The 144,179-nt window shown below is 44.3% G+C and overlaps 1 protein-coding gene across 1 annotated transcript; it reads left to right on the plus strand.

Moving 5' to 3' along the window:
* The first annotated feature begins 42,213 nt into the window (after positions 1-42,213).
* LOC144763885 (hyaluronidase-4-like) lies at positions 42,214-101,627 on the plus strand. Its single transcript, XM_078649887.1, has 3 exons — positions 42,214-43,188; positions 94,579-94,668; positions 101,226-101,627. Exons 1-3 carry the CDS (start codon positions 42,214-42,216, stop codon positions 101,625-101,627), a joined length of 1,467 nt encoding a protein of 488 aa, XP_078506013.1.
* Positions 101,628-144,179: the final 42,552 nt, after the last annotated feature.

A 144,179-nucleotide genomic window follows, 5' to 3' on the forward strand; every position in this document is an offset into this window, starting at 1 on the left:
TATAGAGGGAGATAAGACTAGGAAAATAAGGGGACTATTTTGGGATAACCTATCCAAGGGCTATGACATCCTTCTAGCTGAAAAAGACTGGCCACCGGAGTTTGTCAGGGAGTGCCCTCTTGGCGAAGAAGTAATTATGCCTGCCTTCTCGAATCAAATACCGATTCATAAAAAATATACACTTGCTAGAAAGTGGGCAGTGGCCTTAGCACCTGCTTTATATAAAAATCATGTAGGATGGGATGAGGATTCTCCTCCTCACAAAGTCCAGCTAAAATCACAACCTACTGCACAAAGGCAGTACCCAATTAAGCAAGAAGCTAAAAAACAAGTAAATGAAATACTAGATCAGCTAGAATACCAGGGGGTGATTGAAACTTGCACCTCACAAATGAACAATCCTTTGTTTCCGGTCTCCAAACCAGACAATTCATATCGTCTAGTTTTGGATTACCGACACCTTAACACATGTTGCAAAACTTTTGCAGTGCAAAACTCATACAGTGCTGCACTAATGAATAACATAGTGCGCAAAAAATACAAAACAACCTTGGACATCTCCAACGGATTCTTTTGTCAAAACATAGCACCAGAGAGCAGATATTTAACTGCATTTTCAGTAAATGGCACTCAAAAACAATTCTGTCGGTTAGCCCAGGGGTACAAGAACAGCCCGGGGGTATTCTCAGCGAGAGTAACAGAATTACTACAACTATATGATGATGAAGCATTATCTTATGTCGATGACATTTACTTAACAGATGATGACTTGGAGACTCACTTGAAAAGAGTGAACACCATAATACTTGGTTTCGCTGCAGAGGGTTACAAATTCAACTTCAAAAAGTCCAGAATTGCCCATCTGACGGTCCTATTCTTAGGATATGAGTTATCAAGTGAAGGCAAAAGCCTGGCAGACAATTTCCTAGAGAAATGTGCCGTAATCCAAGCTCCTAAAACACTAAAAAACCTACAGTCAATTCTAGGCTTCCTAAATTTCGGAAGAACTTACATTGCAAATTACGCAGAAAGGGTCAAACCCCTTTACGATCTAATCAAACCAGACTTTAAAAGATCCAGTTGGACTCAAGCACACACAGAAATTTTGAGATCCTTACAAACAGACATGCTAATTAAAACAAAATTAGAAACCCGTGATAATACACGCAACCTTGTGATCCGAGTCATCCCAGGGAGATGCGGATTCACATACCTAACCTCTAATGAGGGAGATAAGGTACCAATTGCATTTAAATCGCACTTGTACACTAAGGCTGAAATGAAATTTAGCCCAACGGAAAAAATTCTTACAGCAACACAGACAGCTATAGCAAAAGAACGAGCCCTGGCACAAGGTAAACGAATAATAATCGTGACACCAATACCAGCCTTAGAGGCGGTAACAAAGGCAAGCATTCCTAATGCGAAAGCACTCCATCCGAGATGGATACAATGGGCTAACTCTCTTGCTGCAACAGACGTGGTGTACGAATTTGATCCTTACTTAAAAACACAAGAATTTCTACAATATGAATTCGAATGTCCTCTGCCAACCGAAATTCTGCCTCTAGACCAATACGGCTGTATAATATATACAGACGGATCAGCACAACCCGCAGTAGGGGGTAAACAAGCTTACAGTGCTGCGTGCGCGATTGTTAAAGGTCGTTGGCACGAAGGGAAATTTAAACCAACCCTAACTAAGACCCAATCTCTAGGAGATTGCACAGCTCAGCGAGCTGAATTACTAGCATTCAAGATGGCGCTTGAAAATACCGATCGAGAATTCCCCACACTCATAGTGTGCGATTCGTATTATTGCGTTCAATCTTATAATGAATACTTGCAGATCTGGCTTCAAAATGGTTTCAAGGATGCGAAAGGAGGCACAATCAAGCATAAAATGCTATGGGAACAAGTAGCTCTTTTACAAAAAGAACTACCAAAGACTCACGTGATACATACACTGAGTCATCAACGTGATGGCGTTCACGTTGCAGGGAATTCATTGGCTGATGAGGCCGCGAAGGCAGCTGTGCAAACGGCTTCCGTAGCTGCCATCACCCGGTCAAAAACAAAAATAGACAGCGAAATATTACAAGCTGTCAGCGCTTCTGAAAAGGATTCGATAGAACCACTCCCTAAAGGCTTTCCATTAAAGTACTCATACATAACAGATGAAAACAATGTTCCTTTTGCTCAAATCCCTGGAGTGGGGGATAGGGCAATTCCAAACATGGAACACAGATTAGGACTAATAATAGCGGCACACGAAGGGCTTGCTTCTACCCATGCTGGCGTCTCAGCCACAGTATCATTATTAAAACAGAGATACTGGTGGCCGCAAATGAGAAGACAAACAAGGAACTATGTTCTAGCATGTGAAATATGTCAAAAAATGAAAGTATCAACTGTGAGACGTCCAGCACAGACGCCCCTTCTAATCTCGGATAAACCATTAGCCTGTGTTTATCTAGACCACTGTGGTCCCTTACAAAGGGACGGTAACTATAAATATATCTTGGTCGCAGTGGACTCATGCACGAGATTCATATGGATGTGGCCCCAGCGAACGGCTGACGCCAGAACTGTTATAGAAGATTTGCGGGTCTTTATCGGCACATACGCAATTGGCATTCTGCATTCGGACAATGGTCCTGCTTTTAGCTCTCGGGCTTATAAGGAGGCCATGGTCAGCATGGGCGTGCAATTGCGGTACTCTTGTCCATTTCACCCTGAGGGGAACGGAATTGTTGAAAGAAAAAACCGTGACATAAAGCAATCTATAACGGCAAAGGTATTAGGTTCGGGAGCTGGGTGGGTCAAACATCTAATAAGTGTCCAACGTAGTCTAAATAACTTGCCAAGAAATTCTCTGAAGGGACTCAGTCCGTACGAATTATTATTCGGAACTAGGATGTTGATCTCTGACCTTGATAGTCAGACTTCAGTGGTAACAGAAAAAAGCTTTGATGTCAAAGACCGTTTGGCTATTTTGCAGGACTTAAACAAAACAAGAAAAGACCTGAGCAACATACAGTTGAAAGAACAGCCAACGACCACTGAAGAATCACCACCTGTCCCAGCAAGACCTGTCTGGATTCCAAAAGTCGGGGATCTAGTCAGGGAGAAGATCGCGGTAAAGAAGGAATTTGGGCCTTCTTACAGAAAAGCAGTTCCTGTATTGTCTGTCAACGGGACAAGATCAGTTGTACTACCGCCACTTGCTGGAAAAAAGGAGAACCGAGTTGTATCCATCGACCTGGTAAAACCACAACATGTGGCCGATAACCAACAGTAGGCCAAGTGGACTCCCAATAAGTAGCAGAACACCAAGGTTTGCTACCAGTACAGAGGTCCTATCAAAGAGGCTCATCACATTCGAAACGCCTACAGAAGAACAACAAGGACTATGCAACAATGCAATAGAACTTAGACCTCTGAAAACCCAAATAAAGACATTTAGCAGAGACACACCAATCTATACAGAAGTACCAAGTGAAAATGCAAGAAACAAAAATCCTGAACCAATTGGAACAATTGACAGAACTGCATCCGGTTACTTCATCAACTTCGATGATTCCTCTGAAGGCTTCAGCGAACAAAAGACACAGCCATCATCAAAATCCTTTAAAGACAAAGCGAAGGAACTTTTGAAACAACTGAAAGAAACATATCTAGTTTCTCCATGGATTGAATTTTGGGTGGGTTTTGGTGCATTTATCCTCATACTTTGGCTCATCATGGTATTTACCTTGGGACGCTTCATTGAGGGAAAATATGCTAAAATGGACACAGCAAGTCAGAACATCAACTTGGTCCTCAAACCACACACATCTTCACACGTCGAGAAAAGAGAACTTTCTTCAGAACTTTCTTCAGCCAACTTCACAGCAATTCCAATATCTGGTGGGGTAGCCTGGGACAACACTGACTATGAAATTTATGGTCCGGTCGAGATCCTGAAATATCCACACCAAATCAAGATCTCCTTGAGTGACTTTGCAAAACCAAACTCATTTGCTGATGATTGGGACTTTGAAAGTATAAACAATATGATGTCTGACTTAGTAATGTCTGCTAAATTTACAAAACATGATTATTTGCAGTGTTCTACAAATTATGACAGCATGTACTGCTATAACCATTATGGTAACCATTTCTTGCATAAATCTGCACAACCTAGAAATGTTTTAAATTTTAATCAATGGGAACATTGTGCTACACCTCCAAAAGGGAGCTCTAGAACCGTGTATGGCAAATATTCATATTTTTCAGGTTTTAACATAACTAATGCTGAAACATTTTATTACAAATTGTCAAACAAGACAGGGATGAAAACCATGATAACCAACACAAAATTGATATATTCAGATTCTTTCTTTGAAAAAATGAATACTTTTGGATTTGATTATTGGGACAAACATGTTGATTTGAAAAGTGTTTGGGGTACAAAAGAATGGCAAGTACAGGGTATAGAAGCTTTGTTTAGAGCCTGCATGATCCCAGAACAAATGATATTTTTAAATGACACCGTTCAACAAACCACCTGTCTTGGCTTAGCCAAAATCAAAGATTTAAATAACCTGTCTATTTCAAAGCCAACAATGTTTAGCAATAACTCTGAAACAGATGAAGAAATAGACATAAACCATATACTTAACCAAAACAGAACACATCCTGATTGGAAACAATGGTTGATCTGGCCCACAGATACAAATAACTGTCAAGATAGATTCCTGAATAAAACACAGGGTTTCAAAATGAACAGGCCAGACCCTAGATATCCCCAAAGACATCACCCAGGGATAATAACAACCTACAGTGTGGGCAAATTATGCCTTCAATGGCTACAAACTTCCACACTGCCTGAAATTAAGCAACACCTAACTTTACTTACTGATGGTGCTGACGTGCGTGATTTCATAATGGGACCACGCAAACAGCGTCAAAAGCGTTTCATAGCAGCCTCTGTATATGCAGCATACAATGAGGCCTGGAAGGTTACTCAAATTGAGACAGCAGAAAGAATACGGGAAATTGACCGTATTAATTTGGAAAAATCACTTTCTGTAGTGGACAATGGGTTAATGACTCTGTCCTCCAGAATTTTTTCATTGGACAGCATTGTGTCTTCAGCAATCGATATATTATCGCAAGACTTACTGTTATTACAACATGGACAGTCACAATTGCGTTCTATTGTACAGCTTGGCTGGACGTTACAAAATCTGCGTTCAGGCTATGTGCCTTGGCGTTTAATCAACACAACGTCACTATTTCAAATCTTTAACCTTACTGATAGACAAATCGGTATGGCGCAGAAGGGTGCTGATTATACAATCTTGAGCATTGAAAAACTAGAAAGATTACCGTTGACAATGTCAGAACGACCTGTCAGTGAATGGATAATCCACGGAATCATAAATATTCCAATCTCAACCTTCAGGTTTCAATACTGCCAAAAATATATACAGGCTGGCATGTACGAGAAATTGGGAAAGGGGTACCTTAAAACAACATGGAACCTGCCCTATTCACATGCATGTATCAGTAACAAAGGACAGAAAGTGTTTCTTAGTGGCATCAATTGTGCTATGTCACTAAGCGGCACGCTTCTGTGTAACGGTATTAGTTTGCACGGAGCCTGTGAAGGGAATTCATACAACCTTTCATGTCACCAGCAAGGCGCACCTGCAACTGAAATAGAACCATTCTTTCAAAGACTCTATAATGGGAGTTACATTCTTATTGTAGACCGCAGATGCTGTAGTCTTATGCCCGGGACTCCTTATCTCGTCACTACGACGGCGAAGGTCAAGTGCTGTGGACGTTCTTTGTTTCCCAGCTCCTTTCCAGACAGGGAGGCGAGGGCATGGCCCAGTTTGAAAATTACTTCTATTCGAATAGACACTTTAAGCAGAATGAAAACAGTGCTTCTTCAGACGCCTACAAGGCTCACGTCATCTAAAGAAACGTATGATCTACAAGTCGCAAGGACGACTGCAGAGATACATACATTATTATCAACTAATTCCCCCGTACATTTCGCGGAAATCCTGAGCGAAATCTTAAATATTTCTGATACCACAGGGGTCTCAAAGGTATTTAAGACAGTATTTTCGATGGCATTAACACCATTCAAAGCCATACTGGGTATTTTTCCAGACTTCGTCCATTCGATTTTTGGCGGACTTCCCCTGATCCTAGGACTAATTGCGGGAATCCTATTCCTAGTCCTTATTTTTCGTTATGGCAACCCATGTCACAGATCAAACTCTCGCGACAATGGAAGATACGATCCTAGCCATTGGATACCGGGACCGGATATCAAAAATCCTGGGACTATCCCGGCTTAGAGACCTAAACATGACTTGGTTTCTATCATTTCGACCAATGTGGCAAAGGTGTGTTTTACCTGTACTAAGGTGTCTGCTATGCGGAGAAGAATGCGTGTTAGACACCTGTCTGACGCTACAATCGGATGCGCCGGTGGATGCAGATACACTGTTGGTTCCTACCAAGGTTCACGCACTGTGCTGCCCTCAAAGGCTGCCAATTCTGATGACGGCATTCCTGGAATCTTCACCACTGCGATTGAAGAGTAGTGAAGTTCAAGATGAAAGCAGCATCGAACAGGTACGACCTTCTGTCAGCAATGCAAATCAGAATGTCAATGGAGACAATCATGCGCATGAATGCATGGTTACCCCTATTTCCGACTTAGTGGAACTTTCCCATGAAGCTGTTGACAGTTTTTTCGAAAGCCTGAATGATATGATGTTCTCTCCGGAACAGAAATAGAGACTTTTGAGTAAACTCGCACACGGCGTTCCCTGAATTCGGCCTTCAACTTTAAAAATAAAGTCACATGAACAATTACAATCCAGTTCACGGACAGCAACTTTTTTCAGCAAGCCCCTAAAATATTTTTCTATATATTTTTTCCCGGGACACTGATCTTCTGCTTAAAGTAAGAGACTATTCCTAGAGAACTAAGATTTCTATTTTAGATACTTTATAGACTTTATAGACTTTAGCTGCCCGCTGGTATGTTCGCAATAGATTTTATGTGATGAAATGGTTTCGACTTTTTTTCTGTATAGCCATATTAAGAGCCATTTCATGTGTATTTCTCATATACCAACAATCAATAATGCATAACAATGCGTGTTCACTTTTGCATCTAATTCATAGCTTAAGTGCATACAATATATATGACTGCAATTTTTCAGTATATTTGAAAATTTCGAAATGCATTTATGTATTTTGGGGTGGTAAGGTATACACTATACTCTATAGTATGTTGTACTATGTTATACTATGCATAGATTAGTAGATATGACCATAGTTAGCGTGGAGTGGGTGTCGTGTATTTCTATAGGTTCTGATTCGATCCCCCTATTCCTGACCCTATTCTGGTTAAACTTACTAGCTAGTTAACTAACAGTCAGCCCATGAGGCAAGAAATCCCCCATGATGCAGATACCGTTATCTGACGCAGTCACACTACGGCACAGGAACGTGTTATCTGATTAGGTCATAACGCTTGAGATCTAATTAGACAAGCGATATTCCTCCAGCCCCTGATAAGGCATACGACGTTCTCATAACAAATCAAACCTATGACAACCTGGATAATCCGTGCGGCCATTGTTTTGATTTCACAGAGAACTTTAGTAAAGAATGTGCTAACGAGCAAGTCGTATGACATCTTTATTGACGTACCTATGTCCATCCTTACGTCAATCTCGGCACCTTTAAGGTATAAATATTGCCGACCTTGCCCTATGCAAACACACGCGTGGTGACAAGACGGAGCAGCCATACTTGCCGAAGCCGAGAGCAGAAGCAGACCCCGCAGGCAGCAGCCCCGCCTTCCTGACGCGCTGAGAGACGCGCTGCTATCTCAAGCCGAGAGACCCAGCACCGGCGCTTCTGGGCAGCCCTCGCAGGCAGCCTGGAATATCGAGAGCAGAGAAAGAGATACCATTCCTCATTCATCCTAAATTCCAGGTACAGAACTGAATAACCCCTCCTAGAGAATTCTTTAGTTATTCACTTGGCAAAAACAAACTTAAACTAAACTGTAACTTTCTATTCCCGCCCACGCATTAGACTTAGGTCAGGTACACGGGGTAGGCGTATTTAGAAACACCAGTTGAGTACGTTTAGTCAAATGTATATGTGTATGTAAATATATTTTAATCATTTTAAACATCATATGGCTCAGAAACCATATCAATGTTTTTACAGTATTATTTTATACTATTGCTTCTAATGTATGCACTTTACTTAACTATAAGTATTGCAATAATATCGATCCATTTCTCTTGTACGAGAAAAGAGACTGATCAATAAATAACATCTTTTATTGAACACGCCCGTCTCTTCCTTTTCTCTACATTCTGATGAGACTAAGAATGCACGTACTGACTGAGTAAAATAATTGCCTTGTGCTCACGCGACTCTTGAGATTGACTCTTGATTAGGGGAGAGCAAAGTTGTCATGTTCTATGGTTGTCAGAAACTAAATCCCTTCTTGTCTAATCAGGGGAGTTCATCCTTCCTTGAACATTCGAGAAAGTTTCTAGCGAACTCTGAGCTTAGCTGGCAAACCCAAAAATTAAGTCTAGTTTCGACAGTAGTAGACCTAGTTAACGTCTGGCCTAGGCCTTTACTGCTGTAGGTACTATTCCAATGCGCAGAGCCTATTGGGAAAATAGGAGCTACACTACAGGGGAGGAGTGGTAGGCAACACCCTCCTAGGTGCGCAATGGCTGCTTGGCCAGCCCTCTTGAGCCGCACAAAACAGACTTGGCCACTTTGTATGTTCTCCATGCAGGCTGCATCGTAGCCTACGTGGAGAACATGCCCAGGCCTAAAGGCACCGTCTGAGTGCCAAAACACAGCGCTCAGACAATCACCCTTTCCTTGACCCCCCCCCCCCCACTCAGGAACTGCAACTGCATACTAGTTTGTTTAAGCTGAATTTACGCTTAAATAATAATAATAATAATAAGGGAGTTTTATAAAGCACGTGGTTACGCTCAACAAGCGCGTCCCTGCGCTAGGACAGATAAAAACTCATGTAGGCAGGCCTAACAACACTGCAGGTGCACACTAGACGTTTCTACGTAAACTATAGTATTATATATCAGTCATAGCAACATTTTTATGAGGACTGCATGCCACAGTTTCCAAGTAAGTCTTCCAATAGGAACAACAGCTGCTTTAGTGTTTTCTGTGTGTTTTTGTGTCCCATGTCAAGATTTCCTAATGGATAGATTATGGCAACCATTTACACTTTGCTGCAGCCTAACGATTTTGCAGGTGTGTGTGAAGGATCCATTGATGTAAAACCATCAAAAATGGGTGCCAATTCTTACCCTATTACCCTAATCTTAAATATGTCCAACTTCTGGCTACTGTGTCCTCATTTGGAAGCCCCAAGGAGGCAATGCATTATCTCACTTCATTTGATGTGCAGCTCCCTATATGCTATCATTGTCACACATGCCAACAGCTCTAATTTATCAGGGAAGCCCATGATTTTCTTGTCAAACATTCCTCTAGTTTTCTTGCTCCAAAAAGTGTCTTTATTCCAAAATAAGCTACTTTAACAATTTCTCTGTATTCATTTTTGCTACATGATCATAAGTTTAGTCAAGCACATGTAGTATACTTATACTTACAGAGTCATATTCCAATGACATTGTTGTAAAGAGTTAAAGTCGAACATTTCAAACAATAAATGAAGTCACAGGTGAAGATATGACTACCTCCATAGAAACAAAAGCAATTAGTAAAAACGAAAAAAGAAAACAAGCACCTCTCAGACCAACATGTGTATTCCTTTATAGTGACCCACTTGGTAAGTGATGACCTATATGGCTTCTTCCAGAACTGAGCTGTTAGTGACTTAGCTGTCCTCTCTGCATTAGACCCATGTGGTTATGTCTGATCTATCCATGCAGGGTTGGGTATATCAGCACCACATTTTTGTCACCCTTGTATTGTGGTTACCTGTTTAACAGTAATCCCCATGGGATTAACCAATCCTCAACAGTTACTCCTCTTGGGGGTCGTTCGTCAGTTTTAGCAACTATTACTTCCAGATCCTGTCTCATTGGTCATATGTTGTTTCTTCTGCTCTCACCCCTTTTTGTGTGGTTAAGGCAGAGACCTTCGCAGTGCACAAATTACATACATTATGTACTCATGTCTTAACCTCAGGGGCCTTACTAGACTTCTAGTTCATGCCAAAATTTCTTTTAGTTAATAAACCAAACTTGCAGACCTGTCTGCTGCATTTCGTTCTGTGCATCAGGCCCAATAAGCACAGTATAGGAGTACGTTCTAAACATTTCCCTGTAAGTTTCCTGACATGAGCAGTACATCCACCCATTATTTCATAATTTGGTCACATTCCCACACTCTATGGGTAAAGTCAGATTTCCTGCTCCACATGCGGGGCAGTTAGGTAGAACTGCAGGGTCCAACTTCGCTTGTCTAGATAGAGAGAAAAATGTCTGGTGAAGATAAATAAATTGTGTGAACTTAAATCTATTATTCTTAGAAACCTTTTTGGTGTGCTTCATGGCCTGGAGTCAATCGTTTTTGGAGAGGAAGCACCATTTAGGGTGTCTCCTTTCGCCTTAGTCGGGGTTCAGACTGCATGAAATGTGGGTGATAGTGCACAGTAAACTCTTGTGACATCTTGTTTATGTATTCCATGCGTCAAAATTATAATTTGGGTCTCTGATTGCTAGGACTCTTAATTCTCTTCCATCCAAAGTGAGTGCCGCCTCTAATTTCAGCACATTATAGGCCAGGATATTTCTTCCTACTAAGTGAGCCAAATGTATGAAACAAGCCATTTGCGTGTAGGTACCCAAATCATGGCCTCCTAGCTAGTGTCTTAGCCAGCATGCAGAATCTGGCAAGGCACCATAAGAGCATTGCCAGAGGATATTGAGCTGTTTTATCTTGCTGACTCAGAAACTGTTTCCAACAACGCCTAACCACCTGTACGGAGCTACATACTTCATCCAGGTGTCCCTCACCACCCAAAATCAACTCCTATATATTCATGCCACCCTCACAGACTGTGATCTCAGTGCACCAAAGATCCTGAGTGTCTTCCATTCATTTAGAACCACATTGCAGGTGTGTTGCTAGGAAATAAGCTTCATAACTAGGGGAGCACGCATATCTCTCGTCTAAGGGTGCCTACATTTTTTTAAAGCCTATTGTTTCCTTGTGTTCCCCCATATAAAAAACCTGAGAATATAAACTCTAGTACGCACTGTGAACCACCCTTAACTTCCAGTGGAAGTGCATCCCGTACCTCGTGGCTGGAGTGTCCAGTCCTCTCAAATTCCATGAGAGGTATTGATATTTGATAGCCTTTTACTGTTGAAGTTGTGAAAAGTATGAATGTAGCCACCTTCATTAATTCATGATACATCAGATCAGGGTTTTCCAGGAGGGCTGGAGGGATTGGATGTTGCATGATTCAGTCCAACCACAAGGCCATGTATTTCGCATGGTTTGGTTAACAAAATCTCCCATCCCCTACCAAGATAAATGAAACCCTCGTCATTGCAACTGTCAACTTTAAAAGCAACCATTAATTGGTGTATTCTAGTCTTTCGCTTTGCACAGGTTTATTAAGGGGTGGTGTTTGCGAGTGGTGACCCATCTCACACTCTTAACTGGTTTACAATGTCACACTGATTGCACTTGTTCTCTGGGAAACAGAGAGCAATCAGGGCAAACTCCAATCACTGTATCAAGCGATCTATGATCGGGCCTTATAAGGCTCGGGTGCACTTTAGCCTTGGTGACCTGATTGAGGTTTTGGGGTTCCAAACAGAGCCATAAGTTGGTGGTGCTCTGCTTGGGAGCTAGTACATTGGGGTTTGCCCATTGACTCTGTGACTACACTAACTCTTTCAGACCCAGTACCCTTGCCACCTCTCCCTTGATCTCACCGTGGACCATTCAGCAAACACGCCTCTTCACAAGAAGAAGTGATATCATGCATATAGGCCAGGGACAGACCTCTGGTCTGCAGGAGTAGGCTTGAAAAATGTCTCAGTGGGACTGACAATGGCTCCTATGGAAATACTTTGAGGTATACTCAAAACCTTGACTGAGGCTACAGATTTTCGTCACGTAATGGGCAACATCATCTTAGTATCAAAGATTGCTTAATCCTCTTATAGATCAAAATTAGCATTTGATTATTTAGGTTATTTTATGTATACTCAATCCATAAGAATTGCTCAAAATAAAGAAACAGGAAACAGTGCAGTACACTTGAAAGGTGACAGATATGATGAATTGGAGTGATAACTGAAAAATATTAGGTGGGCAACAGCTGCATAATATATTTATATGAAGGACTGTTGTATAATAACACATTAGTCCGCAAAACACAGCACACATATATATATATATATATATAATATATACATCGATAAAAGGACATCATCAACGTTTTGACATCAAATCATGTCTTCCTCAGGACTATAGATAAAGACAACCAGAGGGGTGTTTGTACTGTACTGTCACAAAGCCTAAAATAGGGAAAAATGAACGAAGAATTTAGTTTATGAGGTCTGCTTATAGGAAGAGACAAAATACTGTGGCTGACCCATAGGTTGCTTACCAGACACATTGAATCTGGGCAAGTCATATCAAGCCTGATTGAATCGAAACAAATGGCGACCATTTCTCCATTATTCCCCTAGTTACTATAACATCAAAAGAACAGTGCTTAGAATATGCCACATAATAACGGGAGAGAACCATCAAAGTATCTATTATATAAATGTGATTAGTTTATCCATTAATCCAAGAGTTATGCTGAGTTAATGCGTTGGCATATGGTAAAAACATGGGCCAGAAAATCTGCAAGTCAACGGGAAAGATTGAAAAATATACAGTAGGTAATGCGTAATGTACATAAATGATGCAAAAATACCATCCAGTGGAATACCCCATCTGGAAGCATCTAAATTGATCAGCAACAAGCGTCCACATGCGTGTAACATCTATTTGTGGAAAAAGCGGGATGAGCATTTTAGAGTGAACGCTACAACGTGCACCATAGCCAAATCAATGGAATAACCGTCAAAAAGGTTTTCTTGCTGTCACTGGTCGTGCAATGCCAACAAGTCTGCAGCACTTGAGTCGAAGAAGTAATCTAAAAATATTGGAAAAAATATATATTAGGGTGATTTGTGTGTGAGAAAAGACCTAGAAAAAATGCTATGCATAAGGGTGTATGGGATTACCAGAGGTTTCAAGAATTCAAAGAAAGCAAGAAAAAAAAAAAAAAAAAACACGTTCAGAGAAAAAAATCAACACCGCAATTTCCTGCATTAAGGATATATACAAGTATAAATCTAAGCACCACCTGATTATGTTGATATGAACTCTGTAATATAAATATTCTGCCAACGGGAGAGGTAGCCACCAGACTACCCCACTTCTCCAACTCATAGTGTCAATTGAATGCATTCCTTTTGTATTTACATATGTTTAGGTTTGCTTACCTCTGACCCTCGGTCAGAGATCTGCTCTTCCCCAGCAGCTCCGCCGTACTGTGCTCTGCCTGCGGTCCCACAAGACAGGGTTCGAGCCACCCCTTGCTGTGCCGGTAATGTTCACTCTTTTTTGCACTCTTTTCCTCCCCCTGCACTGTGCCCGTTTTGTAGCCTGATTTTTAATCACTGTTTTTTTCCCATTCCTTCTGTTTTGTGGTAATTCTGCTTTCTGTTGTATTCCTGTTCCTTGCTTGCGCCTGTGCCATTCGTCTGCCGTCGTTCCCACTGTCACCTCTCCCCCAACCCGCCCCGGCTCCCGCCTCCCCTCTGCACATCCCTCCCCCCTCCCCTACTTAATGGCGGCCGATGTGCGGTTGAGTAGCGGAGTCGGCCGCTGGCGTGCCAAAGATACGCCTATGGCAAGTCCGCCTGTGCCCTTCCCAGACCGCGGTCAGCACCAGGAACCCTGGACTTCCAAGGCCCTGCTGATATGACTCTACCACCCTCCTCGCACTCAACCCCGAAAGACACACCGACTGCCAAAGATCCACACCTAACACTACCCACGGACAGTTCTCCTGCAGACAATGCCACCGATCCTTCACCATCAACCGTGCCCCTATGACCGCCATAGGTGAACGCACACACCACGAGGCCCTGACCTGCATCCTCCTCAACGTGTGCTCCCTACACAGACACGCCGTAGAGATCTGGGACCTGATTGACACCCTCTCACCCGACGTCGCCTTCTTCACGGAAACCTGGCCCAACTCCACCTCCGGCCCGACATCGCCACCGCCATCCCTGATGGCTACAACATCCAGAGAAAGGACCGCCCCTACTCCCCAAGAGGAGGACTCACCATCACACACAAGACCTCCCTATGACTCTCCACCTCAAGCACGAGCGACCCCCACTCCAACACAGAACACCTCCACTTCCAGAAACAGACCAGCCCCAGGAGCACGCTACGTGGCACCCTCGCCTACAGACCCCTGGGACCTCGCACCCAGTCCACAACCACCCTTATCGACCTCATTGCACCCCACACCATCACCTCTATGGACTACTTCCTACTCGGAGACCTGAACTTTCACCTCGACAACCGCAGCGACCCCGACTCCACCACCCTCCTTGACAACCTCTCCAACCTCGGATTGAAACAGCTCATCAACACCCCCACTCACAGAGCAGGACACACCCTCAATCCCATCTTCGCAGGAGGCACAAAACATCCACTTAAGCCACACCATGCAGCCCCCCCAGACAGACCACCACTGCGTACAATTCACCTTCAACACCACCACCACACCCAATCCCTCCCCGCGCCTCTCACTAAGGAACTGGAACAAGATCACAGAAGATCACCTTAACACCACCCTCCTCCTAGACCCCCCTACGCCACAACTGACACCAACTCTGCGAGCAAAAGAAATTCACCGCCGGATCTCTATCTGCGCCGACAAGGTCACACCCCTCCCCACCCTGCCAAACAATACCCCTCAAAGGCTGCCTAGTTCACCACCGAACTCCAAGAAGCCAGGCGCTCGTACAGACGCCTCGATAAAACCTGGCGAAACAAGAAAACCATGGAAGACATGAACAACCACAGGAGCGCCCTGAGGGAATACCACCAGCGCATAAGAGACACCAAGTGAACCTTCATCAATAACAAAAACAACACAAAAGCAACCAATGCCAAAGAACTTTTCAACGTCATCCAGCAATTCACCAAACCCCCCAGCGAAGCCACAGACGTCACACCATCCCAAGAACTCTGCAACAAGCTCAGCTCCTACTTCCATCTGAAAATCAAGGCCCTCTATGACAATTTCAGCGGACAGACGCCGGACACCCTCCCCCCACTGCCGACAATGAGCCGACCGTTACTACCTGGAACCCAGCCACCATTGAACACATCATCACAACCATGAAGAACACCCACTCAGGGGCCCCCCACGGACCCCTGCCCACCACACATCTATCACAGGGCTACCACCAGCATCACACCCAAACTAGGACGGACGGTCAATGCCCCCTTCAAATCCGGCATCTTCCCAGACGACTGGAAGTGGGCAGAGGTCAAACCCCTCCTCAAGAAACCCACGGCCGACCTGACGGACCTGAAAAACTACTGGCCCATCTCTCTCCTCCCCTTCATTGCCAAAGTCACAGAGAGACTCATAAACGCCCAGCTGACCGCCTCCATCGAACAGAACTCCATCCTAGACTCCTCCCAGTCTGGGTTCCGCAGCAACCACAGCACTGAGACCGCCCTCCTCGACGCCACTGATGACATCCGCATGCTACTCGACCAAGGACACACTGCAGCCCTCATTCTACTAGACCTCTCTGCAGCTTTCGACACTGTCTCACATCGCACTCTCGCAGCCAGACTTCACGACGTTGAGATACGAGGAACTCCCTTCAACTGGATCCAATCCTTTCTCTCCGGCAGAACCTAGAGGATCAGACTCCCTCCCTTCCTCTCCGAACCCACAGAGATCAACTGCGGACTACCCCAAGGATCATCGCTCAGCCCCACGCTCTTCAACATCTACATTGCCCCCCTCACCGCCATCGTAAGACAGCATGGACTCAGCATAGTATCTTATGCCAACGAAACCCAGCTCATCCTCTCCCTCACGAAGAACCCCAATGACACCAGACTCTGTTTCCAGGAAGGAATGAAGGACGTCGCCGCCTGGATGAAAGAGAGCTGCCTGAAGCTCAACTCTGAGAAGACTGAGGTCACCATCCTCGGACCTCCGCCTCAGCCTGGAACAACACCTGGTGGCCCTCCACTCTCAGCAGTCCACCCACCCCTACAGACCACGAATGGAACCTCAGCATCATCCTTGACTCCTCCCTCACCATGACCTGCCAGATAAACTCCGTCGCCTCCACCAGTTTCGACTGCCTCCAGATCCTCCGCAAGACCTTCAAATGGATACCCCCCATTTGCAGTAGGACCATCACCCACACACTCATAACCAGCAGACTGGACTACGGCATTGCCCTCTATGCCGGAATCAATGAAACTCTTCTACACAAGCTCCAAACCATCCAGAACACCGCAGCCAGACTTGACCTCGGGACCCCATGGCACAAACACATGACCCAAAACCTACAAGACCTCCACTAGCTCCCATGCCTACAAATGCCTCCACAACATCTGACCCATATACCTCAACGAGAGAGTTTCCTTCCACGTACCAAAAGGACCCTCCACTCTGCCGATCTCACCATGGCTGAAACCCCCACATCCACAGAAACAGAACTGGAGGACAAGCCTTCTCCTACATCACAGCCAAGACCTGGAACAAGCTCCCAGTTAACATCAGATGCTCTCCATCCCTGCACACCTTCAGGAAGAACCTCAAGACATGGCTCTTCAACTGAACGCAGCGCCTTGAGACCCTCATGTGTGACTAGCAAACTTTATAAACCCCTGATTGATTGATTGACTGTGATATGACCACCTCGCAGGCTGAGAAGTACTTTTCATATGACAAGCTACTTCAGATCTTCAAGGTTGTGGTTCGTTGACTTGAGGTGCTCTATGAGTGGTGCTCTGACTCTTCTGCATGGGCGAATTATCACATACACCACAATCATGCTATCAGTCATTCAGTCAAATTTTCTGCTATTATACTCAAATTATTTTGTCACTAAGTGTAATTCACATGCCTTTGCTTTCCATATTTGTAATGTCCGGTTAACAGGGGAAGATGCTTATTAGCTATCGACCAATGGCTTTTCACCACCAGTAGCATAGAGCATGCCAACAATCTCTAAGACATTTCCCTCTTTTGAATGCAAAGAGAGGTTTATAAATAGCTTTCAATTCATCTCAGACGTGGTTCCAATGCTTATAGATACATTTCTTGGTGGCATTGCTTTAGTATGGTTAAATATATAATTTTATCTTAATTTTCAGTTCAGGTTTTTTAAATCTAAAAGTCCCTTCATAGGACAATACCATGCCTTCTTTTTTTACTCTTTTGACTAAGCTCATTGGGCATCCATGTGGGATCATTTAGAAACAAAAGGTCAGCTTTCTGAAGGAAATCAGATTTAGGAGCACAGTTTCTTCTAATCCTTAGGAGCTGGCCATTGGGTAGGTTGTCCCTTAAGCCATGTGGGTGATGGCTGCTGTAGCACAGAACGGTATTTCATGCTGTGGGTTTTTATAGATAGTTGTATATAGTTTATCCCTATGTGTCCTGATAGTAATGTCCATTAAATTAATCTCACCGTTAACTTTAGATGTCTGTAGATCTATCATTTAACCAAACTAGACATGTTTCTAAGTTGGGAAGCTCACCAATTAAGATAAGGACTTCTTCTATGTATCTTCTCCAAAATATCAAACGCATCCTATAAGGATTGTTCTGATTGCATATGTGAAGTGATTTGTATGCATTCATATAGAGACTGGCTAGGGCTGGAGCAAAGCTGGACGCATTACAATCCCTTTAGTCTGGTAGTGGGACTTAATTTGAAATTTAAAGATGTTTTTAGTGAGTGCTGTCTCTAATGGAGAAATAATGAAGTCACTAGTTGGCACAACTGTGGGGTCTTCTCCGCTGTCTATTGAGGACCTAATGATATCCACAGCCTCCTGCTGTGGAACCCTTGTGTAAAACCACTGTATGTCTATTGGCATCAATAGTTGCTTGTTAGACCTGGCTTGTCCAGCAAGTTTATCCCCAGACTTTTTGCTTTTTGGCCTTCTGTTTCTGACCTGTTTTATGAGTCTGGGCACTTTACCACTGCTGATCAGTGCTAAAGGGTTTGCAGCCATTATCCCGCATTTTTTATCCCGCGGACTTTCAGGCCGCATACTATGATACCGCAAGGTCATTGACCCCGCATACCATCATCCCGCATTTTTTTTACAACGCATGTGCTTTTATCACGCATGCCTTTACAACGAAATACGTTGTAAAGGCATGTATGGTAAATGCATTTGCGTTGTAAACCACGACGATGAGAGAGGTAAGTGGGTTTGGGTTAATTTTATAGGGGTGGGGGTCGTGCTGGGGTAGTGATTGTGTAGTGTAGTGTTGTGTTAGTGTAGTGTAGAGTTATGGTGGTTGTTTAGTGTAGGGTCGTGCTGGGGGAAGTGTTATAGGGGGTAGGGTAGTGTTGTAGTGTTTGTGTAGTGTAGGGTCATGCTGGGGTGTAGTGTTTTAGGGTTTTGGGTAGTGTTGTAGAGTAGGGTCATGCAGGGGTAGTGTTTTAGGGTTTAGGGTAGTGTTGTAGTGTTTGTGTAGTGTAGGGTCATGCTGGGGTGTAGTGTTTAGGGTAGTGTTGTAGTGTTTGCGTAGTGTAGGGTCATGCTGGGTGTAGTGTTTTAGGGTTTAGGGTAGTGTTGTAGTGTTTGCGTAGTGTAGGGTCATGCTGGGGTGTAGTGTTTTAGGGTTTAGGGTAGTGTTGTAGTGTTTGTGTAGTGTAGGGTCATGCTGGGGTGTAGTGTTTTAGGGTTTAGGGTAGTGTTGTAGTGTTTGCATAGTGTAGGGTCATGCTGGGTGTAGTGTTTTAGGGTTTTGGGTAGTGTTGTAGTGTTTGCGTAGTGTAGGGTCATGCTGGGGTGTAGTGTTTTAGGGTTTAGGGTAATGTTGTAGTGTTTGTGTAGTGTAGGGTTATGCTGAGGGTAGTGGTTTAGGGTTTAGGGTAGTGTTGTAGTGTTTGTGTAGTGTAGGGTCATGCTGGGGTGTAGTGTTTTAGGGTGTAGGGTAGTGTTGTAGTGTTTGTGTAGTGTAGGGTCCTGCTGGGGTGTAGTGGTTTAGGGTAGTATTGCAGTGTTTGTGTAGGGTCATGCTGGTTGTAGTGTATTAAGGTAGTGTTGTAGTGTTTGTGTAGGGAAGTAAAGTGCTTTATGGTAGTGTTGGGTGGTCAAGGTGGGTAGTGTAAATGTAGGTAACGGACTGTGTGTCAAGGGTGGGTGGTGCAGGGGTACTACATTAGAGTGTAGTGTAAGGTAGGGTAGGGTACTGTTACTTACTTTTACTACTTTTACAACAAGTATATCTTTAACATGCATGCCTTTTCGTTTTAAAGGCATGCGTGCTAAAGGTATATTCGTTTTAAAAGTTTGTGATCTCTTAGTTTGCGGACTAATAGTACTTGCGGGATTATTTTTGCGGGATGATGGTATGCGGGATGTTTTTATGCGGGCTAACGTCATATATTCGTGCTAAAGTGCATATGCTCTCCCTGTAAATTGTTGTTATGGATTGGTAATTCCATGATTGTCATATTTGATTTACTAGTCAGTCCCTAGTACAGTACACTGTGTGTGTCCGGGGCCTGTAAATCAAATGCTGCTAGTGGGCCTGCAGCATTGAGTGTGCCCGCACATAAGCAGCCTGTAAATGTAACTCAGACCTGCCACTGCAGTGTCTGTGCGCAGTTTGGTACTGCCATGTTGACCTGGCAAGTGCACCCACTTGCCAGGCCCTAACCTTCTCTTTTCTTACACGTGAGTCACCCCTAAGGTAGGCCCAAGATATCCCTGTGGGTAGGGTGCAGTATATGTGAAAGGTAGGACATGTGTGTGGCAAGTCCTGATAGTGAAATACTGCCAATCTTGTTTTTCACTATTGAAAGGCTATTTCTCCCATAGGATAGAATGGGAGTTCATTTATAACATCCTATAAATATAACTTCCATTGGGACAATAGGAAGATAAAGTTTAGTATGCCTGAACTCAGAATATAAAGATGCATCTTTTAGTGAGGATGATTTTTACATTCTGTGTTTGAAAATACCACTTTTAGAAAGTAGGTGTTTTCTTGCTTAGCCATCCTGTGTGCCTCTGCTGGTTTGTATTTTGACTGTCTGGCTTTGGAGTGACAGGGGCTGGGGATGTGCATTCTCTCAGACAGCCACCGGGGGGGGGGATGTGTGTCCTGCCTTTCCTGGATAAGTCAGGCCTGGGCTGATAAGACCTGGGCTACATTCAGAGTAGGGGGAGAAGTTCTCACTAGTACCTGAATAGGCCTGGCCTGCATTTAGAGTGGTGGGGGAGATTTCCCTTGCACCCGATTAGGCCCTGGCTGCCTTACACAATGCTGTCTCCACCTCCTGTCAAGCAGCTGCACCGGAGAGGACAGAACTGGTTTTGGCTTGGCAAAGTGGGCAAAGAGCTTCTCTGCCACCAGAGAACAAATGAATTTGTGCTATAAAAAGTGGGGCAGAGACCCCTGAGCTTTAGATTTATGCTGAACGAAGGAACCTGCTAGGAAGAAGATTCAGGATAGCTGGAGGAGGAGTACTACCCCTGTGCTGTGTGCAGTTGGGGCTGGCCTGCAGTGGTCGCTGCTGTCTTGGGTAGGGAAAGGACTAGACTGTGTTTCATCATCCATCTGTTAGAGTTTTCTCCAAGGGCTTGAAGTAGAGCTTGCCTCATGTTGAAAGTCTCAGGGATAGAAAAGACTTTGAAGATCACTTCTGGGAATCATGAGGAACCTTTGCCAAGGAGAAAAGCTGGAGAAACTGAGGAGGTGTACCACCCCTTTGCCATTTGCTGTCTGGGGTTGGCCTGCAGTGGCTGTTTCTGCCAAGGAAAGGACATGGAATTAGCTTTTCTGCTGTGTACCCTGCTTGAGGATGATCTCCAAGGGCTTGAAATAGAGCGTGCCTCCTGTTCTGAAGTCTCAGGGACACAAATACTTCACCACCAGTTCCCTGAACTTCCTTTCTGGGAGTTCTGACCTGCTAAGAGGTGCGTGCCTGCTGCTGTTTTGGGTATTATCCCAGTAGAGTTGCAACAACCTTTTGCTGACTCCAGAGCATTGACTAGAGGTTGGTGAATGAGGTAAGACAGAAGTGGCAAGATAGTCAAGTGATGAGATTATTTTGCAGCAATCCCAATCTTTCAAAAAATGGCTACAATAAATACCATTTTACACAACAAGGTGAAAAGCCTAAGATGAATGTATTCTTCAAGAAGGTTAACAAGAATAGGGATGGGAATGGCAGAGGTAAACTAGAGACACCAAGACTAAATCCAGAGATGTCTTTTTCAGAGATGGGGCAAAAGGACACATCAAGCATAGCCGCCCAGTTTTAATCCTAACACAAAAGGTATCTAATATGCTTTTCTCTTTGTACGGGGGTAGCTCCAGTGGCACCTCAGAAGTTTCTGTGGATGTCTAGGAGAGGAGGCAAGATATGAGACCTCAAATGTGTTACAAAAGAATACCTTTAACTTACTTAAGCACAAGATACCAATGTGAGTGTCTTGTGAGACAACAGTCCAACTCAAACTATGGTTGTTGAACATGCAGTAGACCCACTCAAGATTGTTTCTAGAGTCTTGTTACAGGGTCATCATAAGTGGAGAGTGTTTCAGGTTCTTCGTTGCCAATGCTGAACTGAAGATAGGTGGCAAAACCAGGCCAGTCCTGGTTGGCTTCAGTATGGATTACCTGCTGGGAATGACTTAGACGTTGTGGGCCAATGAAGGCTGTGCTAATTAGAGAACAGGCCACACACAAGCTTGAGGGAAATAGAGATCTCTCAGAGAATGCTTTCACTCAGAGAGGTACAGCATTTGGGAAAGGCCGGAGTATAGAAGAAGTGCATGTTCCACAGTGTGAGCTGTCTATTTCTCCGAAGGAGGGGGCAATGCAATCAGCAGCAGAACAGGCAGTAGACATATAGAGACTGAAAAACGTTCAATGTCTGTTTAATGCTGGATGTCCCAACTAGACTTCCAAAGGCTCATTCAGTGTGTACTATATTGAAAAGGCTTCTCACTTACATGTGAGCATGGCTACTCTACAGTGAGCCCTTAGACCCTGGGATCAGAAAGAGTTTGGCATTTGGCCCACAACGTTCCCTTGTCAGTGATTTTATGTATTGAAAAGACCACCCAGATGCTTTTCTCTCACATTAACTGACCTAGGATAGATACAGAAATTGAATACTTTTGACATTTGTGTCCTACTGGTCAAATGAGTAGCAAGTCTGAAGGACAGATACAGACACACCTATTGCCAGTTGCATTTTGTGACATATGTGAACATTGGTGAAATGCAGCGGATTGGAAGGCTTTTCTGAATTTATCACATCTTACTAATGTTTTCAGACATTTAATGGATATGTACAGAACCAGTGCATGCACAATTGCAGCTTTGCTCATTGCTTATAAGTTTAAAATTGCTGAATGGAAAATCTCATTATAACACAAAAAGCAGGAAATTAAGCAAACATTACATGAATGAAAAGGCTTGTGTACTTTCATTAAGAGCAGTGGTCGAAGTGGGGAAACAAAGTAGGGAAACTGTGTGTGGAGAATTAAAGGGCGGAATAACCCTAGGATTGGATCAGTGGGAGTGGCCAAAATGCACAAAACAACCCAATTTTTAGGTCGAGTCTGGGCAGCGCGCATGCGCTGCTCTGTAAGCCATGCAGTATTGAGTTAGGATGTGAAGCTCCACCCTCTCTCCGCCCATATTTTGAATTGGCTTGTGTCATTGTACTTCGTAAATGCAGTCTTCTTATTCCTTCATTGCCTTGTTAGTCCCTTCTTAGTACCGCCTTGTCTTAATTTGAAACCTTCCATGGCTACTGGCCCTTTTACTTACGTTGTTACACTGTATGTTTTATTCAGTCTGTAAGCACTATTTTCTTTTATGAGTTTTGCCCTACTGCAGGCACGACGTCATTTCCTTAAATTCATTGCGCCATGCGCGCTTCCACTTTCCCAAGACCTATTGTATTGCAAGTACTTTTTTAATTGCTTTATGCCACTGCATGCTGGAAATGGAGATGATTCCTCCCTGCTTCAAGTCCTCCTCAGCGTTTTCATCGCACTAGATTGGCTCCAACAAGAGCAATGTGCGTGTGCTGTACTTTAAAGAATTTTTACTTTTTTTAATTTTAATGGCTATCACTTTTAAATATACTCTTTCCCCCTCAGCAAGACAGACACCTGAGACCATTGCCGTGTTAATTATGCTCCTTCACCTTGGCACGGACTGCACGCAAAACCGTCGCTGTGTCAATTATGCTACTTCCCCCTCGGTACAGACAGCACGCAAATCCGTTGCCGTGTTAATAAAAAAAAAACGGTGGACGCCATTGTTCCCCCTCCCCCATCTACCTCTCCCCCGAGGAAGCACAGCACTGAGGGCAACACTTGACCATACATGGGGAGCCATTTGGACTGAGAGATTCAATCCCGAGTCAGCGCCGCAGTCAGGAGAGAAGCCCTCTCGCTGAGGTTCTCTGTCGTGTGCTGTGGAGTGCCAGGACCATCTTCCTGACTGGCAGCAAAAGAAAAACGGCTGACCAAGGTTAAGCACATCAAATCCATATATACAGACTATATGGAGGTGGTGCAATCTCTTCCAGCATCCGCCGTCCAAGGATGCAGAAAATGAAAAAATTTTCAGGAATAAGGAAGGTGCACACAATGCAAAGTCAATCAATCGGGCCAAGTTTATCCAAAATTGCTTCTTTTATTAAGTTAATCATTAAAACTGGCACACAGCCAGCGCGTTTAGTTCCCGGTTGCCAGAGGTAACATAGTCATGGCTCTGAAACATCTGGCTTCGGGCTCAGTATGTAGGTTATAACGTTAAGTATCTCGTTCCAAATCGCCGTAAGCATTAAAACGGAAGTAGGCACATATTGTATAATCTCAAAATTAAAGAAGCACGTGGTTCATTATCTCAAGTATATGTAAAAACCACACAAGTCCATGAGTGGCTCCTTCTTCCAAGAGCTTTATAATAAATGGTTTATGTTGTGAGGTCTATACGGAGCGAAGGAAGGGCAACATGGAGGGAAAGTTTCTTCCTCTCCTCCCCCAACAGCACGAATTGCCAGTCCAGGTGGCTGTGTTTAGAGCAGTGCGGCTGACGCCCCCCACAGTCAGAGGTGGGTAGATTGCCACATCACTCCCCAGCGGGCAATTAATTTGAAAAGTGTGCAGCAGAGAGGGACCAAGGGAAGCCTCTCATCTCACTGGGCATTCTTCATTTTGGAGACCAACAGGTCACTCACCAGGACCTTTGGATGCCTTGTTTATCCGCTCTTGCTTCGAAAGAGACCAGGGATTGAGGCTGAAGGGGATCGTGCCTCTGAAGGAGAATTACCACAAAACCTCACCTAGAAGGGAATGTATTTGTGCTGCATTCGACAGAGAGAAAGCAAAAACAACAGGTGATGGACAGAATGCAGAACAATGTCATACATTCACCCCAGTACAGAGATCTGGGCCTAAATCCATCGTTTTTTTGCTTACCATGCCTTTCCAGTATGAACCCAGCTATATGCAAATCAGTCTTGACCCCGTGCCCCATGAGAACAGTCCAGCCCGAACTGCCAAGCCAGGTCCTCCCTGGACTGGTAACAAGCATCCAAGGACCGGTTTCGGGCTTTCAGCCCTCATCAGCCTGGATAGCTTGATTCCATTGGCATAGAGAGCACGGGACTCACGTCTGAGCATACCCGTCCCACTCGGGGTGACAAAGCAAAAACAACAGGTGATGGACAGAATGCAGAACAATGTCATACATTCACCCCAGTACAGAGATCTGGGCCTAAATCCATCGTTTTTTTGCTCACCATGCCTTTCCAGTTTGAACCCAGCTATATGCAAATCAGTCTTGACCCTGTGCCCCATGGGAACAGTCCAGCCCGAACTGCCAAGCCAGGTCCTCCCTGGACTGGAAACAAGCATCCAAGGACCGGTTTCGGGCTTTCAGCCCTCATCAGCCTGGATAGCTTGATTCCAGTGGCATGGAGAGCACGGGACTCACGTCTGAGCATACCCGTCCCACTCGGGGTGACAAAGCAAAAACAACAGGTGATGGACAGAATGCAGAACAATGTCATACATTCACCCCAGTACAGAGATCTGGGCCTAAATCCATCATTTTTTTGCTCACCATGCCTTTCCAGTTTGAACCCAGCTATATGCAAATCAGTCTTGACCCTGTGCCCCATGGGAACAGTCCAGCCCGAACTGCCAAGCCAGGTCCTCCCTGGAAGGGAAACAAGCATCCAAGGACCGGTTTCGGGCTTTCAGCCCTCATCAGCCTGGATAGCTTGATTCCAGTGGCATGGAGAGCACGGGACTCACGTCTGAGCATACCCGTCCCACTCGGGGTGACAAAGCAAAAACAACAGGTGATGGACAGAATGCAGAACAATGTCATACATTCACCCCAGTACAGAGATCTGGGCCTAAATCCATCGTTCTTTTGCTCACCATGCCTTTCCAGTTTGAACCCAGCTATATGCAAATCAGTCTTGACCCTGTGCCCCATGGGAACAGTCCAGCCCGAACTGCCAAGCCAGGTCCTCCCTGGACTGGAAACAAGCATCCAAGGACCGGTTTCGGGCCCAGATCCTTGTACTGGGGTGAATGTATGACATTGTTCTACATTCTGTCCATCAACTGTGTTTTTTTTACAATTTTCACCCTGAGTGGGCTGGGTATGCTCAGACGTGAGTCCCAGGCTCTCCACACCACTGGGGTCAAGCTATCCAGGCTGATGAAGGCTGATAGCCAGAAACCGGTCCTTGGATGCTTGATTCTGGTCTGGGAATGACATGGCTTGGTAGTTCGGACTGGACTGTTCCCATGAGGCACAGGGTCAGAGTTGATTTGCATATAGCCAGTGTCTAACCCAGGGTGGCGTGGAGTGCAAAAAAACGATGGATTTAGGCCCAGATCCTTGTACTGGGGTGAATGTATGACATTGTTCTACATTCTGTCCATCAACTGTGTTTTTTGCAATTTTCACCCGGAGTGGGCTGGGTATGCTCAGACGTGAGTCCCAGGCTCTCCACACCACTGGAGTCAAGCTATCCAGGCTGATGAAGGCTGATAGCCAGAAACCGGTCCTTGGATGCTTGATTCTGGTCTGGGAAAGACATGGCTTGGTAGTTCGGACTGGACTGTTCCCATGAGGCACAGGGTCAGAGCTGATTTGCATATAGCCAGTGTCTAACCCAGGCTGGTGTGGAGTGCAAAAAAACGATGGATTTAGGCCCAGATCCTTGTACTGGGGTGAATGTATGACATTGTTCTACATTCTGTCCATCAACTGTGTTTTTTGCAATTTTCACCCCGAGTGGGCTGGGTATGCTCAGACGTGAGTCCCAGGCTCTCCACACCACTGGAGTCAAGCTATCCAGGCTGATGAAGGCTGATAGCCAGAAACCGGTCCTTGGATGCTTGATTCTGGTCTGGGAAAGACATGGCTTCGTAGTTCGGACTGGACTGTTCCCATGAGGCACAGGGTCAGAGCTGATTTGCATATAGCCAGTGTCTAACCCAGGCTGGTGTGGAGTGCAACAAAACGATGGATTTAGGCCCAGATCCTTGTACTGGGGTGAATGTATGACATTGTTCTACATTCTGTCCATCAACTGTGTTTTTGCAATGTTCACCCCGAGTGGGCTGGGTATGCTCAGACGTGAGTCCCAGGCTCTCCACACCACTGGAGTCAAGCTTTCCAGGCTGATGAAGGCTGATAGCCAGAAACCGGTCCTTGGATGCTTGATTCTGGTCTGGGAAAGACATGGCTTGGTAGTTCGGACTGGACTGTTCCCATGAGGCACAGGGTCAGAGCTGATTTGCATATAGCCAGTGTCTAACCCAGGGTGGTGTGGTGTGCAAAAAAACTATGGATTTAGGCCCAGATCCTTGTACTGGGGTGAATGTATGACATTGTTCTACATTCTGTCCATCAACTGTGTTTTTTGCAATTTTCACCCCGAGTGGGCTGGGTATGCTCAGACGTGAGTCCCAGGCTCTCCACACCACTGGAGTCAAGCTATCCAGGCTGATGAAGGCTGATAGCCAGAAACCGGTCCTTGGATGCTTGATTCTGGTCTGGGAAAGACATGGCTTGGTAGTTCGGACTGGACTGTTCCCATGAGGCACAGGGTCAGAGCTGATTTGCATATAGCCAGTGTCTAACCCAGGGTGGTGTGGTGTGCAAAAAAACTATGGATTTAGGCCCAGATCCTTGTACTGGGGTGAATGTATGACATTGTTCTACATTCTGTCCATCAACTATGTTTTTTGCAATTGTCACCCCGAGTGGGCTGGGTATGCTCAGACGTGAGTCCCAGGCTCTCCACACCACTGGAGTCAAGCTATCCAGGCTGATGAAGGCTGATAGCCATAAACCGGTCCTTGGATGCTTGATTCTGGTCTGGGAAAGACATGGCTTGTTAGTTCGGACTGGACTGTTCCCATGAGGCACAGGGTCAGAGCTGATTTGCATATAGCCAGTGTCTAACCCAGGGTGGTGTGGAGTGCCAAAAAACGAGGTATTTAGGCCCAGATCCTTGTACGTGGGTGAATGTATGACATTGTTCTACATTCTGTCCATCAACTGTGTTTTTTGCAATTTTCACCCCGATTGGGCTGGGTATGCTCAGACGTGAGTCCCAGGCTCTCCACACCACTGGAGTCAAGCTATCCAGGCTGATGAAGGCTGATAGCCAGAAACTGGTCCTTGGCTGCTTGATTCTGGTCTGGGAAAGACATGGCTTGGTAGTTCGGACTGGACTGTTCCCATGAGGCACAGGGTCAGAGCTGATTTGCATATAGCCAGTGTCTAACCCAGGGTGGTGTGGAGTGCAAAAAAACAATGGATTTAGGCCCAGATCCTTGTACTGGGGTGAATGTATGACATTGTTCTACATTCTGTCCATCAACTGTGTTTTTTGCAATTTTCACCCCGAGTGGGCTGGGTATGCTCAGACGTGAGTCCCAGGCTCTCCACACCACTGGTGTCAGGTCCCCCACTAAAACGTTTTCAATCAAAAAGAATCTCCAGCCTTATCAGAAAGCAATGGTGATTGCTGCGTTGTCCAAGCTGTGTAAACAGCCTGGGGTACAGGATCGAATTCAATATGGCGGCAAGGAACTCCGTAAGAACAAACAGGTCAGCGCTCTAGTCAAAGCGGCAGCCTTGAGTGATGCAGGCGAAGCGCGCGGTAAACTGCGCACTTCACCTGAGCTGTGAGCGGAGCAAGAGGTGTATCCTGGCGTCGCGTTAGTTTAGGGACAAGAAGCAACGCGTCACGAGTTTCAAAGAGAAAATACCAGAGTTCGTGAATTCCTAGACAACCCAGTAAGAATGTTCCTTTATTTTGTGACGAAAAGTTTACCTTGAATTTCAGAACTGCGCATGCTCGGAATCCGAGCCATTTCTATAGCGAGTGCGCAGTGTTACCGAAGGTCGCCTCAGAAAATACAGAGACAGCACTAGTAACAAAAAATATTCTGAGTATCTTCGTATTGGAAAGTATTCTGAGAGGTTACGTTGTGTTAGCAAAGGATAGTTACCCATGGTCTTGCACGGTAGTAGAGACTTAAGATACATGAGTATAGTGTACAAGGTATTCACTAGCTGAAGAAGTGTTAGAGTTTCCCATAGAATACACACACGGCAGTGAGTCAACTGTAGTGTTAATAGCGTCAGCTCCTGGAATAGCATATAGACAACAGTGAAGTAACTGTAGTTAATAAGAAGGTTTCAGGTGAAGAAGATGAGAAATACTTACCAAGACTTCAGTTTTCTATTCTGAAAGTGATACCTGAAGGAAGAAAGGATAAATTAGAATTAGAGAAATAACGCCCAATAATACCTATTCATTACATTATAGTGCATCAGATAAAGAGTAGAAGAACACTGAAGTTTAAGAAGAGAAAGTAAAGGCACACAACTACTGAGTAAGTTTAGAAGGCAAACAGAAGAATAGTGCAATTAGGAAGAAAAGAGTAAAAAGTGATGTACATGTATTTTATTTTTTCAGCACATTTAAAACAGTAGCGCAGAAGAAAAAGAAGTATTTTTCAAGAAGAAGAAGAAAAGAAGAAGACATTGTGTGCATTCTCTTCTCTGTCCAATTCCCCTTTCCCCGTTGGGGCTCTACTGGCTACGCATTTATATATTGTGTGTGGCTGGGGAGTCCTGAGGAGGAATTGGGAGCCTGCGTCATTCTGCTCCTGTGTCACTGGCCAGCAAGAAGATAAAAGAGCTGGTTCTGACAGAGTGAAGTGCCCACGAAGTATTGGCACCTGAGCAGAATGGCGGAAGGTCTGGATGTTAAGAGGTTGGGAAACATTCTAGATGAAATACAAAGAGAATTAATTACAGTTAGAGAAGAAAATAGAGAACTTAAGAAGGACACCACAGAATTAGCGCAAAGAATAGGGACCCTAGTTTCGGGCGAAGGGTTTAAGATATCTTCTCCAGTTTTGGGTTCTTTTGGGGATTCAACTTCATCTCAGTCTAAAGTAAACACCCAAGTGATACATTCTTTATCCCCAGTGATTCCCTTAGCACCTCCAGAACGCTTTAGTGGGGACCCACAGAAGGCTCAAATCTTTTTAACACAATGTTCATTGCACTTTATGTGCAGACCTGCATTATTTCCTGATGCGCAGTCTCGTGTGGCATTTATCCTATCTTACTTAAGTGGGGATGCTGCAGCTTGGTCAATGCCTTTGGTCACCAGAAACGACCCTGTGCTATTTAATTTAGATGACTTCAAGAAAGAATTCATGCGAATTTTTGATCGTCGAAAGGTGTCTCAGGCTACAGATAACGAACTTTTAGAGATCCGACAAGGTAATAGAGAGCTAGTGGCATACTTGGCACAATTCAACAAGTTGGTGTTAGAGACGGAATGGCCTGAAAACAAACGAGCCGCGGTGTTTTATCGGGGGCTAAAGGATGAATTAAAAGACGCTTTAGCACAAGTCCCCAATCGCCCAACTGAAATCTCCGCTTTGGTGGATCTAGTGTTGGAGATAGATTTTCGCCAGAGTGAGAGAAGGGGTGAGAAAAAACGAGATTATCGACCTATTGTACCGCGCTTTGATAGAGCCAGATATGAATCACATAAGGAATCAGATGCCAATCGCGGAGTTGAGCCCATGCAAATTGGAACTATCCGTGGACCTCTTACGAAAGAAGAAAAGGAAAAAAGACGAAATAATAAATTATGTCTTTATTGTGGAGGAAGCGGGCATTTTGTTCGGGACTGCCCCAAAAAGCCCAAGACACAGTCGGCGGAAAACGCCCAGCGCCGCCAGTAGAGGGAGTTGGACTGGTGGGTGCAGAAACAAATTCAGCTCCCAAGAATCATGCTTTGGCCAATACCCTACAATCAGCCGCCCCTCATTTGGTGATAACAGTAACTTTGAGTTATCGTGAGAGTCGATGGGAACAGATTGCAGTAATGATAGACTCTGGAGCTACGGGAAATTTCTGCGATTTGCGGTTTGCTGAGAGAATTGGATTACAAGCCATTCGGAAAGAGAAGAGTGAACCAGTTAGGGCCGTTGATGGTACCAACCTGTCATCGGGCCCCATTGTGAGTCATACGGAACCAGTACAATTAGAAACTACAGAGGGGCATCGCGAAATCTTACAATTCAATTTAATTGATGCCCCTCAATTTCAATTGATTTTAGGGTTACCCTGGCTCACAGAGCATAACCCCACCATAGATTGGGCAGCGAGAACGATAACCCTGAACTCAAAATACTGTAAGGAAAATTGTCTCCAAGACAAAAAGAACGGAGTCGATAAATCACCAGCATATCATTTGAGTGAAAATGAAAATTCAGTCTGTGTTATAAATACAGTGATTTTGCCTGAAAAGTATCAAGAATACCAGGATGTCTTTAATGAGGTGGAAGCAAAGAAATTACCTCCACATAGGGAATATGATTGTAAAATCGACTTGGAACCGGGAGAGAATCTTCCCTGCAGCAGAATTTATGCTTTGACCGAACAGGAAGACAAACATCTGAAGAAGTATCTGGCAGAATATCTAGAGAATGGGTTTATTCGGCCTTCACAGTCTCCAGTCTCTTCCCCCTTGTTTTTTATTCCAAAAAAGAGTGGTGAACTGCGCACGTGCATTGACTACAGGGCAATAAACCGGATAACAATCAAGAACCGTTATCCATTACCTCTAATTTCCACTCTGTTGGACCAGGTAAAGGGAGCTAAAATTTATACAAAACTAGATTTGCGAGGAGCGTACCATCTGGTCCGAGTCAGAGAGGGAGATGAGTGGAAAACGGCTTTTAGAACTAAGCAAGGTTTATTTGAATATCAAGTGATGCCGTATGGATTATGCAATGCACCAGCAGCATTCCAACATTTTATTAACGATGTACTAAAGGATTGCATCGATCAGATAGCAATTGTATATATCGATGATATATTGGTTTACTCCACTGAAATAGAAACACATGAAGGACATGTCAAGAGAGTACTACAAAGGCTTCGCGAAAATGGTTTATTTGTCAAACTGGAAAAATGCGCTTTTGATGTAACCACAGTCGAGTTTTTGGGATTTGTACTTGCTCCAGGAGGTATCACCATGGATGAAAACAAGATAAAGGCTGTGGTGGAGTGGAAATCTCCTACATCAGTAAAAGAAATCCAAAGTTTCATAGGATTTGCCAACTTTTATAGGAGGTTTATTCAGAATTTCTCGAAGAAGTTAATTCCAATAACACGTTTATTGAAGAAGGGAGTTCCTTTTCAGTGGAGTGCGGAAGCTGAGGCAGCATTTGTACAGTTAAAAAAGGATTTCACCACTGCACCCATTTTGCTGCATCCAGATCCTGCGGAACCATTCTTTGTAGAAACAGATGCATCAAATCTGGCCTTGGGAGGGGTGTTATCACAGAGACACAAGACTACGGGTCAACTCCATCCAGTGGCCTTCCGCTCTTGCAAATTAACACCCCCAGAAGTAAATTATACCATCACGGAAAAAGAGCTACTAGCCATCAAAGATGCCTTTAAGGAATGGAGACACTATTTAATGGGAGCTCAGCACATAGTAACAGTATATACAGATCATCGAAATTTGAAATTTTTAAAATCATCCAGGACCTTGACCCCCCGACAGCTACGCTGGTCCTTGTATTTCTCTGAATATGACTTTGTCATCACTTATCGACCTGGAGCTCAGAATGGAATAGCTGATGCCTTGTCCAGATTAGAAACAGACGGAGTTAAGGAAGAGGTTCTAGAACAGGCAATCATACCAGCAGAGAAAGTGATCAATGCTGTATTACAAGAAACTGTGGAGACTCGAGAGAAATCGGATATATTGAGTTGTGAAGAAATGTTGAGTTGGTTAAAAGAAGATTCCAGGAGAGAAATTCGAGAAGGCCTACCTTATCACAACGGAGCATTATATTTGCCCACTCCAGAGATGCAATTAAAAGCTTTAAAAGAATGTCATGATAGTATTTTAGCAGGGCACAAAGGCATCAACAAGACTAAGGAATTGGTACGCAGACGGTTCTGGTGGCCAAACATGATCAAGGACATACACCAGTATGTAGCAACATGTGAGACTTGTGCAAGAGGAAAATCAGAAAGGAAACGTCCGCAAGGTTTATTACACCCATTACCCACCCCTCCTTTCCCTTGGCACACAGTAACCTTAGATCTAGTGGTAGATTTGCCCTCTAGTCATGGTTATGATACCATTTTAGTTTGTGTGGACGCTTTTACTAAGATGGCACATTTTGTACCTTTAAAAGGAGTGCCCACTGCCAAAGTGTTAGCAGAAGCTTTCAGTCAGCATGTAGTTCGTGCACATGGCATACCAAAAGTTCTGGTGTCAGATAGGGGCTCTCAGTTTCTGTCTCATTTTTGGAAGGCGTTCACTAAGCGTTTGAACATCGAGAACAGATACTCGACAAGTTTCCATCCCGAGTCTGATGGTCAAACAGAGCGCACCAATCAAGAACTAGAACAGTATTTAAGAATGTGTCTATTAGAACAGGAAGGAGATTGGCCAGATTATCTTTGGGCAGCGGAGTTTGCACACAATAATACTATAAATGTTTCCACTGGTTACACACCGTTCTTCTTGAATGCAGGCAGACACCCGCAACATTCTTTAAATTTCCAAGAAGTAGAAGTTCCAGCAGTTTCAGATTTAGTAGAACACTTGACACAAGTTCATAGTAGAGCCATCCAAAATTTATCTGTAGCAAAGGCCAACTACAAACACTTCGCAGACAGGAAAAGGAGAAAAGAACCAGAACTGGTAGAGGGAGACAAGGTTTGGTTAAATACAAAAAATCTCAGACTAAAAGGGGTTAGAAAATTCCAACCACGATTTATTGGGCCTTATCCAATTGAGAAGAAATTAAGTACACTAAATTACCAGTTAGGATTACCCAAGAAGTTACGAATACACCCAGTCTTTCATGTTTCTTTACTAAAAAAGGTAGAGCCTGAAGTCAGATTAAGTAAGACCCCAAAACCAATTCAAACTGAGAAAGGAGAAGAATTTGAGGTTCAACAGATTCTAGATTCAAAACTGCAGAAAGGGAAGCTATATTATCTGTTAGACTGGAAAGGTTATGGCCCTGAAGAGAGATCTTGGGAGCCAGAATCTGAAGTAAATGCTCCTCGATTAATAGCGGAATTTCACAAAAGATTTCCAAACAAAATCCAGAAGAAAGGAAGACCTTTGAGGGGGGGTACTGTCAGGTTCCCCACTAAAACGTTTTCAATCAAAAAGAATCTCCAGCCTTATCAGAAAGCATTGGTGATTGCTGCGTTGTCCAAGCTGTGTAAACAGCCTGGGGTACAGGATCGAATTCAATATGGCGGCAAGGAACTCCGTAAGAACAAACAGGTCAGCGCTCTAGTCAAAGCGGCAGCCTTGAGTGATGCAGGCGAAGCGCGCGGTAAACTGCGCACTTCACCTGAGCTGTGAGCGGAGCAAGAGGTGTATCCTGGCGTCGCGTTAGTTTAGGGACAAGAAGCAACGCGTCGCGAGTTTCAAAGAGAAAATACCAGAGTTCGTGAATTCCTAGACAACCCAGTAAGAATGTTCCTTTATTTTGTGACGAAAAGTTTACCTTGAATTTCAGAACTGCGCATGCTCGGAATCCGAGCCATTTCTATAGCGAGTGCGCAGTGTTACCGAAGGTCGCCTCAGAAAATACAGAGACAGCACTAGTAACAAAAAATATTCTGAGTATCTTCGTATTGGAAAGTATTCTGAGAGGTTACGTTGTGTTAGCAAAGGATAGTTACCCATGGTCTAGCACGGTAGTAGAGACTTAAGATACATGAGTATAGTGTACAAGGTATTCACTAGCTGAAGAAGTGTTAGAGTTTCCCATAGAATACACACACGGCAGTGAGTCAACTGTAGTGTTAATAGCGTCAGCTCCTGGAATAGCATATAGACAACAGTGAAGTAACTGTAGTTAATAAGAAGGTTTCAGGTGAAGAAGATGAGAAATACTTACCAAGACTTCAGTTTTCTATTCTGTAAGTGATACCTGAAGGAAGAAAGGATAAATTAGAATTAGAGAAATAACGCCCAATAATACCTATTCATTACATTATAGTGCATCAGATAAAGAGTAGAAGAACACTGAAGTTTAAGAAGAGAAAGTAAAGGCACACAGCTACTGAGTAAGTTTAGAAGGCAAACAGAAGAATAGTGCAATTAGGAAGAAAAGAGTAAAAAGTGATGTACATGTATTTTATTTTTTCAGCACATTTAAAACAGTAGCGCAGAAGAAAAAGAAGTATTTTCAAGAAGAAGAAGAAAAGAAGAAGACATTGTGTGCATTCTCTTCTCTGTCCAATTCCCCTTTCCCCGTTGGGGCTCTACTGGCTACGCATTTATATATTGTGTGTGGCTGGGGAGTCCTGAGGAGGAATTGGGAGCCTGCGTCATTCTGCTCCTGTGTCACTGGCCAGCAAGAAGATAAAAGAGCTGGTTCTGACAACTGGAGTCAAGCTATCCAGGCTGATGAAGGCTGATAGCCAGAAACCGGTCCTTGGATGCTTGATTCTGGTCTGGGAAAGACATGGCTTGGTAGTTCGGACTGGACTGTTCCCATGAGGCACAGGGTCAGAGCTGATTTGCATATAGCCAGTGTCTAACCCAGGCTGGTGTGGAGTGCAAAAAAACAATGGATTTAGGCCCAGATCCTTGTACTGGGGTGAATGTATGACATTATTCTACATTCTGTCCATCAACTGTGTTTTTTGCAATTTTCACCCCGAGTGGGCTGGGTATGCTCAGACGTGAGTCCCAGGCTCTCCACACCACTGGAGTCAAGCTATCCAGGCTGATGAAGGCTGATAGCCAGAAACCGGTCCTTGGATGCTTGATTCTGGTCTGGGAAAGACATGGCTTGGTAGTTCGGACTGGACTGTTCCCATGAGGCACAGGGTCAGAGCTGATTTGCATATAGCCAGTGTCTAACCCAGGGTGGTGTGGAGTACAAAAAAACTATGGATTTAGGCCCAGATCCTTGTACTGGGGTGAATGTATGACATTGTTCTACTTTCTGTCCATCAACTGTGTTTTTTGCAATTTTCACCCCGAGTGGGCTGGGTATGCTCAGACGTGAGTCCCAGGCTCTCCACACCACTGGAGTCAAGCTATCCAGGCTGATGAAGGCTGATAGCCAGAAACCGGTCCTTGGATGCTTGATTCTGGTCTGGGAAAGACATGGCTTGGTAGTTCGGACTGGACTGTTCCCATGAGGCACAGGGTCAGAGCTGATTTGCATATAGCCAGTGTCTAACCCAGGGTGGTGTGGAGTGCAAAAAACGATGGATTTAGGCCCAGATCCTTGTACTGGGGTGAATGTATGACATTGTTCTACATTCTGTCCATCAACTGTGTTTTTTGCAATTTTCACCCTGAGTGGGCTGGGTATGCTCAGACGTGAGTCCCAAGCTCTCCACACCACTGGAGTCAAGCTATCCAGGCTGATGAAGGCTGACAGCCAGAAACCGGTCCTTGGATGCTTGATTCTGGTCTGGGAAAGACATGGCTTGGTAGTTCGGACTGGACTGTTCCCATGAGGCACAGGGTCAGAGCTGATTTGCATATAGCCAGTGTCTAACCCAGGGTGGTGTGGAGTGCAAAAAAAATGATGGATTTAGGCCCAGATCCTTGTACTGGGGTGAATGTATGACATTGTTCTACATTCTGTCCATCAACTGTGTTTTTTGCAATTTCCACCCCGCTTGGGCTGGGTATGCTCAGACGTGAGTCCCAGGCTCTCCACACCACTGGAGTCAAGCTATCCAGGCTGATGAAGGCTGATAGCCAGAAACCGGTCCTTGGATGCTTGATTCTGGTCTGGGAAAGACATGGCTTGGTAGTTCGGACTGAACTGTTCCCATGAGGCACAGGGTCAGAGCTGATTTGCATATAGCCAGTGTCTAACACAGGCTGGTGTGGAGTGCAAAAAAACAATGGATTTAGACCCAGATCCTTGTACTGGGGTGAATGTATGACATTGTTCTACATTCTGTCCATCAACTGTGTTTTTTGCAATTTTCACCCCGAGTGGGCTGGGTATGCTCAGACGTGAGTCCCAGGCTCTCCACACCACTGGAGTCAAGCTATCCAGGCTGATGAAGGCTGATAGCCAGAAACCGGTCCTTGGATGCTTGATTCTGGTCTGGGAAAGACATGGCTTGGTAGTTCGGACTGGACTGTTCCCATGAGGCACTGGGTCAGAGCTGATTTGCATATAGCCAGTGTCTAACCCAGGGTGGTGTGGAGTGCAAAAAAACGATGGATTTAGGCCCAGATCCTTGTACTGGGGTGAATGTATGACATTGTTCTACATTCTGTCCATCAACTGTGTTTTTTGCAATTTTCACCCCGAGTGGGCTGGGTATGCTCAGACGTGAGTCCCAGGCTCTCCACACCACTGGAGTCAAGCTATCCAGGCTGATGAAGGCTGATAGCCAGAAACCGGTCCTTGGATGCTTGATTCTGGTCTGGGAAAGGCATGGCTTGGTAGTTCGGACTGGACTGTTCCCATGAGGCACAGGGTCAGAGCTGATTTGCATATAGCCAGTGTCTAACCCAGGGTGGTGTGGAGTGCAAAAAAACGATGGATTTAGGCCCAGATCCTTGTACTGGGGTGAATGTATGATATTGTTCTACATTCTGTCCATCAACTGTGTTTTTTGCAATTTTCACCCCGAGTGGGCTGGGTATGCTCAGACGTGAGTCCCAGGCTCTCCACACCACTGGAGTCAAGCTATCCAGGCTGATGAAGGCTGATAGCCAGAAACCGGTCCTTGGATGCTTGATTCTGGTCTGGGAAAGACATGGCTTGGTAGTTCGGACTGGACTGTTCCCATGAGGCACAGGGTCAGAGCTGATTTGCATATAGCCAGTGTCTAACCCAGGGTGGTGTGGAGTGCAAAAAAACGATGGATTTAGGCCCAGATCCTTGTACTGGGGTGAATGTATGACATTGTTCTACATTCTGTCCATCAACTGTGTTTTTTGCAATTGTCACCCCGAGTGGGCTGGGTATGCTCAGACGTGAGTCCCAGGCTCTCCACACCACTGGAGTCAAGCTATCCAGGCTGATGAAGGCTGATAGCCAGAAACCTGTCCTTGGATGCTTGATTCTGGTCTGGGAAAGGCATGGCTTGGTAGTTCGGACTGGACTGTTCCCATGAGGCACAGGGTCAGAGCTGATTTGCATATAGCCAGTGTCTAACCCAGGGTGGTGTGGAGTGCAAAAAAACGATGGATTTAGGCCCAGATCCTTGTACTGGGGTGAATGTATGACATTGTTCTACATTCTGTCCATCAACTGTGTTTTTTGCAATTTTCACCCCGAGTGGGCTGGGTATGCTCAGACGTGAGTCCCAGGCTCTCCACACCACTGGAGTCAAGCTATCCAGGCTGTTGAAGGCTTATAGCCAGAAACCGGTCCTTGGATGCTTGATTCTGGTCTGGGAAAGACATGGCTTGGTAGTTCGGGCTGGACTGTTCCCATGAGGCACAGGGTCAGAGCTGATTTGCATATAGCCAGTGTCTAACCCAGGGTGGTGTGGAGTGCAAAAAAACGATGGATTTAGGCCCAGATCCTTGTACTGGGGTGAATGTATGACATTGTTCTACATTCTGTCCATCAACTGTTTTTTTGCATTCGACAGAGATATCACAAATTACTGTACAGCCCGCATTCATTGGGAGTGTAGTTTGGCCTCCATTTCACAGTAATTCCTCCTTCCCACTCGGCACAGATGGCACGCAAAGCCATCATCATGTTAATTATGCTGTTCCTCCTTCAGCAAGGACAGCGCACAAAGCTGTCACTGTGTTTATTAAAATAAAACTGCAGATGCCATTGTTCCACCTCCCCATCTACCTTAACTCTGGTTGCAGCCCAACCCCCGCCTTTGCCACTTTCGGGCTCGCAGTCCCAACCTCGCCATGGACGTGGGGGGGGAGGAAAGATCCATGAACCTCCCAGAGGCTGGGAGAGCACGCTGCATGGAAGGTTGATTCCGCGGCGGCCCATGACAGCTCCATGGGTGCCTCTGTTGTGGAAGTTGCACAGCCCTGGATACGGCAGGCAATGTGGGGGTTGGGAGTGGGGTGTTGGTAAATCATCTTTTAGTCCAATGGGGTTTGCAGACCTGAGTAGCATATATGTAGTGCTTCCTGCTCTCAAGATTGGCTTAAGCTCTTAGGTACGAGATGCCAATGGTGAGTAATGTCAAGTTTTCCTACTTAGGGACTGCTCAGTACAATGACTTTGCCTAACTTAAATTCGATAGTGTGATGCTTTCTCAGAGCTGCGGTCTTGCAGCAACTGAAATAATTGAACTAAAGTACTAGATTACAGCCCCGTGCAGGATAATGTGCTGCTTTGATAAACACTTATAAGGTCCAAAAGGCGAGGCTTATTGGCTATGCCAATGCTTGTTATTATTTGTTTGGCATTTCACTGACCAGTCACAGCCTATTATGGTATTTAATTCAACTAATGGATACACATGATTAGTTAAGGTTTCATTTAAGTTATTGACATTAAAATATATTCACAAAGAAGGATATATTTCCAGTCACAGAATGTCCCAAATACGCTTAGAAGTGGAAGCACAGGCCATTTGTCTCCAAGTTATGGAGTTTCTGTCATCAGCACTTCTCCTTTTTTCCACAAGAGCAGTTCAAACATGAATAGCAAAATATCCTACTTTGCAAATGCTTTCTACATAACTATGGCTCTGCCATATGTGACGCATAACACAATATCTGCTATATAATCTGACAATTTTAATTTATAAATTGTTTGTAGTTTAAACGGCTCAAAAGTTGCAAAAAAATATGACTTGTGTTGCTGCAAAGTGGACAGTCCTTCGCAAAGGGTGACTGGTCACCTTTCTCACTGCTCTATTTGTATGTTACACTGGTACGAATTAGGCAAAATCTTTCCAGAGACTGTTAGCATGTGTAAAATGTATCAGAAAATATACTGCATTACTCTGCAGCCTTTTTTTGCTGCATAATTTAGTAAACACTGTGGCATAATTTTGTCCTCCTTTGCTGCATAATTCCAGTGCCCCCAAAGCAGGCAACACAATGTAAAACTGCTTGTGCATGAAGCAGAGAGACTGTGAAGTTTGCAAACTTAGTTTGGTGTGCGTTGAAATCCTGCATTGCCGATCCCGGGTGAGTTGCAGCTACTACTGCTGAAACAAGGCCAATGGAGGTACCAATGGGTGAGGCCGACCGGCCTCAAGGGCAGGACCAGCTTTAGCACTAGTGGCGCCCTGTGCAATGTTTGTTGGTGCCCCCCAATGACCACCTCCACACGGATTCCCTCACTACCACCCTTTAACTGTGCCCCTCAAGTCTCCATAACTACACTCTCTCTTAGATGCATTTCATTTGATTTACAGTGCCACTCATACCATTGTAGGGTGTCAGAGCACTTTACATCACACACATTACACAGAGACAATCAATTATACATATGTAAATCACTGTATAGAAAATGTTACATAAGACAAAGGACTACAAGGTGTAGGAGTCACATGAAATCCACACTAGTAAGCACTATAGTTTAATAGTAATTGGTTTGGAGAAACACAAACTGAGAATTTAAAACGTATTGCCATGGTAGGGGGTTCTCTTTAATAATCTGAATTGATTTCCATCTGAATGAACACCTTTTGCAACATTAGGATAATCAAAGACTAGGGGAAAAAATCATAACGCTCCAATTTATACCTTGCAGTTTGCATGCAGCTCGTAGATGACAGTTAATAGTTCACTGTTCTATGTTAGGGTTTTAACTTATAAACTGCAAGTAACAAAAGGATCTCTCTGACAAAAGCAGTAACCCACTGACCTATTTACATTTTGTGCACTTTGTGATCTGCATGGTACATGTTCTTCGCAGCAGTCACATTAACCTTCTGCGCTACCTTTACATGAGTAAATACTTCCACTAGACAAAACTCTGAGATATCTCTCTCTCTCTCTAGGAAGAACATTAATCACCAGAGTTAACATGACATTTTTATTGTTTCCGAAAATTGCTGGAAGCCAGGTAGGAGGCAGATCCATAATATACTTGCAAACACAACGCCACCACCCAAAGTCAGCGCCTGGTGAGGTCACACTGGTCACCCCGTCCTAGAGCCGGCCCTTCTCAAGTGTCCTGTGACCTCTGCAACAGAGTCACTCTTGCTCTAGGGTGTGCTGGTTCATAGGCCTGTCTGCAAGACAGGAGGTGAATTTCAGTATGGATTGTGGTGGAGAGGCCTTCAAGGTTAACTCACACTTGCCAGCGCTAGGGTCCAGCTGCTGATGCTAAGACACCAGGGCGTCTAAGGTCTTGTGGGGTCTTCTAAGGTCTAGTTTAGGAATTTCTTCCCTCAGGAGAGTGACCTGGGGGACTGGTCATGAAGGCTGAACCTGGTTCCTCAGTTCCAAATTCGCAGCTCTGACCATAGTGCCATATCCTCTCCCTCACTGAACACCATACCTTCCCACTAAGAGAAACTCGCATTGCCTTCAGCTACAACCCAATTGTGCCCCGCTATAAACACCTGGATGAGAAACAATTCAAATTACGCACTAGACAAGAGCAGTATGCTGTCTAAAAAATAAAAAAAGTCCAAACATCCTGGAAAAAGCAAACACTCATAGGGAAGGCAAGATTAAGTAAAGCATGTGAAATGTAAGCAGGAACAGCATGGTTACCATAATATTTTACACTCACTATTCATTTGTTTTCTCTGGGCAAAAGGAAAAGTGTATTTTCCTTCTCTGCCCGCCATGCCAGTGCCCGAACCACCACGAAGCCTTCACTGTAGACCATGGCTATTTCTGCCGTCCTGGGCTGAATATTTAAAATAAAAAAGTAGGGGAACGGAATCTATTGACTAAATGAGGTAGGGGCATTCCGTCTTCTGCTGATCCCGCCCACTTCGACCACTGATTAAGAGTCTTTGTTGTTTGTTTTCGTGTCTAAAGTTGCTGCACGAATTTATATAAAGAAAGCGGAAATTGGTAAACTAGGGCAGTATTAATAATGCAGAATTGATTTTTCCCACGAAGTGTTTTGTCAACCTTACCGACAGAGGAGTGAGGATTGAATATAAAAAAGACAATATATGCAAAAAAACTCGAATGGCAGAGACAATAATTAGATTATTCAATATGGAGGATATCATTGTATGTCATGGACAGCTAGGATGGAAAAAAGTAGGTTAGCTTAGGATAAAATAAACATAAAATGTAATTCAACTTGTATTAAATTTATTTCATATTTTACAGAGTCAGCTCCCTTTAATTGACACGTGCAGATACTATGGATGTGAAAATGGATGTGAAACTCCAAAGCAATCTACTAGTGTTCCTGTTATACACTGCCTCTGCGCCTCAGCTTTCGACGTGGTCAGTAATTTTCCTGGTTTTGAATTTCTCCTTGGCCCTGAAGCCAGCGCAACCACCTATAGTCCACAGGAAACCATTCATAGTTGCTTGGAATGCGCCCACTGACCTCTGCTCCATGAAGTATGATGTAGTGATCAATTTGAGCATGTTCCACCTGACGGGAAGCCCCTTGGCTAGTGCACGAGGGCAGAATGTGACCATATTCTATTTCAATAGATTGGGATATTACCCATGGTATACATCACATGACGTACCAGTTAACGGTGGCCTACCTCAGAATGCCAGCCTAAAATCACACCTGGAGAAATCCAGTGCGGATATTCATTATTATATTCCCTCAGAGGATTTCAGTGGACTGGCTGTTATAGACTGGGAGCATTGGAGACCACAATGGGAAAGAAACTGGAATATCAAAAATGTCTATAGGAACATGTCAAGAAAACTTGTTTCTGAAATGCTTGGGAACGATTCATCCAAGAACATTGACAGAGTTGCAAAAACGGTTTTTGAGCAAAGAGCAAAAGCTTTTATGGAGGAGACCATACAGCTGGGAACTAAAATCCGGCCCAATGGTCTGTGGGGATTTTACTTGTATCCAGATTGCCACAATTACAATTTTCATGAGCAGAACTATTCAGGTTCCTGTCCAAAACAAGAAGTGCTGAGAAACAATGACCTCTCCTGGCTTTGGGACAGCAGCACAGCCTTGTACCCTTCGATTGTCCTTCTTAAATCCCACCAAAGCAGTGGAAACGTACGGCCATTCTCCCTGTTTCGAGTAAAGGAATCTATGCGTATAGCTTCAGCGACTTCTCATGAATATTCTCTGCCAGTATTTATCTACACTAGACTAGGCTACAGAGAAGAACCCTTGACATTTCTTTCAGAGGTAGGTTTTCCGTCTATCCTATGAATGTTAAAGAAAACTACCACAGAATCAATTTTCTTTCATAAGAAAATCCAGAATTGCTTTTCAGTATCTTTAATTATTTCTCTGGTTCACAATCAATATTTGCTAAAGGATGTATTGAGAGTAAGTGAAAATAATGCAACTCTGTACTGGCCACTGATTTTACCAATGTGGAGCGACCAGACTCCAAAATAGCACTGTGTAGTGTAAGATCAAATCTGTTCACCACCAACAAGATGTCACTAAGATTTTGCCTCTTCCAGGCTGAGCGGTGTGCTTGGTCCTAATCCTTGCAGCCTTCTATGCTCAGTTTCCCAGGAAATGGTTGTTGACCAGGCCGCTCTCTAAGCAGGTGAATATATTGCAACATCCTAAATCATTGCAGCCTCCTAAACAGTCTAGAACCTTATAGTTACTTAGAAACTAGACTCAATCACATACTGTGGCAGTTTCTTTCCCAATCTTCAGTGCTTAATTTGTAAAAGAATGAGTGCTGGGCCGAGAGTTTTGCTCAGATGCCTGCAGCCGACACTACTGAATGCCGGGAGCTGAATACAAAGACTACATGATCTTTATTCCAATTCAAGCCTGTTTCTTCCACCACCTGACACACTCTTGCCCTTGATCTGATGTTTTTAGGTTCTTTTTCATCTCTGCTTTTCTTCTTTGTCACTATTTTTTCTAAATCCAGCTAATGAAGCAAACAAGCCTGACGTGTTTTAAAAGGGTTCTAGTGGTTCTACATCCAAGAAAAGTTTGAAAGAAATGGATTCAAACAATTCATTTTTAAGCAATGTGTTCATATACATTTGGGAAAAAGCCATGGATTGTAAATGAATACTTATGAAATAGTCCATTACTTTTGTTGTGTAACAATGAAACTCAACACTTCTCAGGAGTAGCCTTTTCATTTGCTATGGGATCCTCTCTATGTGATAAAATTGGCCTCCAGTGTGTCATTGATAACTTTTTGTGAAGGGAGCTCCTATATGCAAACAATTACATACAATATCATCGGTGCTCCATATGCCAAAAAATGCTTCTAGTATTTCAGGGCCAGTATGTTCTCATGGGTGCCTCTCTCCCCCCTAGTCCACTCTCACCCCTAGTCCAAGGCTTACATCCAATATGTCAATACACCTAACAATAGGCTCAGGGGAAGGATCACCTAAAAATATGCAATCTATCACATTAATGTAAGGTTTACAAACAGTAAAGAAAATACAGTAATGAATCACTAAAAAGAGAAAAAAGTATAAATGAAGAAGCCCTTCAAACAATATTTCAAATATCAAAAAAGTTATTATTTATTATACATTATTCAAAAGATTTCTAAAAACAGTTACGCTCAAGACAAGGTGCTGGTGTACAAAAAAACATATCACAAACCAGACAAGTGGCAAACAAAACCATTACATGTTACAATAAAGGAACAACACAAAACCTAAATATTGTGTCCTTAATTAGATTTGGCCACAAAAAAGCGTTGACGGTGTTTCGACCGCTATATTATTGCACGGTCATCTTCAGGATTCACAGTTCACTTGAGCGTTATAAACCTGTACAGTGAGAAAATATTTTTGTTGTATTAATCTATTGTACATATGTTTGTGTAGACTCATTCGAGGAAAAAGGCTTCAAGGAAAGGCAGAAGCTAAGCACCAGGTGACAAACCAGTCATGAAGAGAAAGTAAAGTAAGCCAACACCAAACCCAGTTTAACTTAAAAAAGATATATCAATCCACCACCGAGATGTAAGATAACTGAATAGAGTCACCTGTATAAAAGCAATTGGACCAATCGTTCATTATGGTCATCCGCAGGATTTCTAAAAATGTACTGCGACAAAGAAAATAATTTCCATCTTTAATAACATCTATGATTTAAAAGGGAACCTAATTCAGAATCATCCATGGTAAAGAGACTTACTAGCACAGACGTGTTTGGAAATAGACACACTGTGTCATGGATACTCAGTGGAGTCTTGTCAGTGGTGTCACAATTTCACCATACTGGTCGCCCATTTAATCGGCTAAAAGAAGGGGACAAACAACCTTAAGTTTCCACAATTAGATTATCAGACATCTTATTACATACACTATGGTTAAACTAGTCCTATTGTCAACCATGTTAGAACAAATAATTGCACGACTTCCATAGGAATATGGCTTCTATAGGAATATGTAAGTATAGACCCAGCAACCTGTACTTGGGCCAGCGCATGATGGTCAATTTTGTATAGTATACCACTTAACATACAACCCCTGGGACAAATCCTAATTATACGTGCATCTTCATATATGTATCATATCTGCCCACCTTGGACAAGATCCAATATGTCAGCACCCGCATTTTGCAATGTGGACCCACTCATTCCAAGAACTGCCTACAGTATGCCAGTGCTTGCAGTTTCTATCTCCAATAGGCCTGTACCAGTACGTGGCCCTAGGTGCCTCCATAAACCAATAATTACCAAGAGTAACCTATGGCCTGTGGCAGGTTAGCAAGCATAACACATACTCGTGTTCTTGCTCACTCATACAATAATTCCCCTTCCCTCACTCATTCTAGATCACAAACACACTCACCTCACATTCTTCCTATCGCTCATTCTGATTAATACTCTCAATTATTCACATAAATATACTGACACATTCACTGTCTCTTAGTGTCTCTCACACTGTCATACGTGGCATACGTGGCAGGAATTCTCACTCAGGTACAGACTTACAAAGACACTTATGCACACACTCACTCTCGCTCTTTCATACCTTCATTCTCTTACTCCCCTTCACTCACTTATTTTAACTCAATCATGCTCATTCACACTAGCTCATTTATTCTAACACTCCCTTCTCTCACTGACTCCCACTCCCTATTCCACTTACTCATCGTTACTCATTCTCATTTTCTCTCCCTCATTCAATCTCAGATACACCAACAAGCACACTCACATTTACACATACATTCACTCTCACTCAGTCACACTGATTTCCATCCACTCTCACTGATTCTCACTCACATTCACTCAGTCAGTCTCATTCATGCGCATCAAGCCCATATTCACTCTCACACACTCACACACTCACCTTCATTGATTCTCACTCCTGCTCTTTCTCACAGACTCTCACATTCTCTTACATGCACTCACTGATTTTCACTCACTCACGCACAAACTCAAACACACACTCTCACTCTTTCATGTTTTTTGTCTCTCACTCACTCATTCTAACTCACACATACTCACTCACAATAACTTACTCCCTTGGACTCTGGCACCCTCTCACTCCCTCATCCTCTCACTCTGACACCTATTAATTTTCAGTCAGACTCATTTTTATTCACTCTCACACTCACTCTGAGCCACACACACATCCTCAAATTTACATGCACTCTCACGAGTTCTCACTTACTCTCAATCCCTTTCATTCATGCACAATTCCACTCAAACACACCTTCACCCACTCCCTGCACTAATTCGAACACCTCTCTCACACACACATGCACACACACATGCTCTCACAATCACACTCACTCAAAAAGGCCCAGAACAATACGTTTTGATTTTTTTTTCACATCTTACCTAGATTCTCCTGTTAGTAGTAGTAGTAGTAGTTTATTTGCATAGTTACTTAAAACTATTGCAATACAAAGTTTAAAATAAACAATATATCAACCAATTTTAAATTACCTCCACGTACAACTCAAGAAACAGTATATCACCACTCACAAATTTTCCTTCCTAAATAAAGTCATAAAATCTCATGTTTTGATTAGTAGTAAATAAATATAGGTTCATTAGTAAAATTATCCAAAAAACAGTTAAGAGCAGGTTTAGGCAAAATCTTTCCCTCAACCTTCATGAATTGCACAAGACTACCATTCTACTGAGAATCATGAAATAACAAAATTATCTAAAAGACAGTTCACGTCGTAATGATTTCTTATCTAGTTCCTTCACAAGTTCGCAGATCAGGTATGGTTCGTGAGATGCAAAGAGTGTCTAAAGGCAATTTAGAGTCAGCTTTTGGCATTTTCTTTTCCACTGCCATCATAAACCTCACATGGGTCATGGGGAGTGAGGTAGGCAAGAACTGCCTGCCTTTGTGAACGAATTCCTCGTTGGTTAAAAAGGAATTTTAGCAGGTGCTTTCGATTCTTCCAACAGTTTGTCACAGGAGCACAGCAAATGCGGCATATCCTCCGGCACCGAACCACATAACCGACAGAAGAAGCCCGACTTTTCCTTTAACCAGTGCGGGAGGTGCCGGATACAGGGTAACAGACCCAACCTGTACTTTAAGAATTTCATTTTGGTTATTTTTGAATAACCCAAGTCGAGATAGTTCTGCAATACCTGTGTGGTATATGAGTTCTGGATCATCCAGCAGTGTGACGTTTTTGCGAATGCTGCCTTATCCTCAATCCATGAGAGATACTTAATTGTTTTCCTGACCAATCTTTTCAGCATGGTATGGCTTGTCGGGGTGTCCCAAAGCTGTTGTAAACCAAGATTCAACACGCTCCTTTTGAGGTACTTTGCAGCTGGTGAGGCTGGATGTTGTTCTAGCTCATTCCATAGATGGTCATTTAAGGTACCGTGTTTGGTTTTTCGCGTTTTGTCCCAAACTACTATATACACGCCCTGTCTTGCCAGGGTCTGTTTCTGGATGCCAAACTCAAGCCTGATTTGGGCCGGTGAAGTTTGTTTGGGCAGGCTAAATATAATCCTGTACGCAGCTGTGACTGTATTGTACAGATTCTTAGCATCTCTGCCTCTCAGTACTTCACTCCTGTAGTTATTGTTGGCAACAATTTAACTTGTATTACTTGTGTCAGAGGCAAAAGAGAAGGGCTCGTAAGTTAACTATTTAGTGCTTTCAGAGCGATTGCTGAGGCGACGCCTTTACCCCTGATTATAGTTTTCTGTACAGAAAACAGGCCACTGTTATCAATTGTTACACCTAAATATTTGTATACTGACGTATTCTCAATACGAGTTTTGTTCCAAAACCAGGAGTATTACTTGTTTTGTTTCTTACTAATTGTCATTGTCTGTGTTTTTTCTAGATTTATTGTCAGATCATTTGCATCCGAATATCCCTGTGTAGCCTTCCTAATTTTGGTGCACAGGAGTTACAGCTATTTAGGGTAGGGATTAAATCCCCTAAAATCAAGTTAAATAGAGTGGGAGCTAGGACAAAGCCCTGTTTAAGACCCTTGTTGGTTTCTATGCGTCTTGACAGGAGTGAGCCGTCTCCCAACTTTATCTGGATCCACGTCTCCGTATGTAGGTTGATCAGCAGGTCTAACAATGGTCCTGGTATCCCCCATCTGTTTAGTTTGGACCATAACATGTTCCGGTTTATATGATCAAAGGCGGCCTTGTAGTCAATAAAACAAAAGTGAATCAGCATTTTGTTTGTTTCAGCCTTATTTATTAGCATACCCATTGTTACGATATTAGAAGTTATTCCTATCGATTTAGCAAAACCGGTCTGATTAACCGGAATTAGGGATTTCTCTGTGGTCCAGTCCTGCAGTTCTTCTAGGAGTGTTCCTGCAACATATTTGGCATCATTATCCATAAGGGCAACGAATCAATAGTTTTGGGGAAGAGACTTGTCCCCGGATTTGAAAATGGGTGAGATGATTGAGCCCTTCCAGGAGCTAGGTAGTAAATTAAAGTGCCTTATTTCCAAGAATAATGGTTCAAGCGCAGCACCATTCTTTTTCCTCTTGTTTATAGGTGATGGGCGGAATTCCGTTCGGGCCTGGTGCCCCTCTTTTCTTCCCTTTTTGATTTGGCGCCTGATATTTTTTTGTAAACTTGACACTCCTTTGTTTGCAGATGGTGCATGACTTCCTCAGTTACCTGTGTTCCTATGCAGTGACAGTGGGTTGTTGTTGACAGAATCTATTTCCACATTAACAACTTCTGTCTTCAAATAAGAATCTTTTTCCTGATTAAAATGACTTCTGAGGTGGCTTGCCCAGTTTTCTTCTGTGATATTAGAAGAGATCCCTTCATGCAAAGGTCTTAAAAAAAGATTCATGGTTTTCCAGAATCTTGCAACGTCGCTTTGTTTACAATCCGCATATAGTTTTGCCAACATATTTTCCTCCATAAGTCTATTGGCTTCCCATTTTTTTTTTTTCAAATCTTTATTTCGATCTGGTGATCATAAAAGATATACAAAATATCACATCATTAAAATTCCAAAGTATCAGTGTATCATTGGTATTAGTACATAAGTTTAAAAAAGAAGTAATAAAACAGGGGTAATAGTAAGGCAAGGGCAGGGAGTTTCAAGGGTCTCTTGCCATCTTAATGTATCGGATTCGGGCATGCCACATTGCAGTTAGGAATTTAGCTAAGGCAAACACAGTTGGCGGTGATAAATCTGTCTTTAGGACTCTGAATGCAGGTAGAAATGTTCTAAATCCCAGGTTTTTAAGGAGGGGGACGAGCCAAAATGTCCTGCTTTTTTGATAGGCTCGACAGAAAAAAATCACATGTGCTTCATTCTCCTTAGTGTGAGCACTTGCAGGGCACGTCTCTGTAGGGGACCGGGAGGACCATGCTTTGGTAAAGGACATCAGAGGAAGGGTCCCGCACCTCCATTGCAGGAATAGTTTTCTTGTTAAGACAGGAGTCATGCCATCCAAGACACTTTCGAGGTTGTATGAGTCTTTGATTGTGATAAAACGATGTGTCAGAGATCCCTCTCGTGCGCTGTCCAGGGCTCGGAGAAGCATTTTGTCATAATATGCTCTGGAGAGCACTTTCCTTGGGATCATGGTACTTGTGCTTTCTGGATGTGACCATAGTTCTGGTAATCCAAGGGTCTCACAAGTTCTCCTGATATAATGTATCCAAGGGATCTTGGTGGCGTTGGGGAGAGATAGAAATTCCTGTAACTCAGATCTGTAGGAGGTAAGATCTTGGCTGCTCCAGATACGACGCCAGAATGTTAATGGTTTGAGGCCTAATTCCTCCGTGATAGGATTCAGACCCAAATCCAGTCTCAGGGGCAGGAGTGGGGTACTTGGCGGGAGAGCGGTCAGCTGCCTTAGGAATTTGTTCTCTGTGGTCAGCAAATTAGATGATAAATTGTGACCCCATATCTCTCCCCCATAGGTAACTCCCCCCCGCGCCTGGGCTTTATATATTTGAATAGCGGGGCTAATAGGGCGGTTTGTTGACTTAGTCGCAATCCTCATGATACCACCCGCCCTCTGGGCCAGCTTCATATTCGCTTTAATCTGGTGAGCCCCCCACGTGAGGTTTTGGTTTAGGGTTATCCCCAAATACTCTATTGTGTGGACCCTTTCCAAGCGCACTGTGCCAAGCATAGGATTTGGCCGCTTGAAGGACATGGGGTTTAAGATCATAAATTTCGTTTTCTGGGGGTTAATTTTGAGTCCCCTTTCGGTGCAAAATTCCAGAAAGGCGTCTAACACCCTCTGAATGCCCATCGGGGATTTGGACAGGAGCAGGGTGTCATCCGCAAACATAATTGCGGGCACCCTGCTACTGGTCAATTTTGGGGCATCGGTGTTGGCAATCCCAGTCAGGTGCATGATTACCCCGTTCACAAAGAGGCAGAACAAGGTCGGTGCAAGCACACAACCCTGTCTCACCCCTCTGTGAACGGGGAATCTTTCAGTTAGATTACCACTTCTCCCGCACCTGACCCGTGCGAAGTTGTTTAAATGTAATTTCATCAGGATTGCAAGGATGTCTTTCGGAACGCCTAGCTCTCCCATTACCTCCCATAGTTTGGATCTTGGCACTAGATCGAAGGCGGCACGTAGGTCCACAAAGACCGTGTACAAGGTGCCTCCCTCGATCAGCGCAGTCCTCCAGTACATGAGATTTAATCTGAATATTTGGTCAATTGTGGAGACCCCCCTCCTGATACCTGCCTTTTATGGGCTAAGAGTGTGTGTTTCCTCCAACCAGTTCTGCATCCGGTCCAATATTAGCCTACCGAAAAGCTTCTGTGAAACATCGATAAGGCTTATTGAGCGGTAGTTGGCTGGGAGCAGAGGGGATCCCTTTTTAAATATTGGGACCACCTCTGCGCCCAGCCAAGTGTCGGGGACCTCCATACCCTTGAGAACCGCGTTAAATATCAGCATGAGATAGGGAGCCCATATCCCTGGCTCCTGCTTGTAAAGATCTCCTGGCACCCCATCAAGCCCTGGGGCTTTCCCTCCTGCCAACCCTGCAATTGCAGCGCGAACTTCTTTTTCCGTGAAGGGTTCACCCTCTTGGTTGCTCGGAATAGTACAATGGGGGGTACCTTCCGACGAATCCACCACTGCATATAAGGATTGATAGTGCTCTTGCCATGTGCTCGGGGCAATGTTGGGTTCGATTGCCGAGGGGAGATCTTCTGACCCATTATTGACTAGCCGCCAAAATTTACGAGAGTCTTTCGTGGCTAGTGCACCAGAGAGTTCCTCCCAGTGTTTTTGGTCCCATTCGGCCTTAGCATTTGCCAACAATGTCTTATAAGCCCGTCTTCTGGCTTTTATCTCCTCCTGGGATCTACGTGCCTTTATTGTGAGTAGAAGTTCTCGTTTTGAGTCCCGGCATGTAGCATTGTACCAGGACTTTTTATATGTCCTGCTAGTTCTACCTGCTCCGTTAACAAATAGATCTAACTCCAGGGTATTTACCAGATCTTCGTGGATTCGCCATAGCTGCTCTCTGTTTTCCCCATTATCTAGTTCCTTTGCAAGGGCAAATGCCTTTTCCAGCACTGGGGTAATTCTGGCATAGAGCCTAGGTAGTTTGTCGCCACTTGTGGCCAATTTTCCCCACCTAACTCTCCTCCTAATATTCTCCAGAAGTAACCCTGTCACTGCATTTTCTTTATCCAGTCCCATGTCCTCGATGCCTGGCATGGCGTATTCGAGTTCGAGAGCATTATGGTCACTGTCCTCTCTATCCAGAATCCTGAAGTCGATAATTCGTGACCAACGTGACAGTTGGACCAGGACATAGTCTAGTCTGGATTCACTTCCTATTTTATTGAAAGTGCATTTGCTTGGGTTGTCTGATTTGGTGCGGCCGTTACAAGCCCTTAGACCATGGTTAAGAGTGAGTGCGGTTATCTGGAGTGCAAGGGGGGTCCAAGCTCTTGGTGGGGGTGCCACCGTGGCAGGTATCAGCCATCTTGAATCCTCCTCTAGGGAGGGTCCATCAAGAAGGCCAGGAAGTGGCTCATAGTGCGAGTTCAGGTCCCCTGCAACCACATAGGGGCAGTCCCTTGGGATTTCGCTCAGGAAAACCGAGAGTTCTTCGAAGGTATTTGATTCGCATGATAGAACAGCGGGTCTCGAATGGACGTTCATTATCATCAGTTTTGCGAAATTTGGCCATTCTAACAGGACAGGTAAAATATCTTCAGAGTCGACAGTTAAGCACCTGGCCTGACAGCCTAGATGGGAGGCAACCAAAGTTGCCAACCCACCTGACGGTTGTTCCCCCCCCCCATTTGGCGTATTTGGAGAACCCTGCGAACCCTGGGCATGTGTACTCCTCTCTTGCCCAGGTTTCCTGGAAGAGGCAGATGCTTTTTGAGCTAATGAAAGACAGCCACTCCGGGCAATCCATTTTATTACCAAGCCCAGCTACATTCCATGAAATCATGCTGAATGTTGGAAGTCTTGGGGATAGTGTCTCAGTATTAGAGTGGCTGTTTTCTTTTGCGGCAGAATTTACCGTTGGGTGTTGTAATGATTCCCCCTGTCCAGACCCTAAGTTACTACTGTTTCTCAATGTATCTGTTATAGGGGTACCAGGGTCTTGGCAGTGACTGAGTTCATTGGGAGCAGTTGTTAATTCTTCTAAGGGCTGGGCTCGTTCACGGTAGGTAAATCTGTCCTCACAGGCATCTATTAGGTAAAATTGATGCCAACCCCTGACTTTAGTCTCTAGCTGTCAGCCAACCGTTTCCAGGCTGCTGTACCTGTTAGAAGTGGGGAAGTAAGCTGGGTGGTGCATTCTGTGTGGCCCTGGGACTCCTCTCGTTCTGCCACCCCATCCACCCCTCCTCCTAGTGCTATTCTCCCAGCCCTCTTCATCACCATGTATAGGTAAGTATTCGGGCACAAAGCTCCTATGATAATGAGGCTCCCTCCTTCCAACACTATTACTCTCCCAATCTCCCAATAATTCTTGGTGATACCCCCATCTTGGATCTTCTAATGTATACATGCTTGATGGGTAAAAGAATGAGAGAGGGAGAGACTGGATGTTGCTCCCTTGGTCATCAAGACCCCAGCTGCAGATGTAGGAGGCTGTCCTTGGTTCTCTAAAACTGACCACAACGCAGTCACCTCTAATTGTTTTTCTCAGATTACCCACCCAGGTGACACGTCTCACCATAAGAACATCGCTGGTTGTGCCTTGTGAAAGAGGTCTATATATAGACAACCAGTTAATAACTTTGTTCTTGAGTGAGGCAGTCGTCTCTGTGGCAGTGGGTAATAGTTCGGGGACACCCACCAGGATCACTGTATAGGGGGACGCCTCAGGTGGTAGATTTGTAGGTTTGATTTTGCGGAGATTATTTTGCATATTATCTACGGGTTTTGGATCGCTTTGTATTTTGTCAGAGGGATTAGCGTTATCTTTGGGGTTTACAGATATGTTTGAGGATGGAAGTACCAGTGCCTGAGTTTGTATTGGTAAAACGGTTTCGTTTGCAGTGGCCATAGGTTGTGGAGTCTTATTTAGGTTGGGTTTGTGTTGTGTATGGTGAGGAATGGCTGGGCCAGTTTTCTTCATTATATTTGTGGAGTCAACGCTCTTTTTAAGCTTTTGGTCTAACCCCCCTTTGGCTCCGTTAGTTTCTATTTTGAGACTGTCTGCCAATTGGACTGTAGATTTTTCAATGTTGACCAACCTGGCTTCGATCTTTATCAGCCGGGCTTCGAGGGGGCTTAAGAGTGACCTAAACAATGTACCTATATCTGCGAGTGTAATGTCCTCGCTAGAGGATTCCATAGAGATGTTAGTGGAATGAGGTGATGTGTCTGTCGGTACAATAACAATAGGTGGGTCATCTGCACTAATCTTGGATGATTGGCCGGAGATATTGGCACCAGAACTAGCAGCGTCCTTTTAGGGGTTGGGCTTAGATGTTTTTGGCTTGCACCCTCCTTTAGTTTGCCCCCCTTTCTTCCTTTTTGTAATTGCCCCTTCCTTTACTCCCCTTGAGCGATCGGAGGTGTTCTCGCTGATGGTGACTATGGCCGAGTCCTGGCTAGGGATCGGGAGTGGGTTAGGTGGGTCAGGTGGTATTTGGCCCGTTGGTAGAGTCATTAGGCTCATATCCTCAAGATCATTTAAGGTCTCCATGGTAAGGTCTGGGTTAATAACTGACTGATTTAGCCCTGAACCCTCACGGTGGAAGTGTGAAGTTCTGGCCTTCCTTCAGGTGTTTTAGCCAGAGCCAGTGGACCCATTGATGATCTCCTTACCCAATCGATTTCTTGGGAGATACGTCTTTCGAGTACAGCAATCCAGTCTATCAAAAGTGATCCTGGTTTGACGAAATAATTATCGATGGTACCTTTGGCAGTTCCAGCCGCAGCCTGTGCGGATTTGCTCCTTGTTTCCCTGGTACTCATCTCTGGGTCTGTGTGGTCAAGGGGTGTGACAAATGGGATGGTGTAATGGTCCCGACCAGGGGGGTGGCCCGGTCCCGGTCTCTCCGGTCCTCGAACGGCCATAAACGGCCCGCCCTTTTCCCGGGCTTCGCTCTGCGCTTCGTTCCGCGCGCGTCCTGCGTGCGCGGGTCTTAGTCTGTCTATATACGTGTACACTGGGGGCGTGGCTGACAGGGAGAGCGGGCCAGGTGTCAGGTGTTGGCCTCGCAGGGACGCCTGGTTGTTGGAGTCCCTGGCGTCACGCTCGCAGCCCTGTAGCGCTGCCACACACACCCCAGTGGAGTCCTTGTGCTGCGGGACCCGCGGAGCGGGTCCAGCGAACAGTTGCTGGAAACTGGGCAATGCTAGTGGGTCCGAGCAGCAAGTCCTGGAGTCCGCTCTATCCGAGGTTCAAAAGGAAAGAAAATCCCACCAGGTCCGGTGAAGGAAACTGCTTTTCACCAGGCAGGTTCGCTGGGGGCGTGGCTGACAGGGAGAGCGGGTAAGGTGTCAGGTGTTGGCCTCGCAGGGACTCCTGGTTGTTGGAGTCCCTGGCGTCACGCTCGCAGCCCTGTAGCGCTTCCACACACACCCCAGTGGAGTCCTTGTGCTGCGGGACCCGCGGAGCGGGTCCGGCGAACAGTTGCTGGAAACTGGGCAATGCTAGTGGGTCCGAGCAGCAAGTCCTGGAGTCCGCTCTATCCGAGGTTCAAAAGGAAAGAAAATCCCACCAGGTCCGGTGAAGGAAACTACTTTTCACCAGGCAGGTTCGCTGGGGGCGTGGCTGACAGGGAGAGCGGGCCAGGTGTCAGGTGTTGGCCTTGGAGGGACTCCTGGTTGTTGGAGTCCCTGGCGTCACGCTCGCAGCCCTGTAGCGTTGCCACACACACCCCAGTGGAGTCCTTGTGCTGCGGGACCCGCGGAGCGGGTCCGGCGAACAGTTGCTGGAAACTGGGCAATGCTATTGGGTCTGAGCAGCAAGTCCTGGAGTCCGCTCTATCCGAGGTTCAAAAGGAAAGAAAATCTCACCAGGTCCGGTGAAGGAAACTGCTTTTCACCAGGCAGGTTCGCTGGGGGCGTGGGTGACAGGGAGAGTGGGCCAGGTGTCAGGTGTTGGCCTCGCAGGGACTCCTGGTTGTTGGAGTCCCTGGCGTCACGCTCGCAGCCCTGTAGCGCTGCCACACACACCCCAGTGGAGTCCTTGTGCTGCGGGACCCGCGGAGTGGGTCCGGCGAACAGTTGCTGGAAACTGGGCAATGCTAGTGGGTCCGAGCAGCAAGTCCTGGAGTCCGCTCTATCCGAGGTTCAAAAGGAAAGAAAATCCCACCAGGACCGGTGAAGGAAACTGCTTTTCACCAGGCAGGTTCGCTGGGGGCGTGGCTGACAGGGAGAGCGGGCCAGGTGTCAGGTGTTGGCCTCGCAGGGACTCCTGGTTGTTGGAGTCCCTGGCGTCACGCTCGCAGCCCTGTAGCACTGCCACACACACCCCAGTGGAGTCCTTGTGCTGCGGGACCCGCGGAGCGGGTCTGGCGAACAGTTGCTGGACACTGGGCAATGCTAGTGGGTCCGAGCAGCAAGTCCTGGAGTCCGCTCTATCCGAGGTTCAAAAGGAAAGAAAATCCCACCAGGTCCGGTGAAGGAAACTGCTTTTCACCAGGCAGGTTCGCTGGGGGCGTGGCTGACAGGGAGAGCGGGCCTGGTGTCAGGTGTTGGCCTCGCAGGGACTCCTGGTTGTTGGAGTCCCTAGCGTCACGCTCGCAGCCCTGTAGCGCTGCCACACACACCCCAGTGGAGTCCTTGTGCTGCGGGACCCGGGGAGTGGGTCCGGCGAACAGTTGCTTGAAACTGGGCAATGCTAGTGGGTCCGAGCAGCAAGTCTTGGAGTCCGCTCTATCCGAGGTTCAAAAGGAAAGAAAATCCCACCAGGTCCGGTGAAGGAAACTGCTTTTCACCAGGCAGGTTCGCTGGGGGCGTGGCTGACAGGGAGAGCGGGCCAGGTGTCAGGTGTTGGCCTTGCAGGGACTCATGGTTGTTGGAGTCCCTGGCGTCACGCTCGCAGCCCTGTAGCGCTGCCACACACACCCCCGTGGAGTCCTTGTGCTGCAGGACCCGCGGAGCTGGTCCGGCGAACAGTTGCTGGAAACTGGGCAATGCTAGTGGGTCCGAGCAGCAAGTCCTGGAGTCCGCTCTATCCGAGGTTCAAAAGGAAAGAAAATCCCACCAGGTCCGGTTAAGGAAACTGCTTTTCACCAGGCAGGTTCGCTGGGGGCGTGGCTGACTGGGAGAGCAGGCCAGATGTCAGGTGTTGGCCTCGCAGGGACTACTGGTTGTTGGAGTCCCTGGCGTCACGCTCACAGCCCTGTAGCGCTGCCACACACACCCCAGTGGGGTCCTTGTGCTGCGGGACCCGCGGAGCGGGTCCGGCGAACAGTTGCTGGAAACTGGGCAATGCTAGTGGGTCCGAGCAGCAAGTCCTGGAGTCCGCTCTATCCGAGGTTCAAAAGGAAAGAAAATATTCCCATTTTGCCTTTTTCAGCAATACTTTCGATTTCCAAAGCAGATTATGTTTTACAATGTCCATAGGGTTGTACCATAGTTTTCTCATCGTTTGATAGATTGATCTTTTTATCCCCTTGATCTTTTCTTTATGTTCTTGTGTGAAGTTTTTCATGCTACTTCGGCCCAGTTGGTCATGTTGCTTAGGTTTTGTAGAATAAGTTGCCATAGTAGCAATGAAATATTCCCATTTCTCAATTTTGCTAGAGCCCACTCTAGTATGGAAAAGCTGTCTGGCCTTTTCTAATGTGCTTTCATCGGTTGCTACTGAGTATTTGATCCTTTTGTAATTGATTGTGTGGACTGACTCTTTAGGCACCAAGGATAGCTCGTATTTAGGTTTCATGATGTTGAGAACAATTTCTTGGGGACAATGATTGCTATCAGCCTTTTCCCCTATATGAAATGAGCTCATTCGTTGAAATAAGGATAATAAAATGAAGGTATAATCCAGTGTTGAGTTAGTTCTTGTTGAATGAAAAGTTGTGGCCGGTGGATTGTCTCCAATGAATCTTCCGTTTAAAGCTCTAATAATAAAAAGATCACGCTCATTTAATATCTGCTTGTCTAGTTTGGTAGGTTTCGATGCTAGCGACTTCCCATGGAATGGTATGTCCCAGGCTGAGTTTTGAATTAGGTTCTCGTCCTGTGATGAGTTTCCCTTAAGGTTGAGATTAAAGTCCCCGGTGATAATCAAGTCTGTTGATGTTGTTTCCCGTATGCCCTCCTCAATGAACTTACATTGGGCCAGATGTAGGTATCGAAATACCGGTCGGTAATGGCCGAAAATACCGATTCTCGGCCGTTTCCGACCGGTATTTGGATATTGAGATATAGGGGTCAAAAAATCGTCCGCTTCGGTAAATTTACCGAATCGGTAAAGTTACAGAATCGGTAAATTTTCCGAATCTGTAAATTTACTGAATAGGTATATTTACCGAATCGGTATATTTACCGATTCGGTAAATTTACCGAATCGGAAAATTAGAAATGGTCAAATTGGTTTCTTGAGATGTAGGTGACCTCTAAAATACTGAATTTGCATGAAATTCGGTGTTTGAGAGTCTGTATTTACCATGGATTGAAAGCAGGTGGTAACCAGGTGCAGGCTATAAAAAAAAGGCCCAAAATGCAGCAGTGTGACCAGAATGGCGGCATTCTACGTGATTGCGAGGCGGCTACGGCTACAGGCAGAAGGAGAGAGGGTCTGGAGAAGGGAGGAGCAGGTCTACAGGCAGAGGATCACCCTATTCCAAATGACTGAGCCAGAGATCCTACAAAGGTACAGGCTACACCCCCAAACCATCCTGGAGTTGATCAGGGACCTGCACCCATTTTTAGAACACCCAACACCAAGGGCGCACACCATCCCACCCCATGTGCAGGTGCTGTGTAGCCTACACCTGCTTGCCTCTGGGAGTTACCAGAGTGTGATTGCTGTGGCAGGTGGGGTGTCTCAGAGCTGCCTGTCGCATTTTTTCAGGAAGTTCCTAGAGGCAATGATGCAGAGAATTGAGCATTACATCAGCTTCCCTGAAACTCACGCAGAACTGCTGAAGACCAAAACTGACTTTTATGGAATTGCACATTTCCCACACATCATCGGCTGTATTGATGGCACCCACATCCCAATATGCCCACCTGCTGCCACAGAGTACATTTACCGAAAATGAAAGTCAACCCACACCATAAATGTACAGGTAATCTGTGATGCAAAGTACATTATCACGGACATCGTGGCCAAGTTCCCAGGAAGTACCCACGACTCCTACATCTTTCAAAACAGTGGGATCTACACACGCCTGACAGCGGGGGAATTTGGCGAAGGATACCTGCTAGGTAAAACACTTGTGACAATCCCTTGATAGATATTGCAGATGTATGTGCATGTGTGCATGTGAGTATTGTCTTTCTCATTTTCAAATAGGGGATAGTGCATATGCCGTCCGCTCTTTCATCCTGACACCCTACCTCAACCCTTCCACCCCCAGCCAGAGGCGATACAACAAGGCACACAAATCTACTAGGAACATTGTGGAGCGCACCTTTGATCTGATGAAAAGCAGATTCCGCTGCCTCCACAAAAGTGGAGGGGCACGCCAGTATACACCAATAACCTGCTGTAAGATGATTGCAACTTGTCAATGTTGCACAACCTTGCTACTAAGGATGGCACAGAGGTGGAATTGAGCGACTATGATGACCATGATGACGAACGTGCACTGCCTGAACCCAACACAGCGGAGTTGCGACACCAACAGATGGCAGACACAGACGGGCAGAGATCACATGCAACTACTTTTAAGTAAGTAACGAGACACAGACAGGTGGAGTATGCACCCAACGTAGTTTAATTTTGTCACTACGCAGGTTTCAAAAGCACAATTGTGCAACACAAATTATATCCATTCAATGATGGAAGTCCTGGGTCCCTTCCTCATTAACTGAACCACTCATTTGCGTCCATGCCTACCAGTGCCAGATGTTGGTGGCTGGCTGTCTTCACTTGGCGTTTGGGCTGTTGCCTCACCATGGCGCCTGCTGCTCCTCCGTGTCTCAACGATAAGGGGGCTTTCCATGCTGCTCCTACTTGTGCTTCCTTCACTCTATGGCACATCCAGAGCAGCAGTTTGTGCTGTTTGTGCATTTATCAGCACCTCAACAGCACTGGTCATCCTAGCAATGCCCCTGGACACCTCATTACTATTTTGCATGAGTCCCTCTTGCATGTTTATGCATCTCCTGCATAGCAGGGAAGTGGCTGTGGCCAGGCGGTTGATGCTTTATTTTGGTGCTGCGCACGCTGCCTCTCCTTGCGCCTTGATGACATTTCCTGACCTAGGGGCACATTACGATCGCGGTTTTCCCGCATCCTCCGGGCCGGCGGAAGCCACCGCCGGCCCAGAGGATGCGGGAAAACCGCTGCGGAGCTTCCAAAGACCCACCGCCAAATTAGGATGGCTGGTGGGTCTTGGTTTATGTCCGCCGCTTTGCTGCCGCGGTCGGCTTACAACCGCGGCGGAAAAGCTCTTATATGGTGGCGGTGTCTCTCAGACACCGCCAGCCATATTAGGATTGCGTGTCAGATATGCTTTTCCGCGGCGGGTTCACCGCCGTGGAAAAGCATATGGATCTGCACTTCGGGGGCTCGTTGTGGGCCCCCTGGGTGAAGGGGGGGTGGGGGTGCACATGGGGGGTACCTATGGTACCCCCCTGCATTTACATGCAGACAGCGGCAGGCACCGCGCGGTGCCTGCAGCTTTCTGCATGTAAATGCAATGCGTGCTGTTTTACCATTGCGACGGGTGCAGCTTGAAGCCGCACCCGCCGCAATGTTAAAAATAGAGGATGTGACCGCCAGGGTGGCGGTCACGTCCTAATTGCAGAGGAGGGAACGCCGCAGCCCATGCGGACGTTCCCTCCTCCTCAAGGGTTGCGGACGGACTCAAGTCCGTCAGCGATCCTAATGGGCTCCTTAGTTTGGTGCACAGTAGCTGCACCGATTGAGTCATATCACGCATCCCTGCAGCCATTTCCTTGTTGACATCAACTAGTTCCCTGATGCCCTTCCCTATGTCTTCCATATTGTTGTTTAGGTTCCTCATTTGGCATTGGACAGACATGATGGCATACCCCTGCATCCTCTGGATTTTGACCATGCTCCCCTCAAGGCCACGGAACACACTGGGAGTCTCCACACGTGCTGCTACACTGCTTTCTTGGAGCCTGCGGCGTCTGGTACTGGTAAGGCCCACCTCTGCACTGGACTGCAGTGTGGCAGAGCTACCTTCCCCAGGCAAGGTGTGTGTGTTTTCCCCCTCCATGTCACCTGCTGGTGACTCCATTTCCACTAGTGGGGCAACTACATGCCTCCTGCTCTGTTGTGATGCAGGTGTTGTCACAGGCAGTGATGCAGGCATTTCTGGTGATGACAGTAACAGAGGGGATTGTGTACGTTCTGGGGACGCCTGCAGCTCTGGAGCCACTTCTGAGTTTTGGGATGGTGGCTGTGTACTTGGCACACCTGTGTCCTCTGATACATTCTGTGCTCTTGGACCTGGCTCCTGGCTCTCATCCCTCTCTGATGCCGTGCCTTCCATCTCCCGGGAACCTCTGTGAGATGTCTCACCTGTGGACATGTGAGCGCACATTAGCTAAGCGCTACTGCCTCACAGCCACTACAATTAAATACTTTTCACTTGAACAATGTACATTTTGCCTGTGCTTCATTATGTCTGAAATTATTTCCCTGACTTGGTGGTTGCTGTGCTGTATGACATGGTCTTTCATTTACTGACTACATGTCCCATAATACATTGCTCCTGTATAGTGCTAGCTGTACTGGACTGGGGTTCACTTAGCCACATAGGGTACAGAGTAGGATGATGGGGTGGGGGGATTGCTGTGCATGCGTCTTACCTTTTCTGCTGGCAGCTCTGGCTGAGCTGTCTACATCTCCCAGTGCTGGGTTCTTCCCTCTGCCAGTTTTGCTTGCCTGCTTGTGATGTTCAGCAATTTTTTTTTTCAGGCTCCTGAGGTTGTACCACCTCTTTTTAAGGTCCTCTATGTCTCTAGGAGTCACTCCAACTGCATTCACTTTTTCTTGAATGTCCAGCCACATTTTCCTTTTGGCAGATTCAGCCACAGTGAGGGACTGCCTGGCAAACAATTTTTGGTGCACCTTCACCACCTCCTCCACAAGGACCTGCAGCTCCATGCTGCTGAATTTTAGCTTCCTCTTCCTCTCTGGCTGATCTTTGTCTGTGCTGCTTGCCATTTTACAATTTTAAAAGTGCACAACAATTTTAAAAGTGCACAAAACTTTTTCTGTTGCTCAGGGACTCAGCTCCGCTCCAACTGCCTTTCCAGAAGCTTCTAATTAGTTGCAGCTGGCTGTGTAGCCACTCCCTGGTAGGGAGGGGGAGGGTGGTAGCACCTGATTGGCTGCCTGATTCAGTTTCACTTTTATTTGCTTTCCGATTCGGTATTTACCGATTCGGTATTTACCGAATCGGTATTTACCGAATCGGTATTTCCAATGCATTCCTATGGACCAAAAGGCCCATAGGAATGCATTGTAAATACCAATTCGGTAAATACCAATTCGATAAATACCAAATCGGTGAATACCGATTGTCCGATTCCGAATTTTACTGATTCGATAAAAATACAGATTTTTTACCGACATTGCATTTACAGACTCATAAATACCGAATCGGTAAAATTCGGTATTTATGAGTCGGTAATTTGCAATTACCTACATCTAGCCCATAGTTCTTTAGCTGCCTTTAATTTCCTTTTTGGGTGAATATATGTATTGATCAAGGTGAGGTTGGTTCCCTCTGTGCCTGTTTCTGATTGCGAGAAATTAAAGTTTACTGCCATTGAACCGCGGGAAGTTTGTCCAACTTCTTTGACCACGTGGGCACTAGTGACTGAAACATAGGTTACTAAACCACCTTGAAGATGTCTATATTTTGCCCTCCTTGTGGCGCCTATAAAGAAACAAAAAAAACCTTGAAGGTGCAGTGGGTCTGCTTGCCATGTTTTTTGCAGTACCAAAATGTCAACCGACCTTATATAGCCGATGAAATCCGGGTCCATCATTTTAGAGGCCAGTCCGTTAACATTCCACAAGCATATTCTTAAGTGGTTTTCCTCAATTGATCTTTGTCTTTTGTCAATTTGCATGGATGTTTATTGTTCTAGCGATCCATCTTAGATCACTTAATCCTGTTGGAGATGATGTCCCGTCCTTGGTACTTCTAGTAATACTGTTATGTTTCATGTTTCTTGCTCCATTTGACCCCGCTGCACCTCTAAGTACTGATATTCCGTGCCTAATTACAGAATATTGTGCTTCCTCTGTAACAGCAGGAATTAGTAATTCCGGATATCTTGGTTTTATGTACGGAGTTGCTGTTATTCCCCAGTTTTTAAATGTTTGAGCCTCTGCAAGTATTTTGTATGCAATTGACGATGTCGACCATGTTGCTTTTGTTTTTTCACCGCGTGACCCATCCTCGGCTATGAATTCAATTGAAACCAGATCTGCTGTTGTCACATCTTCTAGAGAGGGAATGTGGGATAGCAGCCGTAAGATGTTGCCCCTGTTCAATATGTCATGCCTGCCTTTTGATGTATAATCTGGGCTCAGCAATATAGTATTTGTTAGGCTTCTTGAGCTACCCATGCTATAGATCTTTTTGTTGGATTTGCTAGTTTGAGTAGATTCATGGCCTTTTGTTTCTGAAAGTAGAGCCTTATTTGTAGAAAGATCTTCTTCCTCTGTGTTTTTATAACGTGTTATTTGTTGTCCTCTTAGGTTGGGCCTTTGTCCTACCTCTCCTTGCCCAGAGTGACCTAGCGAGGTTCCCAGTTCCTTTATGGGTTCATGTGTATTGTCTCTGTGGTTCATCTGTCTATGTATGGATGATGATGCTTGTTCAATGGAAACCTGTTCTCTGTTGGTTAACTCAGCAAGATCATTTTTTGGTTTTTTTTGGACATTTTAGGCAGGATCCGTTGAACCATTTCGATCTCAGACTTTGATATCCAACTGCCTTCACCAATTGTTGTTTTGTTGGCAATAGAACAAATTGTAGTATCGCTCTTCCTTGGTTGGTTCTACTCAAGCTTGTAGGAGAGTAGGATCTGCTTCCTATGGTCACCCCCACTTTTTGCAGTGTTTTTCTGGTTTTTCGACTTTAGTGTGGCTGTGAGCCTGCTAATCAGACCCACAGCCCAGCTGTTCTCTCTCTAAATTGATACCATGTACTTTAGGTACATACCTAATTGGGAATTGGGTCACCTTTGTGAGCCCCTGTATAGTGTACCATAGGTACCCAGGGCATAGGTGCATCCAAGGTCTACCAGGGGCTGCAGCATGTATTATACCACCCCTGGCTGGCCATCCAAACTGACACCACAGGCTTATCACTCAGCTTGGGCAAGGTGGTGTAATCACCCCTTGCTTAGATATAGTATACCTATATCTACCCTTATATACAGACACATATATACCTATAAGTCACTCCTATGGAAGACCTTGACAATCCTAAAGGCAGAGTGCTTGGTTTTATGTGAGAGGGTGCTCTAGCATGAGCTGAGCCCCTCTGCAGCTTTCGGAGCCATGTCCTTATAGCTGTTCTATGATATAGCCATACCATATACTCTTAAGTGCATTATAATCCTCGCGGTTAATGCTAACTTTGGTTTGGCTTTATCAAAACATGTTGTGTAAGGTGTCAAACACTTTGGAATACTACCCCCCCCCCCCACCAGTTCTGACGGCGGGGGTAGCATTCCAGCCTTCTAGAGGGAGAAGACATGTAGTTACTGCTTTACCCGGTTAAAGTTAAACAGAGCCTCAGCATCACAAAATGGATGCTGCTGCCACAGACACGAGTCTGACCTCCTGCTGCTGGACAAAACTCAGGCAGGGGAGGCCTGGAAAATAGGCTTCCTGCCTTGGGTGGTGCTAGCAGCTCCCCAGACAGGCTTTTAGTGTTTTGGGGCAGGGAGGGCTGCAAAATGAGATACTGCCTGGAGCACACAAGGTGCTCCATGCATAGCCTGGTTCAAACCAGTTGCTGGGGCACTCCAGCTCCAGCGCGGAACTGGACAAAGAGAAAGGGGTGTAACCACACCCTTCTCAGGGTCCACCCATAGGAGGGACCTAGCAGGTAATCCAGCCCCTCTAATTAGTATAAAGATAGGAGCTGTGTCTAGAGACATTAGATTATCATGGACTGAAACTCTGAAATGGAACTCTTGGACCTTCAACGTTCTATATCGACTAGAAGACTGAAGACATCTCCCTTGTGGTCAAGGAGTGACCACCCTGTGCAAACAGGCATCACCAGTAACTTGCCAGTTTGCTTTGTCGATGCTCCTGCCAGAACCCGAAGACTCAGCGACTCAGAAACTGGACTTCCAGACTTCTTTGACTCTGATCCACATCCACAGCAAAGCTGAGACCCATGGCGGACATGAGAGATGTGGGACCGGACACCCTGCACTACCTGCTCTTTGCTAAACCGTGCAGCTTCTGAGGTACCCTTTAAGCTGTGCATTGGAGTTTGAGAAGCCCCAGACCCGAGCACCATTTGCACTGAAGCTCAGCCCTCCACACTCCACGAGTGCCGCGTGGGGCCTGCTTCTGCATTTCAGCTTGACGCATCTTCCCAGTTGCTAGCCCATGGGCTAGTTAGCCCTCCGAAAACTTTCTTGTAAACTTACACCACTTGCCTGGTTGATCCGGGCGTGCTCCAGCTTCACTGTGAAGGAGAAGCTCCCCAGACCTTGCTGGTCTGACCTGAAGCCAATCTTCCTTTCCTGCGTGGATTGCATTTACCAAGGCTTGTTGGGTCCAATCCGGATACCGACGCCGCAGACATCTAGATCCTTTGTGGGACAGCTCGAATCCAGCTCCTGGTCATCATTGACTCCTCCTGGTCTTCGTGGCTGCAGAGACAAGCTTCACCTCTTCACCTGATTGCATCTCGACATCGCCTGGTTCCTTCCTGGTTCCTTCTTGGTCATTGACTTCTCATCTTTGATCCACCCTTGGATCCTCCCGGAAACTTTTCTCTTGGTCGCCTGCAGCACTTCTTTGCAACTCTCCATAGGAAACAGCGACGAAACCCGACACGATAGGACACCTATGCACCCGGCTTCCCTGGGTGAGGTAACTCGAGTACTCCGGTGCTCCCGTGGGTGTTGACTCTCGAAGTGTCCTAGTTTAAAAGGGTTTTACTGTAGTCCATCCGGAAGTGTCATTAATCTACTACTTTGTAACTTTTACGTTCCCATTATAACTCCATGTTAACTCGCAACTGTGTTCCCACACTGCACGCGTCTCCCGTGGCCTCCTACTTCCTAACCTTTGGTTCTGTAGTGTAGCTCCAGCGATTCCCTACGCCCTAGGTCTATTCACTATTCCTGAAGTGGTCCTTATGCCACTTACTTAGTATATGGTTCTTGAGGCCCCTAGGGAAGAATTGTATTTGTTCAACTTATAGTATACTAAATGAGTAACTTGTAACGTATCTCAAACTCTGACCTCATAAAGAGTGCAGAGGGGTTGTGTTAGTAATAAATACATATATATTTGATATATACCTTGTGTGGTGTCCTTTCATTTGGTATTCAAGGGATTATATATGGTAAAACAGCTGACTTCACATGCTCTCTGAAGTTTTAGCCTAAGACAGCTGGTCCATGCTACCACTAGGATAGCTGATCTATAAGGTTGACTTTACAACCACCATCATAAGGGTCGTTTAGACTGGTGCAAGGTGCCCACTAAAATAGTGGACAACATATACCAGGCTAACTTCTCACAAAGCTTAGATTGTGTTTTTCCTTTTATTACTATTAGTTGGGAAGTTACGTTTGTCCCTTCCTGGTGCTCGGCTTCTACTTCCTCATTCTTAGCATTCCTCGAGGTATGAACTTTCTCAATTGCTTCCTTCATTTTATCGCCAGGCTGCGTTATTGTTTTTGCACTTTCTGCATTTCGTTCGGGGGTCCCTGCTATGCTCATTTCATTGCTAAACGTGAGTTTACTTTGTACTAATGGTGTTGGCGTCCCAAAAAGACGCTTGAATCCTTCATGATTTAGGTTTGTTTTTTGATTTCGGACTTTCCTTTTTTTTGCTCTTCTTTGTTTTGCGTTCATTATTTTGTCTCCTTTATCTTCCAGTGAGGCCTCAGGCGTCTGGCCATCTGGTGCTTTGGTTACTGTGTTTTCTTGTTCTCTAGTCATGTAAGCCTGGGCTTCCTTTGTCCTAATGCCTCCCTTTTTTTTTGCTTTAGCTGGTGCTATATTTGTTGTGTTTGTTAAATCACATGTTTCATTTACCGTAGGTTTCACAGGAAATTTTGTATCCGCGCCCTGCGTAGACTTTTTCATTTGGTTACATAAGTCATTTAGCATAGATGGAAGCAAGGTCAATTTATCAATTATGGGCCCGCAACCACAAGTTAGGTTCACACCTTGCGAGTGATCGTATTTATTTTGTAAGAGTGTGTTTAATGAACCCAGCTTCCCATCGCTGGCAACCACAAAGACAGCCAAGGTGTCTAATATTGTCAGTTGGGTGTCCATTTTATCGGATTGGTAATGGAAGGCATCTACCAAGAGTTGCATTGTTTTTAACAAGCTAGATTAAGCACTATCCTGATTTATGTATTTTTGTAGGCCTTCCTGTTTTGCTGAATTTTTTATCACATTTTGGTCTCCTTTGCATTCCCTCCCCAATTGTTGACCTTGGTTAAGTTCTGGTGTCCCACTGAAAGCGTTCCCAGTGGGTTCACATTTATCCTGGGAATAGGCGGCCATGAACCCTTCCCACTCCTCCTTTCCCAGGTATGAAGAGATTTCTGTTATTTCTGCTGCGTCAATTCCTAGCCCTCCTTCTTTTTCTTTTGTCCCCACTACTTTTAGCATTGTCGCTTGTTCGTTGCGGTGAGGAATTGGCGTTGGAGCTGTCTGAGAGGTTTCTGTTCCTTTCCATACCTCCTTTTCCCTTTTCTGGTCGGGTTTGTTGTTGTTGATCTGGGTGCAGTTTTGCCTCAGGGCTTCCCAAACCGCAGATCGTTGGTATATCAGATGTACCACAGTTACAGATACTGTTATTGTTTTGCGTCGGTCCCATGGCGCCAACTGCGTCGTCGAGGTTTGATTGTTTTTCCTCTATATACTCAATATCCTCTCCCTGTGTCTGTAATGCATCCATAATTCTGTGTACTTGGATTAAATCAGTAACAATTATCTGTTCCTTACCAGTAGTATTAATATCATATGTCGTCCGAGTTTTCTTACGTTGTGGAGTTGATGTTGCTTGTGATGGACTGATAACTATCATAATGGACGCATTAGTTGCATTAGGACTTCCCTTTTTGTCTATAATTCCATGTGCGTCAGAAAATTGTTTTGGTTGTATCGGTTGTGTCGACTGTACTGACTGTCCTGACAGAAGTGGTGATTGAATCCCCTGTACCTCGTTCACTTTTGAAAAGAGGGCGTCCCCTGAAGTTGTTAAGAAGCAGAGTTTTGTATAGATTTTTGGTTGGAACAAGGATTGGCAGTTTTTTGATTTGTTTGGTTTGTAAGTTGTTTCCAAAGTTAAAGGCTGCCTGCATTTTTAGGTCCCTGAAGTTTTTGTGTCTGCGCTTATATCAATTATATCAATTAGGGAAGCGTCCTTCTGTGTTGTAGGCCTGATTTTGGGTGATGTTTCATCCCTTGAGCCCTCGAGCAACTTGGAAGTCCGCTTTTGCTTTCCTTTGACCATTGCACCTCGGATCCGGCCTGATCTCCTGATACTTTATAGATCCTGACAGTTGGAGCCCGGTATCCGGCTCAAGAACTGAAAATTAAATTAAATTAAGCTGTTTTATTTTTAAATTTAAGTTGGGTTTTGGGAGGAAGTAAAAGGGAAAGGTGAGGTGGGCTGCAATTGAAGCAGTTAATGCAATCACTCTCTGAGCCTTAGTATGCCTGGGAAGACTCTCTCTCTGCTCACCTCTGAGTTCTGTTTTCCCCAGTGATCTCAGTGTCCTTAATGCACCACTGGAGCCTCTTAGGGGCTCTCACTCCCACTCCCTCTTCCACAGGTAGTTGTTAGTGAACCGATGCTCCCACCTAGCTGTTGCAGGGCACTGCCTCCTGTCACCGCTGAGATTCACATTCACATTCAGCACACAGCTCACACAGCGCTCTTTGTCTCGCGCCTGACACCCCCAGCTCCTCCAGCTCACTGTCCTGGCTTGCCGTTTGCCCTACCGCCTTCCGCGGCCTTCAGCCACTGTTTTTTTTCCCATCCGCCCGCCCAGAAAGGCAGTCAAGCACAGTCAAGCGGCAAGGGACTATCCGTGGCTGCGTTCACCACCAGCGTCCGGGGAAATGCGGCAGGTAGTGCAGGCGAAATGGGAGGCAGAACTTCTGTGGAGATAAGGCAGCAGGCTCCGGCAGGAGAAAGCAGCGTGCGGTGTGCGCCTTCATTGTCGCGTCTGACTTCTGGCGCTTGGCAAAAACCTGGACAGGAATCCGCTCTGTTAGTGACTCCGCCTTTGAAGCAGCAAACTAGTTATCCAGTGCTAGACATAGAAACCATCAAGACATTGTGCGTCCATTGGGGCGTAGGGGCGTAGCCCCACAAAGCCTCGTGGACGCACCGCGTCAAGCACTGCAGTCAGTATCATGATTCTGATTCATTTTAGGATTGCTTGCTTTTCCTCACGCCCGCCCGACTCAACAATCGGAATGCGCCAGGGGGTGGGGCTGGGCTGGGCTGGACTGCTGCAGCTTGAGTGACAGTCGGCACACTCAGCTGCAGCAGTACTAGTAGTGCGCAAATGTATTTAGGGCCCTTGTTCAGCCTGCACATGCGCTTTACGTCTTCTTCCCCTTAGAGAGGGACCCAAGGGGTGCTGTTTCATACAGCACCCCAGGGCCGCAGCCCTCGGGGTTGAAAGGGCGTATGTTAACTGTGCCCCCCTAGCCAAGGATTGGTTGGTCCACCCGCAGCAATCCATTATTGGATGCCGCGTGTGGGTGGCGGCACACTGCCGCAGCTGCACTTTCTAAGGCCAATCACTGTGTGACTTCATGTGAAGCCATGCAGTGATTGGCCATTTCGCGACGCAGGCACGCTGCTTTCACTGTCTGGCTGCTCCCTGACACAGTTTGCTGGTGCCTACTTCTAGTCGACTCGTGACGGTGGACTTGGAGGAGTCGGACTCGTGTCACTCACGCGTGTTGTCGACGTAGTCACTCACTACTAAGTGTGTGTAGAAGACCAGGACTAGAGAATAGAGAGATCCTGAGCTGTGATTTTGAAAAAATTAAAAAGTAAGCGTCTACTCTTAACTGTAATCTCTCGAACGTGTTAGTTAGCAGTGGCTCGGTGTCGTGATGTTTTCTAATTTATAGTTGTAGATGCATGCTGCACAGTAATTATTTTTTTCCTGATCTTTAATGGCCTGAGGGATCGATTGTGTATTTAATGCGTCTGGCTTTTTGCCCTCACACGTGACCTCCGTCATAGCTCTGGTCCCCCGACCACGCATCTTAAACAGAGTCCTGACCTGTGGTGTTGGCCTCCACGTGCCTCTATGTCCCCCCTCAAACCCCCCCCCCCCCGCCTCCCCTCCCCCCAATGAGACTAATGTTTCAGTCCCAGCAGGGCCTACCCTATCCAATGCTGCAAGGCCGGCCGTTAATGGAGGCCTTCTCCTGTTTCAAGCAAGTGAGATCTCTTGGCAGAATAACAGTGTTCCTGCTCTACTCATTTTCCAATGAGCCCCAAAATCATTGTTTTTAGGATTTAATATTATCTCTAGCGAGGGAAGAGGTGATAGGGTCAACAACCGTATAAGCTGCTTCCTTATTGATCTTTACTGCCGAGTACGTGTAATAAAGGCTTTTACAGGTGATTTCTACTGATTGAGAAACAAAGTATATTTCTTGGTTTTTGCATAAAATGACAAGTTGGGTTACACAGGTACATAACTCAAGTCCCAGTGTTCTGTTTTTTAGGATGCATTGCCGAGTAAAACGAAAAGGCCCCTTTCATGAAAATAAAATCAAAATAGCGGCAGAGGTTTAAACCTCCAACTAAGCTTAAATTCGTGATGTTATGTTTTAATTCACTAACATTCCCAGTAAAGCACCTGTGAAATTGTGCTAGGCGCAGCCCATGTTTGACGTCCAGCACACCAGATAGAATTATGGCGCCCCCTTGACACATTTTCTGTTCCACGCTGCACAGGTGAGGAAAATAACTCCGGGTCACTGCGAGCGCAGAATGGCCCTGACGAGGAAAACACTCAGCATCAGTCTGTGTGTGGTGCCTGGCAATGCGCTACCGTAGCGTGCTAGAATGACACCTACAGGGACCTGAGTAACACTCATTTAAATCAAACTTCACTATTTTTGACAGGCAATAAATGGTTACTGGATTTAATGCACAATGCACTTATTATCTATTGGTAACTTGCTGCCTAAAAATAGTAAAGTTTGCTTCAATTTGAGTCCGTAGTAAACCCTTGTTAATTGTATGTCTAGCGGCAAGCAGTGCTTCATTTGAGCCGGTGGTTTCCAGTGCTCAGCACCTGCGCTTTTCATGAGCACCAGTCAAGGACAAATTTATTTATGGTAGTAAGGTGGAAATGAAATGTTTTGTCCAGAATCACAGAATGTTGAGCCGACTAGCGCCGAGATTCGAATCTGGTTCCCCAGCTCCGAAATCGGCAGCTCTGGTCAGGAGCCACATCCTCTCCCCACTTTCATGGTTAGTAGTTGGTTCTGTGTTAGGCGGTGCTAACAGGAGAAATGGGCTGGTACGAGCTGCCTCCTGACGAGATCCCGGGCACTTATGTTTTTGTCACAAATTAGCCACTGGCGGAAAGCTAGGCTGCCACGTGTGATGCAACTCTGAGAAACATACACACTGAGTGCCAGCACTGGGCCTAGCTTCAAAAACATAACATTAGAAATGTATCCAACACTAAGCCCTGCTGACACACAGAGGAGAGGGTCCCAGTGTATTTGAGGAAATGATTACATACACTTTATCAATGGAATTACTCAACAACAGATGATTTTATCCACACAATTTAATTCACAGTGGGATAAAGTATATTTGATATACATTATTTCAAAAACAATCAACTGTATTATCGTCATACAGTGCCCCGAGGAGGGAAAGGGAGCGTGATGGTGAGGAGATAGTGCAGTGGTGAGGTTAAGTGACAGTAAAATCAATCTTTAAAGCACTTGTTTATGCTATCACAAAAGTAGCAACAACTTGCATACCGCATAGTATTATTAATCAAAGAAAGGCAAACGACAAGGAGTACAGTGTATATACAATTTCTGGCGTGACGTTGCCACAGTAAAAACAAACAGTCGACGTTTCGACCCTCTAGTGGTTGCAGGATCGGTTAACCTTGCTGTGGGGTCTTCATCAGGACCATAGGGGAAGGGGCAAAGGACCTATTAAGGATATAAATTAAGTATTAGAGGGTACTAAATAAGCCTCAGATATATCACATAGGTAGAGACAGACTGGTTAGAGTCTAGGCGAGAGCTATGGTGACCAGAAATTATGACGTAGTATAAATATTCAAAGACTTATATACAATATATGCCCGATGTGGGGACACAGGGTCGGGATGGACGCCTGGGAGGAGAATGGGACTAGTAAGCATAGCCGGACTAGGGCCTGTGAACCATGCTGTCAAACAGGGAGCAGAATACAGTTAGGTACGCTGCCAAAACGGTCCTTAGGGGGAGCTCCCCCGGGAAAAACGCTAATGGCAAGAGCGTGCACAAATGGATGTAAGAACGAATGAGGGCGCGACCAAGAGAGTACGACACGAACCTCGCGGTAATCGCCGTAAGCTGGCGTGTACCTGTGGGTCCAATAACAGCACTAGAATCAACCTGGCGTACATACATTAAGGCCTACCATTGAACACAGTAACAGGATGTAATACAAATAACGACATTAAAAATGCCAAGCGGACACAAGAAGAGCTATGGATTATAGTCCGCGTGCCGTGATATACTGGACCGTAAAAACTCAGGGTAGTCAAAATGAGTGCTGATTTTGACTACCCTGAGTTTTTACAGTTGAGTTCACAGGCCCTAGTCCGGCTATGCTTACTAGTCCCATTCTCCTCCCAGGCGTCCATCCCGACCCTGTGTCCCCACATCGGGCATATATTGTATATAAGTCTTTGAATATTTATACTACGTCATAATTTCTGGTCACCATAGCTCTCGCCTAGACTCTAACCAGTCTGTCTCTACCTATGTGATATATCTGAGGCTTATTTAGTACCCTCTAATACTTAATTTATATCCTTAATAGGTCCTTTGCCCCTTCCCCTATGGTCCTGATGAAGACCCCACAGCAAGGTTAACCGATCCTGCAACCACTAGAGGGTCGAAACGTCGACTGTTTGTTTTTACTGTGGCAACGTCACGCCAGAAATTGTATATACACTGTACTCCTTGTCGTTTGCCTTTCTTTGATTAATAATACTATGCGGTATGCAAGTTGTTGCTACTTTTGTGATAGCATAAACAAGTGCTTTAAAGATTGATTTTACTGTCACTTAACCTCACCACTGCACTATCTCCTCACCATCACGCTCCCTTTCCCTCCTCGGGGCACTGTATGACGATAATACAGTTGATTGTTTTTGAAATAATGTATATCAAATATACTTTATCCCACTGTGAATTAAATTGTGTGGATAAAATCATCTGTTGTTGAGTAATTCCATTGATAAAGTGTATGTAATCATTTCCTCAAATACACTGGGACCCTCTCCTCTCAGTATCTATTTAACCCAGGTCCCAGTGACTTATATGGGTCAACCCCCCTTGTTCATATACTGCTGACACACAGCCTGTATATTGCTCAGAGGTGCATGGCACTGGCAGGGCCTAGCTTCAGGAACATTTCTATCTACATATTGTTATATGACATCCCTTTATTAATGTAAAGCTGCACTTTCACAATTGCTTTATTATCCTTCTTGCTTCTCAAATTTGCTTGAAAATGCACTATTTACCCAGTCTTTTTTCAAAATTTTCCCCCCAAAACCCCTCTTAAGATGTTCTGGCTTGCTCACTATGCACGCTTGACACAGGGCACTCCGACAGAAAGTTTACGCCTCACCACTTTCAAATGTCACCAGCCACCAATGCAGCCACCAATGCATCCAAAGCCAGAGAGGGGATGTGGGAGAAAAGGGAAAAGACTACCCACTCAGCTATAAAGCACAACCCAAACTCTTCTAGGTCCCAAAGCTACCGATAATGCAGTAGAGAGTATAAACTAAACCATTAATCATGTTTCACACATTCATCATTGATTTCTCAGGAAAATATTCCAAACAATCTAATGTCTAATGTCACAAAGGTGATTTTAACCAATGTAATTCATTAGAAATACAATAATATAATTGTACAAATAATCCAGAGAAAAAGCCAACACAGTAACTTTACACAGCTGTCCCTCTGCTGCCGGTTAGCTGAGTGGGTCCAGGTGCCTGTTGCTCTGTCTGTCAGCAGTGTCCACTCTGAGTGCCGAAGAGCCACCATTTCCATCTTTATTGTATTGTAGCCTGCTTCATATAGCGCTTCACACCCCTACGTGGAGCGCCGAAGCGTCTTTCTGGGTGGGTAGGTGCTACACCGTGGCGGAGTGCGGGGTTGGCGGCTGCTTTAGTAGTTATCACAAGTGGGAGTCGTTTTGGGCCGCAGCGCTTAGAAGTGTGATGCAGGAGAAGGCGCGAGACATAGGCACTATATTATAGTTGTGATTGGCTGTCCGTTTGAATTCACTTTTCTGGCCTCTTGTGTGCTAGAGGCGGGGTCAAACTGGGGTGGTCGGTTTTATGAATTGTCCCGTTGGGGGTGGGTGGGGGCCGCAGCATCAAGCTATGGGGCACTGGCGTGGGTGCTGTGGGGCAGCTGCGCATGCCATGTGCCTTGCAGGGAGATTCGTTGGCATCTGTGTTGTGCCAGTCATGACTATTGGCATCACGGCGGCTCTTTGATGTAGACCATTATCGCATTTTTTAAGCTCTAGGCAAAATATAATAGTGACATTTTCTAGAGCCTGCAGTAACACCAGAGAGTTTCCTAGCACTAAGCGGCTCATCCAGAACTCCCCTCCAGCACTCCCCACGTGGAAACGCATCTGCGCTGGAATCCCCGAGAGGTGTACAACTTCCAGTGTGAGGTAATGCCATGCTCTTAGCCACTCTTATTCACACAAGTGGATTTGGTTTAAATAGGCGTATTAATTGTCATGGGAACTTATTTTTTTCTTTGGCACAGCACAGTTGTTTACAAGATCCCAAACCTGTACTCAGAGTCTATTGAGGGGTGGGGGGCGGATTTGACGGTCCAGAGGCACTGAAACACCTGCCAAATATTGTAAGAAGCACCTGACATTTCTGACAATAACTTTACAAATGCCCGACTGTCCGAATGGAGCTCTCGGTCAGACACCTCACTGGCAGAAAAGGTTTGGGGAAAACAGCCTCTTCCACAGCCTCAGTACATCTATTCAACCCTTTACCAGCCATCCTCAACTTTTGTCCTTCTACTGCTCTCTGCACCACAATACGAGCACATCCCAGACCCTGCAGAGGACACAAACACACTGCTCATCTCCTAACCAACACCAATGAGCTTTCAGCCACACTTCGCTCCCCCATTGCTCGCCATTTCTCCCACATGCATCTTCCACCCTCCGCTGCAACATACTCGTGTCAACACACATGGAGTACTCTGCAGTCGTCATCCAAATTACTCCTCCTTCTTTACATATAGATCACAGCAACCAACACGTGCATGCCAGCTAGCGAACAGAGCCTCGTGGCCATCCTATTGGTAGCAATGAGATATATAATAGCAGTGTCCAATCATATAAAGGTAAAACACCATTCTCTACATCCATACACTACAAATGCAAGATGTGTATGAGAAAGTGAGGTTTTTCAACTTTTGTGGTAAGGCACAGTGTTCACTTGCGTTCACAGAAAAATGAGGCCTTACACTTCACAATGAGGTTAACGTGCCTGCCTTGTATTAATGTATTAATGAATACTGATTAACTGCTATTTTTATGTTATGTCTCTTTTGTTTATCATGATTGTTTACAAAACTAGCATTCACCTTATTTATTGCAGTTGGCTGATTACTTTCATTTCAAAAAAGGAATTTCCAAATTTAATTTGAGTTCTTGTTGATTACTTTCGAGAAGGTTTTAGTTGCATTTGCTTTTGATTGGGGTTGACTTCGAAGTCTGTTTGTAAATGTTGCTGCTAACCTTGTTCCCTCGTGGGTTCCTTGAGTTATAAGTGCTTGTTCCATTTATTTACGTACATCTGGTAAGGTAGCTCATTGGGTGCATGCGTTTGTTTTTCTGTGACTAGTTTGTTCTGATATAATTGTCTTATTTGCAATAGTTTTCAGTACACAGTTTGCTCAATCAGTTATGATTTTGTGTGACTACCTGGACTCCTGGAGTGCCTCTGACTTCATTCTGTTTCTTTACTTTTTGTGACTGTTGGTCCTGCGGGGAAACATTTTCAATTTATGTTGTCTTGTTTACTGGGAGCATTGCTTTTATTTCCCTTTAGTGTAATAGGCTGGCTGGTGAAGTGCACTTCCCATAGTGTGCAGTCACTTCAATTTGCCTTTAGGTGACTACCTGGCTTGATGGTCGTTTTCTATTTGATTTCATGTAACTCCTTGTCTTGATGAATGCATTGGTTTTAGTTTGTTTGAGGTAACTGCTTCACATGCTGGTTTCATCACACAGCTGAGACCCACCCTGAGAAAGCCAGAGCTGCCCTGTTAGTGGTATCGATACAGAAAAGGGGGTGGTGATGAACAGAGTGTCTGAATTAAGCAGACCACTCTTACCCAGTCCAAAGATCAGGGCTTGATCCATCACCGTTATTTATCTCACTGCCCCATCCCAGCTCAGAACCTGGCTATATGCAAATTAGTCTGTCCCTGGCCCAGTGCATCATGGGAACAGGGCAGACCAAACTACCAAGCCAATTCTTCACCAGAAAGGAGACAAGCTACCGGGGACCGGTTTCTGGCATTTCAGCCTCTTCGGCCCGGCTTGCTTGAATCCTGATGGAGCAGTGAGAAAGGGACTCATGTCTGAGTATACCCTGCCACACCTATAGTGGCCAAAAACGATACAGAAAAGGGGGTGGTGATGAACAGAGTGTCTGAATTAAGCAGACCACTCTTACCCAGTCCAAAGATCAAGGCTTGATCCATCACCGTTATTTATCTCACTGCCCCATCCCAGCTCAGAACCTGGCTATATGCAAATTAGTCTGTCCCTGGCCCAGTGCATCATGGGAACAGGGCAGACCAAACTACCAAGCCAATTCTTCACCAGAAAGGAGACAAGCTACCGGGGACCGGTTTCTGGCATTTCAGCCTCTTCGGCCCGGCTTGCTTGAATCCTGATGGAGCAGTGAGAAAGGGACTCATGTCTGAGTATACCCTGCCACACCTATAGTGGCCAAAAACGATACAGAAAAGGGGGTGGTGATGAACAGAGTGTCTGAATTAAGCAGACCACTCTTACCCAGTCCAAAGATCAGGGCTTGATCCATCACCGTTATTTATCTCACTGCCCCATCCTAGCTCAGAACCTGGCTATATGCAAATTAGTCTGTCCCTGGCCCAGTGCATCATGGGAACAGGGCAGACCAAACTACCAAGCCAATTCTTCACCAGAAAGGAGACAAGCTACCGGGGACCGGTTTCTGGCATTTCAGCCTCTTCGGCCCGGCTTGCTTGAATCCTGATGGAGCAGTGAGAAAGGGACTCATGTCTGAGTATACCCTGCCACACCTATAGTGGCCAAAAACGATACAGAAAAGGGGGTGGTGATGAACAGAGTGTCTGAATTGAGCAGACCACTCTTACCCAGTCCAAAGATCAGGGCTTGATCCATCACCGTTATTTATCTCACTGCCCCATCCCAGCTCAGAACCTGGCTATATGCAAATTAGTCTGTCCCTGGCCCAGTGCATCATGGGAACAGGGCAGACCAAACTACCAAGCCAATTCTTCACCAGAAAGGAGACAAGCTACCGGGGACCGGTTTCTGGCATTTCAGCCTCTTCGGCCCGGCTTGCTTGAATCCTGATGGAGCAGTGAGAAAGGGACTCATGTCTGAGTATACCCTGCCACACCTATAGTGGCCAAAAACGATACAGAAAAGGGGGTGGTGATGAACAGAGTGTCTGAATTAAGCAGACCACTCTTACCCAGTCCAAAGATCAGGGCTTGATCTATCACCGTTATTTATCTCACTGCCCCATCCCAGCTCAGAACCTGGCTATATGCAAATTAGTCTGTCCCTGGCCCAGTGCATCATGGGAACAGGGCAGACCAAACTACCAAGCCAATTCTTCACCAGAAAGGAGACAAGCTACCGGGGGCCGGTTTCTGGCATTTCAGCCTCTTCGGCCCGGCTTGCTTGAATCCTGATGGAGCAGTGAGAAAGGGACTCATGTCTGAGTATACCCTGCCACACCTATAGTGGCCAAAAACGATACAGAAAAGGGGGTGGTGATGAACAGAGTGTCTGAATTGAGCAGACCACTCTTACCCAGTCCAAAGATCAGGGCTTGATCCATCACCGTTATTTATCTCACTGCCCCATCCCAGCTCAGAACCTGGCTATATGCAAATTAGTCTGTCCCTGGCCCAGTGCATCATGGGAACAGGGCAGACCAAACTACCAAGCCAATTCTTCACCAGAAAGGAGACAAGCTACCTGGGACCGGTTTCTGGCATTTCAGCCTCTTCGGCCCGGCTTGCTTGAATCCTGATGGAGCAGTGAGAAAGGGACTCATGTCTGAGTATACCCTGCCACACCTATGGTGGCCAAAAACGATACAGAAAAGGGGGTGGTGATGAACAGAGTGTCTGAATTAAGCAGACCACTCTTACCCAGTCCAAAGATCAGGGCTTGATCCATCACCGTTATTTATCTCACTGCCCCATCCCAGCACCTGGCTATATGCAAATTAGTCTGTCCCTGGCCCAGTGCATCATGGGAACAGGGCAGACCAAACTACCAAGCCAATTCTTCACCAGAAAGGAGACAAGCTACCGGGGACCGGTTTCTGGCATTTCAGCCTCTTCGGCCCGGCTTGCTTGAATCCTGATGGAGCAGTGAGAAAGGGACTCATGTCTGAGTATACCCTGCCACACCTATAGTGGCCAAAAACGATACAGAAAAGGGGGTGGTGATGAACAGAGTGTCTGAATTAAGCAGACCACTCTTACCCAGTCCAAAGATCAGGGCTTGATCCATCACCGTTATTTATCTCACTGCCCCATCCCAGCTCAGAACCTGGCTATATGCAAATTAGTCTGTCCCTGGCCCAGTGCATCATGGGAACAGGGCAGACCAAACTACCAAGCCAATTCTTCACCAGAAAGGAGACAAGCTACCGGGGACCGGTTTCTGGCAATTCAGCCTCTTCGGCCCGGCTTGCTTGAATCCTGATGGAGCAGTGAGAAAGGGACTCATGTCTGAGTATACCCTGCCACACCTATAGTGGCCAAAAACGATACAGAAAAGGGGGTGGTGATGAACAGAGTGTCTGAATTAAGCAGACCACTCTTACCCAGTCCAAAGATCAGGGCTTGATCCATCACCGTTATTTATCTCACTGCCCCATCCCAGCTCAGAACCTGGCTATATGCAAATTAGTCTGTCCCTGGCCCAGTGCATCATGGGAACAGGGCAGACCAAACTACCAAGCCAATTCTTCACCAGAAAGGAGACAAGCTCATTGCACCATCAGGATTCAAGCAAGCCGGGCCGAAGACGCCTGAAATGGCAGAAACCGGTCCCCGGAAGCTTGTTTCCTTCCCAGTACAAGAATTGGCTTGGTAGTTTGGTTTGCCCTGTTCCCATCATGCACTGGGACAGGAACAGACTAATTTGCATATAGCCAAGTTCTGAGCTGGGATGGTGCAGTGAGCTAAAAAACGGTGATGGATCAAGCCCTGATCTTTGGACTGGGTAAGAGTGGTCTGCTTAATTCAGGCACTCTGTTCATCACCACCCCCTTTTCTGAATCATTTTGTCCACCATAAGCGTGGAAGGGTATACTCAGATGTGAGTCCCTTGCTCATTGCACCATCAGGATTCAAGCAAGCCGGGCCGAAGACGCCTGAAATGGCAGAAACCGGTCCCCGGAAGCTTGTTTCCTTCCCAGTACAAGAATTGGCTTGGTAGTTTGGTTTGCCCTGTTCCCATCATGCACTGGGACAGGAACAGACTAATTTGCATATAGCCAAGTTCTGAGCTGGGATGGTGCAGTGAGCTAAAAAACGGTGATGGATCAAGCCCTGATCTTTGGACTGGGTAAGAGTGGTCTGCTTAATTCAGGCACTCTGTTCATCACCACCCCCTTTTCTGAATCATTTTGTCCACCATAAGCGTGGAAGGGTATACTCAGATGTGAGTCCCTTGCTCATTGCACCATCAGGATTCAAGCAAGCCGGGCCGAAGACGCCTGAAATGGCAGAAACCGGTCCCCGGAAGCTTGTTTCCTTCCCAGTACAAGAATTGGCTTGGTAGTTTGGTTTGCCCTGTTCCCATCATGCACTGGGACAGGAACAGACTAATTTGCATATAGCCAAGTTCTGAGCTGGGATGGTGCAGTGAGCTAAAAAACGGTGATGGATCAAGCCCTGATCTTTGGACTGGGTAAGAGTGGTCTGCTTAATTCAGGCACTCTGTTCATCACCACCCCCTTTTCTGAATCATTTTGTCCACCATAAGCGTGGAAGGGTATACTCAGATGTGAGTCCCTTGCTCATTGCACCATCAGGATTCAAGCAAGCCGGGCCGAAGACGCCTGAAATGGCAGAAACCGGTCCCCGGAAGCTTGTTTCCTTCCCAGTACAAGAATTGGCTTGGTAGTTTGGTTTGCCCTGTTCCCATCATGCACTGGGACAGGAACAGACTAATTTGCATATAGCCAAGTTCTGAGCTGGGATGGTGCAGTGAGCTAAAAAACGGTGATGGATCAAGCCCTGATCTTTGGACTGGGTAAGAGTGGTCTGCTTAATTCAGGCACTCTGTTCATCACCACCCCCTTTTCTGAATCTGTTAGTGGTATCAACACCAGTGCGCTTAGGTTCCTTACAGCTCCTTCACTTGAAGTGGGTTACCACCTACCCGTTACTTTTTGTATCCTGCTCGTACCAAGTCAGATCCAGACCCAGACCAGTCCCCACAGTTGCTCCGGATTAAGGGACATTGTCATGTCATCTCAGGCGCGATGTAAAGACTTCGAGTGAGCTGAGGACTCTTTTGGCTCAAGAACCAACTAGCTGGAGACCCTTGTGGTTGTTTAAAGATTTAGATCAGCCTGTAACTCAGTCTTGAGCTGGGTGGGTGACCTGAATTACAAAGTGGCTGTGCCAGATGTCCCATTAAGACCCCTTTTGCCTGTCTCCCCTTCAGACGCACAGGGCATAAAACTGGGGGGTGCTCAACCCTGCCAAAAAAACTGAGGGGTGACCCTAAGGGCACAGCTGCCATCCAATCAGGGGTGGGATGCTTTGGTGTGCTGGTCTGGTTTTCTGGGTGCATTGGCTCAAGTCTTTTCCCATGTAATTGATTGGGTGTCTTGGTAAGTTGGTAACTATTTGACTTGCTTGGTGCTTTTATGTTGGTGCCTGCATGCTGAGGTGTACTCTTCTTCAGTTTAAATGTATGTGACTGGCCTGTTGACTAGCACCCTGCTTTCAAAGTGAAGGTTCACAGGTTCACACTTGCTTTAGTTTACTTTTGTATGGTTGACTGCATGCACTGTTTTGCTGGATGCATTGCTTTAAGTTACTACTTGATGCTTGCTTTCAGTTTGCTTTCAAGTAATTGCCTCTCATTTTCCTAATGCTTTGTGAAGGCTGTTTCCCAACTGCTGTGCAACTTCTTCTACTCTTAGAGCTGAGATTTTCATGAAAGTCTTATAGTCTGAATTCAGCACCTGAGCGTAATAGGACAGAATGTATGAAGCTCTGTGGTTATACTGAATAAGCAGCTGCCTATGTTATGCCATCTATTAATGTAATAACTGCACTTTCACAATTGCTTTATTAACCTTCCTGCTTTCTCAAATTTGCTTGAAAATGCATGATTTTTCTTCTTTTTTTTTCAAAATTTTCTTGGGGGGGGGGGAATCTCCCCAAACCCCACTTTTGGGGTTCGGGCTCGCTCGCTGCGCTCGCTCGCTACGGTGCTGTATGCAAAAATCTTTTGCGCCCCACTACTTTGAAATGTCACCCACCGCCCCTGCAAGACAAACGAGTGCTAGACAGGGCAGCAGAGACAAGAGAAAGACATACCTAAAGCCTTTGCCAAAGGTTTGCTTAGATGTTTGCAGCCAGCACTTATTTTCAGGGCACAAGTCCTAAAAAAAGAAGTGGGGGGACGCTAACGTCACAACAGGAAATGACGTCACGAAAGGTGGTTTGCACCATCAGATTCATTGCCTCCCCTCGCTCACCCCTTAGCAAGTGGAGCCACACATTCACTCCTTGGCCTCTCTGGGGCGAGATCTCGCTCCACAGAGGCCAAAGAGTGAATGTGTGGCTCCATTTGCTCCAGTTATCGAGCTCCCGGTAAAATATGTGGGGGGACGCCGTCCACCCGCGTGGTACCCCGACTCGATCCCTGCTTATTTTAGCAGATACACTCTTCTGCTTGGACCATGTGTAGCAAGTCTGCTAAACAACCATGATTGTGCCTTTGAGCCAGTGGCGTAGCTAGCCCTTTGGCCTCACGTGGCGGCCCCTGAGTTTGCCCACTGCGGCGGCCGATGTAAACAGAGGGGGCGCCCGCCCTGAGACTGCAGGTAAGAGTGGTGGGATGCTGCCACCCCAAAAATTCATGCCGATTGGGACAGACCGGCAGCGATACACCACTGCTTTGAGCGGGGTCAGTAGTTAAATTATGCCCCTTACACATGTGAAATCCAGATATTTACCTACAGAGTGCTGTGTTTGTAAATATTACTCTGTACATGGATTTAGTCTCAACCTCCTTCGGCCTCCTCCTGTCATCAGGAGCCTAGAGAGGTTGACAGGGCTGATCTGCCCACTGCAGTGTTTATGAAAACACAAATGTTGTGTTTTCATGAACACTGCCACTTTAAATAAAGAGCAGTGTGAGCAGAGGCAAGAGGTAGAATGTGACGGCTCACAGGAGGCAAGACAGCGCCTCACATCCCTATTGATGAGTCACCACTGAATATAAGCCCATTACCATGTTCATTACCCTAAAAGCATAGAAACAGGATGGAAAATACCAATTTCCGAGAGCTATATCATGGACCTGGATTTGGGTACTGTTTTCAGAACAAACATTCTGGGTTTATGGTTTTCAACTGGGGGAGGGGGCAAAGATTATACAGAACAATAGCAATCCAGTTTGTTTTATATTTTTTGAAGGGTGGGTGCAAGGGAAGTTCTTTGTAATACAGATATTTAGATTGTGGAAGAAACAATACATAAATACTCAAGTCAAATAAGCAAGCTCCATATTCAGATTTGGTTTTAGAATAATGTCTCACTTCTTTTCATTTGTCCAATTACATGATCCACAAACGAGAAATTTGACTTTTTTCAAGAGTAAGCTAAACAAGATAATTGTCTGCCAAGTGATGTGCAGCTCCACAAAAAGTGCAACCTTTATTAACAAATCAATTACTTTTTGACTCCTCCTTTAACTTTGCCTGTCCTTGTCAGATCTCCATGAAACTTGACAAATCTGCCCAAAGCGTGGTATGTCGAACACAAACCGTACATTTTGTTTTTAACAGCCTTTCAGTGTAAACTCTGAAACTCTGACCTAACCATAACGACACACTAGCCATCGCCAATTCCTTGCGATGTAGGGATTACCAATGTTGTAGACATGATACAGCAATATTATAGATGCAAAGTCATTGGCAAACAAAGCAAAACCAAAGGGGATGATGGAGGGAGTGTTGAACATTGCAAGAAATCACCCCCAGTCAACTGATCTGGATTTGCATATGGCTGGGTTCAAACTGGAATGGCATGGTGAGCAAAAAACCGATGAATTTAGGCCCAGATCTCTGTACTGGGGTGAATGTATGACATTGTTCTGCATTCTGTCCATCAACTGTTGGTTTTGCATTTGTCACCCCGAGTGGGATGGGTATGCTCAGACGTGAGTCCCATGCTCTCCACACCACTGGAGTCAAGCTATCCTGGCTGATGACAGCTGATAGCCAGAAACCGGTCCTAGGATGCTTGATTCCGGTCCAGGAAAGACTTGGCTTGGCAGTTCGTCTTGGACTGTTCCCATGAGGCACAGGGTCAAGGCTGATTTGCATATGGCCATGTCTGAACTGGGGTGGGGTGGAGTGCAAAAAAACGATGGATTTAGGCCCAGATCTCTGTACTGGGGTGAATGTATGACATTGTTCTGCATTCTGTCCATCAACTGTTGTTTTTGCTTCAGTCAGTGACGGCTCCTAAGCCTGAGGAGCATAGCCCCCAGTCATGGCAGGCATGGCTCACTGGTGGTTGAGTGGGAGCAGGCGGTCGGTTGTCACGTGGGAGGGAGATCAGAAATAAAATTTTAAAAAATAATTTACCTCGAGGGTGGGTCCCGCGTCCTCCGCGCGCCTGCTCTCCTGCCTCCAACAGGAATAGGAAGCGGGCAGCCAGGCTCCCTCCCCTAAGCCAATCACAATGCTGTAATGGCAGTGTTATGATTGGTCTGAGATTCGTGACATGGCACTCAGCCAGGGGCTGGGGAGTTGGGCATGTTCTCCATGCAGGCTGTAATGCAGCCTGCATAGAGAACAGGGAAGTGCACATGACCCAAAAGGGCCGACCAAACAGTCATTGCGCACTTAGGAGTGGACAACCAACTCCGCCCCTGTCCTGCTCGCAGACCGAAGCAGCCAAGCCAACCACCTGACGCAAAGCAGCAGGATAGAAACATAAAATGGCAGTAACTTTTGAGTTATTGTCATTTTTTGTTTCTCACTGCTTAAAAGCAGTAAGGTGACACTCCTCCACCATAGCTCAGGAGCTACCCCTGATAGCCCCACTGCTATTGCAGCAGTGAAAAAAAGACAAAGAAAATGATAATAGCAAGACTTTATTATCATTTTCTTTTCCTTTTGAGAGTAATGCGGGGCTGGCTCCCTGACACCAGAGCAGGGGAGGAGTGGTTTGCAATCCTCTAAGTGCACATGACAGTTTGGCCGAGCCTCTAGGGCCGGCCAAACTGTCATGCACACTTGGAATGTTCTCCTTTGGGTTGTGTTACACAGCCCCATGGAGACCATGCCTAGCCTTGCCAGGCACTGCATGAGCGTCCAAAGAGGATGACTAGGCTAATTACAACACTGCTCCTGCATTGTCGTGACCGGCTGGGAGAGCCCGAAAGCCTGAGTGCTTCTGGTGCTTCCAGCAGAGGAGGAGAGGAGTGCGGCGGTGGGAGAGGCATGCAGTGAAGGTACGCTTTTTATTTTTTATTTTTGTTTAGCCTCCCCACTCCACCACCCCTGGTCCGAGTTAGCTGCCACTACTTTCAGCGCAAACATTTTGGAGGTAGTAGGAGAAAACACATTGTGGTGCCAGATACCAGAGTAAATCGTAATACACCACAATAGTAAGCCGAGGTCTCCAATTCAACTGTTTGATCTCATTTGATGAATTTTGTATTTAACATTTTTCAGCTGTCCACAATAGTTAGCTAATTCCTGTAAGTAGTGACATAGAGAAACAAATACTTACTTTTACAAATCACTCAGAACAAAATATTGATTTAAGTACTGCTTTAAGCTTGATCTAAACCTTGAGGAAACACCCATACAAATGACCACAGGTCATCTAGCAAACACAGGAGCACACAAACCTCAGTCTACAAAGAAAGCTTTCAAGCTATACCCATGTATATAGAAGCATAGAATAGCATTGTTTAAGACAGGATATATGTGAGGTATCTGTGCATAGATGACAACTCCCCATAATGGAAAAGAAAACACTCATATATGGTATGTAGCAATGGGTAGCATACAGGTGAGGCCAATTGTTTACTGAAAGGCATTGTTAGGCAAGATGGGGATGTTTGTTAAAAAACATGGGGCAAAAATAAGCTCTTTCCCCATGTCCAGTCTTTGTTATCCTACTGAATTACTGGGACTGGCAGTTGTACAGCAGCTGCAAGGCTTTATTGAGAAATTTGTCTTGCTCATTTCCAATTGACCAACGGTATATCGAGACATTGAGAGAGTCTGTGCTGTTAGTGGCCTGGCGAGACCTTAGATAAGTTGTAGGTAAACACAGTGTTAAAACTGATTAGAACGTTACTGTATGACCATTCCGAGTTCATGCCTCTTCAGTTTTACACCATCAGCTTTGGGGAGTCTAAAGGTATGGCAATGTTTACTATTTAATGTGCGCCTGTTTACACAGGCAAACGTTATTGGATCTTTATAAGTTGTATTTTTGATCTACGCAGATTATATTCAAGTTTTGTTCAAATTAGAGCTCTCACCTCACAGAATTCCTGCGTTTTTCCAAACTTCATCCTGTTCTTTCAGGATTGAATGGAAAGCATACTCTTTTTTGTGTTAGAGATGCCTTATTTAGTGAATTTGTTAAACAATACAGAGTAAAATGATATACATCTGCTCTAGCATTGTGTAAGCATAATATGTAAAACAGTGAAATATTATATCTAAAAAGGATTAACAACTAAGAATAAATAGCGAGAGGAAACATAATGCCTAGAGTCGAAAGAACAATACTAATATATAAATCTAGCATTTTCTAAAAATCTTTTTAAGGATGGAGATGAAAGAAGAGAAACAGAGAAGAGAAAGAACAGAAGACGAAAGGGAGAAGGAAAAAAGTAGAATATTAAGAATAAGGTTAAAATAAAATAGTTAACAACCATCTGTTGTTACCAGAATAACCAAAGAAGATAGTGGCTACTCATGGGGGGTCGAAAGCGGTGCACACAGGTCTAGCAGGGGCAACAGTTCTGGATATGTATGAAGTTAGAGGACGCTAGAACAGATCTCTTTGAATTGTTAAGGGGAATGTAGTAGCATGGGCTCTGTCTAACCTGTGATGATGACATAGTAAATTCGGATCACTGACATAATATCGACAGTCAAAATATCGACTTACCAAAATATCGAGGTAAAAATATAGAATGCCAAAATATCGACTTCCTATCTACAAACAGGTAAGTACAAAAATATCGACTCCAAAACATCGATAGGAAAAAATATAGACAGTCAAAATATCGATTTTTTAAAATATCTTAAAAGTAATTTTAAAGTACTATAATAATAAATATAATTAATTAAAACATACTTAAATAAACTTAACATTAATAATTATTGTAACTTAAAAAATATATATATATGTTTAAATATATATATATCATATGCCATCTGCGTTGCTGTGTGCTGAATAAATAATATCTGTCACGAACCTGGAGTGCTTATATCCTCTTTCCGAGACGGGAGGGAGATTCAGGAGCCTATATATATATATATATATATATATATATATATATATATATATATATATATACATATTATTAACAAAACATATACAATATTTTTTCCGCTGGATAGCGAGAGGTTTAAATTTACTATTCCCACTCCAGTGAGAGCAAAAGTTGGGAAAGCGTTGGATAGCGTAGGGATAAAAATTACTACTCCCACTCCAAAGAGTGCAACAGTAGGGAAAACGTTGGATAGCGTAGGGGTAAAAATTACTATTCCCACTCCATAGAGTGCAACAGTAGGGAAAGCGTTGGATAGCGTAGGGGTAAAAATTACTATTCCAACTCCAGCGAGTGCAACAGTAGGGTAAGCATTGGATAGCGTAGGGGTGAAAATTACTATTCCCACTCCAGCAAGTGCAACAGTAGGGAAAGCGTCGGATAGCGTAGGGGTAAAAATTAGTATTCCCACTCCAGCGAGTGCAACAGTAGGGAAGGCTTTGGATAGCATAGGGGTAAAAATTACTATTCCCACTCCAATAAGTGCAACAGTAGGGAAAGCGTTGGATAGCGTAGGGGTAAAAATTACTATTCCCACTCCAAAGAGTGCAACAGTAGGGAAAGCATTGGATATCGTAGGGGTAAAATTTACTATTCCAACTCCAAAGAGTGCAACAGTAGGGAAAGCGTTGGATGGCGTAGGGGTAAAAATTACTATTCCCACTCCAGAGAGTGCAACAGTAGGGAAAGCGTTGGATAGCGTAGGGGTAAAAATTACTATTCCCACTCCAGAGAGTGCAACAGTAGGAAAAGCGTTGGATAGTGTAGGGGTAAAAATGACTATTCCCACTCCAGCGAGTGCAACAGTAGGGAAGGCTTTGGAAAGCATAGGGGTAATAATTACTATTCCCACTCCAATAAGTGCAACAGTAGGGAAAGCGTTGGATAGCGTAGGGGTAAAAATTACTATTCCCACTCCAAAGAGTGCAACAGTAGGGAAAGCATTGGATATCGTAGGGGTAAAATTTACTATTCCAACTCCAGAGAGTGCAACAGTAGGGAAAGCGTTGGATGGCGTAGGGGTAAAAATTACTATTCCCTCTCCAGAGAGTGCAACAGTAGGGAAAGCGTTGGATAGCGTAGGGGTAAACATTACTATTCCCACTCCAGAGAGTGCAACAGTAGGGAAAGCGTTGGATAGTGTAGGGGTAAAAATGACTATTCCCACTCCAGCGAGTGCAACAGTAGGGAAGGCTTTGGAAAGCATAGGGGTAATAATTACTATTCCCACTCCAATAAGTGCAACAGTAGGGAAAGCGTTGGATAGCGTAGGGGTAAAAATTACTATTCCCACTCCAAAGAGTGCAACAGTAGGGAAAGCATTGGATATCGTAGGGGTAAAATTTACTATTCCAACTCCAGAGAAGGCAACAGTAGGGAAAGCGTTGGATGGCGTAGGGGTAAAAATTACTATTCCCACTCCAGAGAGTGCAACAGTAGGGAAAGCGTTGGATAGCGTAGGGGTAAACATTACTATTCCCACTCCAGAGAGTGCAACAGTAGGGAAAGCATTGGATAGTGTAGGGGTAAAAATTACTATTCCCACTCCAGCGAGTGCAACAGTAGGGAAGGCTTTGGAAAGCATAGGGGTAATAATTACTATTCCCACTCCAATAACTGCAACAGTAGGGAAAGCGTTGGATAGCGTAGGGGTAAAAATTACTATTATCACTCCAAAGAGTGTAACATTAGGGAAAGCGTTGGATAGCGTAGGGGTAAAATGTACTATTCCAACTCCAGAGAGTGCAACAGTAGGGAAAGCGTTGGATGGCGTAGGGGTAAAAATTACGATTCCCACTCCAGAGAGTGCAACAGTATGGAAAGCGTTGGATAGCGTAGGGGTAAAAATTATTATTCCAACTCCAGAGAGTGCAACAGTAGTGAAAGCGTTGGATAGCGTAGGGATAAAAATTTGTATTACCACTCCAGCGAGTGCAACAGTAGGGAAGGCTTTGGATAGCATAGGGGTAAAAATTACTATTCCCACTCCAATAAGTGCAACAGTAGGGAAAGCGTTGGATAGCGTAGGGGTAAAAATTACTATTCCCACTCCAAAGAGTGCAACAGTAGGGAAAGCGTTGGATAGCGTAGGGGTAAAAATTACTATTCCAACTCCAGCGAGTGCAACAGTAGGGAAAGCGTTGGATAGCCTAGGGGTAAAAATTACTATTCCCACTCCAGTGAGTGCAACAGTAGGTAAAGCATTGGATAGCTTAGGGGTCAAATGTACTATTCCAACTCCAGCGAGTGCAACAGTAGGAATAGCGTTGGATAGCATAGGGGTAAAATTTACTATTCCCACTCCAGCAAGTGCATCAGTAGGGTAAGCGTTGGATAGCGTAGGGGTAAAAATTACTATTCCCACTCCAGAGAGTGCAACAGTAGGGAAAGCGTTGGATAGCGTAGGGGTAAAAATTACTATTCCAACTCCAATAACTGCAAGAGTAGGGAAAGCGTTGGATAGCGTAGGGGTAAAAATTACTATTCCAACTCCAAAGAGTGCAACAGTAGGGAAAGGATTGGATAGCGTAGGGGTAAAACTTACTATTCCCACTCCAGAGAGTGCAACAGTCGGGAAAGCGTTGGATAGCGTAGGGGTAAAAACTACTATTCGCAATCCAGCGAGTGCAACAGTAGGGAAGGCTTTGGATAGCATAGGGGTAAAAATTACTATTCCCACTCCAATAACTGCAACAGTAGGGAAAGCGTTGGATAGCGTAGGGGTAAAAATTACTATTCCCACTCCAAAGAGTGCAACAGTAGGGAAAGCGTTGGATAGCGTAGGGGTAAAAATTACTATTCCAACTCCAGCGAGTGCAACAGTAGGGAAAGCATTGGATAGCTTAGGGGTAATTTAAAAAAAATCCCCACTGTAGTGAAAATAAATTTATATAAATCACATAATTAGAAATGAATCAATTATTACATTTTAATTACCAATTAAGAATTAATTAATTACCAATTAAAAATGAATCACCAATTTATTTAAATAAAATACCAATTAATTATTTATCATGTTTAATTAATTATAATAAATTACTTCCCACCCTATTCCCCTATAAACCAACAACCCGCTACTAAAAATAAAATAATAATATTCACATAATTATCAATTAATCAATTAATAAAAAATAATAATCAATTAAAAATGTAATTATTTACCAATTAAAAATTATTTGACAATTTATTCTAAATAAATAGCAGTCAATTAATTAATTTACATATTTAATTAATTAAAATTAAATTACTTCCCACCCTATTCCCCTATAAACCCACAACCCGCTACTGAAAAAAAATTGTATTCACATAATTGTCAATTAACCAATTACTATTAATTATCAATTAACAATTAAAAAAATTACCAATTAAAAATTAATTACCATTTAATTCAAAATAATTTCAAATTAATTAATTAACATATTTAATTAATTATAAATAAATTACTTCCTACCCTATTCCCCTATAAACCCACAACCCGCTACAGAAAATACATTAGAAAAATTAAAATATTGATCAATTAATCAATTAAAATTAATAATTAATTAACAATTAATTCTAAATAAATAACAATACATAAATTAACATATTTAATTAATTATAATTAAATTACTTCCCACCCTATTCCCCTATAATATATTTTTGTTGTCTATATTATGTCTAGTCGATATTATGTCCATTCTATATTTTTGATTCGATATTATGTCCATTACATTCGATATTAAAATTTTCTAGTCGATATTTTGGTAGTCTATATTATGTCTAGTCGATATTATGTCTGTTCTATATTTTTGACTCGATATTATGTCTAGTCGATAAAAAAAACTCGATATTTTGACTGGTTACCAGTAAATTCCACAAATCAATTCAAGGGATTTTTGAAGTGTCTTTTTTATTGAATATGATAATTTGTAAAGCCAGGGCTATCATCAAATCAATAGATTTCCTAAGTCTCTTACGAGAATGCCATATGGAGGGGACACACTACTCAAAAATAGATGAACGGTGTTAAACGCCTTACCATGGACAATATGTTAATAAACGTATCCCATATTAACAACCCAAAACTCTGAACTCTGGTACAATCAAAAAACATATGCAAAAATTCACAGTTTTCTTGGGCACAAGACTAACATTTGGTGTCGTTGATTAGGTCAAACTGATGTAAGTGAGTGGGAGTGTAATATTGTCTATTATAGAAATAAAATAGAGTTTAGGTAGTGGAGGCGGAGCGGAAAGTAGCGTGTATCTTAGCCCAAATTGTTTCCCAATTTTATATAACATATCCAAATAAGCAAGAAACACCGGACAGGCCTGCCATGTGATAAAAACTTGATACAGCACACAAGAAAAATGAAGACTGGAAGTGGGAAGACAACAACAACCGTCACAACACGATCCAACAGACCAAAGGAATGTAGACCCTGTACAAAACACTAACAAACAAAAAAAAGCAAAACAAGAATAAGAGTTGCGCAAATCAAGTTTTACGGAGTTCCATATTTTCTCCTTTGTGTTTACTGATTAATTGTTTAAGGTCCTTAGGGTCTTCCAAGCTAGTCTTCCTGTCCTTGTAGGTGACCTTGAAGAAACATGGATAAAGAAGCCCATAAACTGTGCTCAAACTCGACCTTGGTCTTTCAGGCACTTCAAAAATAGTAAACTTCCATATTGTGGCATATTGGGTAGCCCCAGTGCCTCCCCTAGGTGTCCCAGGGGTGAGGTTCAGGTATTTATAAGGAGGACCCTTATAAAATAGGTTTTATACGTGCTGGAGTAGGAAAATTACACATTTCACTTCCCTCATTGTTTGTAAAGTTCTTCTCAAAATGTTTACATAATCAGAACCCCTAAAGTCTGCCCAGGGGTGGAGGGTCCTGTAGATATAGGCAGTGTTCTTTATAAGCCCTGGTATTGGAGAAATTGCCAAGTTCAATCCCCAACCATATAGGTTAACATGGTGTTCAGTTATTAATTAATACCTAATGCTAGGCTTGGCAGACAAAATACCATTCTAGGACTTAGGAGAATGGTATTGATAAATCCAACAACATGCTGTTGTTAAATTTATCTAAGCCTGGGTGGTGAACTCCACTACAGGAGTTTACAGAGTTTTCCACACTCCACATTACGCGGAGCTTGCAGAGTTTTTTCTTCGCTCGCATTCGTCAACATCAAGAGAATCCACATCCCGGCGAGATTTTTCCTCATTCACGATCATCCACGTCAAGTTGGTGAGTGCGGAAAATCAACCTCCCGGCGAGAGCTCTCAAAGCAGTCGGTCGGTTTTCTCATTGCGAGCGGTCGCGTATGCTGTTCTGGAAAATAACTATCATCAGATTCCTCTTACCAAGTATTGTCTTCACCTGTGGGCATACTATCCCTCGTGGTCTCTTCTCCCTCCACCTCATTGGTGGTTCCTTCTTCTAGTGTCCTTTGAGCAACTGAGGTTCTAAGTTTTTTCGGTTGTGGTCCACATGTTCTACTCTTTCTTCTTGGCTGCTTGTTGAAAAGGCATTGTCTTCATATCTATTAACTATTAACTTATAAATCATTCCTGGAATGCGCTAAACAATACAATGTGTTAAAATTGTATGTTTAATTTTAGTACGAATAGAAAGTGTGCAGAGACAAAATTATATTACTATCCATCAGGTTAAACTGCATGAACTTGTGGTATATAATAAGAGCTTTGTCATACCATAAACTTTAAATGTAAAATGTGTAGTTGAATGATCTTAGAGAAGCCATATTATTTCACGAGAAGATTGGCATTGAACATGGAACATTATAGGGATAGCTCTGAAACATATCTCCAAATAATGTTGGTGTTAGGTAATCTTTTGGATTTTACTAAACATCACAAAAGTGCCCATTGAATCAGTTAAATCAGTGTATTGTTGTCTTTGCTGTAAAATGTTTCACAGATGCATTCACATCATTTGGAATCAGTGGAACATATTGAAATATTTATGTTTTAGGATAAACAAGATGTGTCTATGGACTCAGAAATGAATAAATCTTTGAACCGTTCTTTAAACACATTTCTCCACTACCCTACATTGTCTATCTCACTGCATAGATATTCCCTAAATTAAACAAACACAATATCTAAATCCCATAACCTGCCTCGGCCCATTTGTCACTTCCTTTGTCGACGAAAGAGGCTATTTAAGGATATAAATTCAGGAAATCATTTTAAAAGATGTATGTAAAGGAGGTCATGATTAAGAGGGATCTGATAAGAGTTGTGTCCCTACGGAACAGACCACATTTCTCCAAGTGTTAGTTGTATGTTAGTGATTTAAGAGAGAGGAGAATGTGATAAATTATGCCTTAATTGGACAGCAAATAATCTAATTGAGGAAAGAATGTAAAAATTAGAAACAAACATACATGGTATACTATTTAAGATGCATTGATAAGTTTATTTACCTGAAAACAGTATTCCATGAATCAGGGTGTCTACAATCAGAAGTATAGCCTATTACATTTTTATGAGTTTCCTCTGTAACTTTGTCAAAGCAGAAATCTTGAGTGTTTATGCATTCAGGAATGTAAAGTTTATTATTGAGTAATATGGATCACAAATCAAATTTACCTCAAATACATATTTTATAAAATTGAACTTTGAAAGCATGTTGTAAATATGAATATCTGGAAATTGTGAATATGCGTTGATCAGAAACATTGATTGATTAAAGAAAATTTACACAATTCTAATGTCTGCATCTCAAAATGGTTGCTTCTGGGATTAAAGAATGGGCATTTCTGGTGTCTTTGTCCTTGTTTTTTCTTATTCACTTAGATTACTTTTTCTTGATGTGGCACGAAGGGGGAGGGAGGCAGGGGAGGTATGCGTCCTTCAATACTCCTGACCACTATCTTTCACTAGGCTGCATTGAAGCAATAGAAACTGCTAATAATGTGGAAAATCAATATTCATTTTGAAGGCTGATAAAGAATGGTGTTGTTTCCTATGCAGCAAGACCTCGTCAGCACTATTGGAGAAAGTGCAGCTTTGGGAGTGGCAGGCATTGTTATTTGGGGTGACATGAACCTGGCGTTATCAAAGGTGAGTAATTTAACAGGTATTATCAGCTGCTGTCTGTATTTTTGACTGAAAAAAGGTGCTAGTGTTTTTTTTACCACACAAGAATACCATTAACATGCAATACGAGAACGGAACTCTATTCTACAATTAACAAATACATATAAATATATAAGCATACTATTATTGCTATCTCCTCGAATCCAGGAACATTCAGTGCATTTGTCACTTAACACTACAACAAAAATGTAGTTGCTCATGTAAAGCACGATGAAAGTCATTGAAGGAGACAGAAAACATTTTTGATGTATTATTTATCAACATATTTTTCAGGACATACCATTTTGTTGCCGCAATGTATCATCCACACGAGCCAATACATTTTTGAAAATTCTAATATGTACAGATTTGAATTTATTCCATGGCTCCTTTATCCCAAGTGCCATCCTTGTTTCGAACAAACATCTTCTTAGTTGGGTTTGTGGAACTCATAATAGCTTTATAGCCATTGTTGTACTCTGCCAACATCTTGATTTACAAATGTTGGTGTTAACAGAAAATACTCTTTTTAGTGGAAAAAGTGTGAAACCACAAGCAGACTTTCCTTCACCATGCTCTCTCTAGGCTGGAGAGTTCCATTGGTTTGTGATGCTGGTGTTGGTTGTGTTAACTTGGGGTTCCTCCTAAAACATTCATTGGAACCTGTCTGACAGGCTAAGGCGCCACACATCAAGGAATCAGAATTGTGTGCCATGGTAAGTCTTTCCTCTGCTTGCTCTCTCCCAGGCTTGGCGCCAACTTTCCATGTGATGTGGTTTTTGGAAAGATATAACTTAATGTGGACAAGTAGAAATCACACTGTATGCTCAGTCTTACTGTTTATAGTTTGGGGTTCTTTCTACCTCCAGCATTAATAAGTGTCTAAGCAGAAGCATCGGTTGAAATCTATTTCATTAGATAACCCCCTTGTTAAAGGAGGTGGGTAGAGATTAGGAGAAATCTGTTGACAGTTATCTGCCTCGGTGCTTTAGTTTGTTCTGAATGGGTGCAGTCTTTGTACAATACATTGAAAATAAAGTTGGAAGAGAAGGTACTGTTGAGGGCATGTAAATGCATCAAGGAAAGCCCCATCTTGTATATAGTAGATTCTGCTGTTATTTCCCTCTGAGGCGGAAAGCCGGAGGTACTCTGTGCTCCCTTGCACTCTGTGGAAAAAAAAAAGGTGATTGATTCAAGAATCGCTTATTTTTTAAAAATTGTGTATTATATTTTAAACAGTCCGTTTTTAACTCCTGACCCTACCTCGAGACGAGATTACATCGCCGAGGCTCTTCTACAGCCCACCACGCCGCTATTATCAGGCGCTGGGAACCCCTGAGCATTACTTTAGGCGCCATTATTGATTGGGAAGGCTGGCCGGATTGCTCGGCGCCCCTCCCGCCCTCCGTGGATATTTAAGGGCGAGGCATTGTAGCCACCAGTGATTCTGCTGTTATTTCCCTCTGAGGCGGAAAGCCGGAGGTACTCTGTGCTCCCTTGCACTCTGTGGAGAAAAAAAAAGGTGATTGATTCAAGAATCGCTTATTTTTTAAAAATTGTGTATTATATTTTAAACAGTCCGTTTTTAACTCCTGACCCTACCTCGAGACGAGATTACATCGCCGAGGCTCTTCTACAGCCCACCACGCCGCTATTATCAGGCGCTGGGAACCCCTGAGCATTACTTTAGGCGCCATTATTGATTGGGAAGGCTGGCCGGATTGCTCGGCGCCCCTCCCGCCCTCCCTGGATATTTAAGGGCGAGGCATTGTAGCCACCAGTGATTCTGCTGTTATTTCCCTCTGAGGCGGAAAGCCGGAGGTACTCTGTGCTCCCTTGCACTCTGTGGGAAAAAAAAGGTGATTGATTCAAGAATTGCTTATTTTTAAAAAATTGTGTATTATATTTTAAACAGTCCGTTTTTAACTCCTGACCCTACCTCGAGACGAGATTACATCGCCGAGGCTCTTCTACAGCCCACCACGCCGCTATTATCAGGCGCTGGGAACCCCTGAGCATTACTTTAGGCGCCATTATTGATTGAGAAGGCTGGCCGGATTGCTCTGCGCCCCTCCCGCCCTCCCTGGATATTTAAGGGCGAGGCATTGTAGCCACCAGTGATTCTGCTGTTATTTCCCTCTGAGGCGGAAAGCCGGAGGTACTCTGTGCTCCCTTGCACTCTGTGGGAAAAAAAAAGGTGATTGATTCAAGAATCGCTTATTTTTTAAAAATTGTGTATTATATTTTAAACAGTCCATTTTTAACTCCTGACCCTACCTCGAGACGAGATTACATCGCCGAGGCTCTTCTACAGCCCACCACGCCGCTATTATCAGGCGCTGGGAACCCCTGAGCATTACTTTAGGCGCCATTATTGATTGGGAAGGCTGGCCGGATTGCTCGGCGCCCTCCCACCCTCCCACGCCCCTTTTACCATGAATATAAGCAAGGGACTTACCCGACCGCGCAGCGGGCGGGCGCAGCGGGTGGGCGCAGCGGGCGGGCGCAGCGGGCGGGCGCAGCGGGCGCGCTGGCGGCGCGCCGAAGGCGCGCCAAAGGCAAGCCCGTCTGCGCCCGTCCGCGCCTGGCCCGGGCCTAGGGCCACCCCCCCTGGCTCTCACCCTTTGCCACCAGGAGGTTATTACACTTCCCTCCAGCTTCGGCAATTACGTCCTCCGATCCTTCAGGCTTGTACTTTCTCAAATCCCTATTCCTTGCTTACCAGCCCGGTCTCACGCTGCTGGGGCTGTAAAGCCCCTATACCTTCTACCTATAACATGGCCCCCTGTAACATGAAATGTAATATGAAATCATACATTATTGCCCTCTCTATTGTCCGTTCAGCAGTTAAACATCGCCAGGACATCCACGAGCTGATCAATGATCATAAAATAGACCTACTCTTCATAACTGAAACCTGGATGGACGAAGCGTCCAGCCCTGATGTAGCGATTGCTGTACCTAGCGGGTATGTTATATACAGACTGGACAGACAACTCAAGAAAAAAGGTGGTGGCATTGCCATTATTGCACGTGATATTTTTTCCGTCAGGACAAAAATGATTACCCGATCCTCTTGTGAAGCCCTAGAATTTGCCATTAATCTGTCCCCAACCTACACATTTAAAGGCATCCTTTTATACCGCCCTCCGGGGCCCAGGAATGAATTCATTTCAGATCTTAGATCTACACTGGAAGTATCCGCCCTCGACAACTCTCTCACGATCCTGGGTGATTTTAATTTTAATTTTGATTTACCAGAAAATCCAGATACGGCTACTCTTCTGGCAGATATGACCACTTTTGGCCTTCACCCATTGGTCACATCCTCCACGCATGATGGTGGCCACTCTTTGGATGGCATATTCACTAATACAGTGGGCCTACAAGTTACCCAAATACTTCCTTTGACCTGGACTGACCATCATCTTATTCTGGCATCATTGTCAGTACAGGATTTTCCTGCAGACAAATCAGGCCCTAACCCCCGTCAACCCTATTTGGCATGGGATGACATAGACACCTCTAGGTTAGAATCAAACCTTACCGATACCACCCCGTTGCTATCCATTGACCCCAATATTGCGATATCCCAATACTATGACTGGGTAAGCTCTGCAGCTTCTGAACTAGTTCAGACCAAACAACGATCCCGTAATAGATCTGCCCCGTCGGCCCCTTGGTACTCAGTTGAGTTACGCATCCAGAAGCAACAGTGCAGGAACAGCGAGAGGCACTGGCGGAAAGATTATACTGATGAAGCCAAATCCAAGTATAAAGATGCAATGGCCAAATACAAAATCTTAATCTGTGAGGCAAAGAAAAAATATTACTGTGAAAAAATAGAATTAGCCAAAAATTCCAGTAAACTCTTGTTTGAAACCACCAAACAGTTAACCGGGTTTTCTTCTGATTTAACCCCTCCCCCTTCCCAATCTCTTTGTAACGACCTAGCAAATTTTTTCTTTAGTAAAGTTGAGGACATTTACCGAGTCTTCGCCAATAATGCAATTACTCTTCCCACTTTTCCCCCCTCACATAATGGTCCCAATTTCCTGCAGTTCACAGAAGTAGATCTCCCTCAGGTACGGAATATCATATCATCCATTAAATCAGGCTCTGCCTCGGACCCATGTCCCTTGAAAATCTTACGCCCGATCATTGAAATAGTTCTTCCGTCCATGACCACGATCTGCAATGCCATGTTCTGCACGGGCATTTACCCAGAGTTTTTAAAAAGGACCCTTGTAAAACCCCTCCTTAAAAAACCCAACCTCGACAAGGATGATCCTAAAAGCTATCGTCCTATCGCTAGTCTCCCACTCCTAGCGAAAGTAGTTGAAAAAATTATGAACCTTCAACTATCCTCCTTTGTCGAGGAAAACAGGTTACTGGACGAATCACAGTTCGGCTTCCGCCAATTCCACGGAACAGAGACTGCCCTGGTTAAGGCAGCGGATGATATTAGATCAATCCGGGATGAAGGAGGAACAGCAGTTCTTATTCTACTGGACCTATCGGCAGCCTTCGACACGGTCGACAATGTTGTTTTGGTCGACCGTGTCGGAGGCCTGGGCATCCGAGGGAACGCCAGAGGACTTATCGCTTCATTTCTGGCGGGGAGGTCCCAGGTGGTTACCATCGGACCTTTCAAATCATCTCCTCTGTCACTGCCATGCGGAGTTCCTCAAGGCTCATCCCTTAGTCCGACTATATTTAACATTTACGTGTCGGACCTTGCCAGAGTCATGAAGGCACATGGGATGAGCCTTACCTCCTATGCAGATGACACCCAGTTGGTCCTAGCAGTCAAGAATGATGGGCCTAAGATTGCCAGTAATTTCAATCAAGGCATGCAGGCAATTGGGAGCTGGATGGCTGCCAATTGCTTGAAACTAAATTCTGACAAATCAGAAGTTGTCATTTTTGGCAAACTATCCCCGGAATGGCCCTCACTCTGGTGGCCTTCTTCCATGGGCCAGCCCCCGGACCCGACCGACAAGGTGAGGAACTTAGGGGTGGTGTTCGACAACCGCCTGAATTTCCTACCTCATGCAAATCAGATCTCCTCCTCTGCTTTTTATAAACTACGGCTCATAAAAAAAATCTTGCCATTCCTACCTGAAAATGCTGGTAAAACCCTGGTCACTCACCTGGTTCTTTCCACTTTAGACTATTGTAACGCTCTGTTCTTAGGCGCCCAAGAGAAGGTGCTTCAAAAAATGCAAATCATTCAGAATGCTGCCGCCAGGCTACTTGGGCGCATTCCAAAATACCAGTCGGTATCAGCCACCATAAGACAGCTGCATTGGCTACCGGTGAGAAAGAGGATTGAATTCAAGTCCCTCTGCCTGGTATATAAGGCCTTACATAATATTGGACCTGATTTCTTTACCCAAAATCTCATCCCTTACCACCCGATTAGAACGTTGCGTTCATCTTGTTTACAGGAATTACATGTACCACGCACAAAATCAGTAGCGTGGGGTGACAGAAGATTCCTTGTAGCGGCCCCGAAACTGTGGAATACTGTCCCACTTACCATTAAAACGAGTACCAATCTCTGGATGTTTCGCAAACAGCTTAAGACCTGGCTGTTTAAACAATAAAATCTCAGTCCCCTAGATGGTTATACATTGCAGAAATTTTTCAGCGCCGAGATGCCCCAGGGCCTTTGTTCGCGCTATATAAATGTTTTAATAAATAAATAAATAATTGGTGGATGCTCCTCCAGAAAACAACTAAAAGATGTTATGCTACCACCCAACTCCATATCAGTCCCTTAGTCTTATATTTGTTACATAGAGGTCTACATTTTCTTTCTCAGTTTGTGAGCTTTTCTACAGGCCGAGACAAGACACCATGACATCCGAATCACAGTAATGATGGGGGATTTATCCTACATGAATATAGATTGGGCAGATAATGCTAACTTGTATTGACTTATGAAAGGACCTGCAGATATCATAGCTCAATTGTGTCTCAGTATAGAACCTTTCACATTCAAAATCGCAGGGTCGTATTTTGAGTTCAATTAACATAACGCCTTCTCCAGTAGGGACAAATTTACATTTTCTGTTTCAGTTTTGGGCTGTGGTTCATATTAGGTTTTTAGGGAAAATTGTTAATTGGGTTTGTATTTCTCGGGTGGCTTCAGGTGGGTATTCCATGCTAGCCACAAACTTTCCACTTTTGATTACTCTAATGATAATGACCAACAGAACCCTGAGCAGGGTGTGTTGATGCAAAACCAAGAGATTAAACTATCAGTTTCATTAAGATGGTAATGATGACTAAAACATATTTGCAACTAGGGACGGTGACGTTGATATTCAAACTGATTCAGAAAGAGGGCAGCTGTTCATGACTGTGCTAAATTTTTATATGTTATGTGAACGCAGGAGCATACTCCAATCTTTTAAATCTCATTGGGTACTTATGAGACTGATACAGATCAGTGAATACTAAAACCTCATTTTGAAATGCATTGTAAACAAGACAAAGCTGATTTCAAATATTTCACATCTCTCTAATACTTACAGGACAGCTGCACGAAGGTGAAGAACTTTGTTACTTCAGATTTGGGTTTCTATCTCACCAACGTGACCAAAGCTGCAGAAGTGTGCAGCCAACATCTTTGCCAGAACAATGGGCGGTGCTTGCGCAAAAGCTGGAATTCCCTCGACTACCTCCACCTCAACCCCGAAAACTACAAAATACACCTTTCTGAAGATCTAGAGATGTCAGTCACTGGAGAAGCATCTGATGAAGACTTGAAACTGATGGCGACAAAATTTAATTGCCACTGCTACCAGGGGTACGAAGGGAGCGACTGCTCAAGCTTCAGACCTCCAAGTGAACCGCCTCACAACACTGCTGTCTCCTTGGTGCCCAGATCACTATGGTCAACAGCATGCATTCTAATTCTTGTCCCACTAATCTGAACCAAAAGAACTGTGAGAAAAGAGAGTGATCCAAAGATGCAAAGAGATGAAATGTTTATGACAAGCCAACTTTTCATTTTAATATTCAGTTGGATACATCAGATGTACAAAGGACATGTACTCTACCATAACATACTGTTAAATGACCACTCTGCAACAATAGGCTGAAGGCGAGGTAAAGGGTAATTAACAGCTGCTATTGACCAACATTATCTGTGTAATATATGGGAAAATGCACCCTTACTGTATAATATGGGAATGTTCCATGTCACAAAGGAGTTTGAAAGACAGCGTGCCTTTATAAGAACATGGAACTACAAAATGACTTTCTATTTTCTTATACCCAGTGAGGGGTCATGGTATGCCCTATAATTTATGAGTTTGTGTTATCCTGGAGTTCTCTTTTGCCACCTAATTGCAGTGCGTAGTCCCCGCGGCCTCTGACTTCTTCTCTGCCTTATCTTCCTCTCTGTTGCTGGCCACACCACGTGGCCCCTGCTGCCCCTGTCTTCTCCTCTGCTGCAGTCCCACAATATGTGGCCTCTCTTCTCTGTGACCCTTCCTTTTAGACAAGGGTGTCTTCTTCCCACACATGAGGTCGCAAAGATGGGAGCAAGGGCAACAACACAAAAGTCACTACTCGCTTATAATAAGTTACTAAAAGCAACTAGGGATGTGCTTTTCTTACTACACATCCGTTCTGATGTCAGAACTTGCCTGTAATAAGAAAATAGTTTATGAGTCAAATTTATGGAGATTATTGATTCTCAAAGAATATAAAACTATTAGCACCTGTGACCAGAATCTCACGCACCTTGAGGGAAACATACCCACTGCCAACATCTGTTTTATGACCTTACCTCTAAGCCAAGAATGAACACAAACAACAATTAGTGTTGAGTGGCTGATGTAATCGCAGCTTTCTAGACAAAGAGCTAAGGGCTGCCACTACTGAAGAGCATGATGTGGGATATAAACACATGTTCCCGGTTGGCCTACTAAGTACCTCACATGCGAATGATATAACTTGCTCATTCACTTACCTGGGGGGTGTCAGCCAGCTTGGGGATATTGTTGTTGAACTCCTACCTGCTCTTCACCAGCTACCCAGCAGACTTGCTCCGCTCTCCCCCGCCGCCGCTCCAGCACCGCGGCCGCCGAGAGGGGGGAGCGTCGAGACTACATTACCCAGCGTCCCCTGCTCTCACACGGGGACACCGGCAGCAGCGTAACACTCCCGCGCCCGGAGGCGCATAAGAGCGAGCCTCTCCTGCGGGCGAGCGGGGGTGTCAGCCAGCTTGGGGATATTGTTGTTGAACTCCTACCTGCTCTTCACCAGCTACCCAGCAGACTTGCTCCGCTCTCCCCCGCCGCCGCTCCAGCACCGCGGCCGCCGAGAGGGGGGAGCGTCGAGACTACATTACCCAGCGTCCCCTGCTCTCACACGGGGACACCGGCAGCAGCGTAACACTCCCGCGCCCGGAGGCGCATAAGAGCGAGCCTCTCCTGCGGGCGAGCGGGGGTGTCAGCCAGCTTGGGGATATTGTTGTTGAACTCCTACCTGCTCTTCACCAGCTACCCAGCAGACTTGCTCCGCTCTCCCCCGCCGCCGCTCCAGCACCGCGGCCGCCGAGAGGGGGGAGCGTCGAGACTACATTACCCAGCGTCCCCTGCTCTCACACGGGGACACCGGCAGCAGCGTAACACTCCCGCGCCCGGAGGCGCATAAGAGCGAGCCTCTACTCCCGCCTCGCGGGACGCGCGCGGACGGCGCCGGGCGGAGCCCGGGCAGAGGGCGGGCCGTCTGTGGCCGTCCGGGGACGACGAGGGACGGGACGGTCACCCCCCTAACGCCCAACCTACAATATGGGTAAGCGGAAACTTCAAACATCTATCACTGCTGGCGCGGGCAAATCAAAAGTCCCACGGAATGGCGCAGCGTCTGCCAGCATCATGTCCTACTTAACTACTGCTGTAGGGAAGTTGAACCAGGAGATTGCAGCTACCGAACGTGAACTGGGGTTGGACACACCTCTGCTAGATCACCAGGTGCCCCTTTTGTCTGGGTCCCAATTTATACCTCTGGAGCCCTTGGTCCAGATCATTACTGCTAAAGACCGGGCATTATTACCCATTTGTACTGCTGTAATCCCTGATGATCCTAACTTGTTGGGCGCTGTTGTAGACCATAGCTGTCCTCAAGACCCTGAACCCTCAGCCGTTAAGCGTACCAAGAGGGGCTCAAAGAGAACTAAATGGAACTCTAAGCAGCACGTTGTAACATCCCGTTATATGGCTAGGAGACTTGGAAAAAGCATAAGAGCCATGGTGGAAAAAATGTTTACTGATAAAATTGAGAGTACCCTTGTGCAAATTGCTAACGATATTGTGGAGACTTTAAAAGACTGTGTTTCGGAAATTGTGGGGAAATGTGAAAGGTTAAATATGCAGTTATGTCCTAAAGCACCTGCTTGCCCAAACCCCCCCCCCATGGCTATACCAGCTCCCAATGACCAACATGAAACTCCAATGGAGGGGATAGGGAGTGTTACCCCAATAGTTTCAATTCTCCCTCCACCTCTCCCTATGCCATCATACTCAAACCGCGCCTCTAATCTGGCTGGGGCGACTGCTCAACCGATGAGGTCTCAAGTTGGGGATAAGATGATTAATGTCGCTGGAAATACCTTAGTTCGCCTAGAGGAACAGTCACAGGTGGGAAGAAGAACACGGGGGAAACCACGTACTCACTTACCACCAGAGGCGACCCCCTTTGTTGCGGTCTTGGTAAACATCCCACATTTGAACCCAGGGGAGGAGGAGCCCCAGTGTTCCTTGATAGCAAATGTAAAAGCATGGTGTGATGAAAACTGCACAGGGGCAAGGGATATATCTACCCATATCACTATGGGAAGGCGGGTTGATTGGTTGGGGTATACAGCAAAAATCCTTCCAGGCGATTGTATTATTGTCAATTTTGATAGCCCCCATGAGGCCGCTCGCCTTTTTTGGGATGCAACGGATGTTAAGGAGGGTAGGATCCGAGCTGTACCACTTGGTTATTTTTACCCCCCGCCATCTACCCCCAAACTACCCCTAGGCAAGGATAAGCAGCATGGTACTTGTAGAGGGAGCTCTAGTCTGTCATCATGGGCTTTGCAAAAACCTAACTTTAAGCCCAGTTATACTGATCCCATCAGAGCTATTAATCGGGCTACCTTAACTCTAACAAATAGATTTACTGCCTTGTCTCATCTAGATGAGAACGATTGACTGTCTGGCCGTGTTGCTGACACGGACCAGACCCAATCTATTACCACTACTGAAAGGGAAGGTGGGGAGACCGTTAAGATTGCAAGCTGGAATATTGCTGGTCTCCGCGCCAAAAGAGATGACGCTATATGGTTGGAACAACTAAGGGGCTATGAGGTGGTGGCCCTTCAGGAGACCTGGGATAGAGATTGTAACTTCTGGCTGGATGGCTATACTTCTTATTTTAAAGCTGCTCAAAGTTCCAGCGCAGGTAGAAATCGAGGTGGGCTCATGTTCCTCATCTCCGTTAAACATAGGGGAGTAGCGCAGATTGTAAGCACCACATCCCATAATCTCTTAGCCTGTGAAATAACTTTACCCAATAATGTTAAGATACTTTATGTGAACTTCTATAATGCGCCTCATGGTACTCACTGTAATGAAAATATCAACGTTTTAGCAAAATTTTTAACTACATATAAGGATAGTCAAACCACTTTTTTTCATTTAATTTTGCTTGGGGATTTTAACACACACTTGTGTCAGCAAAATTGTCAGTATAGGGTGTATTCAGATATGGATTGTCTCCCTCAATCTCATTTTGAACACTCTATAAAGGGGGTCGCGCTAGAAGAACTACTGTCTGATATTGATTTGTCTGAGCCAGAGTTTATCAACCCTAATGAACGGGTAGCTACTTTTAGCGCAAGAGATTCGAACTCTATTATTGATTTTATATTTGTGTCCCCAGGTCTGTTACAAAATGTTATTTTTTATAATGCTGTACAAAGTACTTTTAGCGACCATAACCTAGTAGCTATGGAATTAAGTAATAAAAATTTAGCGATATTATCCACATCTCCAAAGACTAACCCACCTTTGGATTTAATTGTGCAAGACCAGGGGAGGCGGGTCAAGTGGGGTAAAATTATCCCAGAGGATTTTTTTTGTGAACTTACCGAGAAGGTGGGTGATGAAATCAATACCTGTCTGGACCCACTTAAGTTCGGAGGTGACATTATCAGCTCATTTGATATTATTTGTAAACAAGTAAGCGCGATTTTAACAGTTAAGACGAAACATAAGGAGCAAAAGCTGCATGGGTGGTTTGATGCAAACTGTTCAAAGGCCCACAGAGACTTATTGACAGCATTAAAAAGGTCACCCCGGGATACCGAAGTAGTGGCTAGATTAAGGAAAAATTATAAGTCTGTTGTAGAAATACGTAAGAAAGAGATTAAGAATAATGCTTGGGTCTCACTTTATGATCGGGCTACCCTGAAGGATAGCTCCAAATTCTGGGAAATCATAAATACACCCTTGTTCAGCGAGAAGGAAAACTCCCCGTTGGAACTAAATATATCGGAAAAAGACTGGTTGCTCCATTTTGAAAAAATATATGGGAGTAATCTTCAGATAGACCCATTTACGCCAACACTAAGTGAACAACCAGGGTTACCTTTGCGGTTCACCGTTAAGGAAGTTCTAAAGGCTATTGAAGATACTACTGCTCATAAGGCGCCGGGCCCAGATGGGGTCCCGGCAGACATGTATAAATCTAATCCTTCCATATGGTCTATTGCCCTTGCAAATATTTTTAATACGGCCAGCATTGACATAAAAAGATTGCCTACGACCTGGTCACGGTCTATAATAGTCCCTATTTTCAAAAAGGGCCAGAGGGGGGACGCAAGATGTTATAGACCGATATCACTGCTGGATTCGTCTTTTAAAATATTGGGGAAGGTGATCCTAAATAAGATTGCAACGTGGGAAACCAATAACGACATCTTGTGTGACGCACAGTATGGTTTCAGATCTGGTAGAGGTACTGAGGATCAGTGTCTCAACTTGCAATTAATAGTCAGCAAATACACTGTGGCTGCAGGGGGGTCAATTTATCTAGCGTTTATGGACCTGTCCACAGCTTTTGACCTAGTTAATAGGTCAAAGCTGTGGACCATGCTCCTGGATATGGGCCTAGACCGGGCATTGGTGTATTTCATGGCCGATCTGCATAGGGATCTGAAAGCGGCTATACGCATGTCACAAGATGGGAAGTGTACGGCTGATTTTAAATCCGGGAGGGGAGTACGACAGGGGTGTATTTTGGCCCCAATGTTATTTTCTTTATATATCAATGCGTTAAGTGCAAGTTTGGCGGCAGCATCTGCAGATGTCCCATGTATGGGGGGCACCAAATTACCAGTATTATTATATGCGGACGATACTGTGCTGCTGTCCAGGACTCCCATAGGCTTGCAACGCCTCTTAAATTCCTTCGGGAATTTTATGCAAAACCTGGAACTTGTAATTAATGTGGAGAAATCGCACGTGATGTTCGTGGGGAAAGGGAGGAATAATACCAAGACGCTCTTGTGCAATGGCTCAGTAATATCAAAAGTAAGAATTTTCACATACCTGGGTGTGGTGTTTGATGACCTGGGCAGCTGGGTCCCCCAAGTGGCAAATAAAAGAGTAGCAGTGAAAAAGTCATCGGCCGCAATACTTGGCTTTGCAAAAAGATTGGGTGGGAAACCGCCTGAGGCCATTCTGGCGATTTATAGAGCCAAAACTATGGCCATAGCCAGGTATGGGGCAGCAATCTGGGGTTATAAAGATCTAACCTTGATTCAGAGAGAGGAAAACAAATTTTTGCGATCTCTCCTGGGCCTTCCCCAATCCACTTCATCTTTTGCGGTCCATGCAGAGCTGGGTATGGGCTATATTGCGGACATGTTAAACATGGCACCGCTTTTATTATGGATCAGAACTTGGCTTAACCCCAAACTTACACTGAATCATAAAATTATTAAGGATTGTTTGGGGCGGGATAGAGTGGCTGATATCAAATGGTTGGCATACATCAAAACATCTACTGCACTCATGGGTCGCCCGGAATTGTATTCAAACCCGGAAAATTTGAGTAAAGATGACATTAACTGGGTGAAACAGAACTTCATTAGGGCCCGAGAAATGGATCGAGAGTCGATTGAGATCTCTAAACCAACAGTAAGATCACATTTTTTGTTGATTAATTCAATGTCAATGGAACCCTATTTGTCTGTTGTCACACGTCCTTATCATCGTTGGTTGTTAACCAAATTTAGATTCAATCAGGCACATTTTCTGTTGGGAAATTATGAAAATTGGTGTATGCCATGGGAAAATGCCCCATGTGAATGTGATAATTTTTCCGATCAGGATTTGACACATTTTATTTTTTTCTGTCCCTTCTTCTCTGAAGGTAGGGCAAAGTACATCAAGCCTCTCCTGAGGGAAATGGGGTTTCTACAGTTGAAGCCAGCATTGTTGTTCTTACAATTAATGGAAAATCATCGGGTGATGTTCGGTGTAGCCAATTTTTTGATTGCATCTATCCGTGCTAGACGGAAGAGATCCCACACGAGTTTAGATGGAGCTATTGTAAATGTTTGCCCTATACCCGGTAGTATGAATTAATTTCTCAGCTTTGCCCCTATTAACATATACTTTTGGAAAAAAAAGGAACATGAATTATTTCCTGCTAACAGTGTTATTCTTGTGTGCCAGGTCATTTTATATGTATTGTTAATGAATTTTAAAATGTACGGTATTTTTAAAGCTTTGTATGATGTTTTTATGTATTTTTATAGTATACTTTTATGATTTTTATTTAATCGAATAAAGTGAGTTTTGACTTGACTTGACTTGACACTTACCTGCTCACACACTGACTGTGATTCCTACTCACACACTTACTTCAGTCCAATCTCTGTGAAGTCTGCATTTACTTGGTCCTCAAGTCCAATGAATATTGAACACTGTATGTCTGCCAATGGGCATGGGGGGGGGCCTCACTCTCTTAGCCAATGCTTCTTCCCTTGCATGATAGGGATGGGAGACGGGAACTAGTTGACAACACTTGAGTGGGCAGAATTGCACCCGCTAGTGAGTTGTCCTCTGCAGAAGAAAAGCAGCCACTCTCCCAGTCAGACATCCGCATCTGCAACTGCTCCGCTGTCTTTCCACAGAGAGCTTTTGGTATCCCTGATTCGCAGCGATGTCTATTGAACACAAACACACATGTCGTTCTACGGTATCCCATTTTGATGCATAAACATCTCTCACTTATATTTATTATTTCCATGTTCTTTAATAAATACATAAGAAAACAATGCTGCTCTACCTTCCTCTTTTACACTTTGGATTTTTTTCACCTGTCTTTGAGATATTTTTGTCATTTATACCGCAAATGCCAAGGACCTGATTTAGAGTTAGAGTTAGGCCATGCGGCCCCCTTCCCAATTTTGTATTTAAAAATAAAAATAAATTAGGTGGCAGGTCCTGGGGGATGGGGTCCCCAGGGCCCAAAAATGAGAAAAAAGAAGGGGGACTACGCAGCCCCCCTTCTAAACAAAAAAAGAAAGAAATACCAGCATTGCACCGGAGGCCACACCCCCTCCTTTCAGCACACTGCAAACACGCCCACTGAAACGTTTGCAGATGGGGAACGTATTCCCCTTGAATACTGGGGGTCCCTGGGGGCCAACTAGCCCACCAGGAACCTCCAGTATGTGGCAGGGAGCTGCGTGGGAGAGAGGTGTTCTGAGGCCACGCCACTTTTTACACCTCTCTGCAAAGCAGCTCTGTGGCGCTTAGTGGAGGTAGCTGGTGGGCTTACACAGTGGTGAAGGAAGGGGACGGGGCTCAGGTGATGTGCGCATTTTAAGTTGGGAAAAAAATTTCACTTCAATTCTGAGGGACCATGGGGGCCAACTAGCCCACTAGGTGCTTCCAGTAAGCGTCACTGCGCTGCGTTTTAGAGAGGTGGTCTAGGCCGTGCCCCTTTTTACATCACTCTGCTACGCAGCTCTGTGGCGCTTACTGGATGTACCTAGTGGGCCAGTTGGACGCTAGAGACCCTCAGGATTGAAGGGGAATTATTTCCCCAACTTAAAACGTGCCACAGGGCGCGTTTGCACACAAATTCTGATTTACTCCCCCGTTATCAGGAGAGACCTCAGTGCTGCATCTTTGATGCCAGTACTGATCCTGTTAAGTAATTCTACCCATACTTATCAGTAACTTGAATTTCCTTCCATAGGATATCATTGCCTGCTTTTTGCTGAAAATTTTTCTGTCGATTTTTGAAACTTACAAATATTCCTCTAAAATCAGTCGAACTACGAATTCCGATTTACTCACCTTCTATCTGGAAAGACCTCAGTGCTGCATCCTTGAGCCCAGTACTGATCCTGAAAAGTAATTCTAACCGTACTTATCAGTAACTTGAATTTCCTTCCATAGGCTAACATTGACTGGTTTCACTTGGAAATTCTAAGTATGGAGTTTTGGAACTTTAAAATATTTCTCTAAAATCAGCCGACTACGAATTCCGATTTACTCACCTGTTATCAGGAGGTACCTCAGTGCTGCATCTTTGAGCCCAGCACTGATCCTGAAAAGTAATTCTAACGGTGCTTACCAGTAACTTGAATTTCCGTCCATAGGATATCATTGCCTGCTTTTTGTTGAAAAAGTTTCTGTGTCGATTTTTGAAACTTACAAATATTCCTCTAAAATCAGTCGAACTAAGAATTTCGATTTACTCACCTGTTATCAGGAGACCTCAGTGCTGCATCTTTGAGCCAAGTACTGATCCTGAAAAGCAATTCTAACTGTACTTACCAGTAACTTGAATTTCCTTCCATACGCTAACATTGACTGCTTTTACTTGGAAATTCTTTTAAGTGTGGAGTTTTGGAACTTTAAAATATTCAACTAAAATCATCCAAACAACGAATTCCGATTTACTCACCTGTTATCAGGAGAGAACCCAGTGCTGCATCTTTTAGCCCAGGACTGACCCTGAAAAGTAATTCTAACCGTACTTACCAGTAACTTGTATTTCTTTCCATAGGAATCCATTGTCTGGTTTTCATTAGAAAAGTTTCTCAGTGTCGATTTTCACAAACTACAAATATTCCTTAAACATCGCCTGTATAACTTAAATGCATTCTTTCAACTGTTTACAGGAGATGCACCAGTGCTGGATCCAGGATCCACCACTGCGTAAGAAAAAGTAATGATAACACTACTTACCTGCTAAGTGAATTTCCTTCAATAGGATAACATTGGTGATACTATGTGAAAAAGTTTCTAAGTGTCAACTTTTAAAATACAATAATATTCCTTAAACGCTTTTACTCAACTGTTTACAGGAGATGTTCCAGGACTGAATCTAGGATCCAGTCCTGTGGTTAGAAAAGTAATCCATAAAGTAACTAATTGCATTTAACTAAAAATTCCCATTGAGCTCAATGTTGCATTGTGTTTGAAATTGTGCTGCCCATTGCAACAACTGTAAGTACTGTACTTAAAAGTCTATTGCCTATTTGCAAAGTATTTCAAATAAAGTAATTCATTCTAAGAAAGTATATTTTGTAATGTAATGTATAATGTAATTATGATGTCATTTAAAAAATAAATATCTAAAAATAAATAGTTTTAAAAAAATGTAGTAAATCAGTATCAAAAAAATAAATATAACAAATAATACATTTGAAAATTGTCATTTACAAAACCTTTGACATTCACTGAAAAAAACATAGGTTTCAGACATGTTATAGTTAGGAATTAGCATTCAAAAAACCTTTGAAATTCACTGAAAAAAACATAGGTTTCAGACATGTTATAGTTAGGAATTAGCATTTAAAAAACCTTAGAAATTCACTGAAAAAAACATAGGTTTTAGGGGTGCTATAGTTAGCTGGACATTTCACTCGTACAAAACCATTGAAATTCCTCCGTTATAGTTAGTTCTGCTAACTATAACTTGCGTGCCTGCACTCCACTGCTGATGATGTCATATATTACATCATTCATGACATGGTCAGTGACATCACTTATGAAATCTCAAATGACATCACTGATGAAATCACTGATGACATCATCCAGTGAATGTGGTTTGGTTCGTTATTTAAATATGTCCAGCTAAATATAACACCCCTAAACCTATGTTTTATTCAGTGAATTTTATATATGTATATATTATATATATATATATATATATATATATATATATATATATATATATATATATTTATATACATATATATATACATACACACACATACACACACATATATATCAAACTTAAATCTCTCTTAATTTGAATGTCAAAGACAATCATAAAAGATACACGGGAAAAGTCTAAAAACATCCATGACAATCAGAAATGGCAATATAAAAGTACATAGATTAAAATTCAAGATTTTTCTGGTAAAACACAGCTGCCTTAAGAAAACTGCTGACTCCAAAAGTAACACCACTACTTGGCAGCAATTGTAAAAACCTGAATGTCACTCTACATTATTTAAACTGTGGGATTTAAAAAGGGCAAGTAAATAGCGAGACCTGAACGATTTATACAGTATGCAAAATATCATAAAGTGCAGTAAAGATTGGGTGGAAACATTGCCACAGGCACATTTCCTGTATGTTAAACTGCCATAATAACTTTGTGTGAAAGACAATATACAATATATAACGCCTGTCCTGAATTTTGTAAGTAGAGCTCTTTCCCAATTGTTGGTCACACATGAGAAATAATGCCCTGGACCAACATTGGTTTTCAAAATGGAATAGTTCTGAACAAGTGGTTTTCTCAGTTCAAGACCTTCCCTTTCCACACAACATTTATACAGAAGCATTCATTTCATACTGATTTTATCAGCCATACATTTAGGTAACGGTTTGCCAGATAAACTAAGTTTATTCGGAGTAAGAAAAATATGCTTAACGTAAACTAGCTACAGGATATCCAAGCCGAGCACATTGCATACAGTAGGTAATAATAGTTTGTGTAAAGGAGGCCTTATGATTCCTCCAAACTGAAAGCCACAACAGAAGTGGTCCCAACTTAATGGAGACTCCAAGTATGGCAGGGCCAACTCTTCATGGCAGATATAAGGGGGTATTGAGTGTGGGGGAGAAAGAAAAGTCACCAGCAGAATGAATCGATGTATATATTGTGTTAAATAAAACAGAACAAATGCCCAGGTCCAATGTGGGGGGCTCATTTCAAGGGTCATATTTCTGTTTATACATTCAATGGATCTCGATAGTTAACAAAGAACTACTGGCCACACCACGAGTAGATATACGAATATGGCCATAAATATGCATATCTGCTCTTGGTGTCACAGCGGTTTCTGTCAAGGAATTTTACTGTTTGCTACATGGCTGCATCGGAAGGACACCACCCTTTAGCAAATAATGTTCTTTTTTCTATTCAAAAAGAAAATCCCAAAACAGGTTTGTTAGAAATGGGGGCCTCTAGTTGGCAGTAGCTTGCACCCTGTCCAAGTATAGACCCTTCATTCTAGTCAGGATAAGGGGATTACATCCTTAAAGAAAACCTTGCTCACACCCTGTGTAGTTTGGCACAAGCAGTCTGGCTTATCTCAGAGGCAATGTGAAGCCCCAGCCCAGATGGCCAATGTAAAGGGGAAAACACGTGTTGGCTATAAATGTTCTCACTTTGCTACAAAATACGACAAAATAAATTGGAATTGGTTACAGGGAATAATTGATTTCTTTTACTCGTTCCGATACTTTCATACGCATTGTGTAAATTATTTGTATATAACGTGCATAGTAACACAGTGAAAACATAAAAAATGGACACCACGCCAGTTTAGAAAATTAAGTATCTTTATCTAAACCAAATGAGACAACAACGACAAAAATCTAACATACACAATTAAAAATATGACTTTTAAAAGGTTTCAAGTAATTCTGTCCATAGAAATCTTGTGATGCATGATTTTTAAACAAAGTACCTCAAAATCCACAAGGCAAAACAGCATAAGAGGAGGGAAGTGCCAGAAAACACAACGATGTGTCAGTTACCGGGTCCTTGAGGAGGTGATGCAAAAGTTCTGCTACATGCAAAAGTGATGCATCGAATTTGGACTGTAGGGCGAAGTGATGCGTTGATTTCCCAGGGGACTCTGGTCTGCGGGTGCTGCATCAGAAAAACGTAGCACATAGGTGCGATGCGTGAGAAAATTCAGGTGCTACGGGTCAATGCGGCGGTGCTGCATCAATTTCCGTAGCCGCTGACAGGTGATTCAGCGTTTCTTTATGCCACACAGCAGGGCCTGCATCGGAGTCAGTGCGAGGATCTTGGACTTTGAGACATGGTGCAAGGACTCTGCATAAGGCGTTTTTTAGGGCTACGGCAGGTGCTGCATTGATTGATTTGCTTACACATGCTGATCGTCGGTGTTTTCTCCCACACAGCAGTGCTGCACCGAAATAAACAGCTGCTGGAAGAGCGAAGCGCCAATTTTGGTGATTTCGTCAGTTCTGTACAACAGGAACAACCTCCAAGGGCACAGAACTGGATTTGACACCGAGGTCAGAACTCCCAGCAGTGGAGTTCAGGGATGGTGCAGGTGAAGTCTTTGCTGACCATGAGACTTCAGAACAAGAGGCAAGCACACACAAGCCCTTTGAGAAACTTCACAAGCAGGAAAACAGAAAAGTCTAGTCCTTTTTCTCTCCTTGGCAGAAACAGCAACTGCGGGCCAACCCAATAAAGTAACACACAGCAAAGGGGCAATACTCCTTCTCAACACAGCTCTTCAGCTCTTTTCCTTTGCAGAGGTTCCTCTTGATTCCAAAAATCTCTCTTGATTAAGGGCATGCAGAGAACTCCGCTCCGCCAGTGGAGTGTGCAAAGTTTTGCTACTCCGTGCTCCGCTACGAACCCGGAGTTGTAGGCAAAACTCCGACTCCTTAGCAGAGCAGAGTTAGCCATCGCCCCAACTAAAAAGGCTCCCCCTCCATCCTCCCTAATAAAAAATATTAAAACATACCTATGAAATGAAAAAAGGCACTTACCTGTACTGTGGCATCTCTGGGCTGCCCTCCTCCTCCTTGAAGTGGTATCTCACTTTCTCTCCAGCAAACCCCTTCGCCCGACGTACGTCTTGCGATAACTGCGCATGCTCACGCATGTGCAGTTCTCGCAAGATGTATGTTGGACGTAGGGGTTTGCGGAAGCGAGACCACGGCGAGGAGGAGGGCAGTCTGGAGATGCCACAGTACAGGTAAGTGCCTTTTTTCTTTTTAAATGTATGTTTTAATATTTTTTGTTAGGAAGGTGGAGAAGGGCAGCAGAATTTTTCCCAACTCCGTAGAACTCCGCATAGAGTCGCTTCGCCAGCTCCGCCCGGGGTTACTCCTGATCAGTAAAACCAGTTCTATCCTCCCTGGTCCAGCCACAATACAGGGGGTGAAGATAGCATTGTGCAGGGCAGCCACTGCCCATTCAGGTGCTAGTGACAACTCTTCCCACCACTCTAGCCCAGGATGGCTCATCTTCATATGCAGGGCACACCTCAGCTTCCTTTGTGTGAATGGCTGGAGTGAATGCACAAACACCTCCTGTCAGTCTAAACAGGACAGTGATTCCACAAGCAGGCAGAAGCACCTAGGATGGTTAAACAAGATAATGCCCACTTTCTAAAAGTGTCATTCTGAAACACATAATTTACAAATCTATTTTTCTAAAAGGTGTATTATTAGATTCTGAGTTCAGAGAACCCAAACTCCAAATCTCTAACTGTTCCCAATTTATAGTTACACTTGTAAAATGTTACAAGGCAGCTCCAATGACAGCCTATGGGAAAATAGTTCTTGCAATAGTAAAAAAACAAATTTAGCAGTATTTCACTATCTATCAGGACATTTAAAAAACACCAGTGCATGTCCTACCTTTCACCTCTACTGCACACTGCCCATGGGGACTAAATTAGAGGTGACTTGCATGTAAGAAAAGGGAAGGGTAGAGCCTGGCAAGTGGGTGCACTTACCAGGTCGACATAGCAGTTAAAACCTGTGTGTGCAGACACTTCAGTGGATGGTCTGAAACACATTTGAAAGGCTACTTATGTGGATGGCACAATCAGTGCTGCAGGCCCACTTGTAGCATTTGATCTACAGGCCCTGCACACACGCAGTGATTTTCCCTGGGGACTTACCAGTAAATCAAATATGCCAATCAGAAAAAAGCAATCATAATCACAATTTACACAAGGAGCACTTGCACTTTGGCACTGATCAGCAGTGGCAAAGTGCCCAGAGTACCTAAACTAGCAAAACGAAATCCAGCACACAGTCAAAAAAATGCAAGATGTTCAGGAAAAAGACAGGGGAAACCATGCCAAGGATGCCAAGGATTTTCTTTCTGAAAAGAATAAAAGTAATTCTCTGTTCGCCCATGAGAGGCCTCTCCAAAGGTGAAGGGAGCATTATAATGTTTTTAATGTTCCTTACTGCCTGCTTTTAGCGCTGACAGTAAGAACGAGCAAAACATTACTTCATTTCCGCCCAGCCAACTTGGGTGGGCAGACATGTAGCCATTTTACCTCTAGTCCCTTACACCCGAGGGCCGTTTGAGATGTTTGACCATGGCAAAGACAGAGTAGTCACCGCTGTGGCCAAACTTAAGGTCTGCCTGCTTTTAAATTTGGCAGGTGGACCACTATATTGGCGAAGAGGGAACTACTTTGCCATTACGATGGAGTACCCTCGCTGCCAATATACCAATCAGGCCCTACATTTCCATAGAAAAAGCATTTTTTTATTTGCTTCTTTTTTTGGAATAATTTGGCGAAGCTTCACCAAATTTTCCCCAAACATTCTCATCCACCTCAGCTCCTTCCTGGAAAGTTTCTGGGTGATCTGTAAAGCAGGAGTTGAGAAAAATCGTGGGTCCCAAAACGTGTATTCCCATTCATTTTTCCATAGACAAATAGACACAGCTACAGTTGAAATGGCTGAAAGGAGTTACAGCAAATTTAGCAGAAATATAGATGTTGGTCCAGAAAGTGTGCTTTCTCACCAGTAGGTAGTTATAGTTAGGACCTAGTTTCCATAGGAAAAACGTTTTTTGTTTCCCCAATAACTTTGGTGCCAGTTGACGAATCTTCACGAAATATTCAAAACTTGTAATCAGCTCTGGTCAGCTCCTGTCTTGAAAGTTTCGGGGTGATTCTCCAAGTGGGGCAATGAAAAATGGGGGTCCCAAAACGTGTTTTCCCCATGTTATTTTCAATAGGAAACATTAGACATGGCTACAGCCCAAACTGCTGAACGGAATTACACCAAATTTGGCAAAAAGGTAGCCCTTGGTGCAGAAAGAATCCTTTTTGTTAAATGGTGTAAATCTGTTCAGTAGTTCCTGAGAAATTCAAAAAATAAATGGTGGATAATAAATTTTCCATAGGAAACTTTACCCAAGGCTGCAGCCCAAACTGCTGAACAGAAATACACCAAATTTGGCAAAAAGGTTGTACTTGTTTCAAAAAGTGACCTTTTTCTTAAATGGTGTAAATCCATTCAGTAGTTGCTGAGAAATCAAAAAAATAACAGTTTCAATATCTAGGGCAGCGGAGGGTTCGCGACACCCTCCCGAGCACGAGCTTCACTGTGATTGGCTGCCAACACTCCAATATACACCAAACTTAACCTAGTCCGTACTAATAGGCAATAATTCAAACATCTGTTGTGATGGCTGCTACTACAGACTCAACGTAGTCTGTTTGTAATCTTAATCCTATCAACAACGTGTGCCTCGTTCATATCTTCTATGAACCCACTCTACATGTCTCTATGTGATTGCTTGTATGTCAAGCAATCACTCTACTAAGTATGAAAAGATAGAGAAAGGTAGAAAAAGTGTGGAGAGGAAGGAAGGAACCTCACGGGAGCAACCACCAGGGAACTACTGACTGGTACTCGTCAGTGTGTTCCTTTCATCATCATCGGCTCCTTCCAACCAAAAGAAACAAAGTTGCAAAGAATGGTGTAAAAGGGAAACAATAAAAAACAACTCATAAAGTGGTGGTCCCATACTACACACATGTGCACTACTACCCCCTAAGTAGTGAGAGCCGCTATCCGGCGCTCAACTGCTATTAAAACTGGGTCAGGTATCCCTGGCTATCTGAAACTTTATTCTATGCTGGGTACCTGCACCTATTAAAACCAACACTCAACAGTTGTGCTTCGGTTTAATATATAGGAAGCCGAACCAGGAAGTGTTGGCAGCCATTTTGTGACTTGGTCGAACCGGGTAGAAACACCCTGACCCCCTCAGGCTGCTCAGGGTGTCCCACAAGGACCCCCAGGCCCCAAAAAGCATGTTTTATTTATAACTTCGGCGGAGTTCATGCTGGGATCGCGAAATTATAAAAAAAGATGAAGCGCATTCTCCCGCGCTTCATTTAAATGAGGCCACCAGGTGGGCCAGGTCCAGGTCGCATTGCCAATTCATATTTAAAAAAATTGTGGGGGCCTGTGGGGGATTAAGTCCCCTTGAACCCTGAGGGTCCCTTGGGTCCAACTAGCCCACCAGGTACCTCCAGTAAGCACCACAGGGCTGACTTGCAGAGAGATGTAAAATGGGGTGTGGCCTTGGACCACCTCTCTGCAACGCAGCTCTGCGGTGCTTACTGGAGGTACCTGGTGGGCTAGTTCGCCCCCAGGGACCCTAAGGATTCAAGGGAAATTAATCCCCTATTTATAACATGCCAGGGGGCGCATATGCACAGTGGTGAAGGGAGGGGGCGGGCCTGATGTGACATGTGTGTATTTATCCAATCACTCTGGCAAAATCCAAGCACCTATAAATTCATCAAGCACTCTCCTTGCAGTAATCTAATCCTCCAGTCAGTACCCATGTACACATGCAATGACCCATACACTAACTCATGCACTGCAACAATACCCTGAGCACTACTGATGCAGTCCAGCCATCGCCCTGTCACTACCCATGCACTCCTCCAATCACCCAGCGAGCACCATGTACTCATCCAATCACTCCGCCAAAACCTAAGCACTTATAAATTCACCATGCACTCTCCTTGCAGTACTCTAATCATCCAATCAGTACCCATGTACTCATGCAATGACCCAGGCGCTAACACATGCACTGCTACAACCCCTGAGCACTGCTGATGCAGTCCAGCCATCTCCTTGTCACAACCCATGCTCTCCTCCGATCACGCAGCCCCCACACCATGTACTTATCCAATCGCTCTGCCAAAACCCAAGCAATTATAAATTACCCATGCACTGTTCTTGCAGTACTGTAATCATCCAGCCAGTACCCATGTACTTATGCAATGACCCAGGCACTAACAAATGCACTGCTGCAATCCCCTGAAAACTACTGATGCAGTCCAGCCATCTCCTTGTCAGTACCCATGCACTCCTCCAATCACCCAGCCAGCACCATGTACTTATCCAATCACTTCGTCAAAACCCAAGCACCTATAAATTCACCATGCACTCTCCTTTGAAGTACTCTAATCATCCAATCAGTACCCTTAAACTTATGTAATGGCCAAGGCACTAACAAATGCACTGTTACAATCCCCTGAGCACTACTGAAGCTGTACAGCCATCTCCTTGTCACTACCCATGCACTCCTCCAATCACTCAGCCAGTTCCATGTATTTATCCAATCACTCCGTCTAAACCCAAGCACTTATAAATTCACCATGCACACTCCTTGCAGTACTCTAATCATCCACTCAGTACCCATGTACTTATGCAACGACCTAGGAACTAACACAGGCACTGCTACAATCCCCTGAACACTACTGATGCAGTCCAGCCATCTCCTTGTCACTACCCATGCACTCCACCAATCACTCACCCAGTTCCATGTCCTTATATAATCACTGCCCAAAACACAAACACTTATAAATTCACCATGCACTCTCCTTGCAGTACTCTAACCATCCAGTCAATACCCATGTACTCATGCAATGACCCAGGTGCTAACACATGCACTGCTACAATCCCCTGAGCACTGCTGATGCAGTCAAGCCATCTCCTTGTCACAACCCATGCAATCCTCCAATCAGGCAGCCCGCACCATGTACTTATCCAATCGCTTCGCCCAAACCCAAGCACTTATTAATTCACCATTAAGCATGGGCGTAAAATCCGTTCCGCTCGCGAAATTTGCGGATTTTCGACAATTTCGCAATCTGCGAACTCTAGCGAATTTGCCGAAAATCCGTAAATGCGCACGCAGCGGATTTTCTTTCTTGGTGATACAATTTTGCGGCGAGCGGCGTTCACTTACCGTCATTCAGCGTTTGCAGAGTTGTTTTTCTCGATATTTTTGCGAGTGCTGCGCCATTTTGGATCTTGCTGCGGGATCCCGCGGGAGTTTGTCGACCGCGATTACGTCATCGCGCCTTGCCACCTTGCACAGCACGCATCGCGAGAGTTCGCAATTGCGAACACGTAGGTGCGGCGGGCAGCAACAATCTCGCACTCGCGAAATACAGATTTTGCAATTCTGCACAAGAAATCCACCAGCAAACAGCATAAACCTTCAGAAAATGATGATTTTTATCAGAATCACTCCTCAGGTTGACATTTGCCTGCACTTTTTTTTAGCAAGGAGTCCATTTTGGAAGGAAGTGCCCCACAGTCTCCAACTTCCTGTTCCTGTCCAGCAGGCTCCTCCCAGTGCTTTCTTCATGTGCTGGTCACTTTCATTTGGACCTTGACCTGGAAGGATTACTCTTTGTGGATGCTGCTGGATATTTGGATTTAAGGCCTTTTTGACTTTCTTTGGATCACTTTTGGATTAGAAATCAACTTTCACAAGTAAGTTTGTTTGGGGCATTACAGTTGCTGCAACTACAATTTTGGAACTTTTTCAGAACATTAAATAAAATATATTGTGGGTAGCCACAGTATCCAGTAGGACCTGGGTTAGTTATGGGTGCATGATACAACTGTTTTGTTGAATTTAAACATCATTGAGGCCATGGATGGGCTGGGATTGTGCTGAATTTTGTGTTTTTTGTCGATTTTTTTGGGGCTGCTGTTGTGACCTTTTGCCCAGGGGTAGTGAGTGGTGCATGGACTGAGTCTGCCTGTGGGGTCTCTTTAATGTAAACATCCTGGATGGCATTGGATTGTGGTGATTTTTGTGTGTTTTTCGTTTTTTTTGGGGTCTACTGTTGATGGGGACTGGCCACGTGGGTGGTGGCCATTTTGAGTGCTGGTACAGGCAGGCCCTCCACATGTGCTTGGGGTGCAAGGGGCCATTTTGAAGACAGGCAGTGTCTGAGGCCTGCACCCATTTTGCCTAGCTTTCATCCATTATGCCCAGGGGTAGTGAGTGGTGCATGGGCCTAGTCTTTCTGTGGGGTGTCTTCTTGAATTTAAACATCATTAAGGCCATGGGTGGGCTGGGATTGTGCTGAATTTTGTGGATTTTGTCGATTTTATGGGGCTGCTGGTGGGGCCTTTTGCCCAGGGGTAGTGAGTGGTGCATGGACTGAGTCTGCCTGTGGGCTCTCACTCACTTTAATGTAAACATCCTGGATGGCATTGGATTGTGGTGATTTTTGTGTGTTTTTCGTTTTTTTTGGGGTGTACTGTTGATGTGGACTGGCCATGTGGGTGGTGCTCAGATAAAGTTCCAAAAAGTATATTTCTGTAGCTCTGTAGCCCTAACAAAATAATCTCCTGCAAGACCCTCCCTAACCCCAACGATTGTCCTTCAAAAGTCCCAAAAAGAACCCAACTCCCAATTCCCACCCCCCAAAAGTTTTTAAAAAAGGGGCAAGGGACACTACGGCAGGATGCTGTTCACTGTAGTGGCCAGGGCATCATACTCCTTGCGGAGGGTGGCATGGTCGGAGCAGAGGCCCTACACCAAGTTCTTATAAGTTAAGACCTCCTGCTCCAGGTAGGGCACTCTGAGGCATAAGCGGCGCTGGCGTGCCTTGCAACTCCTGTGGGGGGCAGCTGATGTCTTTGCTGCTCGGCGGTGGCGGTTGGTTTTGGTAGCCCGGCTCCGTACCGCTGGAGTACTGCGCTGGCTGGCTGCCCGTGTGGGCCCGGAGGAGGATGCAGCTGTCGCAGTAGATGTACTAGTAGACTGCGTGTCCTCCTCCTCCAGGGCCAGCAGCCGCCGATATTCTGCGACAGTGGCATCCAGCCTCCGTTGCCGGGCCATTCGAGCCTGCTCCTTCCTTGATGGTTTGTTGGATTTGGAAGGAGCAACTATATAAAGAAAGAAAGACATAGTCTGTAACCAATGCTCTTAAGAGTAACACAAAATGATTGAGCAGAAAGTTGTGTCACAGTACAACTAGCAACTTGAAAGCACAGTACATAACTGTTGAGGCCAGTATCTATCTAACCTCCCACTTCTTCATCCTTGCTCTAACATTAGTGGGAGTTTAAGGAACAAATTCTACGAGCACTATGGACTTCCATTACAGTCGACTATGACAGTACACCAGTCTTATTCTTCTTCTTCTCTCTTGTTTAGGAAAATTGGTACGTTATCTTCTGCAAGCCGGCATAATGCCAGCGCAGTGAACTTGCACCCGAGAAAAACAGACGCACACCATGATGAGTGAGACAGACTTGTGTTACTGTACCGGTACAGTACATGCAGGTGGTGAAGCTTATATTTTTCTATTACAGGTGACACTGAGAATACTCTGTTAAAAGGGCTACTGCTTAATTAATTTAACTTTCACCCTACAATGCAAATGAGCACTAGAGAAGGAAAAAGAAGAAACTAAATAATCTGATTATCTATCACTTCACATGGGATGTATTTGATTACATATGGGATGACTTTAGGTGCTTTGCTTTTTATTGAGTGAACAGTGATACACCCACACATGAATGACGTACTACTGCTAAACTAAAATTATTAAGAGCGGTAGGGAGTGTCCGCCGTAATAACCGGAGATATGCTGTGCTTGCAGTTGCAATACAAACTACTGCTACTATTCATGGTAGTATTTGGACAAAATTACAACTTCTTTTCCTACACTGGAACGGACGTGCGGGTGCGGTGTTACATGCTCTTCAGAGTAACACTTAGTTCATCCAGTGACCATCTACTCTCTCTAGATACACATATGCTATCTAAGAGTCAGATAGTACCATGATCCAGGCATCCATCCAGTCAAAGTATATGCACACATACAGTTTCTGTTTCACCCACCAAGGCTGTTCTCCTTCCACCCATCCTTGCTTCATCATTCACCCAGCCATGCACCATACCATATTCTTTCCTTCACAGCCACCTCGGGCACCAAGCAAACACATATCATTCTTCTTTGCCAGTCATCATTAAATTTTTCGTCCTTCCACACTTACTTACACCCTTCTTTCACTTTTCGTTCATCCCATCCATCAAGTTCATCTCAGATCTGATTGGGATTCTTCTCGCCAAAAACTTCACAGCTAAGTCGAAGTACATTTAGAGGAGGCTACTACCTGGTTGATTTATAATACACCCGTGCAGAAAGCACACTCTGCAGTCTTCAATCTCAATAAGTAAGGAATATATAGCTTACCTCTGCCCGCCACTACCGTGTGAACCCTCACAGGCACATTGGTGTCGTCCGGCACTTGCACCGCCTCCTCCCCAGAAGTGTCCTCATCCAGTACCACCACCTCTGCGCTGGCCCCGCCACCAGATGTTCCACCTACAAAGTACATTTAAGATTGTTAGAATACACCACTCACTACTATATAATATTTGGTCTAGGAATAAAGAAATGTGAAAAAAAACAGAAAACAATGTAATAATTTGTGACTGTCTAATCTAAAGTAAAAATTTTCCTTTTTCCAGGGAAGGCTCAGTGCATAGAGCTATTGCTGACTAGAATGGGAGTCCAATGGAATTGCCAAATGTGCAATCTTAGTTAGCTACATAGACAGACTAATAAGAATAATCTAGTAATACCACAGGGAGTCATAGTCGAGGCAGGATAAGAATTTAGATACAGTCTACAAGAAGATCAAAGACGATTTAGAAAAAATCGAATGAGGAACGCTAGGAAAAAATAGGTACTCTATATTAAAATGAAAACTTACTGGGGCCAGCAAAGGAGCCCTCGCCTGGCCGATCCTGGCCTTCTACAGCAGCAGCAGCAACCACCTCCTCCTCTGTCCTCTTGCCCCTGGGGGGAGCTGATGTACAACATGAAAGAAAGTAAGACACGAAAACATGGATGATTGTTGTCAACCAAATCAAACATTTCAAAAGAACAATAACAAAATATTTTGGTGAAATAGCAAATAGACAACTATTCCACGGGATATATTGACCGATCCCATGTGGTCTACTACGTTATTAGTATTGCTTGATTTGCGGACCGTCGACTTGGAAAGTTCTTATGTAACTCACTAAACAAACTACTAAAAAGGTTTTCCTAGGACTGGCAGGCAGCAGTCCGCAGCACGCAAAGTGACAGACAAAGTCCATCGTGATTGCAGATCAGCGACAACACTAAAAAGTTTCCTACTACATTAACCAGTCATTAAAATACTCAAACTATCAATCCTCCACCATTATTTCTTCTTATCGCCATGTGTACAAAGGAAGGACTGGACTTGAGTCTGTAGGGGCTGATTTAGAAGCCCCTTGCGGCTCTTTTGCTCCATTGTTGCGTGACTTTTGTGACTCAGCGGCAGGATAAAAGAGGCGCCATGGTGCGGCGTATATTAACAACGTGACGCATATGGGAGATGCATCACGTTGTAAAGCCCTGCGCCATCAGGGGGTGTTCCGGCGCAAGGGAGGGCGTTCCTGCACAGGAACGCATCCTAAAAGTGGCTGAGTGACATCTACAAGATTTTAATCGGTCACTTTGAGGACAATGATGCATGACTCAAACCCTGCGCCTGCTTGAAGCAGACGTACAGCTTGACACAGCATTGGGGAGATAGAGCACCCCAGAGCATTGCTGGAGCTGCACCATCGTTGCGACGCAACTCCAGCAATGCACCGCCTTTACAGGACAGAAGCGTAACGCTTCGGTGACGTTTTGGGCACATGGTGCGCCGCATTGTAAATACGGTGCACCATGGGTGGTGGTGGCGTGGCGCACAATTACTGGCGCATCCCTGATACTTTGCAGGGATGCGCCGGTAATTAAATATCTGACCCTTAGTGTCTAGCATTACACAGTTCTTTAAACTACACTCATGCATAATTTCACAGGCCAATGAAATTAACACAAAATCGAAAACAAATAAGCATAGTAGCAGCGCTACTGAGAAAGAGAGCAGTGCACCTGAAATGCACAGAAGATTTTGAAATATAATTTACCTACAATGTAATCAGCAGCATTATTGCTCTTGGTAAAAAACAAAAATTTGCAAGATAATAACACACAGAGCAGGAGAAAACAGAGTAGTAAAGAAATAGCTACTACTACTCACCAAGCCCGGGGATCTCAAGGCGGAGCAGGTCCAGCAGATCGCGTTCCAGGTCCAGGATATCCGTCCAACGGTGGGTGACTTGGTTGTAGGTGCGCCGGACCCGAGATTGTTGGTACATGGACCGGCACACCTTCTCCCACCGCTTCCGGCGCTCCCGGATCCCGTAACCGCTAGCGATCTTGCCGCCTGCCATGATGGTCCTGGGGAGGCGGCGCTGAACATAAAAAACTAGTGCGGCCACCTCCTCCGCGCTGAAGATCTCCCGGGGCGCGACATTCTCCCCCCTCAAACGCCCGCACGGGAGCCGGGCCGGGGTGCGGGATCCTTCCCCTTCGCGGGCTGCTTCCCGACTCCCTTCACCATGGTCTGGGCAGAAAGGAAGCTAAATAATAAAGAAGAAATAGAATAGGGAAGAAGAAAAGAAAAGAGTTTAAAAAAGTAGTTTAAAATTAACAAAAAGTAGCAGAAAACACAAAAATATAGAGCTAGAAAAATAGAGGGATAGATAATAAGTAAACTAGATCGAAAAAAACTTCAAACAAGCAAAGGATGGCAGAGATTCAGAGAGGATACAGAAAGCATGCCCAGAACCATAGCAATGAATGAGAAACAAGATGGCCGCGCCCGTTCACGACCGCGTGGGTAAGTTCGCGCGAGATTTTCCTCGTGATCACACGCGAAATTGTACTAGCAAGCCGCACACTTTGCGAGATTACACATAGCGCCCGGAAACGGAATTACGTCACGCAAACAAGATGGCCGCGCCCATGTAGGACCGCTAAGGTAACTTCGCAAACCTGTGATGATGAACCAGACGTAGAAACAACATAGTCGCGGCCGTTGCGAGCTGACAAGTAAGTTCGCAATTGCGAACTGGTACACAAACCTCGCGAACTGGCAGAAACCCTTGCGGAAAAAAAAATCCGCAAATTCGCGGGAGTTCGCGGATTTTGTGGATTGCGAATCCGTAAATACGCAAGTTCGCGGATTGCCAATCCGCAAAATCCACCCATACTTATTCACCATGCACTCTTCTTGCAGTACTGTAATCATCCAGTCAGTACCCATGTACATATGCAATGACCCAGGCACTAACAAATGCACTGCTACAATCCCCTGAACACTACTGATGCAGTCCAGCCATCTCCTTGTCAGTACCCATGCACTCCTCCAATCACCCAGCCAGTTCCATGTCCTTATCTAATCACTGCGCCAAAATACTAGCACTTTTAAATTCACCATGCACTCTCCTTGCAGTACTCTAATCATCCAGTCATTACCCATGTACTCATGCAATGACCCAGGCACTAACACATGCACTGCTACAATCCCCTGAGCACTACTGATTCAGTCCAGCCATCTCCTTGTCCCTACCCATGCACTCCTCCAATCACCCATCCAGTTCCATGTCCTTATCTAATCACTACGCCAAAACACAAGCACTTATAAATTCACCATGCACTCTCCTTGCAGTACTGTAATCATCCAGTCACTACCCATGTACTCATGCAATGACCCAGGCACTAACACATGCACGGCTACAATCCCCTGAGCACTACTGATGCAGTGCAGCAATCTCCTTTTCAGTACCCATGCACTCCTCCAATCACCCAGCCAGCAGCATGTACTTATCCAATCACTTTGCCGAAACCCAAGCACCTATAAATTCACCATGCACTCTCCTTCGAAGTACTCTAATCATCCAATCAGTACCCTTATACTTATGTAATGGCCCAGGCACTAACACATGCACTGCTACAATCCCCTGAGCACTACTGATGCAGTACAGCCATCTCCTTGTCACTACCCATGACCTCCTCCAATCACTCAGCCAGTTCCATGTATTTATCCAATCACTCCGCCTAAACCCAAGCACTTATAAATTCACCATGCACACTCCTTGCAGTACTCTAATCATCCAGTCAGTACCCATGTACTTATGCAATGACGTAGGCACTAACACATGCACTGCTACAATCCCCTGAACACTACTGATGCAGTGCAGCAATCTCCTTTTCAGTACCCATGCACTCCTCCAATCATCCAGCCAGCACCATGTACTTATCCAATCACTCCGCCAAATCCCAAGCACTTATAAATTCTCCAAGCACTCTCCTTGTAGTACTCTAATCTTCCAGTCAGTACCCATGTACTTATGTAATGGCCCAGGCACTAACACATGCACTGCTACAATCCCCTGAGCACTACTGATGCAGTCCAGCCATCTCTTGTCGCTGCCCATGCACTCTTCCAATCAACCAGCCAGTTCCATGTCCTTATCTAATCACTGCAGAAAAACAAAAAGCACTTAATAATTCGCCATGCACTCCTTGCAGTATTCTAATCATCCATGTACTTATTCAATGGCCCAGTCACTAACACATGCACTGCTACAATCCCCTGAGCACTTCTGATGCACCTTGTCACTACCCATGCACTCCTCCAATCACGCAGACAGCAACATGTACTTATCCAATCACTCCGCCAAAACCCAAGCACACATGAATTCACCGTGCACTCTTCTTGCAATGTTGTAATCATCCAGTCAGTACCCATGTACTTATGCAATGACCCAGGCACTAACACATGCACTGCTACAATCCCCTGAGCACTACTGATGCAGTCCAGCCATCTACATGTCAGTACCCATGCACTCCTCCAATCACCCAGCCAGCACCATGTACTTATCCAATCACTCCGGCAAAACCCAAGCACTCATAAATTTATCAAGCACTCTCCTTGCAGTACTCTCATCTTCCAGTCAGTACCCATGTACTTATGTAATGGCCCAGGCACTAACACATGCACTGCTACGATCCCCTGAGCACTACCAATACAGTCCAGCCATCTCCTTGTCACTACCCATTCACTCCTCCAATCACACAGCCAGTTCCATGTACTTATCCAATCACTCTGCCAAAACCCAAGCACTTATAAATTCACCATGCATCTTTATGAGACATCAATAGGGAAAAGTGGGGAAATGTTTAGTTGATACAGTTCTGTCCCATAAGTTTCGATCTTAGCCCCAATTCGGAAGTGACAGCAGAGATAAAGTAGGACTCCTCCCGCAACCCCTAACTGCCCCAAAACCTAACAGAGCAATGGGGAAAAGAAAATTGCCTAGCCCGAGGGGTAACGGTCCGACAAATGAAAGACAGCAAACCTTATTAAGCTATTTAACTGGGGCTGTGGAGGTATTAGAAAAAAAGATTCACACAGTAGAGAAATCTATTGCAGGTTCATCTTCAGGGGTGAGCCAAACATAAACCTCAAGCGACGACCCAGCTGTCATAATTTCAGGGGCTGGGAAAAGCCCCCTTTCTAATGGGTGTATCCAACTGTCAATCGACGACATACAACCGGACGTTAGTGATTCATTAATTGAACCCCCCGCAGAAGAAGAAAAAATGCAAACCCAGAGCGATAGCCCCAGATGCCCGTAACCCCCATAAAGAATTCCACCCAGTTACGGTGCACTCGGGCCAACACGAGTCTAGAACTCAACAAAGCCCACCATCAAAAAAGACCCACGTCGACCCCCAGATCCAATATACTAAACACTTGTGTAGTAGTCAGGGCATCGTAATCAGTCAGCCACAACCTGATCTCCAGAAGCTAACAGCAACAGTAGAAAGGCTCGACTCATACTTAAGAGTGAGGCTAGATGAACTGGCTACTAGAGTGGCCAGCATAGAACCATTCCTTTTGACCAATTCGAACACAATCCAACCGAGAACAACAGACGATGCACACCCAATCATGGGAACACATATTCATCTGCAAAATCCAAATGATTCAATTACTGCTAGACATGACATTAGAAAAACAACCAAAAAACCACCACTGGGTCTGGGCCCCCAACAGCAAGGCTGAGCCACGAATTACTATTGAACAACAAGATGCTAATACTGTCTCACTATTAACTTTCAATCATAGAAACCATAAGAATTGAACACTATGGTCCAGTGACACAAATATGTCTGAATGAATCTTTTGTTTTATTTTTAGATTTTCTTCTCAAAGAAAGACATTTGGTTATTATTTCACCAATTCATTACAAGACCTCCTATACACAATATATAAATTTACACAATATTCACAAACAAACCTTTATACAATTTCAACAATATATATAGATTTCCTACGTTCAAAAGCAATCATACCCTCATGCATACACAGCCATTCATATCTTAATACATATACAAACACACTGGAATTGAAATATTCACAGTAAGCCATAAAAATGAATTCCCATCAATAAAGTTTTGTTGAAAGAAAGTTTTGGATTACTCCTTTTGTTTGGATGGCATAAATTGTCTACGCGTTTCGAACTCACAAGAATGGGGGAGTTCTCATCAGGACAAAAGGCTGTCAGAAAAGAGAGTAAAACCTTTCTTTAGGGACATGACAGAAATGATGGTGACCTTACTCCAACCTCCATCACTCTAGCTTCATTCTCTTACCTCTAAAGTTTTAAAGCTGACTGGGGTTTGTAAATAAACCCGACGGGGCAACAGAAAGTCCAAATGGCAACATAAATCTGTGTGAGACAAGAGAACCAATCACTACCAGGTACACTGTGTTTTGAAGTCGGTTTAGTGTAGATTGGGACAACGGACTTACTTGTGAACAAGATCACGGAGGTAGAATGTGGGACACGTTTGCAGCCAACCCTGTGGGACAGTAAATATGTTGTAACTCTCTTGGTCTTTTCAATGTGGGCTCTAATCATGCCAAACACACCTTTATACAATTTCAACAATATATAGAGATTTCCTACATTCAAAAGCAATCATACCCTCATGCATACACAGCCATGCATATCTTAATACATATACAAACACACTGGAATTGAAATATTCACAGTAAGCCATAAAAATGAATTCCCATCAATAAAGTTTTGTTGAAAGAAAGTTTTGGATTACTCCTTTTGTTTGGACGGCATAAATTGTCTACGCGTTTCGAACTCACAAGAATGGGGGAGTTCTCATCAGGACAAAAGGCTGTAAGAAAAGAGAGTAAAACCTTTCTTTAGGGACATGACAGAAATTATGGTGACCTTACTCCAACCTCCATCACTCTAGCTTCCTTCTCTAACCTCTAAAGCTTTAAAGCTGACTGGGGTTTGAAAATAAACCAGACGGGGCAACAGAAAGTCCAAATGGCAACATAAATCTGTGTGAGACAAAAGAACCAATCACTACCAGATACACTGTGTTTTGAAGTCGGTTTAGTGTAGATTGGGACAACGGACTTACTTGTGAACAAGATCACGGAGGTAGAATGTGGGACACGTTTGCAGCCAACCCTGTGGGACAGTAAATATGTTGTAACTCTCTTGGTCTTTTCAATGTGGGCTCTAATCATGCCTACTGAAAATTAACGCTTACTTGTTAGTTGGTGGCTGCTGTCCGCAATAGGATTCACAGGGAGCGGGTGGATTCTGCAACATGGGAGATATTTAGAAGTTAGTCCCCTGCTCATATTGTGCGGTTCGCCGCACTTCTATTAATCTCAGTAGTGTTCATAAAACGGATCATACCTAGTTAAACGGCATTCTGGCAAACCCGCTTTGGTCGGAGGGCATCGATTCTCCTAGCGCCGGTCACGCGTCTCGGTTCCCAACTCACTTCCGGGACCACAAAGGCTCCTGGGAGTTGTGGATTTTCGGTCATTTTGTCCTTATATCTGCACCAACCTTTGGAGATATTACTGCGAATGACCACAGTTGGTTCTCTGCAACTTGTGAACATCCGCTGAATTTATTGGATGTACCAAGTTCATGTACGCAGTTCCCATGTTTGTTCATTTTGTACAATTGAAAAAAGATGCAAATTATACCATTTGGCCAAAAAATCATGGGGGTCCACTTATGAAGTTTTCAGAGACTGCAAAATAGTGAACTTACTCACCCAATTGGCGGTAATCCTATAGAATTGCGATCGATGTCGGCCATTTTGGATTGGGCTATGAAACGGTCCCGTTGGTGCCCATAGTGATGATGGAATTGGTAATTGTTTGCCAAAATGGGTTATGAAACTGACAGTGCTTATCAATTTTGAGATAGAATATATGTTTGGAGGTTGCATAATTGCGCTTTGACTCAATTGAGTTTGTAGATTTCAGTGAGCTCATTAAGTCCATGAGTGGCTGCATTAAATTTCACAATTAACATTGCCTCTCGTTTGGATAATTTGAGGTCCAAATCCCCTCCTCTTATGTCTTTCTCTATTTTAGAGATCACTGTCCACATCAGATCTGATTCCTTGTGGTTGTGTAGACGCCAGTGGTTAACCAATGGGGCTGTCAGTATATTATTGTTGATTCTTGATTTATGTTGCTGAATACGTGTCCGGACTTCCTGATTTGTTTTTCCGATATAGATCAATCCGCATGGGTATCTAATACTGTATACGACATACCTTGATCTACAGTTGGTGAATGCTTCGTGTTTCCATCCTATGTTGTTATGCTTAAAAAATGTCCCTTCAACGGTGGTACTGCAGCAATTGCACAACCCACATTTGTGGTGTCCCTGGATGGGTGGTAATCTCAACATCGTCCTTAAATCCGGAGGATTTGTCTGTGGTAGTGCTGCCCGTACAAGTTGGTTGGCAATACTTGAGTTTTTTCTAAAGGCAAAGAGTGGTTCCTTGGTGAATGTTTCGTTTAGATTCTTTAGTAAGTGCCAGTTGTTTTTACCACTTTCTTCAACATGTTCGAGTTAGGACAAAAGGTGGATACAAAGACCATCCTTTCTGATTCTTTTTTATCCCTTCTCTCCAGCAAGCATTCACGAGGAGTCCAACGCTTTTTTCATAGATTTTCTTAAAAGCTTTTTTGGATAGCCTCGTTGTCTTAAGTTAGTTGTGAGATTTTCAGCATGTTTTTTATACTCTTCCTTGTCATGGCAGTTACGGCGAATCCTAAGATACTGCCGGTACGGCAAGTTGTCCTTAAGGCTGCGTGGATGGTTGCTTTTATAGTGTAATGCTTTGTTGCGGTCGGTTGGCTTCTTGTATAGTGTCGTGACCAAGCCGTCCTCATGTGGATAACTTTTCAACATCCAAAAATGGCATTTTACTTTGGGAATAGCTGGTACTGTATTTGATGGTTGCTGTTTTATTATTGATCCAATCGAAAAATTTCAAAAGGTAATCTTCGGTCCCTGTCCACACAAAGAAAAGATCGTCGATATATCGACTCCAATTTTCTATCCATTGTACATATGGATTGTTGAGATACACAAAATTTTCTTCATACTTGGACATGAACAGAATTGCCAATTCTGGGGCAAATGGACAGCCCATCGCTACTCCACTTATTTGTAGATAAAATTCTCCATCGAAGCTGAAATAGTTTTTTTTTAAGTGCAAAAGCAGCTAGTTTTAGAATGAAAGAGGTGGTGATCCTGTGTGGTTTTTCTCTTTCATCAAGTATGGACTCCAGTACGTGTAGTCCTTCTGCCTGCGGGATCTTGGTGTAGAGGGACGTGATGTCCATCGTCACCATCCAGGATTTGTCCTTATCAAATTGCATCCTTGTTATTTTATTGATGAAATCTGTCGTGTCTTGAATATATGATTTTACTGTTGGAAGGAACGGTTTCAAGAAGAAATCCACGAATTTCGCCACAGGTTCTATTAGGGACCCGCACCCCGACACAATTGGTCGGCCTGGTGGTGTTTTCTCATTCTTATGTATCTTGGGTAATGCATAGAATAGTGGTATTCTTGGATGTTTAGTTTTGAGGTATTCCATTTCCTTTTTTCCCAGGAAGCCTTGGTCATATCCTTCATCAATCATGGCATGTAGTTCTCCTTTAAACTCTGTTGTGGGATCTTTCTTTAACTTTCGGTAGCAAGAGGTGTCCTCTAGTTGTTTTTTCACCTCTGAGATATAGAGGGATCTATCCCATACCACGATTGAGCCCCCTTTATCGGCTTGTTTGACCACAACCGATGTGTCCTTTTTCAGATTACTTAATGCTTCTGACTCCTTTTTAGTGATTTTATGTTTAATCCAGTTTTTTTTTGTTTCCATGTCCGAGATAGCAGATAGAATTGTCTTTTCAAAAATCATAACCTCTTTGGGGATCTTGTTTTGATGGAGGGCAGAATAGTGATTTATTTCTCAGTCCAGTTGTCTCCATTGGTGCATTAAATGGGTTGTCCATAAAGTATGTTTTTAATCTTACCTTTCGGCAGAACTCTAACGCCTCTGTCTTTAGTTGAACAAAGTCTGTGCGTTTAGTTGGAACAAATGTAAGACCCTTACACAACACACTTTCTTCTACCGGTGTCAGAATTTTAGAAGACAAATTGAATATCGGTGATAATGTCAGTTCTTGTAATTTTGGCGTCTTGTGGACATTTCCCATGGTTGGTATCTGCTTTTTCCTCGAGGTTTCGTCTGCCCCCGTCCTAAAAAAGAGGAGGACTGACCCTGTTGGGGTTGATGGAATGAACCTCTTCGGTTGTTATTCCTCCTCGGTTCTGGGGTTTCACTTTCATTGTTGCTCCCAGAAGATGACGTTTCGGAGAATGTAATAAATTTGGATTGAGACCTCCCTTGATAATCCTGAAGGTATCTGCGGGACTCCGGTCTTGAATAGAAGTCTTGTTGTAAAAATGGATATACCTTTTCTAGGTTCAATTTTTTTTAGTCCTTCTCAAATTGTGTAGTGTTTTGGTTTATAGTATAATCTCTGAACTCACCAATCTCTTTGTCAACTTTTTCCAGCAATGTTTTTGAATCAGTAATTAACTGATTTGTGAAGATAGAGTTTTCCAATAGTCCTATTTCCTCAAGTTGTTCTTTGGAAAGACGTTGGGCTGTTTCAATCGTTAGCACCATTAGATCGCGGCTACATTTCGTCTCAATGTAGCTGTAGCCCCTTTTGTAGATTGGGTCCTCTGTAAAAATCAGAGGGACGTTCTTGATCTGTAAACCACCTGGAATGGTACCGGCTCTGAGATGTTGCAACAAAAAATGTCCGTGAAGGTCCGTGCAAATTTGTTTTTTCTTTAGACGGATGAGTTTATCTGTTTCATTTTGATTTTGTGCAGAAGTACTTAAAGATGCGGAAGCGAATAATGGGGGAGCTGCGAGAAGGTTTTTTATATGTTCCTCACTGTAAGATAGAGTTTCTTTTTCAGACATACTCACAATCAATCACACTGTGTGGGACAAACTGAGGCCTATAATACATAAATCCACAACACCGGGCGCAGGGTCCTATTTTCCGCTAACCCTAATTCTACGAAATGTGCTATTCACAATATGTTTCCACTTGGAAAACCACACAGGCCTGGTGCCTGCTAATACAATCAAAAAACCACCACTGGGTCTGGGTCCCCAACAGCAAGGCTGAGCCACAAATTACTATTGAACAACAAGATGCCAATACTGTCTCACTATTTACATTAAATCATAGAAACCATAAGAATTGTACACTATGGTCCATTGACACAAATATGTCTGAATGAATCTTTTGTTTTAATTTTAGATTTTCTTCTCAAAGAAAGACATTTGGTTATTATTTCACCAATTCATTACAAGACCTTCTTTACACAATATATAAATGTACACAATATTTACAAACACACCTTTATACAATTTCAACAATATATAGAGATTTCCTACATTCAAAAGCAATCATACCCTCATGCATACACAGCCATGCATATCTTAATACATATACAAACACACTGGAATTGAAATATTCACAGTAAGCCATAAAAATGAATTCCCATCAATAAAGTTTTGTTGAAAGAAAGTTTTGGATTACTCCTTTTGTTTGGACGGCATAAATTGTCTACGCGTTTCGAACTCACAAGAATGGGGGAGTTCTCATCAGGACAAAAGGCTGTAAGAAAAGAGAGTAAAACCTTTCTTTAGGGACATGACAGAAATTATGGTGACCTTACTCCAACCTCCATCACTCTAGCTTCCTTCTCTAACCTCTAAAGCTTTAAAGCTGACTGGGGTTTGAAAATAAACCAGACGGGGCAACAGAAAGTCCAAATGGCAACATAAATCTGTGTGAGACAAAAGAACCAATCACTACCAGATACACTGTGTTTTGAAGTCGGTTTAGTGTAGATTGGGACAACGGACTTACTTGTGAACAAGGTCACGGAGGTAGAATGTGGGACACGTTTGCAGCCAACCCTGTGGGAAAGTAAATATGTTGTAACTCTCTTGGTCTTTTCAATGTGGGCTCTAATCATGCCTACTGAAAGTTAACGCTTACTTGTTAGTCGGTGGCTGCTGTCCGCAATAGGATTCACAGGGAGCGGGTGGATTCTGCAACATGGGAGATATTTAGAAGTTAGTCCCCTGCTCATATTGTGCTGTTTGCCGCACTTCTATTAATCTGAGTAGTGTTCATAAAACGGATCATACCTAGTTAAACGGCATTCTGGCAAACCCGCTTTGGTCGGAGGGCATCGATTCTCCTAGCGCCGGTCCCGCGTCTCGGTTCCCAACTCACTTCCGGGACCACAAAGGCTCCTGGGAGTTGTGGATTTTCGGTCATTTTGTCCTTGTGAACATCCGCTGAATTTATTGGATGTACCAAGTTCATGTACGCAGTTCCCATGTTTGTTCATTTTGTACAATTTAAAAAAGATGCAAATTATACCATTTGGCCAAAAAATCATGGGGGTCCACTTATGACATTTTTAGAGACTGCAAAATAGTGAACTTACTCACCCAATTGGCGGTAATCCTATAGAATTGCGATCGATGTTGGCCATTTTGGATTGGGCTATGAAACGGTCCAGTTGGTACCCATAGTGATGATGGAATTGGTAATTGTTTGCCAAAATGGGTTATGCAACCGACAGTGCTTATCAATTTTGAGATAGAATATATGTTTGGAGGTTGCATAATTGCGCTTTGACTCAATTAAGTTTGTAGATTTCAGTGAGCTCATTAAGTCCATGAGTGGCTGCATTAAATTTCACAATTAACATTGCCTCTCGTTTGGATAACAACAGCAGTACCTACTGCAATCACTCTTACATCTAGTGTGGCAAAGACCCTCCACAATCAAACAGGAAACAGATCAAAACAGTTCCCACTAAAACATGTTACTGACCATACCAAAACGTTCTTAGAGGGAACCCCAGTACAAGTACCCCAGCCCACACAGGAGAGGACGCTAGATCACAATACGATTCCAAGGTTAATGGAAATCCGAACAGAAGAGCCCAACTCACATTTACATCTTCCACCAGAGGCAACCCCCTATGTGGTGATACTGGGTAACGTTCCATCTTACCGTCATTGGAGTGACGAATCCTGGCTAGCCCTTAAGAATAAGACACTTCACTGGCTTAGCAATAGGACAGGGATCCAATCTCAAGTATTCGATGAATTTAAAATGGTCAGATGAGTGCAATGGGTAGGGGCGAGAGAGAAGGATCTTTCAGGGGACTGTATAGTGGTTACATTTAGAACACCGCGCCTAGTAAGGGAAATAATGAACATTGAGCGATACCGCAAGTTAACTACTGAGGGCATAATCGCATTACCACTAGGCTATTTTTACCCTCCAAAGCCTACGATCTTTCCCCCTATGCAATTACAGAACCCTTTTAATCCTCCCTTGCCATTATTCACAGTCCCTACTCATAACAGATTTAGTGCACTGTCTGCCTTGGACGATAATGAGTGACTGGTCCCAGCAATAGTGGCTACTCTACCAGCAAACCTAAACATCCCCGTAGTGGAACTAATAGCACAAGAGAATAATGCCATCCATGTCCCACCAGCTAAGTCCCTCCCCATAGGAACTGCTGTGTCCAGTGTAAAGTCCTTAGCAAATGCGAGCCGGGACAATTTCAATTCAGTAGAAGTAGTGGAGGTAAACTTAGAGCCACACTCACGAGAGAGCTTCAAGCACAGACCCAAAATGTAGCGCCGGAAGCTACGAGAAAGCCATTATCTTTGGACGCTATCTTTTGGAACGTGGCGGGCTTACAAACTATGATCACAGACAGCAATTGGAGAGTAATAGTAACACAGTTTGATATCATAGCCTTACAAGAAACCTGGCTCCGGAATCCCCTCCACCTCTTGGGCTATAAAACATTTTTCTCAGCAGCAGTACCCTCGTCTGCTGGTAGACCCAGGGGGGGCCTTATCTTTTATATATCAAATGTACTCCCATGTGCTAAAATCGAAGTACTAAAATTAGAATCTAATTATCAGGCCCTCTCGATAACTTGTAACAAGACAATAATCTACTTAATGATACATTTTTACAATAATCTGGATACAGCTGATTTAATCAGCATTTTAAATAATATTTCTGAACTCAGCCAAGAACTAAGAGCAAAGCACACTGATAAGATAGTAACACTAATATGGGGCGGCGATTTTAACATGTACCTGTGCAAAAGCAGCTTTTCAGGCAAATGTGGTATCTATGACGACTAAGGGAATTACCAGACGCATTTCGCACACTCTCCCGCAGGTGGCCGTATGAACGAGATAATGCACACTCTTGATATGGGTTATGCTAACTAACTGGTCAGACCACCGGTCCCTTTTTCAAGTACTTTCAATGGGCGTGGTGCAAACAGCGTAATAGACTATATTTTAGTGTCAAACTGTACTGCAGAAAGATTAACTAAATTTGAGACCCACATAACTGCTTTTAGCGACCACTGCCCTAATAGTGTCACAATAGGCATCCCCTCTCTGATGGTAGAGAAAGTCCACTGGAACTTTCTGGATCAACAATCCCTGAATTTAGGCTGAACTGCTTCGCATTAAAGTGGGCCAAGATAGACCAAGACTGAGCTCTATCTAACATATCAAGGAAAGCACTGCCCTTTATATATGCATGTCTAGATCTAAACTCAAGCCCTGAGCAAGTACTCACCAGTTATGGGACAATAACAAAAACCATCAGAGACGAACTAATAAGTACCAAGAAATCTAATAACCTTAAGAACAGGGGGTGGTTCAATTCTGAATGCACCAAAGCCCACACCAGACTGAAAGTAGCACTAACCTGCGAAAATAGGGATAGCCACGAGGTGGCCAAGTTAAGGAGGGCCTACCAGTTAACACTTAAGAAACGTAAAGCTCAGATTAAGGAATCAATTACATTATATTTGTGCAACGAAAGATTTTACCACATTTTGGAGAATAGTCAAAGCACCATTTTTATGTCCTGAGACAGATCTCCCAAAACTGGAAGTAGCCATAGATGTCGATACCTGGGTTGAGCATTTTTCAGCCATCTTTAAACAAGATGAAGGCTTGAATACGGCCTTGGCAGTCACACTCAAGGAAATTAGCTTCCCAATTCAGTTAAACTTTAAGCATAGAGAAGTTGTTAAAGCTCTTAAAATGTCCAAATCTGGCAAAGCACCCGGCTCCGACGGGGTACCGGTGGACCTGTTTAAACACACCCCAGATCTATGGTCCCCCATCTTGATTAGAGTCCTGGAAGCAACCACAAGGGCGGGATTGGTTAAATCTTGGTCAACGTCAACCTTGGTGGCAATTTTTAAGAAGGGGGATCGTAATAGCCCGACCTGCTACCGGCCCATCTCGCTGTTAGACACCTTGAGTAAGGTCGCTGGCCGTATCCTCTTAGACCGACTCCAGGGCTGGGCCATTGGAAATATTATAGTTTCAGACTTGCAATATGGATTTAGAGAAGGGTTGGGTACAGCTGACCAAGTCCTAAATCTCACCCTTCTAACAGAAAAATAAGTTTCAGCAAAGGGAGGTGCAGTACACATGGTTTACGTAGACTTGACTGCAGCATTTGACTGCGTCAGTCATTCAAAGCTATGGGCAATATTATTAGACATGGGAGTAGAACCAGATCTTGTAAACGTTTTAAGAGAACTCTATTCCAACGCATCTGCCCGGGTAAGATATGGAATAGATGGAGATATCACAAGACCCTTTAAGATAGAGAGGGGGGTCAGGCAGGGGTGCGTCCTGGCCCCCTTTCTCTTCACACTATACACCAACGGGTTAGAAGCAGAAATGGTTAAAGATAGCCAAGATCTACCAGCAATCCACCGTCGGCCAATACCGGCATTACTGTATGCCAACGACGCTGTCATTTTAGCAAGAACTTCTGTCCAACTACAGCGTTCGGTAGACTGTTATTGCAAGTACATGTCCTCCCTTAACTTAAAAGTAAACATAAAAAAGACTTTTATCATGCATGTTGGCCCAAAACAGCAAAGGAAAAACATGGGCATTTTCATAAATAATTTGATCCTGGAGACCACAACCTTCTACCCGTATCTGGGGATTATGATAGACTGCAAATTATCCTGGTTGAAGGTCATTGAGTCAAGGAAACTGCCCTTTCTTAGGGCGACATCCACACTGACTGCCTTCGCACAAAAATTAGGAAAAAGATCCCCCGAAGAAATGTTGAAGATCTTCCAAGCGAAGTGCATCAGTGTGGCCTGTTATGGCGCAGGGGTATGGGGCTGTGTAAACTCACAAGACATACAGAGAGTAGAGAACTCTTTTCTATGCTACCTCCTCTCAGTCCCTAAAAGTACCTCGACATATGGGTGCCACTTAGAACTAGGCATAGACCATATTGCGGACATCTTGAAAATTCAACCTATTTTGATGTGGAGACGTATATGGACAAATGAGAGGTGTACACTAACTCGTGCCCTCATCGAAGACTGCATGGCACTAGATAATTCACATAAAATCAGGTGGCTCAACTATGTGAGAACCTTTTTTAATGATTTAGGTTCTCCAAGCTACTATACCCATCCAGCCACAATTTCCAAAGTCTCAAGAAATGAGCTAAAAAAGATGTGCCTGCTCCATTTGGGAGATTTACGACTGGCGCAAGAAGCGGGAAAAAGTTCAATCCAACATCTGCTGGTCATACAGAACACTTTCTCGCTCAAACCTTACTTAAAATATAAATTGAACCAATATGAAAAATTTCTCCTCACAAGGTTCAGACTGGACAATTTCCATAGACTTGTTGCCTTCCCAAAACAAAATGATTGGTCGAGGTCCCTTCAAATTTGCCCTTGCGACTCCACCTCTACCCAATCTACAATACATACAGTATTGTTCTGCAAATTCTATGTACTTCCGCGTAGACGCTGGGTCATTCCCATATTACGAATCATGGGACTTCGAACTTGTCGCCCAGCTTTCCTAGCCTTGCAAATCCTGGAGAACGAACCATATGCTAAATCCCTTGCCTACTTTTTAAAATTTTGCATTAATCACCGCCCCAATCTTAACATTGTCTGATTGATATGTTTTTTATAAATTTTAAGCTCAGCTATAGAATTATGAATCTTGGTGCAAACAAATTGTAATAAGAGATTATGTTTTAAATATGACCCGTGTTTTATCTGTACTTTTATGGTTTTCAATGAAAATCGAATAAAGATGATTTGAATTGAATTGATACAGGTTTCTTATGGCCCCTTTACATCTCTGATCCAGGCATCAATAGGTGACCAGATTTTATGGCCACGCAATCTCGAGTGTCCGCCCGAGTGGAGTAGATAGCTTTTTCCTGATTATACGCTCCCAAAAAACTGGCAAGCCACATTTGAAAGGTTGGAGGAACAGCATCTTTCCAGCTAGCTGCCAAACGTTTTCTATATACCTCTGTCCCGACAAAGAGACATGATTCCTCCTCCCTGCTTAAACCAAGTGTCTTATCATAGCCAAGAATAAATAGTGCAGATGAATCAGCAAGGCTATGCCCAAATACTTCCTCCCAAAAGCTGGCCAGTCCATTTTTAAGCATTGTTAATTTATCACAATCAAAAAACATATGGGTTAAAGGGGCAGGCCCTACCCCACATCTGGGGCAATAATCATATAATCTTTTCCCCCATGTAAACAGTTTAGCAGGGGTAAAATATAGGTTAAAATAGTTTTATATAGCTGGGCTTTTAAGCTAGGAGATAAAAGTATTTTTGCTGTTAAAAATAAACTCATATCAATGTCAATATTGGGATTAGCAAATTTCAAAGCCCAAGACGATTCCGTATGTTCCAAATCATCTGGTAAATTATTAATGAGCAAGCCATACAGTTTCCCAATTCTAAACACATTTGTGGCCATGATATCAAGAAGAGGGATCCTTTCCAGTGTAATCCTAGGAGTCTTTAAGTTGAGAATAGTTTTAATCTGAATACATTTAAAAGAGTGGCTATTAGGAATTTCAAAATTTCTCTGTAAAATTGAAAACTGGCACTCTGATTCACCTCCAAGGAAGTCCCAGGTTATTCTTAGACCAACACTTTCCCATTTTTAGCCATATCATCATTAACCTGTAGGGGCAATAGTGGTGAGCACCATAAAGGGGTATACCTATTAAACTTCGGGATCGCCATAAACCTAGAAACTTTCCTCCATACTTTCCATGCACTAGTAATTATCTTGAATTTACCTTTTTTATAGCTGGCGCTACCTGTTTCATTAAGAGCTCTTGAGCTTTTTTCCCAATTAAAAGTTCATAAATGGAGGGTATTTCTGGATCTGACCTAGCTTCACTTGGAGTCATCATTTTAAGCAAAGGGGTCATTTAATGGAGGAGGGCCGCCCAATAATATAGCATGATGTTTGGGATTGCTAGACCACCCCCACTGTGGGGCAAGGATAGATACTTCAGCGACCTCCTTATCTTCCCATATTGCCAGACAAAGTTTGACAGTTGTGATTCTAGTGTTTTTAAGATGTTATCTTCTACAATTAATGGAATGGCTCGAAATAGATATAACGTTTTTGGGAGTACATTCATTTTTAAAAAAGTTGCCCCTACCGATAATACATAGATGTAAACTGTTAATTCTCCTAAGATCGTTCCCAATGGTACTTATCAGGGGATCATAATTCAGTTTATTAATACCTCCTATTTTTGAGCTTAAGCATACCCCAAGATAGGTAGCCTTATCTGCCTTCCTTGGGTCATCATAATCAATATTATCAGTACATAGGAAAACTGTTTTGTCTTTATTAAGTGAGAATCCAGAATATCGACCAAACTGCGGAGTAATTATTTCTATTTCTAAAATTGCCTCCGCGGGGTTAGATGTTAATATTGCCCCATCATCAGCATAAGCTAGTACTTTGGTCTCATTAGCACCCACAACAATTGGTTTAATTTTCTGGCTCTGGAGAGCAAGGGCAACCTTGTCTCGTTCCCCTAGATATATTAATTGTGCGAGATTCTTTGCTCATTAGTTGCAGTCTAGCTTTTGGGTGTTGGTACATAGCTCTAATTGATTTGAGAAATTCGGGCCCAAATTATTTAATTCAAGCACCCCCCATAGAAACTCCCAAGACACCCGTTCAAAAGCTTTCTCGGTGTCAAGAAGGATCATTGACATCCGGCCCCCCCGTCCCGGACATGAAATCAAAAAGCGAGATGACTCTGCGGATATGATCCATGTTGCCAGGGGGAGACCAGATGTTCAATGACCCTCTTGAGCCGATTAGCTAAAATTTTAGCATATAGCTTAGAATCCGAATTGATCAGGGAGATTGGTCGGTATGAAGATGGATTCTTGACAGGTTTACCTTTTTTAGGGGAAATAATGATATCCGTCTCTTTCCAAGACTCTGGAGGATTTCCACTTGATTGAATTCCAATAAACAAGTCCAGTAAAAAAGGCAATATTAGAGTTCCTAGTATTTTATAGATTTCCAAGAGGATTTTATCAGGGCCTCCAGATTTTCCCGAGGCCAGACCAGACAGGGCTAATTGTATCTCAGTAACGCTAATTTCTCTTTCAAGCTCTTCTCCAGTTAGGTCATCTAGAGCTTTAATGGATCCAGGGTTTTCTGCACATTCTTTTGCTGCTTTCCTAACTTCAGTGGTGTCCAATAAAGTATCATCCTGATAGAGCTTTTGGTAGTATCGCTGAAATCCTTTCGTGATATCATCCGGATCGGTGTATTCATGACCGGCTATCTTAATGGAGGTTATCGCATTATAAGAGATCTTCTGGCGTGTGCGTAAAGCCAATTGCTTACCCACCCTCTCACCATTTTCATACATACTGTTCCAATGTGACTGAAATATACAGATTCCAGATACAGATTCCAGCTGTTTAATTCTATTTTAAGAATCATTATACAGTGAAGAATATGAACCCCCATCATTTCCCTGTGCTATTTTTAAAACATGTTCTTCCTCTGCTCTAACCAATTCTTGTACTAATTGCAGATTTTTAGATCCCTGCTGTTTTTTTATTCTAGCCACATAACTAATAGTTTCCCCTCTGAGAGTAGCTTTGAAGCAGTCCCAAACAATTCCCCTGGAGGCGCTATAGCAGATCATACCGAAATATCTTTGCGCCCAATCTGTGATAAATTTTACATAGTCTTCGTTAACCAGGAGCTTTCTGTTAAACGTCCACTTAGTACGAAGTCTAGTAAGATTAGTTAAATCTACTGCCAAGATTAAAGGATTGTGGTCAGAAATAATTTTTGGAAGCTTCATAACTTCTGCTTTACAAACCAAATCTCTCGACACCAAAAAATAATCAATTCTGACATATTTGTTATGTGGGTATGAAAAATAGGTATACCCTGGATTGAGTTGGTTTTTTAAATACCAAGGGGTCCATTAGGTCCGCCCACCATCCCATCGGTAATCGGGACCACCCGCCATAAGGGCGGGGGTCCCACGGGGGGTATTAGGATGCGTCCGCCACTGTGGCGGTACCCATCCTGTATTTTTAGCATTGTGGTGGGCGGTGCTCTCAGCACCGCCCGCCACTATGCTAAAAATGCACTTTTACATTTGCATAAACAAAGCGGCAGGCACCACGCGGTGCCTGCCGCTTTGTTTATGCAAATGCAGGGGGTACCCCCCCCGTGTGCACCCCCACCTCTCCTTCACTCTGGGGGCTCCCTTTGTGAAGACCGCATGCCTTTCCTTGGCGGCATCGCTGCCACGGAAAGGCATCTCCCTAAGCCCATTGTAATATGGCTGGCGGTGTCTAATAGACACCGCCACCATATTAA

Source organism: Lissotriton helveticus, chromosome 1_1, assembly GCF_964261635.1.
Source record: "Lissotriton helveticus chromosome 1_1, aLisHel1.1, whole genome shotgun sequence".
Taxonomy (NCBI): domain Eukaryota; kingdom Metazoa; phylum Chordata; class Amphibia; order Caudata; family Salamandridae; genus Lissotriton; species Lissotriton helveticus.

Excerpts from the sequence above, each read along its gene's own strand:
- LOC144763885 (XM_078649887.1), top strand. The coding sequence starts at position 42,214 with ATGGATGTGAAAATGGATGTGAAACTCCAAAGCAATCTACTAGTGTTC. Across the intron at positions 43,189-94,578 it reads CCTTGACATTTCTTTCAGAG|CAAGACCTCGTCAGCACTAT; the intron begins GTAGGTTTTCCG and ends TTTCCTATGCAG. Across the intron at positions 94,669-101,225 it reads TGAACCTGGCGTTATCAAAG|GACAGCTGCACGAAGGTGAA; the intron begins GTGAGTAATTTA and ends TAATACTTACAG.